Here is a 102,314-nt window from a genome sequence, read left to right as displayed (position 1 = left end):
TTTATATCAGGTTTAGTCCAGATTTAGTCCATGTTTAATCCAGGTTTAGTCCAGGTTCACAAATCACCTGACCTGTTGCAGTTTCACTTAAATATTTTAGTTCTGGTCAGATGGTGTGAAATTAAAGTTTACGAGTCTAATAAAGCCTGAGACAAAGCAGTGCCTCCAGTTAGCATCACACCCCCAGCTGCAAAGCATCAGTATGAATTTGATAATATTGGATTGGCCCATGTCTGACCAATTTTCCCATGCTTTCTTAAACCCATTGTCTATATTGTCTTTCTCGGACTTAATGAATCACGTTTTCTATGTTTGTTGTTATTATGATAAGATCTTGACCTTTGAGCAGGACACACCCCAGACGGGCAGTGACGTTTATTTCAAAGAGCTGTTCAGAAGACGGACTTTTTATATTTATTTATCTATATGACAGAACAGAAGTCACTGCTGAGAACTCTTACCTTATCTTCAAACTTATCACAGAGAGAAATGACTAAGGTTTAATTCCGTTTTAAAACAGAGTGCGGGTATGTTTGTGTATTGAAATTATTCATAATCTAAAATGCCGCACTACAACGATCATTTAAAGGTGTACAGCGCAACTTTTTACCGTATTTTCTGCATTATAGGGCTCTCTGGATTATAAGGCGCACTGTCATTGAATGGTCTATTTTCAAACTTTTTTCACATATAAACCGCACCGCATTAAACGAAACACAACAGTTAGATAAGTCAGTCAAACTTTATTTAACGCGTTCACAATAACTCTCAACTTTGTTCAGTTGTAACACGTAAAAAAAATACTGTCTGGGAAGGTACTGAACTGTTAACGTATTCACAATAACTCATAATTGTTCAAACAGTTGGGCGATTACGGCATCCAGCGTGCCCGCATCCCTCTCATTATTATCCAAGTCAGTGTGGTTACTGTTCCCTGGCAGTTCAGTGATGATTCTGGTCTTGGTGAAAGCTCGGACCACAGTTGATACTGATTCTTAGCCCAGGCGTCCACGATCCATTGGCAGATCATGGTGTAAGTCGCTTGGCGCTGTCTCCCTGTCTTGGTGAATGTGTGTTCTCCTTCTCTCATCCACTGCTCCCACGCAGCTCGCAATTTATACTAACTTTATAACAGCCTTGAGTTTAAAGTGGGCGTTGTAAGTGTGTCTCTTGACAGGTGCATTTTGATATTAAAAGGAATCACAGTATGTATTACGCCGCGATGCTCCTGACTACGGGAGCCGTAATGCTGCAAGAGGCGCGGCTTTGTAGTTTACTAAAGTCGTACTAAGATACCCCAATAAATTCATATATAAGAATTATGGATTATAAGGCGCGCAGTAGTTTTTTGATGAAATAAAGGCTTTTAAGTGCTCCCTATAGTGCAGAAAATACAATACTTGTCTCCAGTACTACTATGTGAGAATGTTGTTCAAAGACTTCAGTTCAGCATTCAACACCATAATACCACAACAACTCATCTGCAAACTCGACAAACTGGGTCTAAGCACCTCCCTCTGCAACCAGCTGCAAGACTTCCTCAGCCAGAGACCACAAGCAGGACGTGTTGGCAACAAAACCTCAAGCACCATCATAAGGGTTGCCCATGGCTGCATGCTCAGTCCTCTGCTCTTTACCCTCCTGAATGCACAACAATCTAACGCACCAACCATCTTTAGAAGTTTGCGGATGACAAAACTCTGGGAAAGAGGTCGACCTTCTGACCACGTGGCGTAGAGACAACAACCTCCAGCTGAACGTCAACAAGACTAAAGAGATTGTTTTTGACTTCCAAAGAGAGGCCACACCCAGTGAGAACCTCTCCTGGACCACAAACACTGCCACACTGGTGAAGAAAGCCCAGAAGCGCCTCGACTTCTTGAGAAAACTCAAGCGGGCAAGTTCCTCACCACCATCATGACCACATTCTACAGAGGAACCGCTGAGAACATCCTTTCAGCTGCATCATTGTGTGGGGCGGAAGCTGCACTGACCACAACAGGAGAGCCCTACAGCGCATAGTGAACATAGCCAGGAAGATCATTATTGCACCACTCCCCTCCCTGCAAGACAAATACACCACCCACCTCACCTGCAAAGTTACCCCGTACACAATCTGTTCAGTCTCCTGCCCTCCTGGAGAGAGTACAGGAGCCTCTGTTCCTGCACCACCAGAGACATATACAGCTTTATCCACCAGGCTGTTAGGATGCTGAACTCTCTCCTCTCTCTAAGCACCAGGCAGTCAGGAAGCAGGAATCTGTGTCTCCCCAAAGAAGAACACTTGGACGTTTCCATTTATTATTATTATTTATTTAGAAGATTGCAAGTGAGGAACACAATTTAAATTCTTCATGAAAATTGACAATAAACTTTTTGAATTGAATTAAATAATATGAGATTAAACATTTCCATCTAAAATGTATTCATTAAAGGTGTTTCTGTTGCTCAAAAATAGAGAACCTGCACGTGACCGTTTTTGTTTTGGTCACAATATTGACGGTCCCGACGACAGTAGCCAGCATTCTAGTAACATGGAATTTCAACACACAGACAGCACTTGTCACTTGGATGCATGCAATTAATTAAATTATAAGGCAAAATTCAACAGGTTCAACATTTCAGACCCATATTGCATTCCAGATTTCCTAAAACAAACAAACAGACTTACAATATGCAGACATTTACAAATATTTATTCACCTCTCCCTTTCAGTACACTGGATCTGTTTGAAGGTTTACAAGGGCCTACAAATATCTATTGACTTCTATCTATTAGATCTATTAGACTTACATCACCCTAACTAGAGTAACCTTGTAATGTGTAAATTCGATTGTAATTGATGATGACTGACCTCCGACAAAGTGCTCGCTACAAAACCTGCATTGTTTTGACTTCTACCACAACTGACCTCCTTTAGCCGGTTTGCCTGTGGTCGAGTCATAAATTCCCCGATTTACGGCAGCTCGTCTGTCAGCTTCAACCGGAATCCGACACAAGCTGAACCCCTGTGTCTTTATCTCTCTGCTGATTACAGCTCTGTGCGCAACACTTTTCCGGCATGTGTGTTAAAGTGAAAATTACAAGAACAACTCGAAAATGTGCTAACTTTACAATGGTGGTCTGGCTCAGGGCAAGGCCGTGACGTCACATGTAGGTTCTCTATACATTAATTCCTTCTGTGAATAGGGGCGACTCTCCACAGATCTGAACTGTAATGTACCGTAGTGCTATCACCCACTTATCTCCCTTGTGATAGACAGGTTTAATCTATACTGTGAAACATTCTAGATAAAGAAAGCAATAACATTTGGAGACAACAGGTGGCCGATCCTCCACTAGAAATGTGACGCAGTGCACCTTTAAAAAACTATACATTTATTATGAAGCCAGATATGTCACTCATGATGCCTACTCTGCTCCTGTGCTGATTCTTGTGTTTGTTTTAACGCAAATCAAAGTGAAAATGCATAAAAATTTAAAAGAAAAAAATCAAATCTGGTTCTACACGTTCATATTAAAGGGCTCATAATACAATATTTTCTAATCTATGTTATAATGTTGTTTCCTCATCACACATTCATTATTCATATGAGTTTTCTCTCAAACAGAAAACACTCTGTTCCACCTTGTGATGTCATATTGTAATACAGCAAGTGATCCAAGTGATGTGTTTTTAAACTCTTTCTACACCCGGGGTCTTCAGGTAGCTCACCAACTATCGGTCAAAAGTTTTAGAACACCCTATTTTTTCCAGTTATTTATTGCAAGTTCAAGTCGTGCAAGTCCAATGAAGAGCTTGAAATGGTACAAAGGTAAATACTGAACAGCCAGAGGTAAAAATAAATAAATAATAAATAAATAAGATAAAAGATACAAAACACAAGTCCAAACTCTGCCCGAACTACCTCAGGAAAAAAGAACAAGATGGTAAACTTGAAAACATGGAGTGTCCAGCACAGTGTCCAGACTTAAACCTCATCGAGCTGGTTTGGGATGAACTGGACAGAAGAGTGAAAACCAAGAAACCTACAAGTGTCACACATTTATGGGAACTTCTGCAACAGACTTGGGAAGAACTTTCTGAAGAATATTTGATTTCTGTTGTAAAAAGAGCAAGCCACGGGTGTGTTCAGCTGTTAAATCTGCCAAAGGTGGACACTTTCATGAATCAAAAGTTTAGAATACTTTTTGGTCAACAGTAAACAGTAAAAAACTAGAAAGTGTGTCATTTTGATGCGTAACTTGTGCACTAATAAATGGATAATGGTTCATGTTTTATAGGCATCTTAACTGTACCCCGTCAGAAGCTTGCCATGGCTCTTCTACTTTCTTAATTTCTTGGGGCAACTAAAAGTAGAAGCTCTCTGGCATTTACGTTTTATAAATGTTGCTCAGCAGAGGAAAAAGGTTGGAGACCCCTGTTGTACATCTGCTCTAGAACCATTTGGATCATTTCAGCCCTGGAATTTCTAATCTTTACTGAATTACACGTAAAAAGATAGCTGTTAAAACTACAGCTTCATGACATCACAAGGTGAATCAGAGCATTTCGAGCTTTGGAGATGTAAACAGAACTCACCACTGTACAATGTATCACCAACTGTCCTGGTTCACTCTGTCCTCCCGACGTCAACTTCACTGGTTATTATTTATCTTTAAATGCATTAATCTCAGTTATCCTCAATATCTCAAACAGTATTTAATTCCATTCAGATCCTCTTACAGTTTATGTCACACAGATCAGATATTTTTTGTTGTCCCAAGACACAAAAAGCAAATAGGAAAACAATCATTTAAATATAAAGCTCCTTCTGGAACAATCTTCCTTCATCGATTCGTGCATTAACTTCTGTCCTTCATTTAAAAATGCTCTGGTTTAATATTTACAGAATCCATGTCATTGTTTTTGATAATTTTGTTGATTTTTTGTTGTTCATATTGTTGTGATTATCTTTGAACTCTGTTTGGTTTAAGTTTTTTTTTGTTTTTTTCTTCAAACGTGTTTTATTATATGTCAAACAGTCAAGTGTGAGTGAGTGTGTGTGAGTGTATGTTTGTGGGTTGTGTTTGTGGTGGTTCAGATTAATAATAAAGGGTTTCTCAAACATGTATGAGTATGAGATGTGAGATTACAGCATTATACCACGACTTAAACCTCACAAGCGTCAATTTTGCGTAATATAAGACCTTTAAGTTTCAGCATAAAACCTGACCTAGATATTGTGCAGAAGACTTTGTAACAGTGACATCATAAAGTCAAATTCCCCTGAAACTAAGCCAAAAGAGACCGAGGAGGTGAGCAGGTTAAAGTGTAAAATGTAAACCACCTGGAGTCAAGTTTCTGTTACATAAAGGAAGGAGGAAGTATTGCAGAAGAAAGTATTGTGAAACACTGGGCTTTGTTCTTATCATATTATTCAGAAGATGTGTCAGTTTCTAAAGAGGTAGATGTCTCATAATTTATGCAGGTTATTGAAAGTGAAATAAAAAATTGTTATGATGACTCTAAGACTTTTCCTGAAAATTGAAATAATGATTTGCATAATTTAAGGTGTGTTCATACTGTACGTGCAGGGACACCACGCCAGTATTCTGACTTAATGATGCACTGTGTAACTTTTCGATTAGGGGTCCGTCACCTGCTTGTTTGTCATTGCTCTGCTTCGAATGTTCCACAGTGTGACATTAAACATCTCTACTTTATATTTATTCAATTACAGGTGGTTTTATTGCTCAAAAATACCTAGAAAAAGGCATTCTGACTGTGAGCGTGGTCGCCTCTCCACAGATCTGACCTGTAACTTGGTCTGGTTTGGTCTCCATGAAGATAGAAAGGTTTAATGCCATACTGTGAAACATTCCAGATAAAGCAATAACACTCTCATGGATTACTTGGTGTTACTTTCCAGGTTTAGTCCAGGTTTATATCAGGTTTAGTCCAGGTTTAGGCCAGGTTTAGGCCAGGTTTAGGCCAGGTTTAGTCCAGACTTAGTCCAGATTTAGTCCAGAGTTAGTCCAGATTTAGTCCAGGTTTAGTCCAGATTTAGTCCATGTTTAGTCCATGTTTAGTTCATGTTTAGTCCAGGTTTAGTCCATGTTTAGTCCAGATTTATTCCAGGTTTATTCCAGGTTTAAATCAGGTTTAGTTTAGGTTTAGTCCAGGTTTAGTCCAGGTTTAATCAAATTTTATCCCAATTTTAGTCCAGGATTTAATTCAGGTTTATATCAAGTTGAATCCAGATTTAGTCCAGATTTAGCCCAGGTTTAGTCCAGATTTAGCCCAGGTTTAGTCCAGTTTTAGTTCAGGTTTAGTCCAGATTTAGTCTAGATTTATTCCAGATTTATTCTAGGTTTAGTCCAGGTTTAAATCAAGTTTAGTTCACATTTAGTCTAGGTTTAATCCAGATTTAGCTCAGATTTAGTCCAGGTTTAGTCCAGATTTATTGTAGGTTAAATCCAGGTTTAAATCAGGTTAATCCAGGTTTAGTTCTGGATTTAGTTGTTTGTGTAGGAGTGAATACATCTTTAAACATACATGAAGTTATAAACAGGAAATAAACACGTTTACTCAGCCACTGTCTGCGCTCATCTGTTATTATAAAATTATAATTTACTCATGAATCATGAATCACTTTGCTGACTCATGTCTAAACTCATTGTTAAATCAGTGTGTAGAGCAGAAACTGTTAATTAAAAGTCTCACAGTCAAATTACACAGCAGCATGAAACCATCGTGCCAGTTCATATGAAAGAGACGAGGTGATGAAACTGGGTTAAAAGGTAAAAGTAAAAATCAACAAACTCACGTGTGAACTATGAGTTCAGTCGGCAACTTGTAAATAAGAATATAAAAATCAGCCTTAGAAAAGTACATTATTATCCTCAAAAACAAACCTGGAGCTGTGTTTTGTTTCATTCACACGTTTGAGAAATCCTTTATTATTAGTCTGTAGCGTTCTAGTCAAGACCGCACTAAACGAGACCAAGACAGGTCCAAGAACACAGGGTTCCGAGACCAGAACAAGACCAAGACCTCTGAGGGCCGAGACCAAGACAAGCCATGGCCCATCAAGGCCAAATCAATCAAGACCATCTTTATATATATATGTGTGTGTGTGTGTGTGTTTTTATAAATCTTTTTCCATTTGATCTGGTTAATGTTTATTTAGGCTTAAAATAGGCTAAGCAAACTATGCTGCAATTAAATGCCCCTTTTGGGCATTCAAATTCAAAGTGAATTAAGTGAGTTTTTTCAGTTTCATAACATTTACAGTTACATTATTTTACTGATTTTGCAGTGATATTTCGCAGCCTCTGCACATTTAACAGACTTAATGCAATATGATCGCACTAGTCGAGTATCAGACCTCGAGTCTGAGACAAGACTAAGACCAAGTGCCATCAAGACCAAGACAAGACCGAGACCAAATGTGCTCGAGTCCGAGACGAGACTGAGACCGTAAAAAAGACCGGTCTCAAGTACTATGACACTATTAGTCTGTCTACATCTCCAAAGCTCAAAAATCTCTATTCCACCTTGTGACGTCATGTAGTGCCTTTTACTTTTACCTTTTAATTCAGTAAAGATTGGCAATTCCACATCTGAAATTATCCAAATAATTCTAGTGAAGGTGTATGGAGTTTAAAAACACAGTGGAGGCTCTTTCTGTAGTACCACATGACATCAAAAGGTGAAAGAGAGAAGATTTGTATGTTAAACTTGTGTGAATTAAACAAAACACAACTCTAGATATGTTTGTGATGAGGAAAAAACATGGTCCCTTAATAATAATATAATAATATAACTACACCTGCACCTAAAAATTACCCTGGTAACCCTCTCCCAGAAAACCCATAATGAATTCAAACCCTTAAAAAATTGCCATATTATTTGCATTTTATTCTTGTAAACGATTTTGTCTTATCACGCCACATGTGGTTAGACTGAATACCACACCGGGTGAATCAAAGAACGCAGGTGCTTTGTACTCACGTTCTCAAAGGGAGTTTCTGTCTTCACGCCATTCTCCTCTCAGCCAATCACAGCACAGGATCAGACTCTTTCCTTTTTTGGGAACTAGAAATGATGTTAGATGACAATAAGTGACACAGCATTTGTTGGAGTTTGTTTATTTACTTTTTGAATAAAATGCATAACTTCACACTGAGATAGTTGTTGAAGCATTTTGTTTTGAGACATATTTTAGCAGTAATTTCACATTAATTCTTAAATTATTGAGGAGCAAAATGTACTTTTTCTGGTTGAGGATCTGCCACTTATTTGTCTTCAAAAAGTGTTCCATATACTGCAAAAAAACTAAATCTAGTCAAGTTAAGATGACTTGAAATAAGAAAGTTTTATCATGATTTGAGTAGATTTCACTTGACAAGTAAAATTATCTGACAGTGGAGCAAGATTTTTTGTACTGAAAATATGAAAATACATATTGCTACACTTAAAAAAAAAAAGCAAAAACAACAACTTTTTGCACTTAAAATAAGAAACAAAATGTTGCTTGAATTGAATCTACTCAAATAAAGTATAATGTTCTTAATTGAAGTAATTTTAACTTGCTTAGATATTGTTTTTTTTTCCAGTGTAGTATGGGCTTAAATGTATCTATCCTGGATTTATTCATGTATTTGCTATTTTCATTGCTAAAAAATTACATTGAACAACATGGATTCTTTCTCCTCCACTTGAGGCAGGGACTCTCCACCCACCCGGAGAGGGTAAGCCACCTTTTTCCGGTCGAGAACCATGGCCTTGGACTTAGAAGAGCTGATCTTCATCCCAACCGCTTCACACTCAGCTGCAAACCGCCCCAGTGCTGCAGGTCCTGGTTTGATGAAGCCGACAGGACAACATCATCTGCAAACAGCAGAGACAAGATCCTGTGGTCTCCAAACCGGACCCCCTCCGGCCCATGACAGAAATTCTGTCCAGAAATACAATGAACAGAACCGGTGACAAAGGGCAGCCCTGGTGGAGTCCAACATGCACCGGGAACAGGTCTGACTTACTGCCGGCAATGCGAACACAGCTCCTGCTCCGGTCATACAGGGACCGGACAGCCCTTAGCAAAGGGCCCCGGACCCCATACTCCCAGAGCACCCCCCACAGGACACCACGAGGGACACGGTCGAATGCCTTCTCCAGATCCACAAAGCACATGTGGACTGGTTGGGCAAACTCCCATGAACCCTCGAGCGCCCGATAGAGAGTATAGAGCTGGTCCAGTGTTCCATGACCGGGACGAAAACCACATTGCTCCTCCTGGATCCGAGATTCGACTATCAGACAGATTCTCCTCTTTCTGTGAGCGAGTTTGCCTCTCCAAAGATCTGGCTCAAATATCTGAGTTGGTCAGATGCTGTTACTTGCTCCAGGAAGAAATATTTTTTAATGCCACACTGTAGAACATTTGGGATAATACTTTAACATCTCCATGGAGACAAGCAGGTGAGAGATCCTCCTACAGAAAAGTTAGATAATGCCCCATTAACCTTCTTATTATAATAATATTGTAATTATCCTTACACCCATCAATATGTGAACAGAATACATATAATAGAAGTTGTAGTTATTAAAGGTCCTATATTACACAAAACTGACTCTTGTGAGCTTTAAATGCTGTTAGAATGTTGTTCCCTCATCAAAAAAAGACCTGGAGTTGTGTTTTGTTTCATTCACACGTTTGAGTAACCTTTTATTATTAATCTGTCTACATCTACAAAGCCCAAAATGCTCTGCTCCACCTTGTGATTTCATGAACAAATCCTTTTACCTTTATTTTAGTGGAGATTGGAAATTCAATGGTTGAAATTATCCAAATGATTCTAGTGAAGGTGCATAGAGTTTAAAAACATTAGAAAATGATGTAATATGGGCCCTTTAAGACTACAAAAATGTATCTAATCTCATTAAGATGGCTTGAATTTAAAACGTTTTATCATGATTTGAGTAGATTTCGCTCGGCAAGTAAAATTTTGTATGTAAAATATGAAAATACATCTTGCTACACTTAAAAAAAGCAAAACAAGACCTTTTTGCACTTAAAATAAGAAACAAAATCGAATGTTGCTTGAAATAAGAAAAACACACTTATTCCATCGGTAGGTAATTTTACTCGTCAAGATGAATCGACTCAAATAAAGTAAAATGTTCTTAATTTAAGTCATTTTAACGTACCTAGATATTGTTTTTTTTTGCAGTGAACCATGAAGTTCAAGCGGAGTTCCTGTTCATACCAGTAAAGGTAATAAGGTTTGCCAGATCTGAATACTGGAACCAAAGCTCCACCTTGATGAATAATTTCCTGATACCAAAAAACCAAACAAAAAAATGCAACAGGGAAATTACCGTCTTTAAAACTATTGTGATTGAAACTAGTGAAACTTGTGAGTGAAAGTTGGTTAAATAGATAGAAAAGAAAGAAAGTAGTGATTAAAGTTACAGTGATTTATATTTTACATTTTTAACTGGGTCTAGATTTTTTTTTTCCCATGTGTTAAAAACTGTATCTGCATTTGACCCATCACCTCCACTACACAGATGTTCAGCTTTTCAGTGCTGAGTTTGCATGTTCTGCCTGTGTCTTGTTTAACACACAATCAGGGACATGGATTCTCCCCCCATATTGGAAAAAAATAAAGCAATAAAATGTAACAAGGAAATGAAAAGCATTGTTGATTTCTGCAGAATTAACAAACTAAGCATTAAACTCTGAAAATCTGAGAAGAGATTCATTTTTATTTTATAAATAATAAATGAGCAGTGAGCTCCTTCGTTTCACATGCGTCACTGAACCATAAACAAATCTGACTGGATGATCATACTTGGTTCAGGCCTCAGACATGATGGAGGGCATAGTACCAGACTGATACTGATCTGTACACAAAGTACACAGAGATATCATTCTGGCTTAACCAGGCAAACCAATTTCTACTGAACAAGAAGTAAACGTAGCTGTTAACTAGAAATCTATCACTCATCATGACATCGCAAGAGCTGTTTTCAGGCCGGCCACAATGGTGCCGGTGCCAGTTCTTGCACCAGATACACTGGGAACCAAAGTGCTCACCGGTGAACGACCTGCATTCAGACCATTTAAGTGAACTGATGATGCGTCAGCGACAGGGGGTGTGGATTTGCCACCAGATAAAAACAAGGCCATACAGAAGTGGATGTTGCAGCAAGGAAAATAACAATTATGGATCGCATCATGGACACCAGTGAGCACTTGTACTCATACAAATCATTATTTATCTGCACCGAGCTCTGCTACAACGTCTGCTGTGGAGAAGGCGGCAGCGACGCCCAATCCAAAGATGTAACCTCACCAAGTGAACACGGATAGAGCAAATATTTGGTCTCCTCCACTGACCACTGCACAGTCTTCATGTCACTTGGTTTCTCCACCTTATTCCACCCATACACACACACGCACGCGCACACATACACACACACACACACATGCACACACACACACACATGCACACACACACACACACACACACACATACACACGCACGCGCACACGCACACACATTTTCTTTGTTTGTTTATTTTACCTGCTGACGTCTACTATGTTTTCATGGTTCACTTAGAAAAAACAAGTTTAACTTGGCTTCCATCGGAAACCACCTGCTTGGTTCTCGCACGCCCCGATTTTCGGTTCGTGATTTGGTGCAAGAACCGACACTGGCACCGTTCTCTGTCGGCCTGAAAACGCTAAAGGTGGAACAAAGCTTTGTGATCTTTGGAGCTGGAGACAGACTAATAATAAAGGATTGCTCAGACATGTGTGAATGAAGCAAAACATAACTCTGGGTATGTTTTTCGTGAGACAAATTTATAAAGAGTTCATTTTGTGTAATACAGTACCTCGTGTATACCTGTGTGGAGCCACACACCCATCACACTGCAACACTCTACCACCCATCTCCAGATGTTGAGTATAGCTGAAGGATTAGTCAGTTGTTCATGTGAATTTGAGAACTGTGAGGAAATCAGACACAGGAAGGACATGAAAACTTCACACAAGAAAGCCTCATACAGTGAACTGAACCACAGATCTCCTTTCTGATGTGTCTAAAATGATCTGTACTCAAACAGTTGTGCAATATTCTCCAAAAGCATGTAAAAAGGAAATTACTTTTCCCAACATTTTCAGTTCTATAGACATCTACAGGCCGTGTTAAAGGTGTTGTTCCCAATTGTAATGTCTTAAACTGTGAAAAACAAAACTATAAACATAAACATTTTTAAAAGTTTTCAGTGGTCCAAAGTTATTCCTCGTTTACCTTATGCATTATTAACATCTAAACTATTCACCACAAAGACTTCATGAGTGTTTTTCACAACTTTCAGAGACCAGAGGTGAGTTTTGCCATCACAGTAAAACAACAACAACAACTTGCTAAAATACTTGGAAATAAATGATATACACTGGTTTATTTTACACTGAATCCAGACAAATACACAAGAATATTGAAGCGTGATTGAACTGCTCATGAAAAAGTGAGCTTCATCTTCCTGTGCTAGAACAGTCTGTGCTGGAGGGTTCCGTGTTGTGTTATAATTGCTGACAGGTCTATTGAACAGAAGAAAAGTCAGGACATATGTGCTAATTGAAAATAATGACAGGGTAAAGTGATAAAATCTGAACTTGTCAAAAGAACAGCAGAGTTCACAGAAACTGACTGAACTGGTCTGACAGGTCCTCACCAATATGGCCGCCCGACTGTCAAAACAAAAACAAACTGAAGTTTTCGACATCCACGATTAAACCTTTACAAAGACAGGTTTAAGTTCTGGTCAAGAGGACATGTCAAGGCAGCTCCCACAGCTAAAAAAATATAACAACATGTGCAAAAAGAGTATGGGCCAAACCTGCCAGTGTAAATTATCCCTCCTGCTTAGTTTTAAGGAGATTCTGTGTTTGTTTTATGATAAATTTTTTTTATTTACTATTGATATATTTGAGGTGCTGGTCCTGTGAACTGCAAAAGGCTCGAGGACATGAAAACGCAGAAGATTCAACTCTGAATTTGGATGTTTTATGTGTTTAGGTGTTTACATTTGATCTGTGTAAAGGGGTATAACGATTGTCATGGTATGAACCTCACCGAACGATAATTATTGCAAAGGGGGAAAGCTCACGATATGGTGGAGAGACTCACGATTAGGGATGTAAAAATATCCAAATCTCTCGGTATGATATTTTCACGATATACATCTCATGATATTTTGTGGAGGCTGCAAACAAAACTGTTAATATGTGACTTTTTCCTCTTAAAATACCTTGACAAGACTTACCCCAAAGAACTAAGACTTAAAAGAACTGTTATTTCTTCTTGTAGTCTGCATTGAAATGGAGCAAAGGATCATGGTCTATGTAGTTCTCGCTGTATTTATTTAATTTTTTTAGCTATTGCTGCACCATAACTCTTAATTTAAGCAAAGAGACTTGTAATTCGATATATTGTGAGGGCCCACGAGAACAACAATAACAATATTTCAGTTATTGTTACATCTCTAATAAATGTTATATTAAATTATTAATATATTTTGAATTAAATGTAGCTTGTATAGTGTTGTGTTGTTGCTTCCATCTGCAAACAGTCAAACAAGAACAAAAAGCTGAAGATCGTTTTCTTTAAGTTTATTTAAAATACAAAATTGAGTGGTTCACATACAAACATTTGTTAGTATTATGTACAAGAGAGCTTCATCTCTGTTTAAAAGAGTACAAAAAAATTCACATTAGACTTACACAGTAATAAAAACATTGGATTCATGTGGTGCGTTTCGAGACACCAAAGCGCTTTTCAGTGCATCAGCCAATTCATTCACTCCACACTCTGCGGTGTGGTCTGACAATGTGCTCCATCGACCCCTCTGATCACCATCATTCACTCACTCACACACCACATTCACACTGGGCAATGTGGGTGAAGTGTCTTGCATAAGGACACAACGGCAGCATCCATTAGAGCCACTGCTGCCCCCCTGTGGTATTCCCAGCAGTCTCAAATCCCATTACTAACTGGGCTTACTCCTGCTTCACTTCAAAGTACTAGTAAATATAAGATAAGAGAACATGTCCTTATCATCCTTCATAAATCCACTGCTCCTGTGACACACGCGGTACAGTGTAATGTAGTTTGTGTCAGAGCAGCGTCACATGTTTACAAGAGGTAAGATTCAGAGGACACGTTCTCCTTCTGTTCAAATACTTGTAGGCAACACACTGTTTAAAGATGTGCACATTTTCGTACTTTCATAGTTGGATTGATGCAGCATATCAAACTTTCAGTACCATGGCACTTGTGGTAATAGTTTAAAGCCCCATATTATTGTATTTTCTGATCTGTTATAATGCTGTTTCCTCATCAAAACATGGCCAGTTCTTCTCACAGTTACCTTCACTAGAATCATTTGGATAATTTCGGCTCTGGAACTGCCAATCTCTGCTGAAAAAAAAAGGTACAAAACTTGAAAACTACAGCACAAGGTGGAACAGAGCATTTTGAGCTTTGGAGATGTAGATTTAACATGCGTAAATGAAACAAAACACAACTTCAGGTCTGTTTTTGGTGAAGTTACAACATTATAACATGACTAAAAGCTCACAAGAGTCAATTTTGTGTAATATAGGACCTTAAAGTTTAACATCGCTTCACAGACGAGGCCAGACGTGCTCGGGCTTGAGGTAAACATAAGGAGCGAAAGAGTCCATTTCAGCCCAGCTCGCGGGATCGTAGTCCTCTTCGATGTAATCTTCATATAAATGATCTTCAAAGCTGGCCTGCTCGTCTTCATCAGAGAGGAGTCCACCAGTGCTGTTTCCACGCTCCCTGCACTCCCCCTCTTTCTCGCTCAGGCTGCTATGGCACAGCCTGCACACCCTCTGCCTCTTGGTGGGATGCAGATTTCCGATCACGGCGCGCTTTCTGGAACACAGTCCACACACCAGGAAGCCGCATTTCCTGCAGTGATGGCGGCGGTGGGTCGCGGTGAACTTCCTGGAGCAGCGCATGCAGATGGCGGAGGCGTGGTCCGGGATCCAGGTCATGGCGAGGGGTCGTCCGGAGCTGGGCAGGCGGGTCTTGCACACCTCGATGTGCTCGATCCACGCCTGCTTCTCCTCCTGGGACGCGGCGGAGACGTAGAAGGACTTCCCCGGGGTTTTGATGAGCCACTGGTTTCTCATGTAGCCGTCCTCCAGGTCCTCCAGCTGAATGTCGCCTGGAAAAAGAAGCACAAGACTCATTAGTACCCCGGCAAAGAGACAAAATAAAGATGAGTGTGAAGAGAGACATTCAGCAGTCAGGACTCAATCTCCCAACACTGGACTATTGTGCACTGATTATTGCTATTACTAGACACATTTTTAAAAGCAATTCTGTGCAAAATGTTTTTCCATATGATGATAATTTATATGCATGGGTGCTTTGCATCTGTCAGTCGGCCCCAGGGCAGCTGTGGCTACAGAAGTGGCTTACCTCCAGCAGTTTATAGTGACTGAATAATGCAACAGGAAGCGCCCATGTGAGTCCAAAATAGTACAATGAAATTTAATCTGTTATTAATTGTAATTCTGCTGAGACCACACACTTAATTTTGCTTTTCAGACAATTTTCTGACTAAATGCATATTATAATTTACACAGAAGCATGATTTTTCCTAGTTATAAAGCAATGTGCACACTCTAAACATGCAGATAAGACAGTTTCTTTTCTCACCTAGAGGGATGATGTTCTGCTTCTTAAACCAGCGTCCGTTGATGACGATGCTGCCGTAAACCAGCACGTCGTTGAACAGAAAAAAGGCTTTGGGTTGGGGTCCGCGCCGGCTCTGCTTCATCAGGCGGCCCTCCCCGATCAGGACTCTCTTGGGGTCCACGAGACGCGCCCCTGTCGGTCCAAAAGACTTCTGCACCGCTTCGATCCGGCGCTGGTTATCGTTCGGGAACAAGAGTGTATCTCCCATTTTGGCTTTGGTTAAGTCCGTGTCTGTGCATAAAGAGCTGCTTGTGCTTAAAGAGCTGTCTGCAGGTGAGCGAGGAAGAGGCGAGTTTTTAAAGGCGCCGCGGGGAGGTGTGGCAACAGGGACTTCCAGAGCCCAAAACAAAACACAAACCTGTTTTGAGAAGAGGAGGAGTCGAGTTTGAAAATGTACGAGGAAGAAAGTGGCATTAAACTGGGAGCGGTGTCAGTGTTTCCCGGCACATGGGAGTGGAGTTTAGGGACAGCACCTAAAGAAAATTTTCAAACATAAAATACTGGAAATATAAGAGATTAAAGTCTGAAAAGTCCAACTTGGTAAATACAATAGTCCTAATTAAACAATCCAATGTTAAAGAATATATATGTATAAATAGGCTACAATCAAAACTAGACTAAAGTTAAAAATAGGTTACAGTTAAAAATAGACTAATAACTAGTTATATTTGGGCACTAAGTTCATTCAATGCATTTTTGTTGATAATTAAATGACTAATTCAGGCTACAATTATTAGACAATGCAGCCAAAAGCAAAATATGCAATAAAGATTTGGTTGTGTATACACATTAAGTGAAAAATTACAAGCTATAAATTTCAGTATGAAAAGACCTGCTACTGACTGACTGTTTTCATGGACATTTTGTTGCTTTGTTTGTCTGGAATGCTCCATAGTATGGCATTAAACTTCTGGAGATGCCCCCAGACCAAGCTGCAGGTCAGATCTGTGGAGAGGCGAGAATATTTTGGAGCAATAAAATGCATGCAATTGAAGAAATGCATGTAAGAAAAGTTTAATTCCATGCAAATAACAAACAAAGAAATAAACAAACTGCGTGAAACTAAATGCATTCTCACTGTGTGCAGGCTCGCCTCTCCACAGACCTGACTTTTAGCAATATCTCCATGAAGACAAGCATGTGGCATACCGTAAACTAGAATGTACCTCTTGAAACCGTGTTTCATTTGTTCATTCGTTTTTCAATATAAAACCAAAAATAAGATAGGGACTGAGACCGGGACTGAGGCCAGGACTGAGACCGGGACCAGAAAGGGACTGAGACCAAGCCCAGGCCGGGACTGAGACTGGGACCAGACCGGGACTGACACCGGGACTGAGATTATGACCAGACCGGGACTGAGACCAGGAGCAGACTGGAACCAAACCAGAACTGAGACCAGAACTGAGACCGGGACTGAGACCAAGACTTAGGCCGGGACCAGACCTGTACCAGGCCGGGACTGAGACCGGGACCAGAAAGGGACTGAGACCAAGCCCAGGCCGGGACTGAGATCGGGACCAGACCGGGACTGAGACTGGGACCAGACCGGGACTGAGACCGGGATTGACACCGGGACTGAGATTATGACCAGACCGGGACTGAGACCAGGAGCAGACCGGAACCAAACCAGAACTGAGACCGGGACTGAGACCAGGACTTAGGCCGGGACCGGACCTGTACCAGGCCGGGACTGAGACCGGGACCAGAAAGGGACTGAGACCAGGACCAGATCAAGACCAGACCAAGACTGAGACCGGGACCAGACCGGGACTGAGATCGAGACTGAGACTGGGACCAGACCGGGACCAGACCAGGAGTCACGTAAACGGAGGCCGTTATCCGTTTTTTTCCATTCTTCATTTAAACACAAAATCGAAAACTGAAAAAACAAATCATTATCCATTTCTTTATTTTGGTTTTGGAGACAATTCATGAAGTAAACAGTTATTTTTTGTTTTCTTATTTTTGGTTTTATATTGAAAAACTAATAATACATGGATTTTCTTACTGTTTTCTTTTTTGTTCATTCATTTTTGGTAAACGGAAATCCGTCTTATCATTTTCCATGCAACTTGTTTATTTATTTTTCTCTTTCCTGTGAAATTACAAAGTATTTCTTATATAAAACTAAAATTCCCAGTGACTCAATTCCAAGTTTCAATCAGTGGGCGTTAACAGGACTAAAGGTGAGCTCACGTTTCCAGTATTTTCAGTCGAACCTGTCTTACAGCTCCTTCCTCTCTCCTCCCTCACTGTCTCTCTGTCTCAGCAATTTTCAGTGTGAGAAGACAAAGAGAAAAAGAGAGAGAGAGAGAGATGGGTTTGTCCTCTATTAATTTGAACCATGAGTCAATATTTTTTCTGCACGTGCAAATCCATCACACGTGGGCTCGCCGCACCACAAATATTCAGGTCAGACTATGGACCAAACAAGTGGTGAAATATTACTGCTGACAACTTCACTACAGAGAAAAATATTGCTTTGTCTGTGCAGGAAATGCACATGAAGTGTCTTGCCCAAGGACACAATGCAAAAACAACAAGAATTCATTGCACTAACATTTACATTCAGTGGGGTTTGTGAACTTAAAACATATTTGAAGCCTGGTTATGTTCATGCAAAGGGAAATATAATAGCAGAGGTTTTGCAGACTGGTCCCACGCCCTCTGTCGCGTCTTGAGTCAGAACCAAACGTGACCGTGAAGTTAGATTTGTTTTGTGTTGGTGAAACAAAGGAGCTCATTAAAAACATAACACATTTGTCTCGCTTCAGGATGACAGTTTAGTGCAGGGTGAACAGAGTTTTTTTTGCTGGCCGGGCCAAAATAAATGTGCATTAGCAGGTTGAAGGTCAAATCTAATGATAGCTTGCACAAAAAATTGCTCCTCTGCAAGAAATGTGTGATTAAATTGGCTTTAAATATTCAGAAATAGACAAGATGCTCCTCCTTCCCATCTCCTGACAGTCTTTTCAATACACAGTAGAATCAAAATAGAAATAGAGAAACTAGGTAGCCAGGCTGGCACCACCTAGTGCCTCCGCTCAATTTCATTTCTCTCCAGTGACTATAGGTCTAGAATACACTAAACCAGGGATCTCCAACCTGTTGCTCGGGAGATACCAGTAGCCCTCCACTTCCTTACAAGTAGCTCGCCAAGGGATTTCTGAATTGCCCTATTTTCCGGGCTATTAGGCGCTCTGGATTATAAGGCGCACTGTCATTAAACGGTCTATTTTCAAACTTTTTTCACATATAAACTGCACTGGACTTTAAACGAAACACAACAGTTTGACGGGTCAGTTGGACTTTGTTTGTCGCATTCATGGTGACTCTGGGCTTTGTTCAGTTGTGGCGTGTAGGGAGGGTGCTGTCTGGGACCGCTGGATTGTCGGCGTGTTCGCAGTGACTCAGTTGTTCAGTCGTGTCTAGAAGTGGCACATTGCACTCGCTTTTTCAGTTCGTTCCTTCGTTCCGTTCCTCGTCGGCGTGTGGAGTGATGAGTGTGTCTGTGGGTGTTTTTCACTGTGCGGTCGCTGTCTGCTCCGTGTGTGTTTGCGTGCGCTGCGGGTGGTGCGGCTTTGTAGTTTACTGACGTCGTGCTGGGACACCCGAGTGGATTCGTGTATAGGGCACTCTGGGTTGCGGGGCGTGCAGTCGTTTTTTGATGCGGTTGGAGGCTTAAGTGTACGCCTAATAGCCCGGAAAATATGGTATACGTACTGTCCTGAATAACTAAAATTGGATTGATTAAAAGGCTATTACAGTTGTAAATGTGTAATTTTGATGACTAACATTGTGCACTTTGTAAGCCTATAAACATCTAACTGTGCCCCATCTAAGGCCGTGGCTCTTAAATGTACTCAATATTGTGACCAATAAAATGAGGAGCTCTTTGGAATTTCAATTTTTTAGTAGCTCACCGGAAGAAAAGGGTTGTAGACCCCTGCGCTAGACGGTGTACAAGAACCCCAGAAGTTATAGACTATGCACCGGCCAGTCAGAGAAGAGCTGTGAAGCCATGACGTCAAACTCAAGCATCTGTCTGGGTCCCTTTTTATGGTGCAGCACAACAGTAAACAAAGCGGTCGAGATGGATGTAGACGAAGACAGACATTCTGTGTTGGCAACGATTCCCGAGATCGAGGATTTAAAGCCGGAACAAAGAGAATGTTTTGTAAAGGGGAAAGACGTTATTGTCCTTCTTCCTATGGGATTTTGTGCATTGTGCATACATACCGACCAAATAGCAGTGACTGGTTAAACAAAAAAAGTACCTGCCTACTGTTGAGCGAACGAATCCTAATGCTGCAAGGTCAGACGGTTTCCACAAAGTGAAACCGGCTGATGAATCAGGCTACAAACTTGGCCCTTCAGGTCTAATTTGTCCCATCTGCCCCACTCAGCCATATTTGTTTTGATACAGACATACCCTGCGTGTCCCTGATTGGCTAATCCACCTGCCAATCACCAGACTCACATCTTTGTAAAGTATTTTTTTGTACACAAGTGCATATTCTTAATTCCAGGGAAGGAAATATCTTAATAAGCATTACAGAAAAGGTTTCAAAGTAGTCTTCAGTGCCATGAAATCATTTTGTGTGGTGTCCAGAATAGGGATGGGCATTCGATAAAATTTTCTTAATCGATCGTCGGGAGAATTAACGATTGATTATCGATTAATCATTAACGTTTTTATATTAAAATTATCATCATTATTATTACTATCTGCACTACTAATCTGCATAAATAAATTCAACTTTACGATATATAAACCGTAACCACTCTAGAGCCACATCAGCCTGTTTGACATTATCATGTGTTTAATGCAGCTTTGCACAACTCTCACAGGAACGAGAGCATGGCTAATTTGCATAAACTAAGCGATGGAAAAAAAAACAGCTCTTGTGCGCTGATGCGGCACGACTCAGTGCAATACAGGTTAGTCTGACCATATTTGCATTTGTCAAAACCAGGACAACGTACGGGGGAGGGAGGTGGGGCCTCGTCATCGACATTGCTCTACTCTCACCTGGCAAAGATTTTTCCCACTGTACACTGAAACATATGTGCTGCTTTGTACACAGTGCACATGGACTCCCATTTGTCCTGACCAGAACGGAAAGCATGGAATTTCTTGTACAAGTCATCGTTAAATACGCATTTGCGCTTCGGCACGTTGCAGACTGACCGACTGTTTGTGTTTGCTCGCTCCTTCTGAGTGCAGAGAGACACATGTACGGACCCCTGTTTGGTCACACTACGCTACGCACAGCAACCTACATTCGGTTTGTCAATTAAAATGAATGTAATCAATGAAATTCTTAATAATCGATTAATCAAGCCCATCCCTAGTCCGGAAGTCACTATTAGTCTGAAAGTACCGGGCTACTACTACTTAATAATTTTGCGGTAACAGTGTATTTACTTGAGAATGTGTTTACCTTGTCAGCGTCTGGGAAAAGTACCTGAAGTTTTGACAAATTTGAGCCAAACCTGTAATTAAACCAAGGCCCATGGCTGAACAGCTTCACGTGTCGTGCAGTGAGACGCGTCCAGCTTTCTGTACTTCTAGAAACAGTCCAGCAGTGATTATTATAAAAGTTTGTGTTCTAGACCGGAAAGGAAATGCATAAAAGGCAAATAAACTATACAAAACATTTACAATTCTACAAAGAGCTTCTCTTCTATTCCTGATTAACTATTTTCAGGAGTTCCTTTCTTTGCTCACTTTTATCTAGTTATTTAATAATTTGAGCCTCTTCTACTTTATTTTAATTAATTTTATTTGGGCACATAATGTGTAAGGATTGTCAGGATGTCTAACAAATTTTTACATTTTTTGTCATTTAGATGAAGAGTGTTGGTGTGTTTTGTTTTGTTTTTCTTTTTGTGTCATTTTAATATAAAAGGAGATTGTGCAGATTGCCTTTTAAATTAGTTTTACTATTTATGATTTAATGTAAATTTTGTACAATTTCTGTATAAGTCAAATAAACAAATTTGAAAAAAAAAAAAAAAAAAAGAAAAGAAATTCTCAAAACAATTACACAAACATGCACCAAAACTGGTCATGCTCCAGTACAGATAAAGTGTATAGCTAAGCAGCAATTGAGGTCAAAATAAATCAGCTGTCTGCGTCTAATAATTAATGTGCTTTATTGTCTGAGAATCAGGAAGTGCACTGTAAGCATGCTACTTCTTCTTAGCGTTATCGTGATGGCAAAAATCCGCTCTGGAAAGTTGTAAAAAGCTCTTATAAACTCATCTCGGTGAATAATTAGGATGCTTTGAATGCATAAGGTAAATGAGGAATAACTTTGGGCCACTGCAAACTGTTTTTTCATGTTTTTAAAAGCTCCATGTAAAGATATTTTCTCATTTATTTTATGATGTTTTTTGCTCATCAAAAATATGGAAACCTGGAGTTGTGTTTTGTTTCATTCATTCATGTTTAAAGCACAAACCCTGCATATTTAGGCTCTGTTCCACTTTGCGATGTCATGTGGTAATACAGGAAGTGCTCTACTGTGTTTTTAAACTCCATACAACAGTAACTCAGTTGGTAGAGTGTTTGTTCACTGACCCAAAGGTTGTGATTCTAATCCCGCTCTTAAATCATGCTCTTAAAGAAATCATCATGGTTGAGTGGACAGTAGAGATGCGCGGATTGCGGTTACAACCGCGGTATCCGCGGTTAATCCGCGGGTCGGGCGGATGACGTGACGAAAAATTATATTTTAATTAAATTCGGGCGGGTGGCGGATTAACTACTAAAAAAATTAAAAAAAAAAAATTAAAAAATAAATGTTAGTATTGTTACCTACATCTGGAAAGATGAGTCTCATTGTCTATGCTTGTAGTATGAAGTGTACGTCATGTCCTTAATTAGCCCATTTGACCTCGTTTTTATGTTCTGAAGGTTAAGGTTGTGTCGGGTTATTGATAGACTAAGGTTTACGAGGCACATATTATATGCAGTTTATTTTATTATTTCTAATTTATTTCAGCTGTTTGCCAACACATAAGTGGCTATAGGGCCATTTCGATATCAGTTATATTTTAAAACACGCAGACATTATAGCGTAGACTGCCACTCGGGGTATTTAAAACTTAAAGAAAGACCGATGGAGTGAGGCTATGACTTTGAAATAACATCGAGCAATGGCAGAATGTTCAGAATGTAACAACATCCAACACGAAGGCAAGAAGGTTCAAAAAAGCCTAGTCGGAAAACTTTGTCAGTTAATTAGCTGCGCAAGAAAACCAGGTAAGTCTGGGGTAGTTACAGACAATTAAGAATGTGAACATACACGCTGAGCCAATTTTGGAATGAAATGAGCTATAGAGTTTGCATTTTTATCGAGGCTCCTTAGTTTGTTTGCTTATGATTGTTCTAAAATCTAAAATCAATCGGCGGATGGCGGGGGGTGCGGTTTTGAAAACCTTCGGTGCAAAATGGACAGCGGGCGGATGATGAGTTTTGTTCGCGGTTGCGGATGAAAAAATAGCCCATCCACGCATCTCTAGTGGACAGATCCACTGACCCACAGGTTGGCTGGTGTGATTCCAACTCTGACAGATGAATGCTGTTGTTGTGCCCTTGGGCAAGACACTTAACCCACCTCATCCCAAGTGTCTGTGTGAGAATCAGTTGGAAAGTCCCCCTGGCTGGAAGGTCCCCAAGTTAGAAAGTCACCCTAAATTGTACCCTTTATGAAAATTTGTTAATCCATACACATATAAAAAACCAAAACTTACAATGTATCTCAACACATTTGTTCATACATACAAACAAAACATACAAAAATTATGTGGTCTCAAACACACACAAACTGAGTAAATACATTGTGTCAAATTACTCCACAACTGTGTGTGCCACAAATATTTCAGGATGTTATCTTACATATTTCAATGAAATACATAGTTAAGACCTTCCTAAATGTTATAGGACATAGGAACAAGAAAAATTATTCAAAATATGATTTCATAGTAAACTTCTGCGAGCAAATGAGGGTTATATTGATATTACAGACTGAAATGTGTGCCGCTTCAAGAAGATCGGTAAAATGCCATAAACAAGGCCCAACATTTGGTCTTGCTACATTCACATTTCATTTTATTATGATATAGAATGCTGATTTTTTTTTTTTAACTCCATACATCACCTCTCCCGGGCACAGCAGTTCCCTGTGGGCAGCCCAAGAGAACAGGGCGCCCGAAGGATTGTTCCTGCTGAGAGAATGGGCTGCTCGAGCTGTGACTTTCAATCCAGAGAGACGGTTGAGCCGGTATTCGTCTGTGTACACTGGTGTATGAATGGGTGAGTGGCTTCTTAATGTAAAGCGCTTTGAATGTTTTGAACATAGAAATGTGCTATATAAAAATGTGACCATTTATATCACATCTTCACTAGAATTGTTTGGATAATTTCAGACCTGGAATTGCCGATCTCTACTGAACAAAAGGTTAAAAGTAGCTGTTAACTTGAAAACTACCACTTCATGACATCACAAGGTGGAACTGAGCATTTTGAGCTTTGGACATGTAGACCAGGTGTCAAACTCAGATTCACAGAGGCCAAAATTAAAAACTGGGAAATAAACTAAGTCGTGGGCCAAACTAAATATTTATTGAAAAATTTCAACAACATCGGCATGTTTTCTCTTCTTTCGAGATGTAATGTTAAACCTTTTCTTATTAAAATAAATGTTTAATAATAGTTTTGCTTAAAGACTGAATCCAGAACAAGCATAATATAAAATAATAACAACATTTTAAATAAATAATGTCTCTATAGCCCATTTGTAGCCAGCGGGCCAGCTCTAATACATATGATCTCTCGGGCCAAATATAACTATATTGCGGGCCTAATTTTGCCCCTGAGCCTGAGTTTGACATGTCTGATGTAGACAAACTAATAATAAAGGATTACTCAAATATGTGAATGAAACAAAACACAACTCCAGGTATGTTTTTGATGCGGTAACAAGATTATAACATGACCTAAAGCTCACAAGAGTCAGTTTTGCATAATATAGGATCTTTAACACAGTAAAAATCAGATACAGCACTTTAAATCTCATATATCTTACACTACATGATTAAAATCCTGCTTGAATGAACCAAAACATCTGACTGAACGAGACGACAGCGGACAGATTTCAGACCTGATACACCCTTAGTGACAGGGCCCTTGTAAACTGCATCGTTAAAACAAGAACACATTGTGCAAAAGGTCCTGAAAGCACATATAAAGTGACAGGTGACATGTGCAGTGTGACGCCCGAGTGCACTAGGAAAAAAAAAAAAGAGGAGTTTAACAGGTTTGTAGCTCACAGATTTGTTTCACTGTTACATAAAGAATGAATAGTTTTATTATATTACAGAGACAAAGTTAAGTGGAGTCTACAGTGTTATTATATGAGAAAAATGTGTTAATGACGCAGGTGAACGTAGTTTTAAACTGCAATGGTACGGTTAGGTAACACTAAAAATATATATATTATAAACTCAGAAATGTGAAGTTACAAAACCAGTGTATTCATGTTCTCATTGTTCATCCTAAAACAACATTAAAGGTGCACGGTGTAACTTTTCTGATAAAGGGTTTGATTAGAAAAAACAAAAATGTTTAAAAGTTACAAAACCAATACGCCGTGCTTGGTTGTTCTCATTCAATCCATTCCACTTTCTTATTTTTTACAGCACATTTAATACACAAAGAATATTTCCAGAGTGTGACAAAATTAAGGGTGCACTGTGTGACTTTTCTGATAGAGGGTTTGATTAGGTAACACTAAAAAAGTTTATTAAAAACACAGCAACACCAAAATGTGCAGCATAGTGCGTCTTATCATTCAATCCAATTCACTTTCTTATTTTTTTATTCACATTTCATCAACAAAGTGCATCCTTAGACAAAATTATAGGTGTACTGTGTAAGGATGGGCATGATTAGTCAAGTAATCAATAATTGATCATTAAGAATTTAATTTATCACATTCTTTTTTAATCGACAGAGACGAGGCTATGTCTGACAGAGCAAACACTGGAGTTGCGGCCTCACAGTCCCACATTTCAGCTCTGGCACACCTCCTTGGAGACACTGTAGGACTCAATGAGTGTGTTTACATGCACATCAGTGTCCTGGGTATGATCGGATTTTTTGAGTATCTCGGTTTCGTCATGGTGCATGTAAATACAGTATCCCGGTTACTGCGACATAAAGTTGAGTGCACATGCATCCAAAAGACAAACTCTTTTCAGTCTTTGGCTACGTTCAGACTGCAGGGCTTAATGCTCAATTCGGATTTTTTTGTGAAATACGATGTTTTTGCGAGGTCGTTCACATTTCCAATCAAATGCGACTTGTATGTGACTCCAGTGTGAACAGTAAATGGCCCTGAAGTGTCCCGCATGTGCACTGGAGACACGACGGCATCAACCGCAGTGAGCGTGTTCTGTGTTTACGGAAGTTGTTCAAACATGGACGCGAGCATTGATGCAGCACCTGGAGATTTTAAAGTTCCTCTCGTACCGGAGCCAGAACATGAACAACTTACTTGCTTTAAGGAGGAGATTGAGAAGGAGAAGGACGAGGTTTTTGGCTGTGGTGTTTTGTAGGACAGCGGCATCGATGTCCGTTGAAAGGAACGTGTGGATGTGGAGACGGAGCCAAGAGTGGTGAGTGGTGATGTGCTTCGCTTCAGTGACACGGAGTTCATTAACAATTTCCGCCTACTTCAGCGCAGAATAGTGACGTTTGTGGCTTGTTGATAACGTGTAGGTCGGATGAATGTGCTTTGGCCGTTCAGTCTGAAGTCGCATGTCAAAAGATCGGATATGTATCGGTTTTAGGAGCACATATCAAAGTGGCCTGGGTCACATTTGAAACTAGAAAAGCGCTCAGAGAGCGCAGACCTCCGCCAAGGACTACCCCCATTTTTTATATAAATTGCGATAAAATCAGTCTTGTGGATCAGATCCGGATCAGCCTTTGGAATATGAAAGAGAATCCCATTGTCCATCCCTGAGTCAAATTTCATGGGGTTTGGTCAATAATTAACCAAGATATTGAGAAACAAAATTTTTGGCCCCATTTACCACAATGTTAACTAAAATTTCAAAGTGATCCAGAATCCAGGATTTCTTCCAGATCACCCCCAAAATGAAATCAGTTCTTCCTTTTCACATTTCCAACAAATCCTGAAAATTTCATCAAATCGGTCCATCTTTGTGAGTTATGTTGCTAACAGTCACACAAACAAACAAACAGACAACGCCGGCAAAAACATAACCTCCTTGGCGGAGGTAAAAATCGGATCTGTGTCATTCAGACATTAAAAGATCAGATACAGGTCACATAGGGGCCAAAAAATCGGATTTGGGTCACTTCAGGCTACAGTCTGAACGTAGCCTTTGATCACAACAGGAGCCAAAATAAATAGAGTGAAATGACTGTTAAATAAAAAGCTGCACTAAACCTGCACACGTCTGATCTCTGAAAACATGAACCATCTCCAACGTGACACAGACACAGAACAGACTCACCATCATCATCATCAACATCCCTCTGTCCCAGAAAGAACACTCATATTCCCCTGAGTCGTGTCCTTTAGTCCGACAGAAGCTGAACCGCATCAGCGCACAAGGAGAGAGCAGTTTTAAGTTTTGTTTCTGTAAAACGTAAGCAAATGTTCTTATATGGGGTTTTGCTAACTGCTTGTATCCGTGATGATGTCATTGTTTTGCCAGAAATCTTCCACAGTATGGCATTAAACATCTACAAGAAGACAAACGGGGTGAGGTCAAAATGCAGGTCAGATCTGTGGAGGGGCGACACTGCTCATAGTAAGAATGCATGTTTTACAAGGTTTTAAACAGCTGTAATTGAATAAGTGTAAGATTGGTTAGGGTTAATGCCATGCTGTGGAACTTCTCTAGATAAAGAATTAACATGTCCATGGTGACAAGTGGGGATGGGTCCTCCTGCAGAAAAGTTACAAAATATTTTAAGCGATTTCCTAATTAAATAATTTGAATAATGTAAAATAAAATACACAAATTCATCCGTGATAGTGGTAATGATTCAATATTGTGAGTAGTTTTGCTAAAATTTCTAAAAAAATCAATAAAGTTGTTTCAAAATAATATACACGTTGAAGATTTCTTTATGTAAATTACTACATACAATTATGGTTACAAAAAAAACACAAGAAAACTCTTTAGAATAGCGCGCCAATAGAAGTGAATGAAATAAAGCTTCATAAATAATCGTTTGATTAACTAACATCAACAAACACAGGGTTTCATTTTACTTTTACTTATATCAGACAATTACTGGGCCTATGCCAAACATTTACAACTTAAATCACAGCCCTGTAATTATAGACTTTGAACTGAATGTCTGCCAATGTTTGAGTAGCTTAATGCACCTAATTCCTTTCACGTCCAAATACATACAACTCTAATCATTAAATTAAAATGATCCATGTTTTGTGGTATTGAAAATTTGTTCCATTGTCAATGAATTCCAATTAATTCCAAATGCTGATTAATGATTTTCCAGATATATCCTTAAGGAAATGTGTGTAAAATTAAAGATGTTTGTTAAATTAACTGATGAGGACAAATTTTTATTTTTGTGCATCATAAACCAATTAAAAAGTTTGAATAAAAATGTACTGAGAAACAATGCACTCGTGGCTTTAAATGTTCATCATTTAAAAGCTGCAATGTGTAATTTTTCTGGTGGAGGGTGCATTTCTTCATTGAGATATTCCACAGTACGGCTTTAAACTTATTTATCTCCAAAAAGACAAGTACGTGACAACGCCGGGCAGGGTTACAGGTCAGATCTGTGGAGCCTTAAATTATTTTTGAGCAATAAAACACTGACAGGAGATGACTTTAATGCCACAGTGGAACATTCTGTGCAAAGTGAAAACATCTCCATGAGACAAAGAAGTGACAAATAGAAAAGTTGCATTACCCCGTTACGTAAACTGTAGTTGTGTAAAGTGTAATGTTTCCATGGAGATGTTGTTGCTTTGCTGAGAATATTCCACAGCGCAGTGTTAAACTTTCTGCGTTTACTCAGATACAAGTTAAAGGTCAAACTGTGAAACATTTCCAAGGAGAAAAGCAGGTGGCATACCCTCCATCAAGTTAAATAGTGTAGTGTTTTTTTTCTGGGGACCCATATTTTAAAAGTCACAAACCATAGACATTATTCGTAAATCACAAAATAAAGGTGGATTTGAACATTATTGAACATTAATGAGGATATTTTATTGTTAACTGAGTGATCGTGTGTCTCTGAACAATTAGTATTATTCAAGTTTTAAATGAAATGAAAAACAGTAATTGAAGCAGCAATAAAAAAGATCCATAAGTCGCTTATTTGGACACTAAATGTAGCTAATTTCTTTTTCTTTTCAACATTCAATTGAAGCAGCAATATTGGAGTAAAATAGCCAATAAAATAATTACAAAATGATTAGAAATGATAAAAAACATGTCTTAACATTTCAACATTTCTAATGAGATAGGTGGGCCTGTCTGTGTTTTTGTAGCGTGTTCCAGTCCGGGTGCAGGAGGAGAGAGCAGCAGCAGATCAGGCGCAGCATTCAGTCCGTTTCTGTGCTTTGTCTTCATTTTTGTGAGCACAGAAAATCACAATTCATACATATGTAGTAATAAAAGGAAAAAGCATAGAAATACTGGCCCTACTGTGGACAGAAGATTCTGACAAAATGCTTATGCAGAATGACGATAAGGTCACAGATTCAATGCGCCTTTGCAGAGGACTCACTAAAACTCACTATTACAGACCTACATGCAGATTGTGACAAGGCGACATAAAAAAAATAAAAAATCTCTTGCGACCCAGTCTTTGCAAAACAATGAAATAGTGTACCTTTAAATGTTAACTGTTCTCAACTACAGTAATGTCTGTATCATACACCATTCAGTTCAGATCAGATGCATTTCAACACAAAACTGGAACAGAATTTGACTCAGAAATAACTTAAATATCCCTTAGGAATAGACAACTAAAATTTACTTGCACCTTGTGTTCTTAAAATGTTTGAAATGAAAGATCCTGTATTACGCAAAATAGACTGTTGTGAGTTTTAAGTTATGTTATGATGCTGTTACCTCATCGTTAGTGTTAGCAGCGTGTCTCGGTTGGCGGGCGACGGGAGCGGCTCTGCGGGCTACACCTGTCCCATTTTCGGCCAGTTCGAAGGGCTGCAGCCTTCGAATTGGGACACGGCAAATGTCTCCCTCTCTTTTTAATTTTATGAAGATTATTTATGTTTTGATTAGTTTATATTGTGATTTTAATGTATTTCTTATTCTGTAAAGGCACTTTGAATTACTTTGTGTACGAATTGTGCAATACAAATAAACTTGGCTTGCCTTAATTGTACCTTGTGTCCTTAAAACATCTGAACTTAAATAAACTGTAATTAAACTGGAAACACCTCTGTGCACCATAAACTTTTCAGGTCAGGCCAAATGCATGTTAATAAACTCCTGGAACCGAGCCTATCAGTTTATATCGTGAGATAATCAAAACAAAATTGTGTGTCACCGCCTGGATTCAAGACGCCGGGCGGTGACAGACGAATCATACGTTATAAAAAAGAAAGGAGGAGGAACGAGGAAGCAGAGGAGGTGAAACTGGGTCACTCCTAAAAGCATAAATTAAAAAGAAAACTCCTGCAAAGGGATTTTCAGTTCACTCATAATTCTTTGTTAAAGGTGCATTGTGTAACTTTTCTGTCGGAGGATCTGTCATCAGATTTTTTCCGTGGCGATGTTATTGCTTTGCTTGAAATGTTCCACAGTAGCTTTAAACTAATCTATCTTGCATTTATTAATTTGGAGGAGTTTGTATTGCTTGAAAAAACAACAACACACAAGTAGCGTCGTCACTTCACAGATCTGGCGTGTAACTTTGTTTATTGGTGTCGCTTTTTTGTCTCCAGGAAGATAGATATGTTTAATGCCATACTGTGGAGCATTCTAGATAAGGCAAAAACATCTCCATGGAGACGAGGAGGTAACGAACCCTCCACCAGAAAAGTTACACAGTGCGCCTTCAAGTATTTATAAACCAACTAAGAGGAAAAAGTTAAATTAAAACAAGTTCTTCTAAGCAGGATTGAAAGATTTGTAACCTGCTTGTTTCTATGGCGATGCCACTGCTCAGCCAGGAATGTTCCACAATATGACATTAAAGAGTTCAACCTTACATTTATTCAATTACAGGTGGTTTTATAGCTCAAAAATCATTATGACTTTAAGTGGAGTCACTTTTCTACAGGTCTGACTTGTAACTTGGTCTGGTTTGGTCTCCATGAAGATTGAAAGGTTTAATGCAGGCATGTCCAAACTATGGCCCGGGGGCCAAATGTGGCCCTCAGACACATTTTTCTTGGCCCTCAGACTTCTAGGTGAATTGGCCCAAATTACCTTGCATCATTTAAAAAATATTTTTTTACTGCAAGTTTTTTTTAAAATCTACCTTGATAAAGCAAATATTTCTTATTTAGTGTGTGGTTTTAAGGATCTTAGCATGAATAAAGACTGATGGCTCATTCCTAACGTGTTAATCATGCACATATTTCAATTATTAACTGTATTGAGCACCAGTCTACGGCTCTCGATCGGCCCTCTGCTTTGTCTGTGGTTAGATATGTGGCCCTTGATGAAAAAAGTTTGGTTACCCCTGGTTTAATGCCATACTGTGAAACATTCCAGACAAAGTAATAACATCTCCCTTGACAACCCCCCTGAACATCTATACAAACTTTTTCAAAACAATATTTGGTTATGTTATTAAAGAAGGACTAAATACTTTTGTGGTGTAGTGTCCGCCGCATAGAGATGTTATTGCTTTATCTGGAATGTTCCACAGTATGCCATTAAATGTTTCCGGTTTCAGTTCTTTCAGTGTTTTTTTTTTTATACAAGCATTTTTCCTGAGATCTGACCTGTAACTTGGTCACCCGTTTTTCTTAATGCCCTACTGTGGAAAATCTCCAGGTAGTGTCAGATCCTTCACTAAAAAAGTTACAGTGCACAGTTATAGGATCTAAATAAAAAGAAATCAAATAAAAAATTAATAATATGATTAAACCACTGAATGTACCATGCTATTCTTCAATTTGAAAATCAATATTTTAATCAGGTATGAAATAATTTATCAATAGTTTGGGGAAAAAAACACTTTTGGGTCTAGTTTAGTTTAGTTTATAAAGGTCCTGTGGGTTCATAATAACAAACTATTAGGGCTGTTGCCATAGTGATTAACAGTTCAAAACAAAATGTGGCATGAAACAGGAAGCAGAAACCAATGAACTGACCCAGATGAATTGCAAAATAGATTGATGCTTTTAACATTTTCAAACCTGAATTATAACAGGGCAAATACAATGAGTCCATGTAGCTCCAGCGACCGCAGTCCACAGGTTGAAAATAATAAAATGAAATAACTACCTAACGAAAATAAAATGTCCAGAAAAGTCCTTGTGTTGACATTATATACAGGAGGTCAGAGGTCAAATGTCGATGGCTCCTTTGGATTTGAACTTCTTGGCCGATCTTTCACTCGCTCGCTGCTCGATCCTGCTCCCGTAAATGTGAGACACGAAGCCGTTCACCTCGATCTCGAACACACTGTGCCTCTTCGGGATCACTGAGAAAGAAAACAAATAATTTATACTTATATGATGCCAACTGGAGACACTGCTCCGTCTGAAGCTCTGTTACTCAAGATAGATTTTAATATGTGCTTTGTTTTTTGCAAAATCCAAACAGAAGGAACTCACAAATGAAATTACAGTCACATAGCTAGAATTACCCAATAGTTTTTCAGTTAGTCTCTCACCTTTTGGTTGAAAATCAAACTCCAAAACAGGACCATGAAAAATCATATTAACCACAGGCTCCTGGAAATGTGCTGTTTAAATCCATTTTGTATTTTCTCGTGAGTTTTCAAATCATCTTAATGAATGAAGTTTGTTTGCTTGTTCACATTTTACCAAACAAAACATTTTCTGTTTGTATTGGATACCACCACAAAAGGATTAGGCTGAATCAACTTGTTTATGTGAGTCAATCCTAAGTCTAAAAAACTTATCGGGCTGTGTTTGCTAATGTGTATGTTGTATCACCATGATAACTGCTGAACATTCTTCCATAGACATGCATGCAGAACACCCCTTGCATGATGTCACTGCAAAGTATCAATAATAAAAGGTATTTTCATTAATAAAAAGACAATACTGGCAGATGTACCGGTTATTTAACAGTTGTTATATAATAATAGTTTTATTTATTTTCACTTTTATCAGCCACTTTTGTTTCTAAATGTTACAAAACCACACAGTTGCACTTCTGGTTAAGTGGTGATCCCTTTAAACGGAGAACTTGAGAAAAGTTTCACTGCTAATATATGTAAGTACTTTGATTTGTGTAAAATTTTCAATGTTCATGTGACCAACAAGTCAGTAAAGCACAGATTCACTAGGAGGTTTTAAAACGGCTTTGTAGACCATTGTTTCCCAAAGACTGGGCCGTGACCCTTAGGTGGGTCGCAAGAGATTTGTTTTGGGGTTGCCTTGTCACGATTTGCATGTAGGTCTGTAATAGTGAGTTTTAGTGAATCACAAAGACACTATGGATCTGTGACCTTATTGTCATTCTGGATGAGCATTTCGTTAGAATCTCCTGTCCTCAGTAGGGCCAGTGTTTCTATGCTTATTCCTTTCACTACTACATAAATGTGTGAATTGGGATTTTCTATGCTCACAAAAAGGAAGTGCAGAAACAGACTGAATTCTGTATTTGATCTGCTGCTGGACTGTCCTCCTGCACCCCGGACTCAAACACGCTACAATAACACAGTCAGGGCCATGTTTTGTATCATTTCTAATCTTTTTGTAATTATTTTATTGACTATTTTGTTCCAATATTGCTACTTCAATTGAATGTTGAAAAAGAAAAAGAAATGGACTACATTTAATGAGCAAATAGGCGACTTATGAATCCTATTATTGCTGATTAAATGATTGTTTTTCATTGTTTAAAACTTGAGTAATACTAATTGTTTAGAGAGACACAATCACTCATTCATTAATGTTCAATAATGCTCAAATCCACCTTTATTTTGTGATTTACAAACAATGTCTATTGACTTGAGTTGTGAAGGTTTGTGACTTTTAAAATATGGGTCCCTACAAAAAAGGTTTGGGAAACACTGATATATTTGTCATCAAGATCAGTAACAATTGTGAAAACACCCTCATTCATTACTATACTGTCAGTTTAATACACAATAAACTAGACAAATAATCTCTTTGTTGTACTACTTGCATGAACAATGACAAAGACAGAGCACCTGCACGATGTCACAACAGAACACACAAGTTATGAAAGACCAAAACAACAGACTGACACAGAGCTTAAACCCTTTTCCTGTCAGTCTGGCACAGTCTGAAACACGTTCTCTTTGCTCTAAGCTCCGTCTGCCCCTTTCACCTTCGCATGATTGACAGGAGACAGTCTGTCCTGAGGATGGTGCAACGAGTTAAAACTGCCTCATAACATTTGTATTATTTACTCCCTCCTTGTCCTGTCCATCGTTTAAATTAGACACCACCTCCTTTCACAACTTAATAACGTCTTCACATGCAACTCACTGTAAACTTGTAATTATCTGTGTTTAAATATTAAAGAAAACTCTAGGATCATAGATAATTGTATAGTCAATATATAACTAAAGCAATTAAAGATAAAATTATGCAAATATATGTGTTTTTTATGTTTTACGTGTTGAGTGCCAAACCTTTTAATTCGTCTTTCTTGGTGATGATTTTGAAAACGTGCTTGAATTCTTGAATCAAAATCCCGGTCAGGCCGACGTACGAGGCGCATTTGGAGCGAACCACTGTAAAATAAAATAAAAAAGAATGAGAGAGAGATCAAACTGGCTGTGTGAACCATTTAAGTTAAAGGTGCATTGTGTAACTTTATGGATTTGTCTGGAATGTTTCACAGTACGGTGTTAAAGCTTTTAATCTTCGCGAAGACCAAACCAGACCAGATTATAGGTCAGATCTGTGGAGAAATAACCCCCGCTCACAGTCACAATAAGCACTAAAACCACCTGGCATTGAATAAATGTAAGGTAGAGCTGTTTAAAGTCACACTGTGGAACATTCCAGGCAGAGCAATGATCACAGAAACAAGCAGGTGACAGGCTCCCAACCAAAAAGTTACACAATGAACCTTTTAATATTCAAATTTTGACATTTTAGAAATAAAAAACAATGATTAAATAACTGTTCTACAAGCACATTATCATTACAAAACAAGTTTCAAATGCAACAATAAAGAAAAGTACCTACGTAATCCAAATAATTACAGTATGCACAATTCAAGTCAATTAAGTATCAGATTGTTACGAAACAATAATGAGATAATGAGACTGTTGGATAATTTTCCAGTCCTTTCCACAGATTTCTGTTTCAAAACCATTCACAGAAATATCTTGAGTATCCACCCAGCACAGGAACAGGAACACCAATAAAAACGCTGATACACAAACTTGTGTATTACAGATCTCACACACCCAGTGATGAGGAAAGAGGGTATTGCATAATTTAAAACCCAAATAAGGCTATAATAGAAATTTTTAAAAATGTGTGTAAAAAAATCTGACTTTGCAGTTTTGATTTAAAGGTGCACTGCGTAATTTTTCAGGTTGGGGGTCTGCTACCCTGGAGATGCCAATGCTTTGCCAGTAATGTTCCACCATATTGTATTAAACAGGATATACAAGATGCATTTATTCAGTTATACGTGTTTTTATTACCCCAAAACACCTTTAAAACATGCACTGTGGCTATGAGTGGGGTCACTTATTCACACAGGGTTCCCACTCTTTTTCACTGACAAATTTTCAAAACTTTTCCATGACTTTTTCATGACCTAAAGTGAATTTTCCATGACTTTACGGCTCACTACATGTGCAGAATTGACTTTTAAGGATAAATATGAAATGTTAACCCTTTCCACTCACCTTATGGTTTGGTATTTTAGTTTTTTAACATTCAAAATAATGTCAGTGCATTTATTTTCATGTCTTCTAAACAAAAGGTGCATATGTTCATAATAGCCAAATGAGAACTTAACAGAACGCTGTAGTTGCCTGAAAGAAATACTAAAGTTCCATGACTTATCCAAAACTTTCATTGAATTTTCAAAATCCATGACTTTTCCAGGATTTCCATGACTGTGGGAACCCTGTTTACAGACCTCACCTGTAAACTGGCCTGGTGGCATCTCCAGTTTATTTCTATGGAGATTGAAAAGTTTAATGCCATAACTTAGAATATTTGAGGTAAAGCAATAGCATCTCCATGGAGACAAGTAACTGGCGGACCCTCTACCAGAGAAGTTACACAGTGCACCTTTAAGTCTTCTGTCAGATGGACGAATGTAAAGTGTATTAATTATATTTATACGACCAGTTTTACAGCAGCTTTTCCTTATTTGGACACAACTAAAAGTGCGTGTGGCAGATTAGACAGCTCATTTCACTAAAACATATTAAATGTCATTATGTTAATAATTATGTGATAATGAATAATGACTGGATTACTTAACACTCTTTCCTTAAGTGATTCAATCATTTTATTTCCTGGTTGGACAGGGGCAGGTGATATGACGGTTACCTAGCAACCATAAGGTAAACAAGGGCAAAAATTGGTCTAAATGGTTATGATTGGACTAATTAAAATAAATAAATGATGTCTTTTTTGTTACATGAAGGTTTAAACTGTCAGAAAAATGTGTTCCTTGTGCATAAATAGGCTCTGTGCACGACAGGGAGTTTTGCTGAGTCATGTTAAAATGAATAAGATAAAGATAAGGCATTATTGGGCAGTGAGCTGAGAGATGTTTGAGTCTCAATGCTAACGTCAGTGCACACATCATGGTAAATATTGAAACACCACCACAAATTTAAGTATTCTACGTATAAAAATAATTGGTCATGCTTTACTTTAATTTTATTATGTTGTTTATTTTATATTTTACATTTTCAATAAAAGTGACCGCTTGGAGACCATGAAAGTATAATAAAATCTGTAAGTTGAACCCAAAATGGCGTTGCATTTTTTTCAGTGGCCTGTGCTCTTTGATAGCCTGATTCATCAGCCAGTTTCACTGTGGAAACCGTCTGACCTCACAGCATTAGGATTCGTTTGCTTGACAGTAGGTGGGTACTTTTTTAATTTAACTAATCGCAGCTATTTGTTCGTGATGTATGCAATGCTCCTCTAACGGAGCTAATTGGTATATTAAGCTTTTCCCAAATCCCGTAGGAAGAAGGGCAATAATGTCTTTCCCCTTGATAAAATTCACCAAACATTCCCTTTGTTCCGACTTTAAATCCTTGATCTCTGGAATCATTGCCAACAAACCGTCTAGTGCATTCCAATTCCTGACCTAGTCGCTGGAGAGAAATGAAATTGAGCGGAGGCACTAGGTGGAGCCAGCCTGGGTAGCTCTTTGGTACATGGGCCCAAAAATAATTTTCCCTTCCTCATTACTTCCTCGGTACAAGCGAGCTCCTCCCACCTGTGTGACATCTGTAACGTTCACGGTGTGGTGTGTTTGGACCAATCAGAGGACTAGCTGCTATTGCAAAGCCAGAGCGGGGTCAAAACTAACTTTTAGGCGCTTTGAAGGTTTAAACATTTTTATTATTTTTGTTGTAAAAAGAATCCCTACAAAATCCGACCTTTGTGAAAGTTGTCGATGCCTCATCAGCCAAACACGGGCAGTTTGAATTCCCAAAAATGCCTTGCACTCTATTATGGAATCAATTTTGAGTCATATATAGTCATATTCAAAGAATGTTTTTAAAACATCGAGCAAAAAATTATAAATTAAAATACCAAAAAAAAAAAATTATAATCAAGCAAACAAAATAAAATATATAAGATTGCTAGTAAATTATTTGTGTAATTGAGTAAAATATCTGTTTTTGCCTGATGGGAGAATTCTTTCTGGGCTGGAGCTCCCGGGAGCAGCCAGTAGTTGGTCTCGAAGTGGGACAATGATTCCCCTCTTATCCAGTTCTTATAATAGATCCATGTTTGAGACACAGTGAGCTCTCTAGTGTGCTACCGAGCCAAGCGTCCCTGCAATTTACATGGAAATTCTAGAGTTGATGACAGTAGGGGACTCTGTTTTAGGACTCAGCACAACTTCCTGTATTTTTGTACATTGTCAACTTTTTTTTCTCCACAAACTGCCACTTAATTGATGAAATTATGATAAATATACAACACGGGACAGATACTATACCATCAAACTATGTAATAATTAGAAAAACATGAAAACCTTTTAACAGTAAATCCTCACCTTTAATAATGGCACCATGGAAATCTGCCTTTAAAAGTTTCCCCTGAACCAACTGTGGATTACTGCAAAAACATGACAGACTCTATTAGCACAAAACAAAGAAAAGAATTAACACACAAAAGGAGCTTTGTGTTAACATGTGAAATCTCAATAGACCAGTTTGTACAGGTAATTTATTGATCCAACATAAACAGAGAACTCTATAATTAAAAACAGGCTCACGGGAGTTACAAGTCAAATCTATGGAGAGGGAAGGCTGCTCATAGTAAGATATTTTGGCACCTGGAATTTTACAAAACTATAAAAAACAAACACTTACGTTGTCGGCTGCAGACCGTTGCACAGGTCAATGATGTACTGCTTCCAGAGTTCATGAAGAGGAAGGAACAGCTCATATCTACAAGAAATAAACAGATATTTTGGTAAAAGTTACTACTAAAAATAAAAATACTTAAACGTAATTCAGAGTTTGGTCATTTTTGCAATCATATTTTCTCAATATCTGTTTAAATAACCATTATCCTACTAATATGCACATTCTATTTTACGGGTGAAGTGCAGTTTTTTTCTGTACGGTGGGTGAGTGGCTCAAGCTTCACAGCAAGAAGCTCCTGGGTTCAATTTCTGTGTGAAATTTGCATGTTCTCTCTGTGTCTGAATGGGTTTCCTCTGGGCACTCTGTTTCCTCCATCAACCCAAAACGTGCACAATAGGACAAATCCTGACCTAAGGTAGTCCTGACCAAGACCAGCAACAAGATCTGGAGCTGGGTCCCCAGCGTGGCACTGTGTCTGAGGAGATGCCCCAGCAGCACTGAAGGATGGGTCAAATGCAGAGGATAAATTTCCCTATGGCGACAATAAAATCCAGCTTTGTCTAACCATAACTTTTACTTCTGGGTTAGTTATCAATGTGTAATAATTAGAAGCACACAGAGCGCAGAGGTCAAAGTGCTGCTTTTACAAGTTATAATACAGCGACAAATCTACAAGAATAAAGTTTAGAAGCCCAGATTGAAGTAGAGACTGAACACTAATTCTAAAAGCTCTCACCCCTCTGGACTAATCACGGGTCCTAATGTAACTGTTTAGTGCATGTGCAGTGAGGCGTACTTCTGATGCTCGGGTTTAATGGTGAAGATCTTCATGTCCCGCTTCTGTTTGGCATTGAGTCCTTTGGCTTTCTTGTTCTTGGGTTTGTCTTTCTTGGAGCGGGCGAATCCCATTATCAGAGATTTATGTTTGAGGATGTCGTCCACGTCAGACTTCGAATTCTCCTTTAAACTCTTCTTCAGGAACGAGCGCGTGAACGCAGCGGCTTTGGACTTCACTAGAGGCTGGCAAAAGAAAGTAAATGGTAAATGGTCATATTTTTTACCGTGCCTTTCCACTTTCAAAGCATTCAAAGCACTTTATTATGGTTTTTAAACATGAAAATAGAGATATTTTAGTATTCAGAGCAAGTACAGCAGGCTCTATATAGGGTCCATTTTAGAATTTTCCCCAGAACACATGATTCAAATTACTACAAACTCTATTACTATAAACTTCACTACATAAATAAATGGAAAGATAATATCAACAGAAATGATTTTAGACTTCCACAGCTTTACAACTAACCCATAATGAAGCAGTGTTGTGTTCACTGACCTTCACGCCGAGCGCTCCAGTCAGCTCCTGAGGGATCGGATCATTCACTGCTGCCTCTGACAATAAAATAATAAAATACATTTTATTTTCTGTGAGTCACTTATTAAAAGTCTGTCATGAAATACTAAAACTGGCTTTTATTTTGTTTTTGAATAGAAAAGGTAAAATCGCAAATTGAGGTTTGAGGAAAAATACATTAACTTGTTACCAGCCACTTTTTCTTATCAGAACTAAAAGTTTAATTACTTGAGACAGAACATTGGAAATAATTACTGATCACAGTGTAACTCCTCTTTGCACAGGGACAGTCTGAGCTTGAGGTGTGGGTGTTGGTGTAAAACAGACATGAACTCATAACAGCTCAAAATTAAAGTTACAGTGAGAAACCCTGCAGGTACAGAGAGAACCACTGGACCAAACCTCAAATCAGGTCTGACAGGCTGAGTGCACAGCGCCGACAGAAACAAAACATGATGCAACCATTGTTTTCAAGAAGCACAAAGGCTCAATCATCTCTCACAATGTCAAATGTATGTGTGTGAATTAGGGACGGGTCATGACATATTGTTGGCAGGGCTCAACGATGTGAGAAAAAACATACCGTTGGAATTAGCATTATTATTACTGAAACAAATTGTAATCTGTTCAAAGTTCACATTTTAAGCACTTTAAAAGAATTGACAGAGAGAGACTGAAATATGAACTGTCACTACAACTATTAAAAACTAGTCAAATCTTGTTGTTTGTGAAGGAATTTATGGTACTTTTTTCGTAAATTGAAGCCTTTGTTATTTGATAATAATTACAAATCCGTTCAAATTGGCTTTTTAATATAATTGTAGTTCATCTTGGTGGTGATATTCTGTGATTTATATGGGGAGGAATCCTGTGACCAATTATATGTGACCAGCTTTATCAAATCAAACTTTCTGAATAATAATAATAATAAAATATTAGAAACAATGGTGAATATCAATCTGTAATCTGCAGAACCACACCTCTGTCCTCATGTGACGTTTTTATTTCTTACAAAATAATACAAAACTAACAATGGGGCCGAGGGAGGAGAAGTCATCGACTGTATATGCAAATAAAAACACTGCGGTTTGAAAAAATAAACACAATAAAACACGAGTGTTCAGAGTTTACTATAGGGCCGCACCATATGAGAAAAAGATGTGATAGTCGATGGTGCAATGATAAAAGCAGATTACTTCATTTCAAAACAAAAGCTTAACAAAGAGAAAAATAAAACTGAGACTAATGTAGGACTCAGTAAGGAAAACCATGAATACAATCTGCTTTTTTGTCCATTTTACTTTCTAAAAACACTTCTGTAAAATAGAGAAATTTGTGTTGCAGCGATATATTTATTTTCTTGCAATTCTACATCTTGTATCGAAACTGGATACTCATCTGAGCAGGTATCAATACTAGAAAAAAATCACATTTACAGAACAAAAATGAGCCTTTCCTGAATATCTTTAGAGTGATCTTGAGCTGTATCAGAACAAATATAAGAGCACAAAGACTTGTATTCGCCCATGGACCACTCTGGAACCTACCTGCAAAACTGAGGGATTACACAGATATAAAACCACACGGGAATATAAAAGAAAGTACAACGATTTAATGTTGAGTATCGTGTCTATTCCTTAGTTCTGAAATTGAGTTTAAAATTTTAGTATCACTTGTGTCTAAACAAACAAATCATCACTGAAATAATCTTTAATTGAAGGCGTAAAGATGATACAGGGCTGCAACTATGGATTATTTTCTTCTCGATTAATCTAAAGCCACATTTTTTGATTAATCGACTAATCTATTGACTATTTTTTCTCTAATGCATTAATTAAATTATAACTTTATATGACTATATAGAGCGATTTGCTCCAAATATTCTATAAAGATTCATCTTGTTGTTTTTATTAGACTAATAAAAAGTGTATTTTGTCTTTTTGTGTACATTGCGGCTTATGTTACTGTGTCATGTAAGACAGTTATATGGTTCAAGAATAGACTGTACAAACATAATAATAATAATAGAATAGCTTCAAATCCTGTATAATTTAAAACTCGACATAAAAAAAAAAAAAAAGTTATACATGTATATTTATTTTTAGTTGTCCATATAATTTTGTATAATTATACCTTATATTACACCAGCCTCTTACTATTTTTGCTACTTATTTTGAATTTATATATTTTTGCTCTTTGTTATTATATTTATTGTGACATGTGAGCTACTGTGTCCAAATAATTTCCCTTGTGGATCAATAAAATTAAAGTCTAAGTATAATTCTGTCACCTTAACATTAAACTGAGACTGGAAACTGTTAAATTTAGTGGAAAATGTATTGTTGCTACAATGCATGACTACATGAGGGTCTAATTGCTAATCTCTTCCATATGAGTGTATTGCTTTGAACATTACACAGGCAATCCATGTTAAAACCACAAAGAGCTCAAAACTGTTGTGTAATTTCCTTTCTGTGTGAATAAAACTAAGAAATAGTTATATATATATATGGTGGTTTGTGACAAAGCAAGTTAAATGCAGGTTATGCTTTCCTAATACAACACTGTAATAGCATTTCTGCAAACTGGTATTAAAGACTTAGTGTTAATATTTAGATTTTATTTAAAGGTTCTGTCTTATGTCAACTTGGCTCTGGAGAGTTTTAAGTCATGTTATAAAGTTATTACCTGCTCAAAAACATATCTGGAATTGTGTTTTGATTAATTCGAGTTGAGCTCACCTTTTGTTATTATTCTGTCTATGTTTATAAAGCTCAAAATGCTCTGTTCCACCTTGTGATGTCATGAAAGGAGTAGTTTTCAAGTGAACATCTACCTTTTAATTTTTGTTCAGTAAAGATTGATGATTCCAGGACTGAAATTATAAAAAAATTTTCAAGTTAAGTGAAAGTGTACAGAGTTTAAAAACACAATAGAGCACGTCCGGTATTACCAAATTACATCACAAGGTGGAACAAAGTGTCTTCAGTTTGAGAGAACAACTCGACGCAGGGTTTGTGTTAAATGTTAAATGTGGTAAATGAAACAAAACACAACTCCAGGTCTGTTTTAGATAAGAAAACAACATTATAATAGATCAGGAAATAGTGTAATCTGTTTCCTTTTGTTTGCACTTTCCTCTGAATCTTCTCACCAAAAAAATCCCCAAAACAAAACTTCCTCTTTCATTACATCCTTAAAGGCACATTACATAACTTTTCTGGGGGAGGGTGTGTTGCCTGAATGTCTCCATGGTGACGGAGAAGTGAAATAACATTTGACTTATCTATCGTAAGCAACAACAACATCCCGACGGCGCCACCAGACCTTTGTTAAGTCTCACGGTTTAGATTGAAGTTTTGTTTTGTTTTTTCATGGTGTTTTTGAACAATACAAACACCTGTAACCAAATATATTAAAGAAAGAAAGAGGTTTATTGCCATACTGTGGAACATCTCAGGCAAAGCAATAACATACATATTGGAAGAAATAGCTAGGGAGGACTGAATATGTGTACTGGGACACTTCATTCAAACAGTACTCCGGTCAGAGAGTAGAAATGGACACAGTAACATATTTTTGGAGCTTTAATGTCCTGTTTTCAAACTATTTATCTGGTTATATGTTATTATGTTCTTTTTTCAGACTAAGAGTTTGTTTTCATACCTGACTGTTTCGACTGCTCACTAGCGCTCTTCCTCAGAGTGGTCACGTGATGTTGCTGTGACGTGTCTGGTCATCTGATTTATACAGGTTTTGGCGCTGTCTTCCTACCAGAGGAGGCAGGACGACAGCGCCATCTGCAGTCCGACTTCCTCAGGACAGTATCCCAGGTGTGTGAGAGTAAAAAAGCCCGCTCGTCCCGGTTTATAGTCACAGACACATCACAGCAACATCACATGACCACTCTGAGGAAGACCTCTAGTGAGCAGTCAAAACTATCAGGTATGAAACAAAACTCTTGGTCTGAAAAAAGAACCTAATAACATAAAATATCGGAAGACCAAATGAACCTCATTGGACTTTTTATCTGGTTGTTTGATTTCGTCTGAACTATCCTTTCATCTGATAATCTCTGTCATAGACGCAGACTTAGATGGGTTAAAGGTAGGGATGGGCATGATTAGTCGACTAATCGATAACTGATCATTAAGCATTTCGTCAATTATGTTCATTTCTAATTCGACAAACTGAATGTAGGTTTATGTGCGTAGATATGAAGCTGTGTCTGACACAAACACTGGAGTTGCAGCCTCAGTCCCACATTTGGGCTCTGGTACCTCCTTGGAGACACTGTACCACTCAGTGAGTGTGTTTACATGCACATCTGTTTCCCGGTTTCGTCATGGTGCACGTTTACGCAGTATCCCGGTTACTGCAACATAAAGAGCTGCGATAAATCTGCACACGTACAATCTTTGAAAACATCGCGACACCCAGAACAGACTCACCTTCAACACATATATTCCACTGAGATTGTGTCATTTAGTCTGACAGTCCGATAATAATGATGATACTTATTATTTAAAAACGTTAATGATTACTCGAAAATCAATCATTAATTCTCCCGACGATCAATTAATAAAATTTCATTGAATGCCCATCCCTAGTTAAAGGTAAAGATCTGAAGCTGCAGCAGTTAGGCCACAGGTAACAGCGTCACCATGGTAACAGAGACAGTGTTACCGTGGTGCTCTCAAGGACCCCTGGAGCTGCCCATGAATGCCTGATCTAAATAAACAAAACTATACCTGTTACTGAACTAAAAGTCACTGAAACAAGCAGATGATAGACCCGCCCACACCACCAGAAAAGTTGCATAATGTGCCTTTAAATCTACACTCTGGTCTTCAAAGCTCCCTCCTCTGTACCATTTATTTACTGTCGTCCAGGTAGAATCCATGACAAAGGAGAAGTCCAATTTGTCAACCGGACACACGTTTGTTTGTTTTATTTATTTTATTTAATATATATTTATTTATTATTATTAATTAATTTATTTATTTTAATAAAAAGTGTACTTATTAATTTTTATATATATAAAAAAAAACAAAAAAAAAACAAACACTTGCTCAGCTCATTGAATCTCTCCTTTGCCGTATTTTTTAAGTTTCTCCTTATATTCCCTGTCCTTCCTCTATTATTATTATCGTCTAGATTTTGAAAAGAATCTAAGAATAAATTACAGCACTTGTACAACATTTCAGATTTTAATTTTAGGCAGTTTTGAGGAAATATGCAGTGCTAAACTTAGCTAACCACCACAATATTGGTAACTTTTAGGCATTATAAAGTTCACTCACCATTCATTTTGTGTTTATTCCGTGCTCTTGAATTCAGCTACACCCCGAATAATTATTATCTGATTATTATTGTCGAGATGCAACAAAAATGCAGAGGTTTTACAGCAAATGCTACGGTTTGTTTACATGTTACAAACCCATGCTGGTTCTGCAAACACTTCCGGGTTCCTTCTTCTGTGGTTCACCGCAGGTTCGTGCATCACTGTTGCCCCCTAGTGGATTAAACAGCACATGTCTCAAACGCAGACTGAATCAAGAGTGTGCTGTTCATGGGCTCAAATGTAAAACTGTACAAACATACATCATCATCATAATAACAATAATGAAGATAATAAATTAATAATAATGTTCTCAAGTAAAAAGCACTATTACACTAAAAACTAAATCTACACAGTTACAAGAACTTAGGCTTTGACAAACTTTATTGATCCTCAAGGGAAATTACTTGGACAGCAGTAGCTTCACATTATGATGTAATATAATAAGAAAAAGCAAAAGTGGTAATGTTAAATCAAAAGAGTAGCAAAAACAAAAAAGACTGGTGTCAAATATGGCATAATTATATGTACCAGAGGTGGGTAGTACTATTTAGTAGTTCATATTTTTAGTAAATTTTCTTTTAATTGAGTAACTTTTTAAAGAAATTTTACTTTTCAGAGTACTTTTCTAGCAACATACTTGAACTCCTACTTGAGTAATATTTTTATTGAAAAAACAGTACTCTTACTTAAGTAAAAGTTGTTACACGTCCCACTGTAAGTCTAGAAGTGACAAAAGCTTCATGTTAACAATGTGAAATGGTTTGAACATTTGTGTTTCTCGCACTGCTCCTTCAGATGTGATTTAGTTTGCTTCATGTTTGTGTCTATCCTTTGAAAATACCAGATTTTGTGCATAATTTAATGATTTGGCCTTCAAAATTATAAATAAGATGTTACGTCCTGATGGACAGTCTTTAAGTCACTCTTACTTGAGTAATACTATTTTGAAGCAACTGACTTTAGTACAGTTTTTGGCTACTTTATCACCTCTGTGTTGAACAAATAAAATATAGTAAATACAGAATATATCTCAAGAGGAACAGTGCAAAGACAAAATAATGATTTGACACGACATAGGATTATCTATTACATAACAGTGAGTTGTTGCACAGTTGTATAAGAGTGAGTTGTGAGTTGTAGCCTGGGAATTTAATTATTTCTATACAAGTGTATCACTGTGCTGCCTGAAAAAATAATTTACATCCATCCATCCATTTTCTTCAAACTATCTAGTACAAGCCTAAGTACAAGCCTAGTGTAAATTATTGTAAATATTTTTTTCTCATATTTGTGTCTATCCTACCAGATTAAGTGCATCATTTAATATGTTTAATATGTCCTTTAAACTACATTAACTTCAAATTATATATCAGATGTTATGCCTTGACTCTTACTTGAGTAGTGTTTCCCAAATACTGTTTGACTCTTACTTGAGTAATTTCTTAAACCACTACTATCTATCTATCTATCTATCTATCTATCTATCTATCTATCTATCTATCTATCTATCTATCTATCTATCTATCTATCTATCTATCTATCTATCTATCTATCTATCTATCAGGCCAGTGTAAATTGTATATGCTGTTATTCCTTTTCTATATTTAACATAGAGTAGACAGACGCATGCTTTTTTATAAGCTTTGTAAAAGTCCTACAAAGCTTATAAAAATATTTTCTGGATTTGCGTGTGAAGGTTAAAATATTTATGTAACTATAGTCATGCTGTTACGTGCGAAATCACTTCTGCTTATTTAAACCTTCAGTTATTTTTGCTTCCTTTTCATAATAAATTTTGCACTTTACTGTTTTTTTTTTTTTTTTTTTTGTAACACAAAGGCACTAAAATGCAAACAAAGGTATTTTCAAATGTTTATTAAAAAACTCCTCTTCTTAAAATATATTTACATCTTAAGTTACAAAACTGTGTACAGTATCAAACATTCAAATTCCCACTTTTTCAAGGCACATCTTTTTTTTTTACTTTAACAAAAATATATTTTCACAAAATACAGTAACGTCCCTTTTTCACCACTAAATAAAAATACATTTGTTTTTCTATGCTATTAATCTGTGGGTTTCGAGTGCATCTGTACCAAGAAAATGTTAAAAAATAAACAAGGAAACTGAAGTTCAACTCAGGTGAATTATAATTTGGCCTATTCAGAACCACAAACCTGAAGATTTACCAAGTTGTTGAATGAAAAGAATGAAGTTGCTCGCCATAATTATTGGTAATTTATTGGTTGTTTAACTTGGCAAGGAATCTGAATTATACTGGGAAATGCCCTGTCATTATTCTACTAACCTAAAAATAGAGATGTCAACAGGTCCATGCAAAAGACCAGTATCCCAGTACATCTGAATATGTGATTGTGATGGAAGTTAATGCAAATGTCACAGTGAGTAGAAATTCTTTAAAAATAATATTATAGTCCTACTGTTCTATTTAATTTGATATAACAAATATATCAAATTACACAGACAAACTACTGAATGTTATTGTTGTAAACAGGTGCAAGTCGAGTCCAGAATCACAGAGGGACATCAGATTTGTTCATTTCAATCAGGGGTGTAGTGGGTGTGGTACGTGGGGGTGCGGGGTTCACCCACTTCTCCCGACGTGAGATATAAAAAAATAACAAATATAAAATAGTCTACAACTTAAATGTCAAACCAGAGCTATTGGCAATGGTGAAAATAAACTGCATAGGCTTATGATACTTGCAGTACTGTTCTACCTGAGACATGACGGACCAGAACTGAACCAGAACTGAACCAGGACTGAACCAGGACTGAACCAGGACTGAACCAGGACTGAGTGTCAGGACGGGCTCAAAGGTGCGCCTGTATAGACCGTCGGGTGGCCGCACCCGGTGGCCGGACCAACGCAAAGCTCCACGCCCCACGGGGCTAGAAGCAGCCGTGTCTCGATCTGCGGACACCCTGCTCCATGGGCTCGGGGTTCTCTCTCACTCTCAAGTCCAAGATTAGTCCTGGTTTAGTCCTGATTTAGACCTGATTTAGACATAGTGTAGTCCTAATTTAGACCTGGTTTAGACCTGGTTTAGTCCTGGTTCAGTCCTGGTTCAGTCCTGGTTTAGACCTGATTTAGTGCTGGTCTAGTCCTGGTTCAGTCCTGGTTTAGACCTGATTTAGTGCTGGTCTAGTCCTGGTTTAGTCCTGATTTAGACCTGGTTTTGTCCTGGTGTAGTCTTGCTTTAGACCTGGTTTAATCCTGGTTCAGTCCTGGTTCAGCTCTGGTTTAGTCCCAGTTCAGTCCCGGTCTAGTCCTGGTTTAATCCTGGTTCAGTTCTGGTTTAGTCCTGGTGTAGTCCTGGTATAGTCCTGGTTCAGTCCTAGTTCAGTTTTGGTTTAGTCCTGGGTTAGTCCTGGTGTAGTCCTGGTGTAGTCGTGGTTTAGTCCTGATCTAATCCTTTTTTAGTCCTGGTTTAGTCCTGGCTGGTTTAGACCTGGTTCAGTCCTGGCTTAGTCCTGGTTTAGTCCTGATCTAATCCTTTTTTAGTCCTGGTTTAGTCCTGGCTGGTTTAGACCTGGTTCAGTCCTGGTTTAGACCTGATTTAGTCCTGGTTTAGTCCTCCTGGTTCAATCACAAATCGTGTACCCCGACTTAAAAAATCCCCACTACACCACTGATTTTGACTCATGTGAAACAAAGGAGCCTTTTCATTTTGAACTAAACCAAAATATTTGACCTTAAATTAACCGTTAGAGTCTAAAATTCGGGTTTCACATTTTTTTCATGTTAAGTAAAAGGACGCACAAGAACGTAAAATATGCAAAATGTACTGTACATTTTCTCACAAAGGAACCGCCCCCTTGTCTATATGGAAAACACATGCAGACGTTATTGAAATTTTTCAGTAAATATTTAGTTTGTCCCACAGCTTAGTCCCAGTTTTTAATTTTGTCCCTCTGTGAATTTGCGTTTGACACCCCTGAGCTACTCTGTGGAACATTCTAGACAAAGCAATAACATTTCCATGGAGACAAGCAGGTGGCGGACCCTCCACTAGAAATGTTACACAGTGCAAAACAACAACATGAGCTCATTGTTTTGGCTGTCGTTTGTACTTAATGACAGTAAAACCAAACTCATAAATCCAGACCTGCAGGTTAAGAACATTTTTCACCTGAACATTTTTTACCTCTGTGGTATTCTGTCCCGTATCCGACTCACTCGACTCGTTTTCTACTCTTGCTGGTAAACTCACATCAAAGTTGACAGTAAAAACGTGGCTTCACAATTGGAGTATTTTTTTTTTCTTCCGTAAAATTGCATAAAAAAGCAGCTATTTACAAAGTATGTACATTTACACATTCAGTAGCATCTGAATATCTGATTAACACTTTATTTTAGGTTACACTTATTAACATCTAACTACCCGCTAATAAGAATAGTTGTAAATGGTTAATTTGGGATTAATTAGTATTTATTCAGCCCTTATTCACGTCTAATTCCCCATTCTGCTGTTAGTTAGACATTTACAAACACTTTCCTATTAATACACTTGTTATTACTGCTTATTATTATGATAGTTGGACATTTTTGTCCATGAATTATGCTTCTAATGAGCTTTTGGCGCAAATAACGAAAAAGTACATTTCTTCTGATACTATTCCTTAACAACATCAAATTATTAGAATCATAACTCATGAACAAAAATGGCCTAGTATCATAATAATAAGCAGTAATAAGGAGTGTATTAATAGGAAAGTTTGTAAATCTCAAACTAACTGCAGAATAAGCTAATGGGGCAATTAGATATTAATCAGGGTTAAATAAATACTAATTAATGACAAATTAACCATTTATAACTATGCTAATTAGCAGGTAGTTAGATGTTAATAAGTGTACCTTAAAATAAAGTGAATACAGAATAACAGTAATTTCAATAGCTGAGACACTGTCAGATTATAAGAAAAATTTGATGAAAGGTTCTATATTACACAAAATTGATTCTTGTGAGTTTTAAGTCATGTTATAAAGTTCTTACGTCATAGGGTTAGTAACATAATTGGCACAAATGCAATGTTCTTCTAAAATACATATTATTTTGATGCTGATTTTAACATGTTACATCTGTCTCAACTATTATATTATCACATATGTATCTCACAGTACAATATTTATTGTGATATTTTGCTCATAATTGTAGATGGGACACTTTTTTGCTTTTATAATACCATGACAAGATTTTTGGTGTGAATTATTTCCATCATAATCCCAAGAATTCAAGAAAAAAACATATTTCTTCATGTTTTCTGCGCTGAAATGAATCATGGAATATGTAGTTCCCGATGTTTATAAGCTGTTGCTTCTATAAAACAATGCATTTAAGCAAAGGAACTTGTAATTCGATATATTGTGACAGTCCAATGATATTATTGTGAGACTTTTGACGATACGATATCACGATTTTGCAGTTATTGTTACGTCTCAAGTCTCAACCTTTAAAGGGCCCATATTACGCTACTTTCTGATCTGTTATAATGTTGTTTCCTCGACAGAAAACATTCCTGGAGTTCCACACATGTTCAGCTCAAGCTCAAAATGCTCTGTTCCAAACCTTGCGATGTCATGAAGCGGTAGTTTTCGAGTTAACAGCTCCGTTTTTCCTTTAGTTTGGTAAAGATGGGCAATTCCTGTATCACAAGGCCGACCAGGGTGTTTTCCGTTTTGAGAGAAGAACTGAAAATGCAGGGTTTGTGTGTTAAACATGTGAGAAGGAAACAAAACAAAACTCCAGGTATGTTTGTGATGAGGAAACAACATTATAACAGATCAGAAAATGGCACAATATGGGCCCTTTAAAGATTGAAACATTAAGACTGGCATCAAAATAATAGTTTTTATAAGTACAATCACTACTAATCTCCTGTTTTAGTCCATAATTAGTAGAATCCGTAATTATACAGAATACATATAAGTGTTTTTGTAATAACATTTGAGAACATTTACCAATTAAAATAATACAGGCTAGAACCTCAGTCACATTCTAATACTTTTTCCCAATTAAAAGATATATTATTTTTCTTTTAAACAGTTAATTGCTATGGTAACGGCCCTAATTTATCATCATTCTGAAACTCAAGGATATCAACAAGTATCCAAATTGATAAACAGGTTGAAAATGCATTAGTTTAAAGGGATTTGTATTCATTTGCAGTCATTTACAGTGTCTGAAACTTTTGAAATTAGAGTTATATAGTAAAAAAAAATATATAAAATGACTAAAATAGACTAAAATTTTGTTGTTTTAGGCACTGAAGAAAGGTTGAATTGCAAAAACAGACACCTGAGTTTTGAAAAATTTTCTCTTCTACAGATAATATCTATGACAACAATGTTTAGAGGGTTTTATCAAGAAGAGATAATATTTAGAGAGCAGTAAAATATATTAGAGAAAGGAAAATTGTAGTAGTAGTAGTAGTAAGAGTAGTAGTAGTAGTAGTAGTAGTAGTAGTAGTAGTAGTAGTAGTAGTAGTAGTAGTAGTAGTAGTAGTAAAGTAAACTAAAACTGCATCTGAATCTGATCACTTTTTAAAATGACACTTATCTGTTTTTGCAAATCAACTTTTCAATATCATAAGGTGCTGTTCGACAAACGCAGTAAACATACAGTATTTAAATAAAAATACCACAACCCTGAATTTAAAAACCTTATACGTTTTGACTTAAAGCTGCACTGTGTAACTTTTCTGATGTGAATGCGGCATCTGCTCGCACTTTTATTCTCTGGCTTTTAACACCGCGGGAGTTCTGTGGTCCTCTGTTGTCTTTTATTGCTTAGTTTTACAGATTATTTATTTTATTTATTTATGTATTTATTTGCTCTTATGGGTCTATTCTATGGTTTTATTTATTTGTTTTTACACTGCTGGTTTTATTTTGTTTTTATTGTGTTAAATTGTAGTTTAGGTTTTTTTTCTCTCTATGTGCAGCTCGTTGTAAACAGTCTTGATTCACGAATTGTGCTATAGAATTAAAGTGGCCTGGAAGTGAATTAGACTATTACTTAGCCTGGAAAGTTCCACAGTATGGCATTAAACTATCTCTCTTGCATGTATTCAATTACAGGTGTTTTTATTGCTCAAAAGTACCGTGAAAAACATGCTCCACAGATCTGAACTGTAACTTTTCTTCCATGGCCTTGCACAAAATAGATAATGCCATACTCTGGAACATTCCGAACATCACTATAGAGACAAGTAGGTGTCAAACCCTCCATCAGAAAGGTTACATAATACATCTTTAAAGTAAAAGTACTCTAACAAAACTTGAGTACAATGGTTGACTTCGCTACACTGTGTAACTTTTCCGGTGGAGGGTCCGTCACCTGCTTCTCTCCATGGATATGTTGCCTGGAATGTTCCACAGTATGGCATTACACTTATTTATCTCTACAGAAACAGAAAACGACACCACAGGGCCAAGCTACATGTCAGATCCGTGGAGAGGCGAGCCCTCTCTGAGTAAAAGCAAGTCGATAAAAACCCCTGTTATTGAGTAAATGCAACATGGAGACGTTTAATGCCATACCGGGACATTCAAGACAAAACAATAACATCTCCATGGAGACAAACAGGTGTCAGACACTCTGTCAGAAAGGTTACATAATGCATCTTTAAAGTAACAATACTCTAACATAACTTGAGTATAAATGTCGACTTTGCTACTCACATTTCTGAATTTAAGTTTCATTGTGTAACTTTTCCGGTGGAGGGTCCCTCACCTGCTTCTCTCCGTGGATATGTTGCCTGAAATGTTCCACAGTATGGCATTACACTTATTTATCTCTACAGAAACAGAAAACGACAACACAGGGTCAAGTTACATGCCAGATCTGTGGAGAGGCGAGCCCACTCTGAGTAAAAACAAGTCGATAAAAACCCATGTTGTTGAATAAATGCGGCATGGAGACGTTTAATGCCATACCGGGACATTCAAGACAAAACAATAACATCTCCATGGAGACAACAGCAAGTGGCGAATCTTCCACTAGAAAAGTTACACAGTGCACCTTTAAATATATTAGATAAACTGCATTATGATTGTTATTATGCAGAAAATGAAGTAGTTTGCTTCAATTGATTTTAGGCCACGTTTATATGACGACGGTCTGAACAGAAGACACAAAAGCAGCGTCGCGTCTTCACTTTTTATTCCGCATTTGAGTAAAAGTGTGTGGAATTTGACCGGGTATGCTTGCTTGGTGATGTATGTGACGTAAACGCGTACGCGACATGAGCAGATCTGACCAGAGTTTTGCGTCTTGGACAGTGTAGACGGAAACGCTACGGTGAAACGTGTTAAACTTTTCTAATCTGGAGGGTGGTTTCAGATTTTTTGTGTTTTTAAGCTCCCAAAAACACTGTCACCATCTAAACGAAAGGCACTTCTGATAAAATATTTTGTCGTTTTTACCCACAAGTGTTCTCGTGTAAACAGGCACTTATGCAGGTTTTATTGTTTTAGGAACAGCATGATCAAATATTTGGCAATTATACCTTTTGCGATTTTCTTTTTACAATCTCTGTGCAGATTTCAAAAACTGCTTTGTCTGTAAAATGTGCTGTATAAATAAAATTATTTGGATTTAGCTAAAAAGTACAATAAAACTCACTTCTATTTGGTACAATATTTAGTTTTGGCTTGGTTCTTGTACCTATATCTGTACATCACCTCACATGTCACAGCTGCTGCATGTTTAAAACCTTATATGTTTAGTTTGAGTGACAGCTTCCTCCCTCTCACGTGGCACAGTCTGGATCTGAACATAGCACAGATGTTTGCTTCATGGATTTCTGTCTTTGAGAATTACAGGAAACATCGGCTTGAACGGATTTTGACACGTGGTGAAAACAGTATTTACAGTGGTGATACTACGTTTTACAGGCGACGTTCTTTACATTCCGTTAAAAAATAATAAATAAAATTGTTTAAAAAAAAAACGCTAGATCTGACCATGTTGTTTATCGTGTTATAATGTTGTTTCCCCATCAAAAAAAGATGACTATGTGATTTAATTAAAGAAGACATACTGATCTAACGACTTAAATGTGCACTGATGTTTTTACTTTACCTCCAATCTTCCAAAATATGGCATTAAACTTTTCAGTCGCCGTAGAAACAAGAAAGAAATGCCGCCAGATCATTTACAGGCGAGATCTGTGAAGAGGTGACCCCACTCACAGTCAGAATGTGTGTTTTTAAAGCTGTTTTTAACAATAAAAACACACATAATCAAATAAATGCATCACTATCAAAGCAATACACTGGAAAAAAAAACAATATCTAGTTAAGTTAAAATGACTTAAATTAAGAACATTTTGCTTTAATTGAGTCGATTCAACTTGACAAGTAAAATTATCTACCAGTGGAATAAGTGTGTTTTTCTTAATTCAAGCAACACTCAATTTTGTTTCTTATTTGGAGTGCACAAAGTTTTCGTTTTTCTTATTTTAAGTGTAACAAGATGTAGTTTTCTATTTTAAGTAGAAAATGTCTTATTATTTAGTCATATTATTTTACTTGTCAAGTGAAATTTACTCAAATCATGATAAAACTTTCGTAATTCAAGTCATCTTAACTTGACTGGATTTTGATTTCTTGCAATGTAGCATCTCCATGATGTTATGCAGTGCACCTTAAAATAAAAAATTGTCCACTTGCTTATGTGTTAAAAAAACTGCGGAAGTCACAATAAACGTCATCGCAACAACACACCGCATGCTGTCAGTAAATCAGATTTTTTTTTTCATTTGTACCAAAATAACTACACGATGCTGCCGAATCCTAAGCGCATCACTGATTACGAAAATAAATTTGGCGAACGAAGAGCAGCGGGCGTGAACCGGTACAGGTGAAAACAGGGTTAGATTGGAGAAACATCTTGAATATAGAATATAATATCACTCTATATTCAACTTCGAGAGGGAAATGAGAAGGGGAAACAACTCTAATAAACGATAAACACTCTGAAAAGTCGATTTTGTACAATAGGTCTGCTTTGGTTATTGATGACTAAAGCTGAAAACGGAAATGCCTTTTAGGAATAAATAAAACTGACTGACTGATTATTTATCACAATCAAACATTCCCTTTTTCACAATGTAAAGGAGTAATAGTGGTTTATATTGTCTAAATAACTACAGAGATGACCCTTCGACCCGGTTTTTGGTCTAACACAGAACATAAAGCTCACATATGGAACTTTTATTCACGGTCCTGGTCGGGTCCATAGACTCTTTGGTTCTTGGTGTCACCAGTCTAAATGCAGGTGTGGATGTTGGTGAAGTTGACACACAAGCTCCTCTTCTGTCGGCTCCTGGATCTGCTCTCTGCACACAAAAAAAAGAAAAAAAAGTTAAAACTGAGTAAAAAGCAAATTGTAGACTGTAAAGTCCGAGTCCCCGGCGGTTCCGTGGGAGGGGAGAGAGCACCGGGCGAGGGCCAACATTAATTTAAATTTGTGTTTTTTTTTAGATAAATTAATTCACAGTGACATAATCTAGTGTAATAACGATAAAGCTAAAAAAAAATTCAGAATGTACAATGTGTTTTCAAAGTTCTCAATGTTTTTAAGTCACTTTTTGTAATTTACAGTTAGTTTAGAGTTTAGAGCCAAAATTTAGTAGAATAAACATGATTTTTTGTAATATTATTTGTCCAAACAATAGTGGAATTACTTTTAATATTTACTTTTTTGTGTTTTGGTCCTTGTGTAGTTACGCATTTCATTTATGAGTATTAGAATTACAAACATGCGTTGACTTACTTCACTAATGATATCCAAATCTCTCGATACGATATTATCACGATATGCATCTCACGGTATGATATTTATTGCGATATTTTGGAGAGGCCGATATAATTTTAGATAGGATGATTTTTTGCTCTAAAAATACCCTGACATAATTTTGGTGTGAATTATTACTGTCAAAATCCCAATAATACAAGTAAAAAACACACTTCTTCATGTTGTCCTGTGCTGAAATGAATCATGGGATATGTAGTTACTGATGTTTATTAGCTAGTGCTACTATAAAACAATGCATTTAAGCACAGGAACTTGTAATTTGATATATTGTGAAGCCTGTGAGACTTTTTTGGTTGTTTGTTTATTTACAAATTTTCATTGGGTTCCATTTTATGCAAAAACGATTATATACCACAAATCCGGGATCTCTGGTTACCATGGAGCTTTTGAGTGTTTACCCTTAAATTCTATAAACGTGCACTCACTTTAGGTCATTTTAACCCAAACTCAGCAAGCGAACACACACACTCAACAGAGCTCTGTGTCAAACATGTTCTCTACAATGAATTTCACCAATTTCAACGTGGACCAACAACTCAAACCCGAAAGCAAGTATCAGGTTTTGGACGTCCTCGGAGAGGGAAGTTACGGTATGGTCGCAAAGTGCCGAAACAGAGCAACAGGGGAACTTGTTGCTTTGAAACTCCTGAAAAATGTCGACCCCTACGCCAACAACTTCCACAAAGAGTTGGAGCTGTTGGATTGTATCAGAGAGCTAGACCCGGACACTTTCAATCTAGTGAAACTGGTGGATTTCTTAGACTACTACGGCTGTCCAGCTCTTGCCTTTGAGATGTTAGACATAAGTGTCTTCGATCTTCTGCAACAGACGAGGAGTTTTACGTTGAGCCAGATACGAACAATGGCGAAGCAGCTCTTCATAGCTCTAAACGGTCTGCAACATCTTGGCATAATGCATACGGACATCAAATTAGATAACATTATGCTTGTGAACCATAAGGAGCAGCCGTTCAAAGTCAAGCTGATAGATTTTGGTTTGGCAAAGTACCGTGACGAAGTAACAACTGGAAAAATGATGCAGCTGATTTGCTTTCGTGCTCCAGAAGTTACATTAGGCCTTCCACTATGGGAGGCTGTGGACATATGGAGTCTTGCCTGCTGCTTCCTGCATTTGTATTCCTGTGACACAGATTTCGTCGGTTATTCCCAGTTTGATTACCTGACGAGGACTGTGCAGTTTCTTGGGGTACCACCAGAGAAGCTGCTGAATGAGGCGCTGTACACAAAGATGTACTTTGTCCAGGAAAATTCCAAGTGGAGACTTAAAACTCTACAGGAGTTTATGACAACAACTGGGACGTTTCCTAAAATGCCAATTACCGAGCCGACAGCCACAAACCTAAAAGAGCTACTCAAATGTTCTAGGCGTTGTCTGTCATATCAGGAAAAAAGAGACATGAAGGAGTTTCACAACCTGCTTACTAAAATGTTTGAATTGGATGCGGAGAAGAGGATCACGCCATCAAAAGCCCTGCTCCATCCATTCATAACCATGGCTCACTTACCTGAAAGGGGACGAGTACACAAAGACGGCTCGTGAGTTGATGCGTGTTACCGAGGCTGAGTTTGTACCACCACAACAGAAAAGCTATGAAACTGAAGGCTGGAGCGACTTCAACCAACCAACTACACTCTCTGGTGAAATTTCATTCTGCGTGTCAAAAAACATGGCTGAGTTCCTGGGTGTACACACAGAAAGACCAACAAAGCCAGTCACGTGTGCTTCAGATGACAGTATTGTCAATGACAGTAAAGCCTCCAAGTCCTTCCTCGACAGGCTGATTCCTCGTCCTCTCCGGATGTTGTTTTCGGGGATGTCTAAGCTTCTGAGACCAAAAAAGCCAGTCTTCAGGAAACCAAAGAGGGTCAAACGTATTCCAGTGTTTAAGAGACGGTCCACCACATCTGGGCCTTCTGAACACTAGACCCACCAACAACAAGAACTTTTCTCTGTGTTGAATAAATGAATAAATGTTATTGCAGAAAAATATTTGAGCTTTGAATTGTTGTGATTTATCTTTTATTGAGTTAGCCAAAAAATTTGTTACATTTTCTATAAAAAGCACTTTATAAAGTTTAATTTGATGTGAATATTATGCAGCCAGAATACCTTTTAAATCATGCATTCTAGTAGTAGTAGTCAGTGTTGGGAGTAACGCGTTATAAAAGTAACAACCTACTCTAACGCATTGCTTTTTGCTGTAACACAGTGATGTTAGGCATTACAGGGAAATAATAGTAATATTTTTCATGGTACAAATGTTAGTAACGCATGTTACAAGCTTTTTTTAACCTGGATTGAAGTGGTGGGTTTTTGTTTATACAAATTTGCTAAAATTACCGTGATATTAGCAGCGATAAACACCAGAGACGCGCCCGCATAGACTGTCAGGTAACCGCGAGCGAAAGGACCGGTGCAGACGTCTGCGCTGCACGGGGCGAACCGCAGCTGACGCCCAATCATGCTTTGCAGACACCCTGTCCACGGACTCGGGGTTCTCTCAGGGGTGGTCCTAGATTCCAAGTTCTAGTACAAGATTAGTCCTGGTTTGGTCCTGCTTTAGTCCTGGTCTAGACCCAGTTTAGACCTAGTTTAGTCCTGGTTTAGTCCTCGGTTCAATCCTGGTTTAGACCTGGTTCAGTCCATATACGGTGCAAAAGTTCAGCATCTTCACAGATATTTTGATGAGAGTAACTTAAAAGTAATGCAATAGTAATGTAATGTTTTACATTTTAAATACAGTAATATTATAATATAACAAATTACTTTGAAATGACAGCAACAAGTCATAAATAACACATTACAGTTTTAAAGTAACTTGCCCAACAGTGGTAGTAGTAGTTTATTACATAGTCTACAACCCCATGGATCATGACAGAAAGAGTTTAAGCTTAAGTAAAAAGTACTTATAACGCCAATCACTATTAAACAGGGTATTAAGGTGGGTTTCAGATTATATTATTTTGAATTTATTATGACCATTTATATTTTTACCATTTACATTTTTACTCGTCGCGGATGGAAATGATCAGGTTCAACATTTGTGAATTTATCCTTTGGAAATGTCATGGAAGATTTCATGGCTTGTCCCTCATCACGTTCTAGAGTCTGAAAACGACCAATATTTTTATCGCCCTTTAGGTAAATTTGTTGTTTTTCAGTGTTGCTAGAAAAACTTGAGCAGTGGGTGACCATAATGCACCACTTTGGGACCCATCTCCAGATCTTAGCCTGGTTCCCTGTCCAGACTCAAGAGGACCTCCCTGTAGGTCGTGAGCCACCTGTGAATGAAGGAGCACCTACTTGAACATGAGCTGAACCGACGTCTCATATCTGATCCGCTCCACGTCCATGACAGAACAGCTGCAACTGCGGTCCCATTTATAAATAAAGTTCTGCAAAAAAAAAACACAGAATATATTTGATTGAAACAGGACTACAGGGCAAATGGTCTGCAAATATATGTTCCTTTGATAATGAATCCGTGTATCATTCATTCATTTGTTTTTCAATATAAAACCAAAAAAAAATAATGAAAAAAAAATGAATAAATAACAACTTTTTTGTTTTTAATTTTGTGTTTAAATGAATAATGGAAAAAACGGATAATGACTTTTTCCGTGACTTAAACTGCGATGCCGGACTTTTGCGCCGCATACGGACTGATCCAAGACTGAACCAGGACTAAAACAGGACTAAACTGTTTTCAGTCCTGGTCTGGTCCCCCTCTCAGTCCTGGTCGGTTTCAGGTCAGTGGTCCCGGTCTCACGGTCTCAGTCCGGTCTCAGTCACGGTCTCAGTCACGGTCTCAGTCACGGTCTCAGTCACGGTCTGGTCCTGGTCTGGTCTCGGCCTCAGTCCTGGTCTCAGGCTGGGTCTGGTCCCGGCCTCAGTCCCGGTCTCAATCACGGTCTGGTCCTGGTCTGGTTCCAGTTTCAGTCCTGGTCTCAGTCTCGGTCTCAGTCCCGGTCTAGTTCCGGACCTGTTTTAGTCCCGGTTCAGTCCGTATGCGGCGCAAAAGTCCGGCATCACAGTGTAAGTCACGGAAACGGGAAATGGTCATTTTCCATTTTTACCATTTTTCATTTAAACAGAAAATCGAAAACTGAAAAAAAGAATCGTTATCCGTTTTTTTCATTTTGATTTTGGAGACAAATCATGAAGAAAATAGTTGTTTTGTCGTTTTCTTATTTTTGGTTTTATTTTGAAAAAGGAATGAACAGATTATCATGGCTTTGTTCACATCATTATCTGATTTCTGGAGTTATCTGATTAACAACTCACCTCGAGGATCAGAGCTACAAACAGATTAACCCACATGACAGAAGACGTGAGCCACCAACCCACAAAGTAGATCTTTGACCACCTGAAAACAAAACAAAAATAAGACTGGGTAAGGCCATTAGAGAAAATCTAAAACTGTCTATCAGATGGTTGGTTGGTGGACTTCAAATGTGGAGCTAAACTAGGACTAGACCAGGACTGGACCAGGACCAAACCGAGTCTACCTGGGAGGACAAACTTGGGCTCAAACTCTTACTCCACTGTGTTATTGTCACCACTCTTGTTGCAATTTCTTATGTCTTTTTTTTTACTTTAAAGGTGCTCTTTGAAAATAATATTAGTTAAGTATTGTGACTAAAAATGTTTACTAAAAAAAATGGGGGAAAAAAAAAAAAATTTAATTATAAACTGGCCAAAATACAAACATAAGGGAGCCTACCACATTACTTTTATTTAATTTAAATGTTGTATTCTGTTGTCTTTAATTAAAAAAAAGGCGCTCTTTACAAAATGTGTTATGTTATGTTATGGGTGGTTATTGCCAAAAAATAAATAAAAATCAGTACATTGAAAGTCCTGATTCATTCTTACTGTGAGCATTGCAGCCTTTCCACAGATTCATGGAGATTGATAAATTAAATTGAACACAACAAAGCAATAACATTTCCGTTGAGGCAAGCAGGTAGCAGAGCCTCCAACAGAAAGGTTACAGAGTGCACCTTTAAAGAAATTGCAAATACCCTAATCCACAGAACCATAGTCGTACTCACTCTGTGGTGTATCTGCTGTAGGCCTCCACAAAGGCCTGCCAGTTATTGACGATCATGACGTCGTACAGGAGGATCAGAGCAGCCTGTGGAGACAAACACACACTGTAGAGTCTAGAGAGTCTTTAGTCTATATCAGCGGTTTTCAAACTGGGTGAATGTGAGCTTCTCCTTAGAGTAGGTAAAGATAGCCGAGCCCCCCTTGCCCAAACTCCCATCTGCCTGTCCTCCCAGACACAGGCCCTTGAAGTAAATGCATCTTTTCCTCCAATGATGAGTTTCAATAAAAACTGATAATATATATATATTTTTTATATTGTATTTTCATATATTTTTTAAAAAATGCATTCATAAACATTTTTTTCAAAGAGCAAATTTCCAAATCATTTCCAACTTCATGCAAGCGACTTTTAACATCACTGAACATCAGTAGGTCACCAGGACTAAACCAGAACTAAACCAGGTCTAAACCAGGACTAATCCAGATCTAAACCAGGACTAAACCAGGTCTAAACCAGGACTAAACCAGGTCTAAACCAGGTGTAAAAACAGGTGTAAACCAGGTGTAAACCAGGTGTAAACCAGGACTAAATGCAGGACTAAACCAAGTCTAAACCAGGACTAAACCAGGAGGACTGAAGCAGGACTGAAGGATGAAAACAGGACTAATCCAGATCTAAACCAGGACTAAACCAGGTCTAAACCAGGACTAAACCAGGTCTAAACCAGGACTAAACCAGGTCTAAACCAGGACTAAACCAGGTCTAAACCAGGTCTAAACCAGGACTAAACCAGGTCTAAACCAGGTGTAAACCAGGACTAAATGCAGGACTAAACCAAGTCTAAACCAGGTCTAAACCAGGACTAATCCAGGACTAATCCAGGACTAATCCAGGACTTGACCAGGACTATTCTTGGACTTGAGAGAGAGGGAGAACCCCAACCGACCAGGACCAAACAGAGTTTAGTCTTGGTTTAGTCCTGGTTTAGTCCTGGTTTAGACCTGGTTTAGACCTGGTTTAGACCTGGTTTAGACCTGCTTTACACCTGGTTTAGTACTGGTTTAGACCTGGTTTAGACCTGGTTTAGTCCTGGTTTAGTCCTGGTTTAGACATGGTTTAGTCCTGTTTTCGTCCTAATTCAGTCCTGCTTCAGTCCTCCTGGTTTAGTCCTGGTTTAGTCCTGGTTTAATCCTGGTTCAGTCCCGCTTAGTCCTGTTTTAGTTCTGGTTCAGTCCTGGTTTAGTCCACGTGTGTAGCGCCTCTCCGGTGACTCTTTAGCACCTGCCAGGGAAGGCGGGCCTCACCTACTGGAACCCGCTGGTCTACAGAGTCAATAGAGTCTCAACAGGTGAAGAAAGCAAAGCATCTATAATGGGCCTGTCATAACAAATTCTGAAGTGTGATGTATTGCTGAAGAAAATACAGACGATAATCTTGAAACTAACTTATGCCACTGACACAAAAACACAGATATAAACCACAAAAACTGTTCTAAATGTACAATATTGTTAAAAACCCTCACGCTGTAATAAATAAACATCACGATAAAACACTAATACTGAGTTTGCATCTGTAATGAATCATACAAGTTATTTATTCAACCTTGTATGTCTTAAATCTGATCATATAGCCAGAAAATAACCAAAAAAATCCCCATGCAGACATGATAAATAATGGCCCCAAAAATATACTGTTCCAGCTTTCATATATTAAACGAGAAATCAATACAGTATTTATCGTGACAGGCAAAATCTGTAACATGGATGCTATATTTATTATGCTTAATTCACCCTGTACTTGTCCTGTTCTGTTTTTATTACTTATTTTCTGTTTTATTTTTTTATTGTACATATAAATTTACGTAATTATACCTTATTTGACACGTCTCTTGTTATTTTTTTGCTACTTATTTAGAATTTATTATTATCTTGGCCCAAGTAATTTCCCTTGTGGATCAATAAAGTTTGTCTAAGTCTAAGTACTTGTTAACAAATTATAGTTAAAGATGCATTGTGTAACTTTTTGTCTGGGGGTCCGTCACCTGCTTGTTTCTATGGATACGTCATTGCTGCGCCTGGAATGTTCCACAGTGTGACATTAAACAGCTATTCTTTACATTTATTCAATTACAGCTGGTTTTATAGCTCAAAAATAGCTATAAAAACAGACATTCTGACTCTGACTGGGATCGCCTCTCCACAGATCTGAGCTGTAACTTGGTCTGGTTTGGTCTCCGTAAGATAGAAAGGTTTAATGCCGTACTGTGAAACATTCCAGACAAAGCAAAAGTTACACAATGCATGTTTAAAATGTTCAGACAGGTTGAGTTCTTATGAAACAGTTTCAGTAAAATGACACACGCTCCAGGCTCCGTTTTACTGTAAAAGACACAAAAGTTGCTCCAGGTTAGACTCGTACTAGACTCGTACTCACAGCGAAATCGTCAAAGTTGTTGGGCCAGTACTCCAGCTGTTCGTAGGTACCACAGACCATACTGTAGTTAGTGGTGATGTTTTCCATTGTCGAGTTAGAAAGAACACTGAAAAAACATTAAATAATAAACACAGAATAAGCAAAAATAGTTAATAAGATCCAGTGATTTAAAGAGATATGAACAATATTAAATAAGGAATGTTAAATGTTGCTGCATATTCAGTTTAAAGTAAGATGTCTGAGACTTTTTCACATGTACTTGTAACCTGTACTATCTTGTATCCTATACTCACTTATACTTGTAATCTGCACTATCTTGTATTTGTAAGCAGTATTAAATTGTATTTGTAACCTGTTCTATCTTGTAACCAGTACTTGTACTTGCAACGTGTATTCACTTGTATTTGTAACTAGTAATTGTACTTGTAACGTTTACTAACCTGTACTTGTAACCTGTCCTATCTTGTAACCAGTATTCACTTATACTTGTAACCTGTATTCACTTGTATTTGTAACCAGTAATTGTACTTGTGTAACATGTACTGTCTTGTATTTGTAACCAGTACTTGTACTTGTAACCTGTATTCACTTGTATTTGTAACTAGTAATTGTACTTGTAACGTTTACTAACCTGTACTTGTAACCTGTCCTGTCTTGTAACCAGTACTTGTACTTGTAACCTGTATTCACTTGTATTTGTAACTAGTAATTGTACTTGTAACGTTTACTAACCTGTACTTGTAACCTGTCCTATCTTGTAACCAGTATTCACTTATACTTGTAACCTGTATTCACTTGTATTTGTAACCAGTAATTGTACTTGTGTAACATGTACTGTCTTGTATTTGTAACCAGTACTTGTACTTGTGACCAGTAATTGTATTTGTAACCTGTACTATCTGGTATTTGTAACCAGTAATTGTACTTGTAACCTGTACTATCTTGTATTTGTAACCAGTACTTGTATTTCTAACCAGTAACTGTACCTGTAACCTGTCCTATCTTGTTTTGTAACCAGTACTTGCACTTGTAACCTGTAACCTGTACTAACCTGCACTTGTAACATGTCCTATCTTGTAACCAATACTTGTACTTGTAACCTGTACTATCTGGTATTTGTAAGCAGTAACCAGTAAGCAATGTTAAATTGTACATTAAAAGTATTTGGCAGTTCCAAGAGACAAGCAAAATGTGTAGCAATACGAGCATGGTATTACAATAAAATACTGTCACAATATTAAAGACGCACTACGCAACTTTTCTAGCTCCTTTTTCCCCATTGAGATGTTATTGATTTGCCTGGAATGTTCTATAGTACGGCACAAAGCTTATCTATCTCCATGGAGACACAAACGTTTTAAAGGTATCTTTTGGGCAAAAAGCAAACAAAAAACGCACCTATCATAAACTCAAGATAGATAAGTTTAATGCCATACTTTGGAACATTTCAGGCAAAGCTGTAACATCTCAATGGAGACAAGCACGCAGCAGACCCACCCCCAGAAAAGTTACGTAGAACATCTTTAACTTAAGTATATTGAAGGGGCTCCTGAGACTAAAATGTTTTGTTTTGTTGCAGGGGAATAGCCAAAAAGGATGGAATTTTCCCCCTCGTTTTAACATCTTTTTTCATTTTTTATCATTTTTAAAAATTAATTCAGTCGTAATAAAAGCAAATAATAATGGCTTTCAGTATTTATGTCCTGTACATCAATATCATTTAACAAAAGTCTTAACTTTACTGTTTACAACTGCAGTAACACTGGTTTGTACTAATGCAAGCCTATATTGCCCCCTACTGTTTGATTTAGGTACAACATGTAGTGATACTTGAGTGTATTTTTTTGTACCCGGGATGTGGAGGAGGTTTGATGACTCCTTCGAAAAGCCAGATCCCAACCACAGCGTATATGTAGTAAACCACCTGAACAAAAGGACATCACAGTTCAGGAGACACGGATAATCTTTAAGAAAATGGTGAACAGTTTTATATTGAATACACTGAACTCACCACCAGTATTCCTGCAAAAGCTCTGAGGTTTTTGACCAGGTCCATGAGAGTGCTGGCAACGAGAGCCATGAGCTGCAAGAAATTAGTTAGAATAGTTTCAATTTCACATAATATATATAAGAAAAACAATAATGCATTTAGAAGAGAGGGTGCCAGTCTGTCAGTTCAGTGTAAAGTATAAAGTTGCTTGAAATGTTTTCAGATGTGTAGTACAACCTTGTACTTGTATATGTTGAAATACTTTTGTATTTCTGTGTCATATTTGTACCTTGATGTCTGGGATGATCCTTAAGAAGCGGAAAGACGATGAGCATGTTTATCAATCGAACCATCTCCCAAAGAGAAACCATATTGTGCCTCTGTGGATCCCTGTACAATGGATTTATTAAAGTTAAAATACACAAATATACAGCTGTAGTACAAATATTTGAGCTCATTTCATTTTTTGAGCAGGTTATGCTGTAGAAGTATAAACTGTACTCCAAGCCAGTCTGATAGTATAGTAAGTATAGTATAGTAAAAGCAGCTGTGTTTTGTTAATATTATAACTATTTTCATGCACTGATTTAGCTTCTTCCAAATTATATAAATAGAGGAGTGTATAATTATTTTATTACTATAGTTGGTATATTTGCTTTTCTGTCTTTAAAGTTGACACTGAACTTACCAGGGGGACAATGGAGCCTTGTAGAAAGCGTACATGGTGATCTGCAGACACTAAAATACAAGAAAATATGTTCATCAAAAATAAGACGTGCTTAAGAAATTGCCTAAAATAGTTACAAATATATTTTTCTCCTAAAGTTTTACAGTGTATTTTTTTCTGGTGGTGCGTCTGCTGCTTTTTTAGAAATAAAAAGAAATACAAATGTCGGAAAGATACGTTTAATGTGATACCACGGAACATTCCAGGCACGGCAATGTCACCTCTATGGAGTTAAAGATGTGGCTGACCTTCCACCAGAAAAGTTACATAGTGCAGCTTTAAACAGAGGCACAGTGGCGTATTTACCAGCAGCAGAATTGTCAGGATTCCATCAAACACGTTGTTCCTGTAGGAGACGTAGCCCCTCCATCCAAAAGCAAAGAGTTTGGCGCTCATTTCAAACAGATAATACAAGATGAACACCAGGTTTATCAGCTGAAAACAGAGAAAATATAATAATGGACTTTTAATGGTTATTTAGGCTCACAATTTCAGATTTCTAATTAAACGCACTGTACCTGATTTTTACTTAAAAACATGGAAAACAGAAGAAATTCATTTAACAGTTTGCAGCGCTTCGAAGTTATTCCTCATTTACCTTTTTTAATTATTCACCACAATGAGTTTCTAAGCATTTTTCACATCTTTCTCAAAGACCAGAATACACATTACATTACATACAAATTACATTAAAGCACATGTGGCAAGGTCAAGGCCCACAAGGGGTTAAAAGGTATAATTTATGATTATGTCGTGACTCTGCGCCGCTACTACATCCCCCACAATGCACCGCAGTTGTTTCCCGTGAAGTGACTGCATCTCCCCACTAGAGAGGCCAAGAAAACTCATCAAATTTCCCCAAAAATGTCCAACAAAAGAAGCACTGACAGTTATTTCGTGAATGTTACAGAAGGAGTAATGTGAATGTTTTAACTTAAACCTTTAAATCAAATCCAGTCCACATTTCATAAACAAAACAGTTTCCCAAGTGCTGCACAATACAGAAAGTAAAGTGCTACTTAACTCTACTAGTCCTTATTAAGACAAAAAAAACTAGCAAAATCAAATAAGAGCAAGAATACCAGTAAATAATAAAACAGTAAAAAAACATAAAAATAAACAAAATGAATACTGATATTACAGTTACAGTTTCAGTCTTAACTTTACAACCGGTCCTTTGATGACAAACATGATCCAAATGTGACCCTTTGTAAAAATAATTTTGACACCCCTGCATTAAAGCTATCAGCAAATAGCATGCTAAAAGCGCACTTCCTGATACTCTGACAATAAAATGTGAGGTACACTTTAGATTATAGTACACAGCTGACTTATTTTGACCTTATACAAAATTATCTGTACAGGGGCAAGACACACTTTGCTCAAATACATGGGAATAAGTCAGGTACAGGGCCTTTTAAATAACAGTTTGCAAAATGTTAATTGGATGTTCAAAAGTTTGTACTGATAGTTATTTATTTATTCAACTCACCTCCATGTAGAAGTTGTCTCTCTCAGCAGTGGATTTCTCAGAGTTTAGCATCAAAATAGTCTAAACAAAACAAAACAAAACAAAACAAGGAAAAGTCTTGTTATTTTAATTGGAATAATTTGTTTTTTATTCCTAGTAAATACTTTAATTTTGAGTTACAATAACATTTATATATGATTTCTATAATTCAATTACTGCATTATATCAAACATAATTTTATACAACAATAATTGACTTGAATCATTTAATATGTAACTGATTTTCTAGTCTGAATGCAGAAGGGTCTGGAAACATAAAGACAATCGCTCTTATTAGGGATAAATCTATAACTTTTTTTTTTTTTAACCACACTTTTACATAGTTTACTGCTTCGACTGTTGATTCTGCAGAAATCTGTGCCGTTTCTCAATCCTCTGTGTTATTATTTCACTTTTATTTGTACGTTTATTTAGTTTTTATTATTTAGCTTTTATTATTTAGTTTTTACTTGCTGTTTTTATCATAGACTCTATATATAAGTGGACGCTAACGGTGATATCACATTCGTTTAGTTCACTTTTTTATACAGTCTATGGTTTTTACTTCATTTGTTTTGACACAAACAGACCGTGCATTTCTCAAATGGGTTATTCTGCCTGTAGGGGGCGTGATGGCACAGACTGACAGCCTTACTTCTGTCAGCTGTAACTTTAACAATCACCACAGAATGAATAAATACTTCAACATAAAGCCTCTTTGATTTGACTACGCTGCATATATAACGTTCATCATTGCTTTTTTATACTGAGAGTAGAGTTGAACGTACACAGATACATATGACGTTAGCCAGAGCCACGGCGTTTCCGAGGACGGTGAGGGCGTAGTGACTGAAGGCTCTCTGTAGAGTCTGTAACACGGGCGAGCGGTATTCAGGCAGAGGAGGGTGCTGAAAACAGAAAGAAAATTATGACCAAAACTCCAGTATTAATCAGAATAATCGTGACTAGTCAGGTATTAAAATAATATTCAAGCAATTGTTCTTCAGCATCGGCGCATGTTGGGATGGGTTTATATTTTTGATGATTGTTGACATTGTTAATGATTGATGTTCACGTGGATATCAATTTACTGACATCCTTACTGTGGAACATTCCAGGCAAAGCAATAACATTTCCATGGAGACAATTAGGAAGCTACCTGAAAAGTTGTATAGCGCACCTATACTTAGTTGTTATTTGCACTATAAAGAGTCAAAGTGCTTTAAAAACTAAGACGGTAACATTTTTCTATATCAAAATATCAAAAAAATAAATTAAAAAATTGACAATTTGTAATATTCATCGATAATACACTTTATTTGTTGTTCTTTCTCTCTTTTTTAGAAGCCTTGAGTTAAAATTACCTTAATCTGATTCAAATCTACTTAACAAAATCCAAATTTCCAATAGAAATCATCATTTTACAAGTCAGCTATCATAAAATAATTGTTAGTTACACTCTAATGTGGACACAGCATAAGAAAACATAAAAATATATTGACAATTTTTACCTCTTTGATTCTGTCTTTGTCCAGTTCGTCAAAAATCTTCCTGAACTGTTCTCGGTCTAAGAATTCATGACGTCGAGCCTCCTACAAAATACAAATTAAATTATTATCTGCTGTCAAATAGTTCACACAACATATAACAAAGTATATATGTATTTGACGGTAAATGAAACAGGACAGACCTTTATAATGGCTTGTTTGTAGTATTCGTTTAACTTGACTTTGGACAAGACTTTGAGCACAGAAGACACTTGGACACAGGTGGGCTGGCTAAAAAAAAAAAAAACCAAAACAATAATTGCTACAAACGTTACAATATAAAATTTTTGTATTATGATTACTGTGAGAAAAACATCATGATTTCACAATTATTCAAAGGCATTTGCACTAAACAACAGCAAAATCACATTATCATTAAGAGATGGAGAGCCTATAATATTTAGGCTATAATGAACAAATCACAATGTTATGCTGAGTATTCGTTTGTAAATCATTCTAAAGAATTTAAAGCGTACCACATTATTGATAATACAGAATCAATAATTGTAATTACATTTTAGCCAATTGTAATGCATTACAATACACTAGAAAAGAGTCCAAAGGGGATAATTTGGTGTTCCGATACTTTATGTTACTAGGTTCTTTTTTCAGACCAAGGGTTTGTTTGTTTTCATATCTGACAGTTGAAAACAAACCCTTGGTCTGATAAAAGCACCTGATGACATACACTTGAAAACACAAAAAATTCTATAATATTCAAAATTTTCTGGGGAGGCCCTCTTGGTAACTAGAAAAGTATTCTAGCCCAGTGGTCCCCAACCTTTTTTTGCGGCGGCACAGACCGGTTTTATGTCCGACAATATTTTGCAAACCGGGGAGGGCGCAGTCCATGCGGCATGGTTTAGTCCTGTTTAAATCCTGTTTTAGTCCTGGTTCAGTCCTGGTTCAATCCTGTTTTAGTCCTGGTTCAGTCCTGGTTCAATCCTGGTTTAGTCCTGGTTTAGTCCTGGTTTAGACCTGGTTTAGATTTGATTTTACTCCTGGATTTAGTTCTGGTTTAGAGGTGTGGGAAACATGAAAGGAGGCGCGGTATAAGCAAGAAGACACTGTCCACGAGGCGCAAAGGAGAAGACACGGTCCACACAGCGTATGGGAGGGGTTTGCGCTTTCGCAGCCCAGTACCAAATGACCCACGGCCTGGTACCAGTCCACGGGTTCTAGCCTATTTATTGTGGCTCTTGGCTTTCTCAGCCTCTGTACAGCCTTTGTACTTCACTCACTGTCTGATTTATGTTATACAGATACATGTTGTAGAATGTTTTTAATCAATAGTCAGACAGGCAATGAAGTGTGAGAGTCTCCACGCCAAATTTAGCTTGAGGGCCCCTGAAAGTTAGAGCTGGCTGTGTATAGATTTAATTGCATCAGGAGTGTGTGTACGCTTCATAAATAAGAGAATAATCCAGTCTTACTCCTCTGTGGTCTTCTCCTGTCTGCAGCTCAGGACCTGAAAAGCAGCTCTGATCCCCAGTCTCCTCCTGATGATGGACGTCTGAACCGACATCTGACAAAAACACAGGAGATTATATATACCCAGTTAAAACAATGTAAGCATAGAAGCAATATGGGAATATATACAGTATATTGAGGCAAACTGAAAATTATACATTAATTTTAAATAGCATCCCTAAAATTGCTTTAAAAATAGTATGATTATGATAGTTTGCATTTTGTTCATATTAAATTGCAATATTTATGTAAAACTACTTCATATTTGACTTCAGTGTAGCAACTATAGGATTTTTCTTTTTCTTTTTTTTATTGACAGTATTTTGTACTGAAAAAGGTTTACACACCAGAGTTTCTGAACCCTATGTATCTGACAAGCAAAAGTAACTCCACTTAACTCTCAGAGACAAGAGCGGAGTCAGGGTTAAGCTAACAACAACTGGCATGCAAATCGCACACTTCCTGATGCTCAGACAATAATAAAACACTTTGAAGACAGTACACGGGGACCTATTTGAACCTCAAGAGTTGCTCGTACAATACGCCAGTACTGGGTTTTAGTTATTTTTTTTAGCTCAAATACTTGGAAAACACCGGATAATTAACATGTAAAAAAATCTATTCAAAAAAAAGAAATAATAGTTGTACTTGTCTATGTATTTGACAAGCAAAATTTAATATTTGACTCCAAAACTGTAAACAACTTTGTTCTAAGTGTGATCTCACCAGTAAATATCCTCTGAACTGGTTGTAGATGATGGCTGTCAGTAGATTCATCAGGCAGTAGGTTCCTGTGGACAAGAAATGAATTAAACCTTTAAACTAAAAGAATAAATAAGCAAACATATTTACGACTAACATTACTACTATTGCTACTAGTTGAACCTTTAAACTATTGTAACAAATAAATAAAATATCAAAGTATTATATAAATGAGCATAAACTGACCAATGACGCTGAAAAACATGAAGAAAAAGAAGTATCCTCGGTTCAGAGAGTAGGCAGGAATCATGACTGAAACACAAAACTCACAAAGTCAGTATAAAAGTAAACGTGGCCTGTCTTCACTGTAATAATGCGTCTCTTCACCATCGGGGTTGTTGGCGGTGGTGAGCAGGACCAGTAAAGAGGTCAGAGAGTTGGGCAATCCTCTAAAGTGAGACTCCCACTCGCCGTTTTTGGACGGATCCTAAAACAGTTTAACAAAGATGCATGGTTACACAAAAAATATTAATTTATTTAAAACAAGGACAATTCCCAAATTAAGAAAAGAGGCTCTGCACAAGATTTAGCTACAAGATGGTTTGATCTGCAATCTTTTGGTCCTTATTCCTCACCTATGGGGGTAAAACTGAGTAAAACCTACGTGGTTTGATGGTTATTCAGCTAGAGTTTTTTTCTTTTTTATAGTTATAATGTTTGACACACATAATATGCATTTAACATAGTAAAAAAGGGGTTCATTGACATCGACGGCGTATGGGAGGAGGCGCAGTGCATGGTTTGAGTCCTGGTTTAGTCCTGGTTTAGTCCTGGTTTAGACATGTTTTAGTCCTGGTTTAGACCTGTTTTAGTCCCAATTTAGACCTTGTTTAGACCTGTTTTAGTCCTGTTTTAGTCCTGGTTTAGTACTGGTTTAGTACTGGTTTAGATCTGATTTAGACCTCTTTTAGTCCTGGTTTAGACATGTTTTAGTCCTGTTTTAGAACTGTTTTAGTCACTGTTTTAGTCCTGTTTTAGTCCTGTTTTAGTCCTAGTTTAGACCTTGTTTAGCCCTGGTTTAGTCCTGGTTTAGTCCTGGTTTAGACCTGTTTTAGTGCTGTTTTTGTCCCGTTTTAGTCCTGGTTTAGACCTGGTTTATTCCTGTTTTAGTCCTGGTTTAGTCCTGGTTTAGACCTGGTTTAGACCTGGTTTAGTTCTAGTTTAGTCCTGGTTTAGACCTTGTTTAGTCCTGGTTTTAATTCTGGTTTAGTCCTGGTTTAGAGGCGTGGTCCAATCAGCGTATGGGAGGAGGCATGGTCGGTGCAGCGTATGGGGGGGTGGGTCTCGCTTTCGTGGCCTGATACCAAACGACCCATAGCCCGGTACCGGTCCACGGTCCGGGGAGTGAGGACCCCTGCTTTACAGGATAGTCCTACAGAGATTTATAACCTGTTCTTTTCCATGTAATTAGGGAGTGCTCTGTCTTTTTTACGGACACAGCCAAAGTCATTACACAGATCACATCCTGTTAACGACGGCAGACCTTTTCTTTGATCACACATTTCTTCACACCGGTCTGACAGGAGCTCCAGTGTAATTATCACTAAAGTGCAACAAACCAGAACAATATCTCTCCTGTTTGAGCTTAATGTATTGTGTGCACTGTTTATGACGACTATACATTTTACACTGGGACTGTATCTAGTTATTCCTAATGTAACTGGCCTAAATGGTCTCCGAAAACATAATGTAACATAATATTCCTCTGCATTTTAAAACAGTGAACACAATAAGACAGAAATTGGAAACACCCCAAAGACAAAACACCAACACAAAAACAGTAGTATCAAATTTGGGCGTGCAGTTCACTTAACTTAACTGTTCACCTTCATCTTAAAACCCAAACTACTAATCTGAAAATAGTCAATGAATGAAGGATTACGCTGTGACATATTTAAAGGTCTTATAGAAAAAGAAAAGAGCCTAAAAGTGCAGGGTTTGTGTGTTAAAACAAAACACAACTCCAAGTATGTTTGTAATGAGGAAACATTACAACACAAAAAAGCCTAATATGAGTTAAGGCTGAAAGATTTTAAGAAAAAAATTGAGTTGCGATTTTTCTGGCAGAGATTGCGATTTCGATTTCATCCAAGATTTTTTTCAAATCAAGTTTCAGTGCAAACATCACAGAAACTTGCATCATACCAGAGTCCTGCACCGGGTCGGGTTCCTGCGTGGACTAAACTAGGACTGAACCAGAACTGAACCAGGACTGAACCAGAAGGGCTAAACTAGGATTGAACCAGGACTAAAACAGGACTGAACCAGGACTGAACCAGGACTGAACAAGGACTGGACAAGGACTGAACCAGGACTGAACCAGGACTGGACAAGGACTGGACAAGGACTGGACAAGGACTGGACAAGGACAAGGACTGGACAAGGACTGAACTAGAACTGAACCAGAAGGACTAAACTAGGATTGAACCAGGACTAAAACAGGACTAGAACAGGACTAAAACGGGACTAGAACAGGACAAAAACAGGACTGAACCAGAACTGAACCAGGACTGAACCAGAACTGAACCAGGACTGAACCAGAACTGAACAAGGACTGAACAAGGACTGAACCAGGACTGAACCAGGACTAAAAGAGGACTGAACCAGAACTGAACAAGGACTGAACCAGGACTGAACAAGGACTGAACCAGGACTGAACCAGAACTGAACCAGATCTGAACCAGGACTGAACCAGAACTGAACAAGGACTGAACCAGGACTGAACAAGGACTGAACAAGGACTGAACAAGGACTGAACAAGGACTGAACCAGGACTAAAACAGGACTGAATCAGGACTGAATCAAGAATACGCCAGGTCTAAACCAGGTCTTTGATTAATTATTAACGTTTTTATATTAAAATGATCATCATTATTATTTTTATTACTAATCTGCAAAAAATAAACTAAACTTTACAACATATAAACCACAACCACTCTAGAGCCACGTCAGCCCGTTTGACATTATAATGTGTTTAATTCAGCTTTGTCACATTTATTTACGTTTTACAGACACGAAACTTAAAAATGCACGGATAATTTGAATGTTATAATCTTTCCTTGTGCCCTGATGCGGTTCAGCTTCTGTCGGACTAAAGGACACGACTCAGTGGAATATTGATGTTTTTTCTGTGACAGAGGGATGTTGATGATGCATACATGTGTGAAATAGTTGACGAAACAAAACCTGGATCAGTTAGGAGGACTGCAAAAAAAACACAGCCTTGACGCTCCTAAAATCGTGTTGTCTGAGATCGCGATTTCGGTCCAAAACAATAGATCATTCAGCCCTAACATGAGTCCTTTAAAAGTTCTTGCCAAGGTATCTGTGTGACATTAAGAGGTTAAAGACAGGACTAGAGCAGGTTTTTGTCTGTGCGCTGTAGTGTGAAGTGTGGAGGTTAAAGGGTCTGACCTCAGTTTTGACAAATAGCAGCATCCCGATCATGGTGAAGAGACAGAGGTGCAGGGCCAGCAGCAGGATCACACTGGAGACACATTTAAATAACACAATATTTTAAACTCAACGTCTAAAAACATCAACTTAAAATCAGAATATTGTGATTAAAATGAAGCAACAAAGTCAAGAACAGTTCATGTGCAAACGTTTGTGTTGACCTTCTATGTATATTTCTATGTACCTTAAGTAAATAAAAATAATAACGGTTAAACTTCTTGTAACTTGAGTTTTGTACCTGGCTATTTCGGGCAGTGTCCTCTTGATACATTTGAGTGTTTTCTTCATGAGAGATGAATTCTGCAGCAGGAAAAACGGACGAAAGAGTCGACGCACCCTCAGCCTCTAAACAAGGAACAATAAGTGCATCAGAAAATTAGAAAACGTAATGTAGTTTCAAGTATAGAAATAAATTAAAAGCGCTGTACTTGATTTTTACTGTCTTCAAAATGTGAAAAAATCCAGCAAGTGTCCAAAATTATTCCTCACTTAACTCATACATTTCGAGTATCCTAATTTTTAAAAGCTCTTTTTCGCAACTTTCAGAGGTGAGTTTTGCGGTTACGGTAATATTTACAACAGCTAGCATGTTAACAGCACACTTCCTGATTCTCGGACGAAAAAAAATGCTTAATAATTAGATGCAGACAGTCTCATTTTGATCTCAAGAACTGCTTCTACATTATATCTGTACTGGGGAAAGACAAATATTGCTCAAATACATGAGAAGAAATTGAGTACAGACACTTTAAAGGTGTTATACCTCATTTTTATCATAAAAATCTGAAAAAACAGAAGTATTTATATTTAAACCGTTTGCAGTGGTCCAAAGATATTCCTCACTTAACTTATGTACTCTGAGTATTCTACTTATTCACCAAATTTAAAAGCGCTTTTCATGACTTTTAGAGGTGGGTTTTGCCGTCATGGTAATGCTATCAACAGCTAGAATGCTAACAGCACACTTCCTGATTCTCTGACGGTAAAAATGCTTTATAATTAGATGCAGACAGAACACACCTTTACGTAACTTTCAATTTTAAGATCTGCTTTTGCAATACATCTGTACTGGGGTAAAACAAACTTGCTTAAATACGTGGAAATTGGGTGAGTTTTTCTGTCACGATAATGTGAAAAACTTGCATGCTAACCACACATTTCCTGATTCTAGGACAATAAAAATGCTTATAATTAAATGCAGTTTAAGATCTGCTTTTACAATGCACCTGCACTGGGGTAACACAAATATTGCTCAAAAACATGGAAAGAAGTTGGGTGCAGATAGAGCACAGCTTTCAGAGGTGAGTTTTTCTGTCACAGTAATGCTAAAACTTTCACGCTAACTACACACTTCCTGATTCTCGGACAGTAAAAATGCTTTATAAGAAGATGCAGACAGAACAGACGCTATATTTACAAAACATCTATACCGGGGTAAAACAAATATTGCTCAAAAACATGGAAAGACGCAAGTTTTTCTGTCACGGTAATGCAAAAAACTTACATGCTAACCACACACTTCCTGATTTTCAGACAGTAAAAATACTTATAATTAAATGCAAACAGTACACAGCGCTCTTATTTCTATTTTAAGATCTGCTTTTACAATACATCAAACAAACATTGCTCAAAAACATGGAAAGAAATTAGGTACAGATTGGGCACAACTTTCAGAGGTGAGTTTTTCTGTCACAGTAGCCTTCAATTTACACCAAAGCGTAACAGCACGTAACTTGTATGTCAGACAATTTACACCAGCAGCATCATACGTGTGTCCAGTGACCGTCACGACTCTACGCGCTTCTCAAAATAGCAGGAGTTCTAATTTTGCAGTGTCAACGGAGTGTCTCTGGGCTTTTTTATAAGGGGTAAGAGAAGAAATGGGCCCGTGGAATCAAAATAAACTTCCGACGCCCTTTCAAAATACGTTCTCTAAAACCACTACAGTTGTGTAAACACCGTGTGCCGCACCCAGTAGCTCGGGGAATGACTCGTGATGGACTATGAAAAGTTTACAGACGTGGAGGATAAATATAAAACACTTTATGGCATCAGACAAAAACTTTACAAGATCAGCTTCTGAAGGAAAAGGCGCGTGGAGCAGACGACCAAAGTGAAATGGTGAGGAGCTTAATTAATGCGACCACCGCAGATATGGCTCATTATCGCTACAAAGCATCGTCGTTTTGTTGTCATCTTTTGTTTCATGATTTAAAACATAATTCATCCAATCCACAATGAAAACAAAACCAGCGTAAAAAGTTTAGTGTTTAAACGTGAAAATAAACAGAGGCTGGAGTCACACGAGCAGTTCTGTTGTCTCTGGTGTAAATTGAAACTTTTAAAAGTACGCACAAATGCAGCTCTGCCTACATTACGTGCTGCTGACGCTCCTGGTCTAAATTCCAGGTTATGCTAACAATAACTAGTATCTTAACCGTGCAGTTCCTGATTCTTGGCAGATAAGACACTTTATAATTACATGGAGATATTTCACAGCGCTCTCATTTTTACTTTAATATATCTGTACTCAGGTAAAACAAATATTGCTCAAAACAAGGAACATTAGGTCGAGCCCCTTCAATTAAATATTGTTAGGTTAATATTTTTACACTCACCTCGTCACAGACCATACTGATGGACAACACCCAGTCGATGACAGAGATGGTGATGACCACGGTGTATCCAATCAGCCATTTATTCTTCCTTAACTCATCCCAGCCAATCAGGTAGCCCTAAAGAACACACGAAAACCAACACTTTATAATAAATACATTTTAATTATGCATGGACACTTAGTTCATAAAGAACAAACAGCTAAAGGTTAAACACTACATTATTTTCTGATCTATGTTATAATCACAAACAAACAAACAGACCTGGAGCTGTTTGTTTCAGTCACACATGTTTAACACACAGACCTGAATATTTACAAGAGTTCTTCTCTCAAACATAAAAGTGAGGTTTGTAGATGTAGACTTAAAGATAATGTGTGAATGAAACAAAATACATCACAAATCCTGGTATATTTTTGATGAGGCAACAACATTAAACCTGGCTTAAAGCTCACAAGAGTCAATTTTGTGTAAAACAGGACTTTTAACTAAGAATTATTCAGGCTTCGTAAGTACTTAATTGACCCAAAACCCCCTAATCTTAACCGCTTAATTAAAGCAATACTGTGTAACTTTCTAGAGATGGTACCTGCATGATTCTATGGAAATGGAAAGTTAAAACTAGGGATGGGCATTCGATGAAATTTTCTTAATCGATCGTCGGAAGAATTAACGATCGATTATCGATTAATCATTAACGTTTTTATATTAAAATGATCATCATTATTATTACTATCTGCACTACTAATCTGCATAAATAAATTCAACTTTACGACATATAAACCGTAACGACTCTAGAGCCACACCAATCCGTTTGACATTATAATGTGTTTATAATGTGTTCAGTTTTGCGCAACTCTCACAGAAACTGCATTGCTAATTTGCATAAACTCAGCGAAGATAAAACTACAGCTCTTGTGCGCTGATGCGGTCAGTTTCTGTCGAATACAAGTTAGTGTGACCATATTTGCGTTTGTCAAAACCAGGACACTGTATGGGAGGTGGGGACTCGTCATCGACATTGAGCGACTCTCACCTGGCAAAACTTTTTCCCACTGGACACCGAAACATATGTTCCTGCTTTATACACTGTGCACATGGACTCACACTTGTCCCGAACGCAACGGAAAGCGTGGAATTTCTTGTACAAATCATCGTTAAATACGCATTTGTGCTTCGGTACGTTGCAGACTGACCGAATGTTTGTGTTTGCTCGCTCCTTCTGAGTGCAGAGAGACACATGTACTGACCCTGTTTGGTGACGCTACGCACAGCAACCTACATTCGGTTTGTCGATTAAAATTAACGTAATCGATGAAATTCTTAATGATCAATTATCGATTAATCGATTAATCATGCTCATCCCTAGTTAAAACCATACTTTAGAACGTGTGAAGAATCCCTCAGTTGTACAGGTAGAATCCATGGCGAGGAGAAAATTCAGTTTGTCGACTGGACAGAAGTGAGTTTGGTTGAAGACGTTTCGCAGCTCATCCAAAATGCTTCTTCAGTTCAGAAACGCCTTCAACCAAACTAACTAAACTGAAATTTTTGCTCGCCATACTTTGGAAAATTCTCTATGGAGATAAATGAGTTGTACACCATACTGCTTGATATTAGTAGCCAGGCTGGTGCCACCTAGTGCCTCCGCTCAATTTAATTTCTTTCCAGCGACTAGATCAGGAATCAGAATACACTAGACGGTTTGCAAGAGCCCTGGAAGTTGTAGACCGCACACCGGTCAATCAGCGAAGAGCTGTGAAGCCATGATGTCAAACTGTACAAACATCACAACAGTAAACAAAGCGGTCTAAATGGATGTAGACGACGCCATACATTCTGTGTTGGCAACGATTCCCAAGATCAAGGATTTAAAGCCGCAACAAAGAGAATGTTCGGTGAATTTTATCAAGGGGAAAGACGTTATTGCCCTTCTGGTGGTGCATTACATACGTCACAACCAAATAGCAGCGATTGGTTAAATAAAAAAAGTACCCGCCTACTGTCGAGTGAACGAACCATAATGCTGCGAGGTCAGACGGTTTCCATGAAGTGAAACCGGCTGATGAATCAGGTTAGGATATTATAGCCAAAGGAACAACATTTCCATGGAAATAAGCAGATGGAGGCTCTCCTCTAGATTAAATAAGAGTCAGGTTTGTTCAGAGTAATTTTTTTCTCTTTTTTGGTCAAGTTACATGCTGGAGCTTTAAGTTATACCCATTTGTCCTTTATTTATTAAGTCTATAGTCATGCTTTATTAAGGTGTAGATACTATACATTTTAAAAATATATTATTATTTTGTTATTTTATATCTTATGACGACACAAACTTAGCACTTAAATCTTAAATCCTTGTACCTTGATAGCGAGGTCCAGGGTGAAGATGAGCAGACAGATCATCTCGATGCTCTCGGTCAAGCCGCAGGGGGGCTGCCAGGGCGGGAGGCGGTGCCGGGGGTCTGAGGAGGCGGAGAGAGACGAGGGACGCTCCACAAACGCCAAGAGTAAAACCACCGCGATCGTCAGACCCAGACCCCTGCAGCAGAGAGGGAGACAGACTGTTAGGGATGGTCTGATATGAGTTTTTTGAGTCGATACAACATTTGTCTTTCTGATATTTGCCAATGTAAAGCTTTTAAATACATTCAAGTAGGTCTGTCACAGTAACAAATTTGAACTGATTATACTGCTGATGAAAATATAGACAATAAATTATAATATTGAAACTCTTATGCAGAATTATCCCCCCAAAAAAGCTTCTAAAAGGGATAATATGGTTAGCAGAATGAAACACTATACTAGTTTGTATCGGGAGGGACGGGACAAGATCTCATGCCACAAGATCTCATGAGACAAAATTGACACGAGATTGTGAACACATGCTCATAATTATCTCATGAAATTTTCCCCATGTTTTCACATTTGGATTAGATAAAAAAGTAGAATTAAGTTCTGGCGAATTACATTTTTTGAGAAGCTGTCCTCCCAAAAAGCAGTTCTTACAATGACAGCACAAATATTTAGTAAATCAAAAATGGTGAGCCCAAATTTGGGAACTGGACTGTACAATTTATTTATTATAAACAATGTTTCAGTCTCGTTAATCCAGTCTCGTGTCTCATTTTGTCTTGTGGAAATTGTATCTTGTCCCAGAAAAATAACAACAAGTTCCCCATAGTATAAAGATAAATACTGACACCCAAAACTGACTGTTCTATCCAACATATAAACAATAACTCAATAGTAAGATGAGATTCAGGCGCAGGACCGTGCCTCAACCTCCGTCTACTCCTCTCCAGCAAACCACAACTCACCTCGACCACACCTCTAATTACCCAGAAGCCTCTTTGGAGCAGCCTATCCCATCAGTACAGTTTGTCTCAGCTATCTCGACCTCACTCTCCCACCCCCTCTCTGTTTGTCCTTCAGCCATAAGACATTATGAGGGAATCAGCTGGAAAGTCCCCCTGAATTGTACCCTTTATGAAACTAAGTGAGCATTTAAAAGCACTGCCAGTGTCGGTAATGTAAAAAATGTGTACCGCTTCGGGAAGATCGGTAAAATGACATAAACAAAGCCTGACATTTGGTCTCGCTACATTCACATTTCATTTTTCGGAAGGACGCTCGAGTCGGTATTCATTTACGAAGGGGGTTCCTGTAGCGACTGGGCTGATCAATTGAGACGGAGGCCCCATCCTGAGTCTCAACCAGGCCGCCTCTACCTCATTCTCTCATCATTTATCAATATTGTTGTTGTCGTGGTCCTTGCTAGTGAAATTAGGCTTAAATTGAGAGGTTTACAGCCTAGGTCTCTGCCACTGAAAGCGTCTGTTTCAGAGTGTTTGGAAGTCAAATTTTAGGAAAAGCTGTTTGACTATTTTTTGTCTATTTTTTTATTTTTTATTTTTTTTACACACATAAAGAAAAAACTATTTAGTATGATTATTTTAGTTATAAATGTCAAAAACTACAGGTCTGTTCAATCAATCAATCAATCAAACTTTATTTATAGAGCGCTTTTCATGCAAAAAAATGCAACACAAAGCATTTTTTTGTTTGCTTGTTTTTGTTTGTTTGTGTTAGGAAACTAATGTTGAAAAGACATGCTTATTTGATGATATAAAATACAAACCATAATTGTGGATCGATGGATCAATACGTGGGAAAAAACTCCAATTATCTACACATAACTAATTATAGCTTTAACCTTTTTCAGTCTGTAACCATCATGTCAAAATTACTTCCATAAAAACAATAGGCCTACTCTTTCTGACTTTAATTCTTGACAGACCATCCAGAACACCACTTCACCATTTCACCTTTTCACTTCTCAAAATACTTTTGTTTTTAAAAGTTATGGTTCAGTAAACAGATACCACTGAATAGACAGAGGGATTAAAAATACTACAGTTTATAGGGCCCATATTAGGCTATTTTCTGATCTGGAACCCAAAGAAAAAAATTGCAATTTATATTTTTTATGATTTTCTATCCATTTATCTATTTGGAGGTAAACGAACACCTTAGCATTTAGATTTTGTTCATTTCATTTTTATTTATAATTTTATAGCATGTCCACTGTAATGGACGTCGGGGACATTTTGGGTTTAAATCCATGTGAAGTTAACATCCAAACAATAACAACTTTTCTCATGACCGACATCTCTGACAAGCTTCTACAGTCACGTCAAAAAGTTTTTAGACTCCCTTTTAATTTCTTATTATTTCTAATTTCTTTAGTTTCTTCTTTATCATAGTGCAGCCACAGACTAACGCCTATTGATTTTTTTTTTTTTTTTGCATCCTGGACATGATAGTACCGTATAATTCTCCAGTCCTATTTAGGCAGAGGGACCTAGTGCCCCCGTTAAGAGGAAGATGTCAAAACACTTAAAACAGACTGGTTAATTCAATGTCCACTATAATGGACACAAATGAATGAGTTGGGTCGCAGGAGGATATTGTTGTCTTCTCATCAAAAAAATGGTCCTGGAGTTGTGTTTTGTTTCATTCACACAAGTTGAGCACGTAAACCCTGCAGATTTTGGCTCCACTGTGTTTATAAACTTCACACACCTTCACTAGAATCAAGTAGATAATTTCAGACCTGGACAGACTAATAATAAAGGATTTCTCAAACATTCACAATATGTAAATGAAACAAAGCACAACTCCAGGTATGTTTTTGATAAGATAACAACATTATAAAAAGGCTTAAAGCTCACAATAGTCAATTTTGTGTAATTTATCTACCTAAATACTTCCCTCATATCTGTTCTGATAGTTAAAATAATAGTAATTTAATATAAAAGTGAATATGTTAAACTAAACGTACCATTGGCAGATCCTGGAGTAGTAGCACCTGTAAAGACGGAGTGACCAGCTGTCCACACGATGGTTTATGGAGCGATACTAAAAAAAGACAAATAAAATACAATCTGAAAGTCAAGTACGTTTGTCTATAGACTCTTTAGTAGTAATCTGTTAAAAAGAGTCCAAAACAAATTGACAAATACTTGAACCTCAACCAAGACATTTTGGTTTTAGCAACTTTCTGATGGATTGTAAAAGCTTTATCAGATAATCTTCCAAGAGTATTTGAGTGAAATGTGTCTACCCCAGTACAGAATATATTGTAAAAGCAACTCTTGAGGTGAAAATAAGACCACTGTGTTCTATCTTCATCTAATTATAAAGTGTTTTGTTGCTTGAGACTCAGAAAGTGCACTGTTAGCATGATAGTTGTTGTTACTATCCTGTGACTCTGGCCTCTGAAAGTTTTGAAAAGTTCTTATAAACTCGTTGCAGTGAAAAATTACGATGCTGGGAATGCATAAGGTACTGTAAGTGAGGAATAACTTAAAACTGTTTAAAATAAAATAAAAATAGTCTATTTTGTTTAAAAAGACATACTGTAGCTTTAAATTTGTTTATAGTCTTCAAATGCTGAACTTAATTTGGTCTCTTTCCATTGGTCTTCACTCTGTCTGACTCCTGTTTTTGTAATATTGAAATATTATTTATCAATTATCACATTTTATCCCGTTGACCTCAAAAAAGGAATTAAAGGTGCACTGTGTAACTTTCTGGTTGAGAATCCATCACCTGCTTGTTTTTATGATATCATTGCTCTGCCTGGAATGTTCCACAGTGTGACATTAAACAGCTCCGCCTTCAATTACTTTGGTTTGGTCTGGTTTGGTCTCCATGAAGACAGAAAGGTTTAATGCCATACTGTGCCACATTCCAGACAAAGCAATAACATCTCCATGGAGAAAAGCGTTTGACACAGTGCACCTTTAAAGATTGTACTTGCATGTCATCTTATGTTTTAGGTCAGGGGTGTCAAACTCTGATTAACTGATTGAAACTCAAATTCACAGAGGAACAAATTTAAGGGCCTGAGTCTGACACGTTTGCTTTACATTACTAGAAAATCTAAACAGAATAGTCAATAGGTTATGGAAATCACACAGAAATAAACTAAATGGTATTGCACATAATAAAAAAGTGCATTACCTGAATGGCATCTTCAATGAACACAACAGCCTGCTGAACGTACAGGTCCTCATCTCCTGCAAAAAAGGACCAAATGAGCTTGAGTAGATCCATCTGGAGACTAAGACCAGGACTAAACCAGGACTAGACTAGACCAGGACTAGACCAGGACTAGACCGGGACTAGACCGGGACTAGACCGGGACTAGACTGGGAAAAGACCAGGACTAGACAAGGTCCAGATCAGGAAAAGACCAGGACTAGACCAGATCAAGACCAGACCAGGACTAGACCAGATCAAGACCAGACCAGGACTAGACCAGGACCAGACCAGGAAAAGACCAGAACTAAACCAGGACCAGACCAGGACCAGACTAGGAAAAGACCAGGACTAGACCACACCAAGACTTGATCAGAATTAAACCAGGACTAGACCAGGACAAGACCAGGACCAGCCCAGGACTAGACGAATACCAGACCAGGAGGAAACCAGGGCGAGACTAAGACTAAACCAAATAAGGCAGTCCCTTCTTTACAGCTCCCCCCACACTTTGATCAACAGTGAGACTGACTGCAGACGTTGTTATTTGTTATTTAGACATTTGTTTACATTTATTTAACCCGTCTTTAGTCAAACAGGTTTTGGACCGGCTCGGGGTTCCTCACGGCAAAACTGAGAAAACAGCAACACGTGAGAATACAGCGCATGTACACTGTACTAAAACTAGAAAATAGATACTAATTTGAGCAAGTATTGATACTAAAAAATTACAAAAATGTAAAATATAAAAGAAAGTATTATGATTTAATGTTGAAAATCACTTTCTATTATCTAAAGAAATCATGTTTTTTATTAATATTCGTGGCATTGGGATCAGTATTGAGTATCGAGCCTATTCCTTAGTCTCGAAATCAAGTTTGAAATTTTAGTTTTTGATTACTAATCCTGGAATTTATAAGAAAAGAAACAGGTTATTCCATTTAGAGAAATAATTATCATGAGAAAAAAACATCACAACTTATTGACACTCAAACAGCAGTGAAAAAGTTATTTCGTTTATAACGGAGGAAATAAGTGAATGTAAAATAAAATTAAAATGCCAATAAAAACACCTCATATTTAAGTAGCATTTTAGAGTATAGATGGAATAAAAATTCTACAATTGTGCTACTGACAAAACAAAATGTATTAATACGTATAAATATTGCATGACCGGTCATAATGTGAGGATGCATTCAGATTTTTCTTGTCTCTGGTTTGATCCCAGTTTAGTCCTGATGTAGACCCAGTGTGGTCACATTCTAGTCCTGGTTTAGTCCTGGTTTAATCCTGATGTAGACCCAGTGTGGTCACATTCTAGTCCTGGTTTAGTCCTGGTTTAATCCTGATGTAGACCCAGTGTGGTCACATTCTAGTCCTGGTTTAGTCCTGGTTTAATCCTGATGTAGATCTAGTGTGGTCACGTTCTAGTCCTGGTTTAGTCCTGATCTAGACCCAGTGTGGTCACATTCTAGTCTTGGTTTAGTCCTGATGTAGACCCAGTGTGGTCACGTTCTAGTCCTGGTTTAGTCCTGGTTTAGTCCTTATTTAGTCCTGATGTAGACCCAGTGTGATCACATTCTAGTCCTGGTTTAGTCCTTGTTTAAACCTGATGTAGACTCAGTGTGGTCACATTCTAGTCCTGGTTTAGTCCTTGTTTAATCCTGATGTAGACCCAGTGTGGTCACATTCTAGTCCTGGTTTAGTCCTTGTTTAATCCGGATCTAGACCCAGTGTGGTCACGTTCTAGTCCTGGTTTAGTCCTGGTTTAGTCCTTATTTAGTCCTTATGTAGACCCAGTGTGGTCACATTCTAGTCCTGGTTTAGTCCTGATGTAGACCCAGTGTGGTCACATTCTAGTCCTGGTTTAGTCCTTGTTTAATCCTGATGTAGACCCAGTGTGGTCACATTCTAGTCCTGGTTTAGTCCTGGTTTAGTCCTGGTTTAGTCCAGGTTTAGTCCAGGTTTAGTCCAGGTTTAGTCCAGGTTTAGTCCAGGTTTAGTTCCAGTTTAGCCCAATTTGAATATGGGATGTTTTGTATGCAAGTGTGTTTATTTAAATTGTGTTACACTTGATACACTTGGTACACAACAACAAATATATATACTGAAGAAATACTATGAAAATTAATAGACGATAAAAGATAATATTGAAACAAATTTATGGCACTGACACTATAAACCAAGAGCAAGATTATCCCAAAAACTATTCTAAATGAACAATGTGGTTAAAAAACAACAAAACACAAATTTCAATTAACTATAATAAATAACAGAATGAAACACTTTAGTCTTTAGTTTGCATCTCTAATGAGTCACAGAAGTCATTTATTCAACCCACTACAGCTCAGGTCTATTCATAGAACAAAAAACAACAAAAAGTTCCCGTCTAGAGAAGAAAAAGTACCTACAATAAATACTGAAAATACAAAAATAATTACTGACACTGAATTGAAATGTGTTGGCTCTACTAAAAAAACACACTGCTACTAGTTGCTTCTCCACTTCTCTATTGTATTAGTCGCAGAAGCATCATAACAAAAGCATGTGCACTGAGAAACCTTCCCACAAACGTTTCTATTGTCAAGACAGGAAGTGACGCACTTGGTCACATGACTTTCTGGCACTTCCGAATAATTCTGAGTAATATCACGAAATCATAACACTTATATAACACTGCAAGTCGAACAATATACCTGTATCTACACTACCAGTCAAAACTTTGAACACACCTTTCATTCAATGCCTGTTTTTGTTTATTTCTAGTACTATATACACACAGAAAAAGTCAAATATATAAAGGAAGATATATGGAATTATGTAGTAAAGAAAAAAAGTTTAATAAATCTACTAAATGTTTTCGACAAAGCAAAGCAGATTTGAATATAGAATCTTTCTTTCTTTCTTTGATACATAATTCCATAAATCTTACTTCATGTATTTCTTATGTATGTATATAAAGTAATAGAAAGTAGTAATAATCTTGCTTTAAGACACACTTCTGTGGTCCTCTGTAGAGCTGGGCATCATTCAGAAGTTGCCGATACGATACATATCTCGATACATAGGCCACAATACGATACATACCTTGATACAAAGGCCACGATACTATACATACATCGATACATAGGCCACGATACGATACATATCTCGAAACATACGCCATGATACGATACATACCTCGATACAGTGCACTTTCATTTCAATATGATATATTTCAAATCGATTCAATATGGTTCAATAAAAATAAAGGCTAAATCATGGCTGTGATAATAAAAGTCTTTGTTAAACCACTTTTTGTGTAAAGTTCATATGAAACACAAACATTTTAATCATCAAAACAGTGAAAATATCAAATGTGTCGCATAAATGAGTTTCCTTTCACTAAACAAGCAACAAAACTGTAGCTCTGTAACAAATTAATTTAGTAAAATGTATCAAAAATCACTCTTAGCGATATATATTGATAAAGCAGCCCATGATATCGATAGTGTGTCATCACATTAAACAATAAGATATATCAATATATTTAAATATTTTTGCACACCCCTAGTCCTTTGTGTCTTTTATTGCATTTTATAAAATTTTTATGTGATTTTATTCATGTGTTATATTTAAATTTTTAGCTTTATGCATTGTAATACTTTTTATTTATTGTATTTAATTTCTGATTTACTGTATTTTATCGTATTGTACGTGTCTGTGCAGCACTTTGGGAACTGTCAAAATAAATAAAGTGGATTGGATTGGATTCAATAATAAATAAATACATACATAAAACAGTAAATGAGATGGTGTGTCCAAACTTTTAGTGTATATAATATATCTGTATCTATTAGGGATGTAACAATAACCAAAATATCGTGATATTGTATCATCAGAACTCTCACAATAACATCGTGATCCATCACAATATAGTGAATTACAAAGTTTTTCACTTAAAAGTATTAAAAAAGAGGGAACTGCATAGGCCAATGATCATTTATTTACTTTACTACATAAAATCCTAAATATCGCAATAAATATCGCACCATGAGAAGCATATCGTGATAATATCGTACCGTGAGATTTGGATATCGTTACATCCCTAGTATCTATATATTGACGTTTCAGGCGAAGCAATAACATCACCATTTACCAGGAAAGTGACATGTTGCATCTTTAATTTCTAGTAACTGTCACACTTGAGAGTCTACTGTGTGATCTTCCAGCGGAGACAAAAGCCCGCGTGCCTTCAGGGTTTTGTGGAGTTCAAAAGTGAGTCAACACTGACCGCAGACTCAACGTTCACACAAACTACTGCGGTCACTGCTGACTCGGTCTCATGTACAGGATGTGTCATAGAGAGACTGACGAGGAGGAGGAAGAGAGGAGGAAGAGGAGGGGTAAACGGAGGAAAAGGAGAGAGAGAGAGGTGAGAAAGAGGTATAAGGAGGAGGGGGCAGGGTTAGTTTGCTCAATAATAGAAAAAATCATGATTGTGATGATTTGGCTCACACTCTGCGTCCTCTCTCTCACCTTCATCTTCTGTTACTGTTTTACACCGGCATCATTCAACACATCCTTCTCTATCTACTGCTCCCTCTATTACTTCACCACGCTCTCCATCAAAAACAGAAATAAACTCACCAAGGTCACACACACAGGATCTAAAATTAGCAGCTCGTTGCATCACCTTTATCTATAACAGAAATCACTATTTATTTAAAACAATGACTAAAGGAATGACACGCACATCAGTATCCCGGTCATTAGCCGTACACATGTGCTCTGAGAAACCAGGACACTCATATCCCTGTATTCATGATGAAATGGAGTATCCTGGTGTGAGATAGTATTTTGACCCCGGGGTGAACATATCGCTATAGTAAAGTGACGACGATTTTGACTCCCCTTACTTTTTTCTTTAGTATTTACTCATATGATCATTATTTCTCATGTAATTTACTTTTATTATATATTGCTACATATTCACTTTCTTTTAAGTTCTTTTAAGGTATAGGTGAGTTTCATTGTTGACAAAAGCGCGCGTTGCATGCTGGGAATTATTTTGGTCGGCGGCAAGAAACACTAATTCAACATGACGGACGGAGCGAGAAAGAACGTAAAGGGTATTGATCCCGGTTATTTATCCACTCTAACGGCAGAGGACCCAAGACCATTTGACCAGAAATTGGTCATAAGCATCGATGGCCAAATCACCCTTTTCAACCCCGACAGAGCCTGGACCAAACTGAATTTCTGGTCTGAATCGCCAACTACCTGGACAAATATTCACTTCGGCGATATCCACAATGACTTGGTGGAAACTCCTGGGCCATTCACAGCAGAAAAGATGAAAACCTCCAAGAGTCTCGATGTGTTGTTGAACTTGTTGGAGTCCACGGTTTGCTAGGATCTTCTACGTTTGCTCTGCGGATGTTTGAAAGCCATTTAATTTGCCGGTAGCGTTTTTTTCACTCAGAATACGAAAAAGACATTTTCCTTCTTCCGTGCTTCTATTTGTGCATCCAATAATGCAGCAGGAATTTACCATATCCGGGATAAATACGCGAGGTTACGCACTGTTTGACCGCTATCGTGTTTCTTGCCTCCGACCAAAATATTTCCCAGCATGCAACGCGGGCTTTTAATAACAATGACGTCAGCTGAAACTCGCCTATTTTAAGGAATGTTTTAATGGATAAAGACTTGGTATTTTGTGTAAATGTAACGTATTGTTAAAATTGCATATACATAGCAATCTTATCACTTTTTATATTGTATTTTACATTGTTATGGTTTTTAGTTTGCTATGTTCAGATAATCCACGTGTAATTTTAAGTGAAGTTATTGATTACAGAATCCATTTAACAAATCTTCTATCATCTATTTAACTTCTCAATTGATCAGTCATGTCTATTTTAAAAAGATTCCAAAATTATACATCACTTTTACCTAACTAATTAATAACTACTTAACTCATTTTCAGTAAAATATGTTTAAACAACTAAGTAATTTTTAACATTCAAAAGTTATAATTGACATAAAAAATGCACCTGAGTTCTTCAAAAAACACTTTTAAATATGTTAATATGTTTTAATTTGCAGATATAGTATTAATATTCAAAGTTTTTCTATAGAATTCAAGTTCTTTATTAATAAAATATAGATTTTCATAGGGGGGTCAATATTCTATAGGGGGGTCAACATACCATAATAGGATTCTGACCCCAGGGTCAGAATCCTATATGGTATGTTGACCCTGGGGTCACCTCAGCGAGGGGTCAAAATCCTATACCACACCGGATTCTCATAACCTTATGCCTCATGCCTTATTCGGGATACTGAAACCGGGACACTGCATATACAACGAGGTAAATACACTTGACAGCATTGTCTTTAAAAAGAACCTAAGAAGTTAAAGTACATAAGACGACAAAATGAACATCTTTGGCTGATACAGATTGTTCAGAATTCAGAGAAACCGATCGACAATAAACTCTGACAATATTATTGGAAATTCACTACAAACTCACCCACATCCCTTTTGTTTAAACCCAGAAGGGAACTGTGTAGTCACACTTGGTGCAGGTTTCTCTTTGTGGTATATATATATATAAAGCTTTGTCTGAATATTTTAGGCAGCAGATTGACCAAAACAAAATATCGCCGATAGCCGATAAGATAAAAAAGTCTCTCATTTTAAAGGCAAAGAAAATTAGTTGTATTTTCAACTACAATATTTTAGTAATTGAACAAAAAGTAGAAATCATAATTATATCTGATTAATTGTGCAGTCATAGGGTTTAGGTATGTTCATTCACAGAAAGTTTATATAAGCTGAGATTTTTTTATTACTTATTTTTCTATTTTAACTTCTATTTTGATGCTTTTGACTTACTTATTTCTACTTCTACTAATTTAGAATTTATTATTACATTTATATTTTTTGCTCTTTGTTATTAAAATATATTGTGATGTGTGAGCTACTGTGTCCAAATAATTTCCCTTGTGGATCAATAAAGTTGGTTTAAGTCTAAGTCTAAATTAAATGTTAACTTGATCCTGTTTAAATGTGTTATGTGACATCACCTTGTTTAATTTAATTTTTATATTTTTTTGTTTAAAGGGGCATTCCACAATATGAAATATAACTTTTCTATCTTGCGTATATTCAATTGCAGGTGTTTTACTGCACAATAATATCTTGAAAAAAATGCATTCTTAGTGTGAGCAGGCTGGTCTCTCCACAGATCTTACCTGTAACATAACCGCAGAGGCATCACCTGTTTGTCTTCACTGAGATAGACAAGTTTAATGACATATGTTACATAATGCACCTTAATTAATAGGAAAAATAGGACAAAATTATCCGCTCAATTTCATTTCTCTCCAGCGACTAGGTCAGGAATCGGAATACACTAGACGGTTTACAAGAACCCCGGAAGTGCGAGTCCGGGCATCAGCCAATCAATGAAGAGTCATATATTCAGTTTTGTCAATGATTCCCGAGATCGAGGATTTAAAGCCGGAACAAAGAGAATGTTTGGCGAATTTTATCAAGGGGAAAGACGTTATTGTCCTTCTTCCTACGGGATTTGGGAAAACCTTAATACACCAGTTAGCCCCGTTAGCGGCACATTAAATACATCACGACCAAATAGCAGGGATTGGTTAAATAAAAAAATAAAAAAAGTACCCATCTACCATTGAGCAAACAAATTCTAACCCTGTGAGGTCAGACGGTTTCCACGACATGAAACCGGCTGACAAATCAGGTTAGACATAATTAGGGGTGTGTAAAAATACTGAAATATTGATATATCTTATAATTTAATGTAATGATACAGTATCAATATCGTGGGCTGCTGTATCGATACATCGCCACGAGTATTTTCTTGTTATATTTTGTTAAATTATTTTGTTACAGCGCTACACTTTTGTTGCTTGTTAACGGAAGGAAACTCGTTTATGTGACACATTTGACATTTTCACTGTTTTGATGATGATCACAAAAAGTGGTTTAACAAAGACTTTTAGTATCACAGCCATCATTTAGCCTTTATTTTTTATTGAACCGTATTGAATTGATTTCAAATATATCATATAGAAACAAAAGTGCACTGCATCGAGGTATGTATCGTATCTGCAACTTCTTAATGACACCCAGCCCTAGACATTATACATTTAAACAGGGTCAGTATTGCATTTTTTGAGTTTTTAGTGGGGGCGAGGAGAGGAATAAGAAGACAAGATGTACCTGAAAGGAAGACGGGTAAAAAGAGGAGGGGGGTGTCACTGACGGGGCAACACTTCGAACGGCCACAGTTCACACTCAGCACTCAGCAACACAGCTCTGATCTTATACATCCTATACTACAACTATACTTTTTGCAGCTGATGTCATGAAGATTCCCTGGAGGTGTGACACTAACTGTGGGCATGCTCTGTCTGAAGCTTGTTAAAACCGTAATTTGAGCTTTATTTTAACACAATCTGACAAGAAAGCACTGACTTAGCTGGAACAGCAACAGATGTGCCGATCTGTGCTGTTAAACAAGTCTCAAATAACAATCATAAGCTTAGGTAAGTATTAGGCAACACTTTTTCAGTTTGTCACTTTCTACTTTTTGTTGAAAATCAAAAACAGGACCATGAATGTTCGTACTGATCACAGGCTTCTAAAAATGTGCTGTTTTAATCCATTTTGTATATTGTCTTGAGTTTTCAGACAATCTTAAAACTTTTTTGGGCTGCGCTTGCTCCATGGTGTGCTTTGTGTCACCGTGGAGACACACTAAACTCATCCTGGATCTTGGAAAACATGATTTGGGTGTGGGAAGTTTGTGCAAGAAAAATATGATTAATTTCCACTTAAATCCAGTTTATCCCAAGGAGTGCTCAGTAAGGAGAGGACGGAGCTGCTTTCCAAAGGGATAGGGCGGAGTTATTGCTGTGGTAATAACTAATGTGAATCCAAAATAAACAATAAAGGAGGGTTAACGTTTATTTTAACACAAATTATAACTAGACAATATTGAAAAACACTAAATACTACTCATTATTTGGATGAATATAGGGCTTTTAATTCATTTGCACTCAAACAGATCACAGCCCAGTGAGTGAAGTGTCTTGCTGTAAGACACAATGGCAACACGCACCGGTCTGGAAGGATTAAACGAAGCATTTATAACAGTATTTTCTTCCCTGGGGCACCTGGGGGTACTTACTGAGGGTACTTGAAATGGCTTTAGACATTAAAAGAAGGTGAAATTGAATAGTATAAATGTCATTTGTACATTTAACCTTGTATATATTTAATGTTTTGGGGAATTTTGGATGTTTATATAATAAAAACAAGAAAATATAACAGTAATAGCTGATAATTTACAAGTTATCTGCCTAGCACTCGATAGGGATGCACTGATCCAGCTTTTATTTGTTTTATTCTATTCCAGCTTTAAGTATCTGCCAATACCCTATAAAAAAAAGTATACCATAGTAAAGACTGAGAATATGATTGATATAATTTAAGCACAAACAGTGTATAGTAAAAAAAATATCCAAATGTTTTTCATCTTATCACAACAATTTCTAAATCAAAATCAGCTGAACCGATATTTTTGCATCCCTTAGACTTAGACAAATTCACAAGGGAAATTATTTGGACACAGTAGCTCAAACATCACAATATATTATATTAAAAAAAAGAGTAAAAGATATGGTAATACATTTTAAATAAGTAGAATTTGTATTAAAACATCTCAGCTATATACACGAGGTCATAAGGAAGACACTGTACTCAAGACAAAAAGGTTCTGAATCACTTATTTATAAAAACATAATGTACATTAAGTGCTAGGTTGAAATGTATTTAAATGTGCAATTTTCTACATTTTCCTAAATCTTGCCTTTGTCCTGACATTTGAACAGTGAAACAGACAAGAGTCACAGGACTAAAGACTTCTTAATGATATTAACTTCAAACAGCAACAATAAAAAACAGCACTAATCACATTCAAATCTACGAGCATGAAAGTCCTGCTTTATTCACTTAACTACAACCTTTAGATGATTTAAGCTTTTGTACTATAATATGTACCAGTGTTGTCACGATAATACAATTTCAAACTCAAACTTTCAAATTTCAGTACTAAGGAATAGACTCGATGCTCAATACCGATGGAAATAAGATGGAAAATCCCCCTGGCTGGAAGGTCCCCAAGCTGGAAAGTCCCCCTGAATTGTACCCTTCATGAAACTAAGTTACTTAATCTATATACATATAAATATATTTTAAAAAAATAAAAAAACATTATATATTGTATTATTTACACATGCAAGTTACAATATATCTCAACACATTTTTTCATACATACAAACAAAACATGCAAAAATGTGTGGTCTCAAACACACACAAATAGAGTAAATACAGTGTGTCAAATTACGCCTCAGAATAGTCCACCAGTAAGGCACAGTGCCTCAGTTCGGGAAGATCGGTAAAATGACATAAACAAGGCCCGACATTTGGTCTCACTACATTTACATTTCATTTTATTATAACACAGAATGCTGATTTTCTAACTCAATACATCACATACTGTCCCAGCCACAGCAGTTGCCCATGTGCCGCCCAAGAGAAGGGGGCGCCCAGAGGCAGGATGGGACATTTGAGCTGGGAGTTTTGATCCAGGGAGATGTTCGAGCTGGTATTTACTTTCTTTTATATTCTCATGTGGTCTCAGTGATTCAGGTAGGTTCCACGGGCGTATACTAGTCTATGTGCTCTTCTTATACTTGCTTTTCTGCTAGTAAGACATTGAGGAAAGGTTAATTTCTGTCCTCTGAATTAGGACTGGGCGATATGGATCAAAAAATATATCTCGATATATTTTGCTATATCTCGATATACGATATATATCTCGATATAAGTTCAAGAAAAAATAACCCCCTAAAACTGAAAACTGCAAAAACAAATCTGCCAAATTCCACAAGGTTCTTTTTTTTTAATTGAAGTGTAAGAGGTCGGCAGTTCATATAGGAACATTTAAGATTACAAAAAACTCAAATTACATAAATAATAATTTAACTGTAAAATAAAAGAAATAATACGGTGGTAGTGACGAGTGAAGGAGACACGAGCGAACAAAATCAGGGAAGCGGCAGCGCGAAGGCGACGAGAGAGAAGGTAAACAAGCGAAGCGGCGAAATCAAAATTGAATATAAGCATTATGTCGATATATACGATATGTCAGAATTCATATCGAGTTTAAAAACTATCTCGATATACTTAAAATATCGATATATCGCCCACCCCTACTCTGAATGTGACTTTTTTTAGTATCGAAACCTGCTCAAATGAATATATAGTTTAGATTCTAGTTTTAGTATTGGTTAGTATCTGATTTTCGATACTTTTGACAACCCTAAAATGTAATAAAGGTGTTGACTAAGTTACTGTTGCAACCAATACAAGCACTATGATCTCACAGTGAGTAGCAGCTAATTGAGTAATATAAGTGACATATGATAGGGCTATATTTTTGATCTTTGCTACCAGTCAGCTGACAATTTCGCAGTAACATTTATGACGCAATAACTATTTATGATTATGTCACGGTTGTTATGTCATCAACATTCCTATATCAGCTCTGAGTGGTATTGCAATGTCTATTTATTTAGCTACTGAACTACTGAGTAATTGTTTTGTCATGTATTTGTAAAGCCTGTAGCTATAGTTTGCACTGTGGTAGATCATTGATTATTATTAACTCTTGCCCTATTGTACATTTTTGTCTTTTGTAAAATATCCCATTATTCACTACCACCTATTCACTTAATGGTATGGAAACGTCTACGCTTTAAAAGGTGCACTATGTAACTTTTTGGTTAGGGGTCCGTCACCTGCTTGTTTCACTGCTTGAAATGTTCCACAGTATGACATTAAACAGCTCTACCTTATATTTATTGAATTACAGGTGATTTTGTATAGCCTGATTCATTCATCTGACCTCGCAGAGTTAGAATTCGTTTGCTCAACAGTAGCCGGGTACTTTTTAAAATTTAACCAATCGCTGCTATTTGGTCGTGACGTTTGTAATGCGCCAAATCCCGTAGAAAGAAGAACAATAACCTCTTTCCCCTTGATAAAATTCAGCAAATATTTTCTTTGTTCCGGCTTTAAATCCTCGATCTCGGGAATCGTTCGCCAACACAGAATGTCTATCTTCATTTACATCCATCTCGACCGCTTTGTTTAATGTTGTGCTGTTCCACAAAAGGGACCCAGACAGACGCTTGAGTTTGACGTCATGGCTTCACAGCTCTTCGCTGATTGGCCGGTGCGCGGTCTACAACTTCTGGGGTTCTTGTAAACCATCTAGTGTATTTTGATTCCTGACCTAGTCACTAGAGAGAAATGAAATTGAGCAAAGGAACTAGGTAGTGCCAGCCTTGTGTAGCTCAAAAATACCTTGAAAACAGGCCTTGTGACCTGTAACTTGGTCTGGTTCGATCTTCATAAAGACAGAAAGTTTAATGCCATACTGTGAAACATTCCAGACAAAGCAATAACATCTCCATGGGGAAAAGCGTTTGATGGACCTTCCACTAGAAAAGTCACACAATGCAGCTTTAACTCTTAAGACCCACTTTAACTCTCTGGCTTTTAACACCACGAGTTGTGTGGTTTTCTGTGTCTTTTATTTATTTTATTTATTGTTAATGTATTTTATTGGCTTTATTTATTTATTTATTGCTATTCTATGATTTAGCTTTTATTTTATTTTACTGTTTTTATTATTTTAAGACTAGTATGTTTAAACCTGAGCATTTATTTTATTTATCATTGTTGTTATTGTTATGTATTTTGGAAACTGCACTTTGGAAACTGTTTGTGAAATGTGCTATAGAAAATAATATAAAGTGGATTGGATTGGAACTCTTGCCCTATTGTATATTATTATCTTTTATATCTTTTGTAAAATAGCCAATTACTTACTATACTCGTGTAACTGGGCTCACTATCTAAACTTTAAGCAAAGGACTGCTTAAAAAGTGCATTTGTGAACTTAATGACTAAATATATACAGTATACAGTATCTTTTTTAAAACAATCAACTAGAAAATACGGTTGCTTTCATTCAAAAGTAAAGTTGGCATAGCCTTTATCTTCTAACAGGCACAGCAGGTAAGGTTTTCCTGTCTATTTGCATGCATAAACATTCAAATACAGAGTGCATATCAGAGTTGCTCCCTGCCGAGTCTGTGGGTCATGTGACAAAAGCAACAACCTACCTGTGGTCGGCCAGACTAATGTGGCCCTCCGACACATCAAATGGCACAATCAACCAGTTCTGCTTTACATATTTAAAGGTACAATGCGCAACTTTGCTCGTGGAGGGTCCGTCACCTACTGAACTCTCAAAATTAATCTATTTAGAACAGCGTTTAATGTCTAACCTGCTTTTAAATGATGTTATATTTTCTCTCATTACCTTTGTTTAGGTCTTTCTTAAATTGTAGTCTTCGTACAGCGTCTTTGAGTGTTTAGAAAAGCGGTATATAAATAAAATACTATTATTACTTTCACTGGAATGTTCCATGGTATGACTTTAAACATTTCCATATAGCATTTAATCATTATGGGTGTTTATGTTGCTCAAAAATACAATAGTTTCTTCTGTGAACAGGGGCGACTCGCCACAGATCTGAACAGTAATTTAGTGTAGTGCTGTAACCTGCTCGTCTCCCTCGTGATATACAAGTTTTATCTATACCAGGGGTGAGCAAACTACGGCCCGGGGGCCATATGCGGCCCTTTAATCTTTTTAATCCGGCCTGCCAAACTTGAATAATAATAATAATATAATAATTTTCAGTGTTTTAAAAGTAATTTAAATAAATAGTAAATACCCTGGGACTTGAAAGACAGATATTTTATTGTAATACTTTGTAATGATTTCAGATTATGGGATATTTCAATAACATGGGATATTTTTTTCTCTTATGAGGTGGATTACCAAAAAACTCCATCCATCTGCTCCTGGTCCGGTCCTTCCATCAAATTTTAGAACCCTTTGTGGCCCATGAGTCAAAAAGTTTGCCCACCCCTGAACTATACTGTGGAACATTCTAGACAAAGAACTAACATTTCCATGGAGACATCAGGTGGCAGACCCTCCACTAGAAATGTTACGTGGTGCACCTTCAGCCAACCCACTATAACACTCTATGACAAAAGCCCACCCGTATGTCACCATGGAGATATTATTCCTATCAGGGCTGCTCCATTACGGAAAAAATCATTATCACGATTATTTTGGTCAATACTGAAATCACGATTATTCAAACTAAACAAATTATTTTTTGTTACATGATGCATTTATTCATAATTTCTCTCTTAAAAAACACTTTGTTATTGATCATTTATGTAAAACTTTCAAATTTAAAATAAATATAGGCTACAAATATGTTCCCTAGAGCAGTTTTACGATGTATAAAACATAAAATGAATCAGTGAAAAATCCCTCAGTCGTCCAGGTAGAATCCATGGCAAAGGAAAAATTCAATTCAGTTTGTTTGGTCGAATACTTTTTACAGCTCATCCAAGCTGCTTCTTCAGTTCTGAACTGAACTGCCATAAAATGAAATGAAAATATACTTTGAACATGAAATAAGGCATAGAAAATCATTAAATAAAAATAAATAAATAAAATAAAAAAAATAAAATGCACTTATTTATATAAAAAATATTCCAAAATAAACATTGTTAAGCTTAATCGATTATATGAGTCTGTAGATCGTTTGACACACAAATCAAAATTGAGATCAAAATTCAATTAATTGCACAGCCTTACATTCCTATATGTGAAATGTTCCTTATCATAGCATTAAACTTATTTATCTAACTGTTTTGATTGATTAAAAACATACCAAAACGTGCATTTTTTCTGTGAGTGGCGTCGCCTATCCACAGATCTGACCAGTAACTTGACCTGGTGGTGGCATCTCCTGTTTGTCTCAATGGATATACGTTTAATGCAATGCTGTGGAACATTCTAGATAAAGAAATAACATCTCCATGGAGACAAACAGGTGATAGACCCTAGAATAAAGTGACATTGTGCATCTTTAATTTATCAAACTACACGCAATTCAATCTTGGACGTAGTTTTGGCAAGTCAAGACAAGTCCACGTCGCTTTACGCAAATTTTAGATGAGTCACAGCAAAATTTAAAGCAAAAACAGGGAGAAATGTGTGCGTAAAAATAAACATAAACCGATTTTTACGACATTGACAGTGCGTAAGTTGGCACGCGAAGTATTTTCCCAACTTTTTCAGCGTAAAACAAACTTACGGAAGTGTCAGAACAAGAAAACTCACCTGTGCAGTCCGAAAAAGTGCACGATTCCCCGGCTACAGAGTAGGACAGCCGCCTGCTCCCTCTGCCCCGGGTCTCACTGCGCTCCGAGCCCGACCAGGAGCCATAGTCCCCGGTCTCCCCGTTCAGTGACCCCGCTGCCAACAAGCGCTCCGTCTCCATCCAAAACAACCCCCAAATTTAGTCTCGCCTCTCCAATCTGCGTCCAGCCAAGTTAGGAAAAGTTGAGCTGAGTGACACTACCGGTCAGCTGACGACTCTGGACCAATTCATAAACATTGGAAACAGCGCAACAAGATTTTTTAGCGCTGGTTTTAGGAAGTAGTGCGCGCTCCTCCTCCGCCAGTCCTGTCCCGCGGAGGAGTCACTTTACAGAGAAGTGCACTTAAAAAACAAGCTCCGCCCTACACCACTCTGTCACAGTGTGAAGTGTGAAGCGAAGTGAAGAGATAAGAGACAGTCAAATGAGAAATTACAAGAAGAAAATGTCCCACTTAGAAGTTTATATGTGTTTTATGTGAGTTAAGTGACCCAGTGTATTTAGGCCAAGTGTTATGAGGCAATAAGAGCCATAAAGAAAGCTTGCTTAACTAAAAATATGAACATAAAAGTAGTATAAAATCTAGAAGGTAAAGGCTCAGTCTGGAATTTTTGACATAGGACTTAATTTCCTTGTGAGCCAAAGTGTTGGAGATGTGTGGAGACACTTATTAAAAAAAATATTACATCCAGTTCTTGTATTTGCAGAGCTCACTGGTGCTAGGCTAGTGCATGTCAATGGCCATAGTTATCCTGTTGCTAAAAACAGTCTTACCCACTCCACAAAACACCCGAAACAAAACCATTATTACGCCAGATTATTGATGTAAATGTCTGTGTCTGTGTGTGTTCCTCCGCAGGGTGGCTGGGTGCTCCCTTAGAGATAGGGTGAGGAGCTCAGTCACACGGGAGGAGCTCGGAGTAGAGCCGCTGCTCCTCCACGTCGAGAGGAGCCAGTTGAGGTGGCTCGGGCATCTGTTCCCAATGCCTCTTGGGCGCCTCCCTCAGGAGGTGTTCCGGGCATGCCCCACTGGGAGGAGGCCCCGGGGAAGACCCAGGACACGCTGAAGGCACTATGTCTCTCGGCTGGCCTGGGAACGCCTCGGGGTCCCCCCGGAGGAGCTGGAGGACGTGTCTGGGGTGAAGGAAGTCTGGGAGTCCCTGCTTAGACTGCTGTCTCTGCGACCTGAAAATGGATGGATGTATGTCTGTGTCGATTGAATAATTTTAGAAGTCAAACCAACCTTGCATTTGAAGGATTTATGTCTGAGCAGCAGCAGCAAGAAAGCTTAGCAGCGGACTGATATATGAGAAAATACAAGCGATTCATGCGACACAAGGTTGGTTTTACTTCTAAAATTATTCTATCGACACAGACATTTACATCGACAGTCTGGTGTATTAATAGATTTGCTTTGGGTGTTTTGTGGAGTGGGCAAGACTGTTTTTAGTGGCAGGATAACTATGACCGTTGACATGCACTAGGTTGTTTAACACACAAACCCTGCATATTTGGGTGTGAAAATGAAACAGAAAACGCACATCAAAGTTCTTGTACAGGTGCAAATGCAAAGAAGCAGCAAAATAAAAGTGAAAAATGCATAGCACAGTCAGATGGCCGATGTTCAAAAGCTTTTTACTTTTATTTTTAAGTAACGTTTCAGCAAAAAAAAAAAAAAGCCTTCGTCAGATATTTTTGTTGCTTTGGACCATAGCAGACTCCACCTTGTGATGTCATGCGGTAATACAGGAAGTGCTCCACTGTGTTTTTAGATTCCTTACATCTTCACTAGAATCAATTGGATAATTTCAGATCAGAAATTGCAGATCTTTTCTGAATAAAAGGTAAATGTTGGTAACTGGTAACTTGAAAAGTACCACAGAGCATTTTGAGCTTTGAAGACATAGACCAGACATGTCAAACTCAGGCCCGGGGACCAAATTTGGCGCACAATATAATTATATTTTGCCTGCGAGATCATACCAAATATGTATTAGACCTGGCCCACTGGCTGCAGACAGGCTATAGCAGATAGCAAAACTATTATTAAACATTTATTTGAATAAGAAAAGGTTTAACATTACATATCTTAAACAAAGAGAATACATGCAGATGTTGTTGAATTTTTTCAATAAATATATAGTTTGGTCCATGACTTACTCCCAGTTTTAAATTTTGGTCCTCTGTGAATTTGAGTTTGACACCCCTGATGTAGACAGACTAATTATAAAGAGTTCCTCAAACATGTGTGACTGAAACAAAACACAACTCCAAATATGTTTTTGTAGAGTTAACCACATTATAACATGCCTTAAAGCTCACAAGACTCGATTTTGTGTAATATAGAATCTCTAAATTTGAAGATATGATTTTATTTACCATGTCTTTATTTCAACATTAACCATTAATCATCCTGTTTTAGTAACTTAGACAGCGGAATATCTTTTGAGGAGTTACTCGGTCTGCGTATGAGAATTGCAGCTACTGTATATAATTCAAAAATCATTCACAAGGTTTCAACATTCACATAATCCCCTTGACTCTGAATGTAATACGTAAAAGTGTGTAAAAATATTCCATCAAGATTGTACCTATAAGGACCTTCTTTGTAACTCTCTTCACCACTGTCACATGTTATATTTCACACATTTTACTCACATTTCTACAAATAAAAAGTGTATC

At 37.5% G+C, this 102,314-nt stretch overlaps 3 protein-coding genes across 3 annotated transcripts; all 3 read right to left on the bottom strand.

Annotated features, from left to right (window-relative positions):
• Positions 1-13,695: 13,695 nt before the first annotated feature.
• On the bottom strand, positions 13,696-16,050 carry LOC110158818 (pleckstrin homology domain-containing family F member 2-like). Its single transcript, XM_020923337.2, has 2 exons — positions 15,754-16,050; positions 13,696-15,256 (listed from the first exon to the last, which is right to left on the bottom strand). The coding sequence occupies exons 1-2, from the start codon at positions 15,998-16,000 to the stop codon at positions 14,688-14,690; spliced, it is 816 nt and encodes a 271-aa protein (XP_020778996.2). The 5' UTR covers positions 16,001-16,050; the 3' UTR covers positions 13,696-14,687.
• A 15,917-nt stretch (positions 16,051-31,967) lies between these two features.
• pop4 (POP4 homolog, ribonuclease P/MRP subunit) lies at positions 31,968-43,626 on the bottom strand (the record flags this gene model as incomplete). The annotated part of the gene is made up of 7 exons (XM_055154944.1): positions 31,968-32,506; positions 34,658-34,759; positions 38,245-38,306; positions 38,564-38,641; positions 39,357-39,580; positions 39,894-39,949; positions 43,578-43,626. Coding segments are annotated over 7 exons (708 nt in total), but the record flags the coding sequence as incomplete, so codon positions are not given.
• A 3,488-nt stretch (positions 43,627-47,114) lies between these two features.
• Positions 47,115-99,937, bottom strand: tpcn2 (two pore segment channel 2). The gene is given in 26 exon segments (XM_055154446.1): positions 47,115-55,620; positions 59,425-59,516; positions 60,406-60,487; positions 61,176-61,258; positions 63,608-63,713; positions 65,458-65,531; positions 65,619-65,690; positions 65,887-65,919; positions 65,921-65,987; positions 66,286-66,335; positions 66,631-66,759; positions 67,817-67,876; positions 68,622-68,741; positions 69,345-69,425; positions 69,524-69,611; positions 70,814-70,905; positions 71,577-71,641; positions 71,799-71,864; positions 71,940-72,039; positions 75,027-75,099; positions 75,307-75,413; positions 77,687-77,803; positions 80,045-80,222; positions 83,025-83,101; positions 84,209-84,264; positions 99,595-99,937. Coding segments are annotated over 26 exon segments (2,307 nt in total). The 5' UTR covers positions 99,755-99,937; the 3' UTR covers positions 47,115-55,541.
• Between the last annotated feature and the right edge of the window lie 2,377 nt (positions 99,938-102,314).

Source organism: Boleophthalmus pectinirostris, unplaced genomic scaffold (assembly GCF_026225935.1).
Source record: "Boleophthalmus pectinirostris isolate CB_2022bp ecotype Guang Dong unplaced genomic scaffold, ASM2622593v1 HiC_scaffold_19, whole genome shotgun sequence".
Taxonomy (NCBI): Eukaryota; Metazoa; Chordata; class Actinopteri; order Gobiiformes; family Gobiidae; genus Boleophthalmus; species Boleophthalmus pectinirostris.
Note: the sequence above shows the minus strand (reverse complement) of the source record. Positions and strands in the feature narration are given on the sequence as shown.

Bases quoted from the DNA above. Each gene is read 5' to 3' on its own strand.
- LOC110158818 (XM_020923337.2), bottom strand. From the start codon at position 16,000: ATGGGAGATACACTCTTGTTCCCGAACGATAACCAGCGCCGGATCGAA. The intron at 15,257-15,753 runs GTGAGAAAAGAA...TTCTTTTTCCAG, and splicing joins GCAGAACATCATCCCTCTAG to GCGACATTCAGCTGGAGGAC.